The sequence below is a fragment of the Mizuhopecten yessoensis genome, unplaced genomic scaffold (assembly GCF_002113885.1).
Source record: "Mizuhopecten yessoensis strain PY_sf001 unplaced genomic scaffold, ASM211388v2 scaffold81, whole genome shotgun sequence".
In the NCBI taxonomy this organism is placed as follows: domain Eukaryota; kingdom Metazoa; phylum Mollusca; class Bivalvia; order Pectinida; family Pectinidae; genus Mizuhopecten; species Mizuhopecten yessoensis.
The window spans coordinates 146,992-291,170 of record NW_018403368.1 but is presented as its reverse complement, the minus strand read 5'-3'; the positions used below and the strand labels follow the sequence as shown (position 1 = coordinate 291,170).

At 36.2% G+C, this 144,179-nt stretch overlaps 4 protein-coding genes across 11 annotated transcripts in view; 2 read left to right on the top strand and 2 right to left on the bottom strand.

Annotated features, from left to right (window-relative positions):
- The window catches only part of LOC110452143, a 35,631-nt gene extending 15,120 nt beyond the window's left edge, over positions 1 to 20,511 (top strand). The window contains exons 4-17 of the mRNA XM_021500540.1: positions 1,226 to 1,358; positions 3,630 to 3,698; positions 4,336 to 4,412; positions 5,043 to 5,127; positions 10,787 to 10,954; positions 11,655 to 11,741; positions 12,124 to 12,218; positions 12,739 to 12,825; positions 13,737 to 13,797; positions 14,460 to 14,567; positions 15,688 to 15,752; positions 16,949 to 17,020; positions 17,983 to 18,152; positions 18,861 to 20,511. Coding sequence (XP_021356215.1) covers positions 1,226 to 1,358; positions 3,630 to 3,698; positions 4,336 to 4,412; positions 5,043 to 5,127; positions 10,787 to 10,954; positions 11,655 to 11,741; positions 12,124 to 12,218; positions 12,739 to 12,825; positions 13,737 to 13,797; positions 14,460 to 14,567; positions 15,688 to 15,752; positions 16,949 to 17,020; positions 17,983 to 18,152; positions 18,861 to 19,072 — 1,489 coding nt within the window. The 3' untranslated portion in view covers positions 19,073 to 20,511. The remainder of the gene's footprint in view (positions 1 to 1,225; positions 1,359 to 3,629; positions 3,699 to 4,335; positions 4,413 to 5,042; positions 5,128 to 10,786; positions 10,955 to 11,654; positions 11,742 to 12,123; positions 12,219 to 12,738; positions 12,826 to 13,736; positions 13,798 to 14,459; positions 14,568 to 15,687; positions 15,753 to 16,948; positions 17,021 to 17,982; positions 18,153 to 18,860) is intronic.
- Positions 20,512 to 27,712: 7,201 nt separating this feature from the next.
- Positions 27,713 to 95,910, bottom strand: LOC110451918 (myosin-VIIa-like). Of its 4 annotated transcripts, none has more exons than XM_021500254.1 (47): positions 95,596 to 95,910; positions 88,776 to 88,839; positions 74,786 to 74,858; positions 64,693 to 64,953; positions 63,853 to 64,037; positions 62,904 to 63,025; positions 62,177 to 62,433; positions 61,161 to 61,314; positions 60,562 to 60,638; positions 59,699 to 59,958; positions 58,921 to 58,999; positions 58,154 to 58,285; positions 56,593 to 56,728; positions 54,929 to 55,035; positions 53,894 to 54,031; positions 53,163 to 53,408; positions 51,767 to 51,946; positions 51,106 to 51,201; positions 50,759 to 50,881; positions 50,307 to 50,414; positions 49,433 to 49,564; positions 48,590 to 48,655; positions 48,028 to 48,246; positions 47,483 to 47,569; positions 46,753 to 46,848; positions 46,146 to 46,375; positions 45,578 to 45,695; positions 45,007 to 45,309; positions 43,727 to 43,954; positions 42,602 to 43,011; positions 41,981 to 42,150; positions 38,939 to 39,126; positions 37,960 to 38,084; positions 37,104 to 37,264; positions 36,529 to 36,620; positions 35,903 to 35,964; positions 35,316 to 35,468; positions 34,473 to 34,578; positions 33,595 to 33,709; positions 32,507 to 32,593; positions 32,199 to 32,305; positions 31,623 to 31,741; positions 30,926 to 30,992; positions 30,601 to 30,717; positions 29,764 to 29,847; positions 29,171 to 29,290; positions 27,713 to 28,779 (listed from the first exon to the last, which is right to left on the bottom strand). In XM_021500254.1, exons 3-47 carry the CDS (start codon positions 74,801 to 74,803, stop codon positions 28,696 to 28,698), a joined length of 6,525 nt encoding a protein of 2,174 aa, XP_021355929.1. In that variant the 5' UTR covers positions 74,804 to 74,858; positions 88,776 to 88,839; positions 95,596 to 95,910; the 3' UTR covers positions 27,713 to 28,695. The 4 variants fall into 4 exon arrangements, with proteins under 4 accessions (XP_021355929.1, XP_021356011.1, XP_021355859.1 ...); XM_021500336.1 differs by lacking the exon at positions 95,596 to 95,910 and adding an exon at positions 89,467 to 89,547; XM_021500184.1 differs by lacking the exon at positions 88,776 to 88,839.
- A 1,878-nt stretch (positions 95,911 to 97,788) lies between these two features.
- Positions 97,789 to 117,979, top strand: LOC110451781. Of its 2 annotated transcripts, XM_021500077.1 has the most exons (14): positions 97,789 to 97,886; positions 101,060 to 101,113; positions 103,058 to 103,164; positions 104,438 to 104,611; positions 106,087 to 106,198; positions 107,784 to 107,867; positions 108,665 to 108,702; positions 109,771 to 109,812; positions 110,889 to 111,075; positions 112,406 to 112,478; positions 113,589 to 113,637; positions 115,071 to 115,161; positions 116,831 to 116,996; positions 117,475 to 117,979. In XM_021500077.1, exons 1-13 carry the CDS (start codon positions 97,848 to 97,850, stop codon positions 116,993 to 116,995), a joined length of 1,215 nt encoding a protein of 404 aa, XP_021355752.1. In that variant the 5' UTR covers positions 97,789 to 97,847; the 3' UTR covers position 116,996; positions 117,475 to 117,979. The 2 variants fall into 2 exon arrangements, with proteins under 2 accessions (XP_021355752.1, XP_021355669.1); XM_021499994.1 differs by lacking the exon at positions 117,475 to 117,979 and having other exon boundaries at positions 116,831 to 117,074.
- Positions 117,980 to 125,869: 7,890 nt separating this feature from the next.
- On the bottom strand, positions 125,870 to 143,829 carry LOC110451533 (beta-1,3-galactosyltransferase 2-like). 4 transcript variants are annotated; one of them, XM_021499805.1, is made up of 2 exons: positions 143,660 to 143,829; positions 125,870 to 127,747 (listed from the first exon to the last, which is right to left on the bottom strand). In XM_021499805.1, exon 2 carries the CDS (start codon positions 127,486 to 127,488, stop codon positions 125,932 to 125,934), a length of 1,557 nt encoding a protein of 518 aa, XP_021355480.1. In that variant the 5' UTR covers positions 127,489 to 127,747; positions 143,660 to 143,829; the 3' UTR covers positions 125,870 to 125,931. The 4 variants fall into 4 exon arrangements, with proteins under 4 accessions (XP_021355480.1, XP_021355403.1, XP_021355553.1 ...); XM_021499728.1 differs by lacking the exon at positions 143,660 to 143,829 and adding an exon at positions 136,020 to 136,552; XM_021499878.1 differs by lacking the exon at positions 143,660 to 143,829 and adding an exon at positions 135,593 to 135,920.
- Positions 143,830 to 144,179: the final 350 nt, after the last annotated feature.

The following is a 144,179-nucleotide window of genomic DNA, read 5'->3' as shown; positions in this document are numbered from 1 at the left end:
TATGTGTTTTTTTGTTTTTTTTCTCATAAATGTCCTACAAGTAATGTTTTTTTCCAGAAATGATTTAACAAAGCTATAGTCATACCTGAAAAAAACCCAATGTCGAATACTTTGTTGGAATAGAGTTGGCAGTGGTACTGCGATCCTAAAGTAAATATGTCAATAATGCATTGCATCTCTATATAATTGATGAATAACCCCAACACAAACAACGTCATTAAGTTGTCTGTTTTGAAAACAGCAATGATTTATTTTTATATATTTTGTTCACAAAACAAGTATTTTTCAGTTGATTTTATTGAAGAGCTAAATAGGACTGTTAACAGAAAACTTGTTATATAGACGATAAACTATCCTTATTAACCGAGAATTATTGACCACGTCGTTCGTTTATATCCTCGTTAACTTGAAATCAGTGATGCTACAATGTATTTTACATCAGATGCTATATTAGTTCTCTACTCACAACAAGACCAACATGGGCGTCTTACCTCTATGCCGTAGGATAAACGTAACAACTCATTTTTTATCATATTGTTCCCTTTCTTGATAGTAACATCCCTAGTACGCAAATTTGTTGTTAATATGTCGTAGTTGATTCGGTTTTCAAGTTGTTGGTCTGGATGTCATGCTTTTTGTGGTAGATGTTGATTGGTTACCGACAAACTTACAACATTCTCTAGAAATGCTGTTTGAAAAAGTATAAAGGTCAGTTTCATGTTCGTCATCATGATCTTATTACAAAATACAGTATTTCTTTGTCTGATAGGAAGGTTGGTGTTGTTTATTATACTCGATAACGTAGTTAGTTGTTTCCTTGTCGCTCCCCGATTTTGCTTTGAGGACGTAATATCTCTTGGATTTCACCTAGATCAACATGACGGGTGTCGTCGATAAAGCAGACGACGCTTATCATTTCGGGACACCTGGTCTCATTCTCTTTGTACGTTATATAAGGTTCTCAATAGAAATCATCTCTATATTCATTTTTTTGCCTATTTATTATCGAGTGAGTGTAGATATAAATACAGGGGTGTAATCTGGCTTGAACAGAGTTACATGTAGTATGAAATTGTTATCATTATCAATTGATTATTGAGTTAAAAGTCATATTTTCTTTACTACGGTATACTTATTTGATATTTTTTATTTATATATTTTCACTCTTAATATAACATCACCTGTTCATTTTTTTATAATGATTGATATTGTTGTTTTTTTTCAGATTCGGGACACTTAATCCAATCAATGTGATGGAGTCATTATTTTCAAAAAGTAGCAGCTGGTTTTTGCCGAAAGGAGACTTACAAAAACATTTTAAACGATATCGCGGACGATTCGTTGGTTATCCAAAACAGGTTGGTAAAGTATTTTTTAAATAGTGTTATAATAAGAATGCTTTGCAGCAATGTGTTTTATTGGATACGAATCATGCTCTAGTAGGCGATAGAGCCATGCTATATTCGCGATGAGCCCCGTTTCTAACGGAAATAACATGATATCTCTTGCACGTATAAAGGGATTTATAGATCATTGACAAACTTTACTAAATTTTACTATTTGTCGTAAATAGCCTTGCACGTTTCTTACTCTATATATAAAACTTACATCTTATCAACCCGCAAATGAAATAAAACACCCATTCGTTAATAAACGATCGTCGAATGAACGGTACATGACATAACCAGAATTGTAAACAGAACTAATCAACTTTTACGATATGCTCAGCTTGCCATGAGTATATATTGAAATGAAATTGTAAGCATCTGGTTAGCTTACTTCCTACTCTTCTAAAACATTTGATAACGGGACATTGACCAATATCGATATACTCCGCCTGACCACCAAACGCGCCTGTTTGAGTTGGACCAAATGCAATTTTGAAAGTTTTCTCATTTGTAAGTTCTAGTAATACGTCATGAATAAATGTCAAATTTGAAGATTACAAAGTAGAGACGCCCGACTTATAAGCCTGTACATTTTTACCGTACCGTGACCGCGATATTCTTTTGATGTATATCAAAGGATCGAACTAGTCCTCTCTTCTCATCAAGAAGGTGGCGTGCACTGAGCCTGACATAAGCGTAACCCCTGGATATCGAGGATGCTGGTGCAGTAGGTTCGGGAGTAGCTAATACGCAGGAATGCTTACAATTGTGTCTGTTCTAGAGAACTACGTGAACCAGTTACCGTCTCCCACTCTAACAGATGTAAACATAGGTGAAGAAAATGTTTTTGCTACGCCCAAACTATTAACCTTAATCCAATATATTATGACAACTCACTACATCAGTTCTTAATCCAATTAACGTTCCACTAGGTTTCAACGCAACCAAGGCATTACTCACTCTGAAATGATAAGGGCACGGAAAGGCCAATACTATTTCTGTACCTTCTCTACAGCTAGAAATATACTATGATTGTTTTATGAAGCAAAATGTACTATAATTACATATGATACGCTAAATATATTCCTATTGTGGATGAATGCCATGACATTTGTACTTCTTATTAGCATAAACATACAATCAAACTTCGATAGTCGTTTCAAAAACAACGGTTAATATACAGTTATGGCTTTTTTCTTGGTTTCTTGATGAAAACCAGTTATATATCATGAATGGGATGAAAAACATGTACATACAAAGTCTTCAATCGAAGAGTGAAATATGTAAGTGATTTTTCATGGTTTCCCGCCGACTATCATATATCCACGAATATGAAAAAAATATGGTATTCGACGGGAAAATCATTAAAATGTATCTGTCATGTTGCTTTTTTGAAAATTTACAGTAACACGACGAAAATAATGCTGTATCAGAAAAAGGGAATTAGTAGCGTAATATTAGACGCCAGGTTCCTATGAAGTCATGCTTGAAAACAAGGCAGAGCGCCATTTTGGATGGGATACTCATCCCAATTCTAGCGTTTACTGGTATCGTTTGTTTGGAGGTAGAAACAAAAATCCTATCATTGTGAAGTTATGTTAATACCACAATGTGTGTTGCAAATGTGTATCAAAACAGCCGCTTATTCTGCCATAAGTCGGCCCATATGAACTTGAAACTGAAAATATACGCAGTGAATATAAAGTGCCGTTATGATTAGACAACAGTAAAAAATAAATCGTCAAATGTGAAAATATGCAGTGAAGATGTAAGTTTTTTTATCGAATAGATAATTTCTGATAGAATCTCATCATTAAGTTTAAAAAATAAGTAATAAGTAATTTTGTCACAGTAAAAAAATAAAAATAAATCGATTTGCTGTAAAAAGTTACAGTTTATGAAATTAACCTTTACTTCAGGAGGCACGATAATCTAGTAGTAGGACGCCGGGCTCGTGACCGAAGGGTTGCGGGTTCGGGTCACGTCACAGCACTGTGTTGTATCCTTGAACAGGATACTTTACTCTGCTTGTTCCAGTCTACTCAGCTGTAAATGAGACCGCCGAAATGGCAGCACCGGCTGTATGCTCCCAAGAGAGTTGAGAAATATATTTGCTGGTTGCAAAGGCCCTATAGCAATGGATGATAATTTGTGAACCGCTTTGAGACAACCTACGAACTAGGTTGTGATGAAGTGGTGTATAAGAACCTCGAATTATCATTATTATTATTTCCTCCGCAGGCAGCAGACCTTATCAACCTTATGAGGAGGGCCATAGAACTGAACAGAACAAATCATATCTATGCGATGGTTAGTATAATTAATTTCACTATTATTCAATATTTTCTTTGTAACACCTAGGTTAGCTTCCCATTTTTTAAGGTAAAATATCACTTGGATCCATCTGTTCCATCTGAATCCTTGCATTCACCGTTCCTTAGCGAAATCTTTTACATATTGCCCAAAAAAATAAAGAAAACACTTCGCTGCTATACAAAAATTACAGAAAAACGCTCAATTTTATTATAACCATTTTCATCTTCAAATAAAGGGAATCTCGAAATATTCGGATACCCTATAATTAACCATTTGAGGATTTTTGTTATCTCAAAATTGTATCTGAAACTGGCAAACACCTTGTACTTTGACAGCAAGATCTTATATTAATGGCGCTGTTAACATTGATGAATTAAGTGAAGGAATATTCCGACAATCTTTCTACATTCCAATGAGCTGTGACCCTGAGTTTTGACAAAAGGAGCTGATACGATATTTGTTACCGACATAAATCCGTCAAGGTGCCTCAGGTCTAAAGAGCTCACCCTGCTGAACACTCAGTTGTTCTGTATATAAGGAGCCAATAGTGCACGAAGTTCTATTTGTTTTGATTTTTTTCCATGTTGTTGTTGTTTGTTTGTTTTAGTTTTTTCACTTGTTTCTATTTTAGGGACGCACACACGAAATGAATGAATGGTTCAATAATATGATGTTGTTATTTCGGAAGCCGGAAAGATTCTATGAAATGTGAGTTGTGTATTACATTGAAATATGACATAGCTGAACTGATCTTAATTTTTTTCCCATGAATTTACCCGAATATCTGATAAAAACCCAAACATTACATAAACATTCAAAACACAAAATAATCAAACAACATTTAAACAAAAAAACATAAATTAACGTTCAAACTATCTTCATTTTGTCTCTCTCATATTTTAAAGAAAATTTCAGCTTCATGTAAATCCTTGTGAATTTACATCTAAAACATCTATTTCTATTGCCTGTTCTACATATTTAATTTCTGTATATACTGTTACTATAGCTTGGACTTATAGATTATCACACTGTGTTTTTAGAGTTTGTCGTGAGTACAATTTTCTCATCGGGATCACGTGGGTAAAATCGAGAAGGCACCGCAGGTGGACGCGAGATTGACCACGTGCGAACTGTTCATCATTTATATACTTCATTCATTTATATTTCTCCATTCACAAAAGGTCAACTAAATAACATATTGACCAAGCAGGCGTTCATTTCTGAGTACTCGCTTACCGACAACCAATTCCAAAAAAATGATCATGTGGTAGAAAGTAGCATATAGATGATAGCTGCTATTCTGAACTGTATTTTATGTCATTGTACCTAATGTTTTAGACCGTCAGATGACCAAATGGAAATTTACCATCTGTTGAGTAAGCTCCAAGACACTGTAGATACTGTTCGGAGGTTCCTTATGAATGTAAGTAGTGAAATATATATCAATGACATACCTGATCCTAGTTAATAATGTTTGGATTGCATTAGTGTGATTGTGTTTATAATTGATTAAATGAAAACAAAACAAAACTCGACTTACATGTTGAAAAGACTAGTAATATATTACAAATACATGTACGTCTGACCTTGCTTAGAAAATACAAAGATGAATAACAGATAATGATTGATAAATAAATACCCAGTATAGGTAACAAAGGATATACCTAGATACTGCATTATCTAAATGATAATTTGTCATTTGATTATAAACGACATGTTTACTTATGACATGACAAAAACATAGATACACAGTAATGAACTGTTTTGACTAGCCAACTGCACAAAACGAGAATGTTTGCCGCTCGCAAGTCTTGCCCTTCGTTCTGAAATTTTATATATATAATTGAAAATTAGATTAGACAGTTCTGCAGAGTAATTCCAAGGTGGAAAGCAAAATTAACATTTTTGTAATAAGGAGCTTCACACTTTGGTAATGTAAAAAACATTACCAATTAAAGGTGAAATTAAAATAGCGGTCATGTGAATTTCACCGGTGGACGCGAAATTAACCCTGTGGTGAAGAGTGAAATTTAATGTGGATATTACTGGTGAATGGTGAAATCAGCGCTGCAGTAACATTGATTTTACCCGTGAAGGGTGAAAAAAACCTAACACGGTTGTGTTGATTTTGCCGTAATGGGTGAAATTAAATGTGCGTATTACCGGTGAATGTTGAAATCACCGCTGCAGTAACTTGGATTTATCAGTTAATGATAAAATACCGATAAAGGATGAACTTATCACTGAGGTTATGTGAACCTAACGTGAACCGCGATATTGAACACTGCTGTGATGTGTATTCAACCAGGGAAGGGTGAAAACAACACTGTTGTAATGTGGATTATTTTACCAGTGTAATTCGAAATTGACACCGTTGTGATTTTGTTTGTACCGGTAAGTAGCGGCACAGAACTGGTGTAGGTTATACTTGGTGAAAGTGGAAAGGGCCGGTTTCCAAAACGGCCCCTTCTCTGATTCAAATTTCCTGTTGGTGGTGCATTGCCCATGCCGTTGTGGTCACAAATCTATAAAGTATAAAGATTTAGGTCACTTGGTTTGTTTTTTATGGCTCCTCAAAGTTGTACCTTTGTGTCTAAGTGTTGATAAAATGTGCATGTTATGTAAAATATTAATGAAAATCTAATCAAAACTTGGTCACCGTAAAGAATACATTCATGGCATAATTGTGACAAAAAATCATGTTTCCATCGCGCCATTTGGCTGTTTTATGGAAGAAACAATCTCAAAAATGCCATTTTCGATGATAACATTTTAGACACAAAAACTGTGTTTTTTAGAGAATACACCCTTTTATGGGCGTTGGATGCAAACCAATTTTTATCCTATTAAACAGTACGTAATATGCTATTGATGAGAGGAAAAATCATCAAAATGTAAGTGGTGGAACATTTTCAAATGTTGGGTTGAATTAGCCTATGGTTGAATTGCCGATTTTCGACTTTCTTTAGATAATTAACAAAAAAACGAGAGTATTTGCTCGGTATGTTGAGAATATGTACACAGATATGAAAAAAAGTGAGAGAAACACTTTTTCATAAAAAAAATCCAAGATGGCTACTTCACAAGTCCCCGTGGTTGAAGACATTGGCTGACAAATAGACAGAACAACAAACAAAACGTGTTCCTTATGATTTTGGTTGGTTTTCGCATTTACGGGAGTGTTCATAGCTACGGGCGATTGTATAATACCTATATTTATAAGTTTGGTTAGTCACATGGTAACGGGGATCTTTCATATCGAGCCCCAAACATACTTTCGACATATGCACTCCGTTGCCGCATGGAAAACTATTTCAAGTTTTGTCGGAATTTCTTTACCTGTGGTTGTAATGGTCGAGGGTTTTCCAGCGTCCTGTAATACCCAAGGTAGTACAAGATACTGGAGATGTGCGCACACATTCCCATCGTTCTCTCTCCAACTGGGCACTGGCAGTAGTAGTCCTTTATTGGGGCCTCAACATCGGGTGAAACGGTGAACCGTATCCAAACGTTATATTTCGTTTGGCTTTTGTGTCGAGAATGTATTTGACATCGGAGAAGGTCTGGGGAGTGCTGGTAAAGCCACACCTCATAGTCTCCGTCATCACTTAAATGTTCGGCGATGTAACCAGGAGCCAGAGATATCTGATACGTTCCACACGTAATGGTTCTCAAGTAATCAAGATCGAGACGGGGAAACAGTACGGAAGATGCATCCATCTTGACAAACTCGGACCTTGCCCGTCTAGATAGATCCGGATCTGTCTTGACTCTCTGAGCTAAACCATTCGGTGTTGTCAAACGGTCCTTCATACGTTCAGCCATTAGCCTATCTTTGGCATCTCTCTCTGGAGATCTCTGGTAGATCGGTCCTCTAATACCATTCAGACAGGCTGTGACGGTTCGAAGCAAAGCCTCGATGACATTGATAAAGCTGTTAGACACCAATTGCGTTCGGAAGAACGTCCAGTGTTTCAGACGACCATGATAGGATTCCACAATCCACCTCGATTTGGTGATAGTTCTGTCAAGATTTGCTTGGACGTCAGAATGTTGACTTTGACCGGGTTTCAGGTATGACGGCATGCTAGCATTGAGGCCAGAGGCTTCGAGAACTGGTAGGACATCTCTAAAACCTCGGTCAACGACAACGTTGTCGTCTGGTTGTAGCCAAGTAACTAGCTTGTCCATGACTTTTTTTGTAATTGTAGCATCATTTTCGCTGCCAGTGAATGGTCCTACTGTGTCCAGAATGTAGCCATCTGGTAAGGCGATGCTCATGAATTTGAGATAGTTTCTCTTCTTCTGGCCACAGTAGGACATTCTCTGGAGCTTGTGGTCGGAGCTTTTCTGGATATAAATATAGGTGCCATCTAATATGGCAGTGGCTTTATCTCCAAAAAATGCTTCTGAAAAGACAGTATTGTGCCCGAGCAACTGTTCTCTTGTCAAGTGATCCGGACCTAGAAATTGTGGGACTATCGATGTGTCTAATGCCTGTACTATGGAGTGGAAAGTTTTGGACACACTTGACTTGGAAATTCCAAAAAGAGAAGAACACTGACTCCAGGAAATGTCGGTTTTCAGTTTTACCCAGAACAGTAATAGAGCATCGTGTGTAGTCTTGGTATATATACCAGATGAAAGATATGGGGAACAGTGCGAGTGGATTTCGAGGAACTGATCTTTGGACCAACCTGTCCAGGCCATGCATGCCGAGTCATCAAGAGAAGAAAAGCTTATTGTAAACGCAGACTGGTTCTGTGAAAGGACGTGCGACACCTCTAGGAGGTCATTAATGATTTCGGACGATTTTGATGGTAACTGAGATTCCAAGGAACCTCTACCATCAAGGACAACCTCTGTAGACGGATCTAAGTCGTTACCAATAAGGTGAATGGAGCAGACGCGGGATGAGGTGGGACACCACAGTTTGTGTGAATAGATCAGGTGATGTCTTGCACGTTTTGGTAAGACTGATGATTTTGTTCCATTTCTTGCAAAGGTAACAAGACAGAGACAGCATTTTTTGTGTGAAGATGATCCATTCAAAAGATCATGAAGGGTCAGCAACGGCAGGATATGGGACGGGGAGTCGTCTTCTTCCTCTATTTCCTGGTTCTGCTCGGGTTCAGGTTCAGGCTGATTTTTGTTCCGAAGATACTTCATGTAGCACTTCTGGCAAATAAGTGCTTGTTCCTTTGCTGACATCAATCCTTGTTGCACCAGCGTATCTAGGAGCCATTTATATTGTGGACTATTTACATTGCGTGCACTTCTGTTCTTATTGCCACTACGTTTCTTGAAGTATACTTGACACCCTTCTCCAACACATTTACCCTCCATCTTGAAACAATAACGATTGGTTTATGAAGCGTCGATAAAGTAACAAAATAGCAAGCCACCGATGATTGCTGTAAACAGCTAATACTTAGTAGTTTGGTACAATTATGCGAAAATGTGTGATAAATAACGAACAACTAATTACACAAAATAACAAGACAATATAATAAATCACATTCAATACCTCCAAGAAGCGCAGAATTGATTGATTACTTAGAACAAAATAAAGTATTTCATATGGATAATCTATCTATTCGATGTGGCGTGGTCGGCAGGCACAAAGAAAGTGAGACAAGTCAGGGTCCCAACCCTGACAGAGCCACAACGCTTTGGAGATGGGACAATAAAACAAGGAAAGTGAGACAAGAATAGCTAGCGTCGAGTCAATGATTCCGTAAACGTATAGACAAAGACAAGAAGATACGGATAAATGTACAAGGCCACACGATCAGAAAATTCAGAAGAGGACAACTTGAGATAGAACAGTATTCATGTATCAGGGTGTCCTCAGTGTAAATCTTTATATCGATACTGTTTATTTAGTCGTTACACATCATAAAACTGTCATGAAAATATCCGCTCTGATATTCAATATAAAAGTTTGTATATAATAAGCTATATAATAGGGTTTCAGACAAGGTTGTTACTCATTTCCCCTTTTCTTTCAATTTACAACCACATTCAGGCGGCGATATGAGAACGTTCCACCACATGGAATTAGCTGATTTTTGGTACACATATGAAACAAGTAAAGCTCTATCCGATTTTCTGATGGAAATTTGCATCCAAAACTATATAACGGGAGAAAATTGCAATTTTATGGCATTTTTCTTCATAATTGTGTCTCTGCAAGTGCATTTTCATCCGAGAATATTTTTTTTTATGTTTTATGAATAAACACGATGTTTTGGAAATATTTATCAAAAGAAATTTATACTATGTTGCAAATTACAATTTCGAGATAACCTTTTATTTACGAACTTATGTCTTTGATGCTGAAATTGACAACTTTATAAAAATACATTTTCACTGAAATTATGAAAACTGGGTGTCGGAAAGGTGTAAAATTATTCTTCGGAAAAGAAAAAAACAGTAGTTGAGCTAGATAAGAAATTATACGGGGGCAGGCTCCATAGATTAACATTACTGGAAACAGGCCCTTTAATCTTCGGCGTAGTGCATTGTATCGTTGAAAGGTTATCGTTACACTGCTATGGTGTGAATTAAGTTATAAGGATGAAATAAGCGCTGAAATAATGTAAATTTACTGATGAAGCGAGGAATTTTAAAACAATGACGAGATATACATATAACTATAAATGGTGATATTAACACTGCAGAGATGTCCTTTCACCTGAAAAAGATTGAATTTACACTGAGGCTATGCGGTTTTTATTAGCATGGGATTATGTTAGCACAGCAATGATGTAGATTTTACCAGTGACATGCAATTTGCGCTGCGGTAGTGTTGCTTTTACCGAAGACAAAAGGAATAACACTGCGATGAATTGTGAATACGTGACGGGCATAGAGTAATTCCTGCATACGAAGAAATTCCCATTTGTCTTTGTCTTATTTTTGTTCGCTAAAAGTTAAGCTATATGTTATCTCGAATCCTTTAATAAAGTATTTCCTGAACAGTGCTGTTTTAGAAATTTTAAAATATTTTCAATATAACTAGGCAATAAATCCATAGGCAATCGATAACAATCCTATCTTATCGTGATATTTATATTAAGGAGTACCTACCGAACACAAGACCTGAGCCGGGTGTGTCGTCACTACCAGGAGGACGGGAATACTATGAGGCGTGTCTCAAGTTTCATACAGGACTACCACTGACAGCTGAAAAGGTGCATGCTATTGGACTGAGAGAAGTGAGACGTATCCGCTTGGAGATGCAAAAGGTGCATAACACTGGCTAATTGTAACGAACTACAAAAGAACTATTTCTGATAAAAGCCAATGCTTTGCTGAGCTCAATATTGTGTATATAGAACCCACATGTGCTTCGACCGTTCTGTCTCTTTACGAATCATGTTTTAAATCCATTTCTAGATTGTTTTCTCAATTATTAGTGTGCAATAGATTCACACGTACAGATACTTAGCAGGATTTAACATCAACCATCATTTACCTATATCTGGTATTAGCCAGTATAAAATATCGATCACCCAGTCATGCAATAATCAGATTTAACAACCAGCCATTCATGAACATTTAACAATATTCCCATACTTCAATAATTTACACGCCCTCCCATGAATGACGTTGTAATGCTGTACGACTTCAGACTTAAATTTTCTGGTTATGTCCTACATAACGTCTGTCCCAATCAGAAAAGTCAGGTCAGACGTTTAGCAACGATGTCTCCTTCTTTGAAAGTGTTGCTGAAGTAGTTGAACCAGATATCTCATCTCGGATGTTAAATCTGAAATTATATGCGCTGACTAAAGCTTTAAAACGAATGCCCAAGTCTGAATAAAATTTTCAAAATGAATCATCAACGTAGAATACCATTTCTTTTGCCGATGACATAATTGTGACGTAAATGTCGATGTAACATAAAATGAAGTTCTTTAAAATATATTTTTTGTTTGTTTACAGGTGATGGATAAGTTAGAGTTCAACGGAACATTAATTGAATTCTTTCATCATCTGAAAACTGCTCCTGGTCTATACAACCTCACACAGGTAAATATTTTGCTAATATTTCACCTCATAATCTTTATTGTGTATACTTTGCATCTTTGATCACGATTCTGGGCGTATATTTTCTATTGAATATACAATAATGATTTATTTTGTTTCACGCACCCCCTCTTCTGTTTAAAGAGAAGGTTAGACCAATATGGACTTTAGGACTCTGGTAACATCGATGAATCCTACAAAAGACCAAACAGCTGTATGGCGCCGTGTAGTTTATTTTTGGCTAACTTTATCTATTACGACACTTTATAGGTGCAAGCATAGGCATATGTGTTGCGTTCAGCTTTCATAGTTTCAATTAGATTGACTTTGCTGGACGTCATGATCACAATTAATCATATTTTTTTTTAATTTTTATTTTTGATAGGAGGAACTGATATCAGAAAACGAATATAACATTCATGAACTGATTGAACCTCGATTATGGACCGTATTCAAAGACATAGAGCACGTTCCTGTCAGGTATGTATCCACGTAGTAAGTAATTCAAAATGATCGCTTCAGTCGAAGTTAATAATTTTTGGAATACGTCTTCATGCTTAAGAGTGATTTTGTTCATATCTTTCTCCTTATTTGTGTGAACACATGGTTGTATAGATGACAATCTTGGTCTCTTCCTCCATTAGTCGTTGTTATTCAGGAAGGGGGAATGCCTGCTAAAGGTAGCCAAGCGTCACAATCTATTATAAAGTTTAAGAATTGTTTAGGAAAATAATATGATATAGATTATATTTAAATGCAAATGGAAAAACAATTGGTGATTAGTGAATATGTAAACTGTATGCAATGAAATCACAGGCCAAAACATGTTTTCGGTTTTTTCTACCATGTCTTCAAAGTCAGTGAATTTTCTTCAATTTTCCCGTACATTGTTGTATATTCCCGTACGGATACCGCTACGATCGGGTAAGAGTTACCGCTATGAATATAATAGCTAACGCTACATGAACAGTTGACCTAAATCTTTCTGTTTGGTTTCTAGAGTTGAAGGAACAAGATTAGCGAGATTTCCGTGGGGAGGATATAATAACGGAACCTTCGGCGTGAATATTTTGATGGCAGAAAAAAAGTAAGAATACTTTTAAAATGTTTTAGGTTTTAATCGTGTAAAACTTCCTTTATATTATAGCACAATGGTAATGTATGTATCTCTAGGCGTATTTGTAACAAGTTCATATAGAAAAAATAATGTGGGAATTTCTTATCTTAACTTATTTACCCCTGAAGACACATTTGAAATCTTCCAATTCAATAGTTGGAATTGTTCATTATGAATTTTCAGAGATAAATGAGTGAATGTAAAACTTATTGGTTACCAAATTTGCTCATACGATGAAGTTCCTTGTCATTCCTTGCCATTTTTAACTGAAAATATCCCTTGTCCACCATCAGCATAATCTATTTATTAACCCGTTCTCTACATGTAAATGCAGAAAATGAATCGGATTTTCAAGTCTGGTATGATGATATGAAAGAGTCACCCATATCGTTTTTTCTAATAATTTTTATATATCGACTTTAGGTCATTCTGACCATTCATAACTCAAAGCGTAGTCACATTTCTAATATTATGAATGGATAGTATCTCCATTATAATTATGATAAGCCAGTTAGGCACATTACCAAATATTATTATAATAACATTTATGTATATTCATATAGCATCTTCCATGATCTCAACTTCATACAAGATTGACAAAACTCGCTAACAATTCATTCAAATGGGCAAAAAGCTCTTGTCTCATCTACTCGAGTTGTTAATAAAAGTACATGTATGTTAATAATTTTAAAAGAGTACGTACCTACAAATGGAATAAACCTGCTATTACTGTATATATGTACATAACTAAAGCTCTATTATAAAGGATTGCTCCTTTCCTTCTATTATATATATATATATATATGTGTGTAGTGTGTGTGTGTGTGTGCACGTGTGTGTGTGTGTTCTGGTGATGCATCATTGTTTTATTTCATATTTAGACCGGTTTTCATAATGATGCCACTAACCCTACACGAAGCTGATCCCGGTCATCACTTTCAGGTAAATATGGTGACCTTGAAGTCCATATCAGGTCATCCCTAGGTAGGTATTATTATGTGGGCAGCATTTGATCACTATAATTAGTATACCTATTGCTGGAGTATAGCTAATCCCGGTCATCACGTGCAGGTAAATATGGTGACATTGAAGTCCATATACATGTATAGTCATCCCTAGGTAGGTATGCTTAATTAGTATACCTATTGCTGGAGTATAGAAATTAACGTCGTTTCTCAGGACGAAAAACAAATCCTTCTAAAACAGATATTAGGGAAAAGAATAGTATGATGTACATGTATTTGCTTTAAAGTTTGACGGTTTGCAAAAGAAAATGTATTGATAATTTTTAAGAGAACAACACTTTGGTTTTCCTTTCATTCAGTTTATATTAGGATATTTACGTCAAATTTGAACATGATATTTACTTTTTCTTCGAAAGGGAGCATTTATATAAGGTCTGTTGGAAGGGATAGCTACCTTTTATTTGTAAAGGTTAACTACCTTGAATTTGTATAGACTATCCTTGTATAAATGAATGGCGTCCACATTTAACACGTATATACTTGAATCAGTTAAATATACGTCACTTGAATATGCATAGTATATCTATATCTGCCTTTTGTAAATATAGCGTACATGTATCTACCCCTTTACTTGTATAGAATATTTACCCGAATGTCCCCGACCTACCGAAGTACCGACGCTGGATCAAGTTCGGCGAGTGGCACGCAGTACCGTTCATGTACCCTTCTTTCACGGCATACATAGAGGTAAGCCTAACGAGTCATTAGTTGATGACAAAATGTGTTAACCTCGTCTTTTGTCTCGTACCGACTGATCTAAGTTACACAAAGCAAGTTAACAGGTAAGTAGATAAAAAAAACCAAGAGGATACGGAATTGACAACATAACCAAATTTTGAATTCAAAATCAATAGACCTAGGGCAAAATATGAACAAAGAAATTACTTATATGGAGACACTTGAATAGTACCAGGTGTTCCGGAAGGTTAAGGGTTTTCTGCTTCATCGATGACATTTGCCTTGTAGATACAAGTCGAATCCTAGTAATGTATCGGCACTCTAAAACAGTATATTTCCATGCGAGATTCAGAAGGCTACCATAAATCTTGTCCATTGTCTCCAGCAAACTGTGTCTTTTTGAAACCCTTCATGTAAATTTGTCCGTCTGTCTTGGTACATATCGGGATTTAACCCCCAAACAGTTGAAGACACCATTGAAGGTCACCTTCAATATTCATTCGTATATTTTTGATAAACGCCTCTCGCTCACGCATCAATTAAGCATGCTTATCCCATACATTTTATACATGACATAAGATACCTGGCCCCAGGATCATAAAGATCTTTCAAGTCTAAAGTTGTCTAATGTTTTGACTTAACCTGTCACAAATAACGTCATGAAAAGTGACGCCATACGTGATTGGCTAAGCAAAAACTTAAGTCTAAGATTGTTGCATGATCTCGGGCCGGGCCTGGCAATTTGGTAGTTTATTACGTGAGCGTGGCTTGACTGGCTACCAGATCTGAAGTTTACGTAAGGAAATTCGAACCTACCTTCTTCTGTTAGCTTATCTTTTTTTGGCTAGTTGGCAACTTAGGAACAGTCATCCATGGGATCTTAATTATATAAGACTTATTTATTTTTATTTTTATCTTTGTAAATTAAAGATTCTAGTAACGGTTGTTAGTCTAGAGCATGACAGGCATACATAAAGTATGTTCCTCATGCGACAGCAATGCATGCTGTTTACCGGGAAAATTCCGCTGCAGTTTAATTTTCGCCTTTTACGCCCTCCGTAAAAAGGGCGAATTTATAACAACAGTGATCATTAACAGTGATAAATAACTAGTGTGGTCTTTGTTTCAGGGCTGGGCACTATACAGTGAATACCTGGGTGAGGAGATGGGACTTTACAACGATACGTATACTCTGTGAGTGTTACTTTACTTATTTCATTTTATTTTGTTTGGAAATATGAACAAGTAGGCATTACGTTACTACTGGTTAAGTCCCCTAACAACAAAGTTATCGGTTTTACTCCATTTCTTCTTCTTCTTCTTCTTCTTCTTTCTTCTTCTTCTTCTTCTTCTTCTTCTTCTTCTTCTTCTTCTTCTTCTTCTTCTTNTTCTCTTTATCTTACCTTTCTCAAAAACCATTGGACGGAAATTAATTAAACTTTTCACAAGTGTTCATCATGGTAAGGACGTGTGCAAATGACCTTTCCTTTTCAAGATGGCCGCTACGACCTCTGATTGGTCGAAATTAGAAAATGGTCAATTTCGCTCAAATTTGGTATGCAGGTGTATTTTTGCATGTTTGCGACTATGTGGGCAGGTTGGGGGACTTCTAATTAGTACTTGTTTTATATCGAAATTTCTTACAGTTTCTTTGTCCAGTTCATCATAAAAGATCCCCGTACCACTGCCTTAAACTGTAACTTTAATTGAAACTGCTTTTCTGGTTTGACAAATCATTTCTGAAAAGAAAACTGTACCTTACCAGAAATTGATGAAAATAGCGATAATAATGAATCAGAATTTACCACATAAATAACAACATTGACCTGGGTGGTGTAAAAATACTGCAGGGCTATACAAGGATTCCTACCCTGGACCTGAAATGTGTTTAGTGAGCTCTCTGGACAACAGAGGGTTGCGCTGCAGTTAAACTTTAAACGAAATGAAGGGGGAATTAACAGTTTATACGAAAAACTACAATGGAATATTAAGTGTTTTGCCTGCCATAGGACAAACGTTCCAAGTATTTTGCCTGCAATGGGAAAAACGTTCTTAAATGTAGTGTTAAAATCACAAAGGATATTTATTTATCTTTTAATATGCCTATTTCTTTCTTCATTGTCTAATCTATGCAATTATGCATACATAATTGTATCATTTTGTTTGCCGCACGTGCTAACGTATTCATGATGTTTGTAACAATGGATGAAAGTGCGGTGAATGCTGGTTAACTATATATGTAATGCAGTAAAAATAAAATGAAAATAATAATCATCTATCTGAATCGAATAAGTTAAATTATGAGTTTTTGTTTTCTAATAATACATGTTTTGCATTTGCATCAGCATTTGATTAATATATATTGATATCTGTTGTGTTTTCCTGCTTAGATTTGGACGATATGTGTTTGAGATGTTTCGAGCCAGTCGTTTAGTTGTGGATACGGGTATACATGCGTTTGGGTAAGATCACCTGGCAATTCAGAAAATGTTCTAGCATAATTATGTTACTATGTTACTATTCATCCGATCCTTTATTTCAACACATTTAAGCTATGGGTATAAGCCGAAAACTGTCCAATAATTGAGAGAAAGGACAGTTGTCGAGGCCCGTTGGGGCCGAGACCTGTTGTTTCTCTCACTTATTGGACAGTTCACTACTGGTATTCTTTATATAATATTGATTTAATAATATACTTAAAATCCATTTTAATTTTGTTTTACCTATATCGCTAAATTACTTCAAATTAGCTCCGCCCATCTCTTCTCTAGATTTGATGTCACAAATGTCCAATAAGTTGAGCACTTATAAGACAGATGGGTAACTTATTGGACAGTTGATCAAAATTATTGTACAGTTCATGCAACTTATTGGACACTTGTGACATCATCGCTATGTTTCAAGATAATTATATAATATATAACAATACATACTTTAACAAGAGACCAATGACAAAGTTGACTCTCGAATACAGTAAAACAATTATAAAAGCTTATCTAACCGTTCTTTGTACAATATATGAAAAGGTAAATGAAAACTAACAATGGTTTTATAATTGTGACCCATTTTCAACTATGTTGCTGACAACACATACGCCTATACCAAGTTGCAGTAAAAGGATACCATTTATAACCCCTATGTGATACGGATCCAATGTTTATCAACTTATTGTACCCTAGAGGGCAATAGTATAGACAAAGAGACAATCTATATGAATTAACTAATTTGTTTATATTTGTTGTGAAACTTTTCTTGAACGATATATTTTATCAGTGCAAACATTATGTCTAAAGTGAATCTGCGTTATAAATGTTAACCGTCATATCAATTTTTAGAATTCATATTCCTACACAAAATGAAGTGTCCCTTGTTATACAGAAAGATCCACGGTTTGCTTATCTCACACAGTCTTGTTCATTTTCAGATGGACCAGGGATGACGGCGTAGAATACATGATGAAGTTTACTGGCTTTCCAAAGGAAATACTTCAACGTGACGTCAACCAATTTATCGCGTGGCCTGGTCACGCATGCGCATATAAGATTGGCGAAATGAAAATCAAAGAGCTCCGCAATATGTCTGAGAGGAGATTGGGTGAGGAATGCTTAAAGCGATAACATTTTAATGAAGAAAAACAGCTAATTAAATAATTCCTATTCTTACATTTGTGTACTGAATTTCTGACTAAGCCACAACATAGTTTTCAAGGGTGACAGGATAGGTTGGTCGGTTGTTCCGGGTTTCACACCTTTCCAGCTAAGGTCATTTAAGAAGATGACTTATTGTGTGTTATGTATGCGCGCATTAGTGTATATGTGCCGGAAGCAGGGTTCGTTTGTATGTGTGTATTTGCCTCCTTATGATAGCGCAGATCTGGTGCCGATTTTATAGTGCTTCCTCACTGAAAACCATGCCGAAGGCACCCAACACAGCATTCTGCCCGTTCACATTAAACTTACAACGGGTGAATCAGTTGTTGCCATTACCCTAGATGCTGAATGCTAAGCAGGGAATAAGAACTACCATTTTTAAGGACTTTGGTATATCCCGACCTGTTCAGAATCTGCCCTAACAAGTTTAATCAATTTTGAGTTAGAGTTCCGATTTTGTTGACATATCGGTATTATCTTGTTTTCCTCGTGTTACCCATGGTCTATATAAGTTTTTTTTGACGCATTTAACGATCTGCAATGCATTTCTCTTATTCGACGTTTCCTTCTAATGAATAACAACGTGAGGAAGAGTGAATCACTCGATACCATATAAACAGATACTTCAACATGTTGTTTTTTTCCTTTGCAGAAAGTCTGTTTAGCGTGAAGGAGTTCCATGACGTCATACTAAGAATTGGCCCAGTGTCGTTGGGAGTTCTTGAGGACGTCGTGGACGAGTGGGTGACCGAGACATTATTGTTAGCCACTAGTGTCGCCAATATCACAAAATCTGTATCTGTGTTACATGCGATAGTCCTGTTTTGTCTTGTCAATTTTCTCAACCAGGTGTTAATGCCTTAAACTGACCCTCGTCATAATCTCTCGTCGTCTCCTTCAACTAGGTCAGAGATTCGTCGACAGGCCCTGCGTATTGCCTCGATAACTCAACATGGAGTTCATAATATCATATTCTGACCCTGAGCACTAATTGTAATTGGTAACGCTTTGAACTACGTCATAGAACGCTAAGCGTAATTGACACAGCCACCAGGTCGGACCACTATAACCAGATTCCAATCACGCTGTCTCGTCATCACTCTGAACAATACCATAGTTCTATAACATGCCACAGGTCGTCCTGCCGTATCTACCCTCAACGACAACAGCCAGAACCTGGTCGCAATATCATTACATCTAACACGGTTATATGTTGTCTCGTCAGTGCCTTCCACGATGTCTGTGATCGCCATTCAGCCACTGTCTTTAATAACATCTACGTTCATGTACCTGCCGGATTAATGCGTTGTACAATTCTTAAATATTTAAGTCTGTCTTCTTACATTGGTGTGACTTGAGCCGCTCGTTAATTTGAAACTGTTTGTTATGTACATTGATTGGTTTGGGTCTCGTAGGATCTGTAGTCGGCGTGGGTTGGAGTTACATCCAGCGCGGCAACCAGACCAGGACAGTGTGCACGGCTTATGCCAAGACATGACTATTTTAGCGATTGTGCTTCATACTGGGCATCTAAGTGTTTGTAGTAGGCTTGACCACATTAACCATCCTTTTACGGCTCAAGCAGCTTATCAACAAGGACGGCGGTCATCTAGGTTTCGCGCACCTCACAAAATCGTATGTTAATACAATGTTTTCCAATTGTGTCATTCTGTATAAAATTGAATATTTATTTGTATTATAACTGAAAGATTCTTAAAAGATTCTTAGAAAGTGGCGTATAACATTACATTTGATGTTTTCCTGTTGAATAATATTTGAATTAAACCGGTGTAAGGTTTATTTAATTAAATATCTTGTTATACAATGTGACTTTATCGAGGTCTGTTACGTTTCTAGTATTAGAAAACAGTATTCTCTAATTCGTCCTCTCAGCCGTATATAAGTACCTTGTCATCAAAAATATCACCATTTCGTATTGGACGGAGCCGTTTTATTTAGCAACGTAATTCAAACTTGTGATGCAAATGAATAGAGTTATCTTTTTCTCGTCCGAAGGACGGAGATATCCTCACTGCCGGGCAGACGATAACTAATTGGATTTGCTGGAAACAACACCACTTGTATTTGAGATTGAAGAAAGATAAGCATTCCCCACTTTGAAAGCAAGACAGATAAACCTCGTTTAAGATTTTTCTGTCAAACCCGAAGGTGGGGAAGGATTCTGTTGGTCTTGTTTTTATCCTGGTCATATCTGTGTATCCCTTCCTGACTCATGTTCCGTATACACTTGATACAAACATATATTGTTAAACATTGTTTATTGGTTGTATGTTTGTATATAAATTTGTTATCTTTAAATTAGTATCCGACTTAGCGTATTCCTTTCATCAACAGCAGTGTTTCGCCTGACTTTACAACGTTATATCCACTTCTGTGTTGAACGCTGGTACGTTAACACTCCTATCGTGATCATATACAACGGTAGTCTGAGGACATTCTATCCGCCGGTGCCGTATGTAAGCTACGCATTGTTGCATTGGTATTGGGACGGGAATAAGTGACACGCAGTAAGTGTGACACTGCACATTCCGTCTAACATGCTACAATAGCTTGAAGATAAACGTGCAGGAACCACACATCAGGACATATACCACCGGTTATCAGAGCTTCGCAACAGTAATGTTATGTCGAAGCTTGAATCCCCGTACTTGTCTATTAAGATTGTCCGACTGCTAATTATCTTCCAGACCCCGGGATCATGAAACAATCTTAGACTTTAGTTTTAACTATGCCAATCACGTATGACACCACTTTTTATGCCGTTTTTTGTGATTGGTTAAGTCATAACTTTGGGCAGTGTTAGACTTAAGACCGTTTTATGATCTCGGCGCCTGGTCTATATGAGATCCCATGTTACGGAACTGGTGAAATGGAAAGAAAGGAGAGAATGAACATTCCTGAATCACGGAGAAAATACTAGTACATTATACATATATCATAGTTTTATGAGAAACAACCGGCAAAGGAGCAGAGAACCATGGTTACAGTATTAGGGGTGACACTGGTGAAGTGGCCGGAGACAAAAAATGGAAATTCCTGTAATCATGGAAGAAATACTAGTACATTATACATATTCCAGTATTAGGAGAATCAATCAGCAAAGGAACGAAGAAGCATGATTAGAGCAGTACGGTTAACACTTCAAGAGTTAGCTCCGAATATCGTACTTTCCGTGACAGACGTCGACTCAACTGATGAAGGACAAACCTTCACAACAGATTTCCAGAGATGCAGGTTCATCAAGACTTTGGTCAAGTTATATGGTCGTCATTATGATATCATCAGGAAATGTGATTTCTGCTATATGAAGGGCGATGTGTTTGGTTATGCTCAATGAGGAGCTTTGTTGTTTGGTTGTTACTGCCGCGGTTCTCGTTTTGAGGACGTTTACATAACTTTGATTTGACCTAGATTTACATGATTGTGTGGTCGATGAAGCAGAAGACGCCTACTATTCTGGAACACGTAATCTTGTTTTTTTTCTTTTTGTTTTCAATGGTCTCCATGTCATTTTTTTCCTTTGCTCCTATTTTCCTCCATTTTGAGTTTGGATTACAACTTGTTGCCACTTCGGTATTTTCTTTTTTCGAGGGAGGCGTTAGAGAAGACAATGTTGGTATATTGGTACAACACATAAAGAGTATTATTTTGCAGGCAATGCTATGAGTACGGTAATGCTATGGACAGAGGGTTCCATGCATCCTCGATATCCAGGGGTTGTGCTCAATGTCGCTCTCTACACCCCTGGAATTTGTCATAGCAAAATTGAAGGCTTAGTGTGTGCCACCTTATGGTTGGGACAACAAGACTAGTTTGATCCTTTGATAAAAGAATCTCACGGTCACACAACAGTAAAAATTGACAGGCTTTTAAGTCAGGCGTCCCTCCTTTGTAATCTTCTAAGGACAGGTATCAGTCTAGCGATTGATAAGTCGTTTTTACCCCAGACCAATCAAACAGCTATCTTCTGCCTTCAATTTTGCTATGACATATTCCAGGGGTGTAGAGAGCGAAAGTGAGCGTAACCCCTGGATGTCGAGGATGAGTTCCATGTAAATAGGTTGACATTAATGAAACAAAACTACCAATTTTCTGCCTTATTGCCTTTTAATCATTTAAACATAATGTATATATGGGTATATACTTTACAAATTGCCAAGTCAATATATCAACCATCTGAAAAAACACTGGCTTATAAGGGAACATAACAAAACCCTGTACCGACTTGGTAACGGTATAGGGGAGAGTTTATTCTGGCTGGCTAAAACATGTACAGCACTACATAATAGCCTGCATGCTGAGACAATATTACAGGTAATAGTGATACACAGTGGAACCTCGCTAACATTCTAATTTCCAAAAGCAATTCCGGAATAATTTTATTTTCTTATTTTCCGAAATTACTGGAATTTGAAACGTACCACAACATATCCTGTTTGAGCGGACTTAAATGTTACCTATCCAGACACTGCCCTAAACAAGGTTCCACTACATACAATTGATAGTATAGCAGGTTACATCAGTAGCTAACATCATATATATATATATATATAATTATATTAAGTATGTATATATCTCAAATAACGCATCATATTCGTATAGTAATATTAATCTTTGTGATACAGTGAATTCAATTTCATTAATGACAATTTTCCCAGAAAAAAACCCCTTGGTCATCACTACCGTTAACAGTGTTGAGGCTATTACTGTGCCCACCTTAAACTTGTATAAAATGTGGGTAGATACGATAATGATTTGGCATGAAATTTAAAGCGTACCACAAACATACATTGACTACCATATTTAGATGACTTTTTAAATGAGTTTTTATTTCATTTCATATGAGATTAAATAAATCTATTGAAATGATTCCCAAACTTCTAAGTGAAATTGGAACAAATTCAAAAATGCGAATTATTTATAAAAATTGTGTATGCTTTAAACGCTGTCAAGTCTGCTTACATTGACAGATAACTTCATGTCTTTATAATGATGATTAATAGAACATTCCTATACCATGACGTCACGTCGAATCGTTCACAATAAATGTTATACCATGAATGATAATGTATTGTGAATACGACTTGAATGATTAACTGTTTAATAAGGTACGTGTGTGATAGAAAACAAACGTCAATATTTGTCAAGAAAACCAGCCCTTCTGTCATATTATTTTTTCATCGAGTGCTAATTTACTACTTAATAAAACTGTATTGTTTGTTGGAGGTAATTTTAAATCTATTTCCGAACGCGTGTGATGATAATAAGGATAAACAAGTATTTGTTTTAGTATACATCCTTGTAGGTAAATCTATGCAGTTGCTTGCTTGTAGTTAGTGATGGTTAAATGAAATACAAAAATATATAGTGATGATTCAATGTTTATCTACAGTCTGATGTACATTCACAATAACAGGCATCAGAAATGCAGTTTACAGAAGAGTTGCCATCGGTCACATAATAATTGACATCGGTGACACGGCATACATTAGTTGACATACGTAACGTGGGTTATAATAACTGACATCAGTTACGTGGTTTAATATAGTTCACATCGATCACCTGGTTTACAATAATTGACGTTAATCTTGGTTTAATTAAGTTGACAACAGTCACGTGGAAAAACCTGGCATCGGATGCGAGTACCAACAGTTGACATCAGTCATGTGACATCAGACATCTAATTTACATAAGTCGACATCAGTCCTGTGGTTTCCTAAAGTTTCACCTTTAGGCATTTAAATAAAGCATGGTTTGAGCACTCAATACACGTCGGAATCTACATACAGATACTCATTTCTTCAATTTAAACAATATGTTAGAGGGAAATTGATCAAATCTTTCAACATATGAAGTATTTCAAAGTATTTCAACATCAGTAAGTTTTGGGGCGAGATTAAAGCTATAAGAATATCAATGTCACTTCTGGATTTTCAGGAACATAATTACCTGTCATCCCGTAAATTAATTATTTTTTTTGGTACAACGGTGTAAATAAATTTTGGTAAAATTGTATAAATTAAACAGCAAAAGACATCCAGCCTCACTTTTCTTTTCTTTTTTTTCTTTCCAAGAATTTTATCAACAAATTCACTGCTTGCGATATATCTTAATTATGAACAAACCTGGGTAGTCTTTCACATTGCAACAACCGAACAAATTATCAGGTGTCACAGGGTGTCATATTCCTGAGATTTCCCAAAGATTTAAATTTTACTATAATATTGAAATTCTTCATGATGAAATTCTTATCAAACTCAACCTAAAAGTTAACATTATAATAGAATGGCTTACAGTTGAAATAGAAGTAAAAATGAAATCAACTGGCCATGGAACCCCATTTCAACAAAAGGAGAAAAGTTTTCAATAGTAATAATACTATCGGTGCAGCATATCCACAAACCCACTGCATAATCCTGGTTGAGCATGAATGATTCTCCTGGCGAGACAAAAAGCTGTTCTGAGCATGAATAGATCTTAAGAGATTTAAATTATATAACTGAGCGAACATATATTCTAATCCTTTCTGTCATGTATCTGCTTTTGAGACAAAGTACTTTGGAACTGACGAGACAAGAGACGGGAATTTAACAGGCAATGATAAATTCTCACCTACATTTAATGCATTATCGGACACAGGAAAGCAATCAAATAACCATTAATGTCTCTCGGGTCATACCGAAACACAGTTAACTGTAATGGCATCAACGTTTAACAATTCAAAAGTGTAACAACTGTGTAATTAATAGGAAACTGTTTCCTGCAGGAACGCAACACAGAAAATAAAGACAAAATACAGTTGTAAAATGTGTACAGTATTTGACCTTATTACAGTTACTTCCCACACAAAACATGAATAAAAGGTGTAAAAGGATAACACAATACTCAGGGAAGTAGTTTTATTGTATAATTATGTGTGATTGGTAGTGATCCGCCAATAAGAACAGGATATCCCCAGTAGCCAATGGGAGAAGGTTTTATCAAAATGTCAATGGAAGAATGCTTTATCAAATAGCCAATGGGAGAATGATTTATCAGATACCCAATGGGAGAAGGTTTTATCAAATAGCTAGTGGGGGCAACATTTCCCCAATAGCCAATGGAAGCAAGTTTTTTTCAATAATCAATGGAGGCAGGTTATATCAAACAACCAATAGGAACAAGCTGTTTCCAATAACCCATGGAAGCAAGCTATCTCCATTAGCCAATAGGAACAAGCTATTTCAAATAACCCATGGAAGCAAGCTATTTCCAATAGCCAATAGGAACAAGCTATTTCCAATAGCCAATGGGAACAAGCTATTTCCAATAGCCAATAGGAACAAGTTATTTCCAATAGCCAATGGAGGCAGGTTATATCCAAAAGCCAATGGCAGTGAGCGTGTCTACTTGGATACACTACACACAGTAAATATAGCGTACACCTAGTATATATAGCATTACTGTTGCATAAATAAATCTTTATAAATGTAACCTGAAGTTATTAATAATATATAGAATTATGATATTTAATAGATGTATAACATATTTGAAGATTTCAAAAACAAACTGATAAGAAATATTAAAAAAAGAAAATGGACAACTTCTTTAAATTCAAGACAAAGTAATATGTAAGAAAAAAATGAATGCCAGTACATGAAACTTTCTACCTCTTTTTTTAAATAACTATATGGTATATATTTGTATGTTTTGAGGGATGTAATCCGAGTGAACAAAAATATGTGTAATATATTGTCTACATTTCAAATCGGGTTTAAACTACCAGGTATATTCTTATCAACATTATAGTAGTGAATTATGTATGCATATCACAGTGGTAAAAAGTCTATTGATACCATATCAATAGTTATACATATATATATATACAACATTTGGGTAAAATTGGAACAAAACTATTCAACAAAAAGATTCTGATTAATATTTGAACACTTCTTTGCTTTGAGGAATTTTTGAAAATGACAATTAATATTCAAGTTCTATATAAATAATGAAATAAAGCATTTGAAATTGAATGAACAATTGATCAAAGAAAAACCAAAAATAATAATGAAATGAAAATTAGTGATATTTTTTCCACCTTAGACCAGCTCTGATGGAACAAGGTTTTTAAGCATGAATAAAACCAGTAAGTGTCTAAATACTGTTCCCTTTAAGTACTTGCTTTCTGAACATAAATAACTAATAAAGATTTTCTGTTCATTAATTATTATTTAAATATCTACAAAATGTCTAATTCAATTTTTTTTCCGGAAATACAAAATTGTCACTCATTAAATTACAAGGGATGTTTTTGCTCACGATAAAAATTTAGCAGACAATATGATGGAGAAATAGGGACTAATGGTGTGGACTACAGTATTGGACAGCTTTCACCAAAGTTGCCCTGTCCTTACTAGCAGTTTTACCAATTAAGCCTGCTAGAATATAATTCAAAACACGTCTTAAAAAGTAACTGAACCATTCAATTCACATAAATGAAAACACCACCCTACAGTGTAATCACACCCTCGAAGTTCAGTTTTGATAATTGTTTTCTAAACTTGCATAGTAACAGAAATGTGTCACATTATTCAGAAATATGGTGAAAAATAATTTTATACGAAAATAATTGGGATTTTTATATTAGTTTTGAATAATAATGTTTTATTGGAAAAAAAAATCATTACATTCGTAATCTATATACAGACTTCATAACTTCTATAATTTCATCATCCTGGTACTTTGAACTCAACAACAACAATTCATAAAGACGGGACTACAACTGTTAACGGGTTCTAGTCTTCATGTATTGCATAGACTCTCACAAGTAAAAAGATCTCAGTAACCATAGGTACATCCTAACTTGGTTACCATAGATACATTTTAACTTGGTAACCACGGGTACATCTTCATTTGGTAACCATTCAAAAACATCTTCATTCAGTAACCATAGGTACATCTTCACTTTGTAACCATAGACCATCTTCATTTGGTAACCATAGACCCTCTTCATTTGGTAACCATATATGTATCTTTGTTTGGTAACCATAAGTATATCTTTGCTCAGTTACCATAGGTACTTCCTCACTTGGTAACCATATGTATACATCTTCACTTGGAAACTATAGATGTATCTTTGCTTGGTAACCATAGGTACTTCCTCACTTGGTAACCATACGTATACATCTTCACTTGGAAACCATAGGAATGTCCTCAATCGGTAACCATATGTATACATCTTCACTCGGTAACCATATGTACATCTTCACTCGGTAACCATATGTATACATCTTCACTTGAAAACCATAGGAATGTCCTCTCTCGGTAACCATATGTACATCTTCACTCGGTAACCATATGTATACATCTTCACTCGGTAACCATATGTACATCTTCACTCGGTAACCATATGTACATCTTCACTCGGTAACCATATGTATACATCTTCACTCGGTAACCATATGTATACATCTTCACTCGGTAACCATATGTATACATCTTCACTCGGTAACCATATGTATACATCTTCACTTGAAAACCATAGGAATGTCCTCTCTCGGTAACCATATGTACATCTTCACTTGAAAACCATAGGAATGTCCTCACTTGGTAACCATATGTACATCTTCACTTGAAAACCATAGGAATGTCCTCACTCGGTAACCATATGTATACATCTTCACTTGGAAACTATAGATGTATCTTTGCTTGGTAACCATAGGTACTTCCTCACTTGGTAACCATATGTATATATCTTCACTTGGTTACCATATGTACAATCGGTTACCATAGGTACAATCGGTTACCATAGGTACAATCGGTTACCATAGGTGAATCTTCAATCGGTTACCGTAGGTGTATCGCCACTCGGTTACCATAGATGTATCTACACTCGGTAACCATAGATGTATATTGACTCGGATACCACATGATCCAATTTCACACATAGTTCCTCTAAGCCCTTAGTATATGCAGGTACTGGAAAGTGACACTTTGTTACAATAGACGATTACTTAGGTAAAAAATAAATGGTTATATTTCTATAATAAACCACAATCGCGAAATATTGTATCTGTGCTGTATTTATCACTAGCGTAAGTAGAACTCAGTATCAAATATTTATTATAGGTTTTAGTCGACATTGTTACATTCAAGAACGAATGAAATTCATACATAAATAATATTTTCTACAATATGAAAAGGGACTAAAGAAGTTTTATAACAGAATTTCTCCTTCAAAAAAAAAATATCAAATTAACATGATTCATTTCTGTTCCCCATATCTACCATTAGGATAGGGTGAAGTTCATCGGATTTAAAGAGATTGGAACTCTTCATATGAAACACAGAAAGAATGGCTGACACATAATTCCGTTACACAAGCATCTTCATCCTCTCAAACTTCCTCACAGTTTTGGAGACCCCAAAATGTCTTTTTTAAGTGTCTAAGTCTTGAAATAGAATGTACACATTGTACTGCGGGTTTTTTAGTGTCTCGATGGTTTTTGACGGTTCATACTTGTCAACATCAAGCTGATGTAAGAGGTCAAAAGGTCATCCATCTTGTATCCCTGAAAACAGAAGTTTGTAAATGTCAGTGTTGCATATATAGTACATCACTTCTTCCCTGTTTTTAGGTAGAGTTGGACTTTATCATTGATCCAGAGAATGAGATTTTCTGATGTTGCATTGATTGAAATCAGTACCTCAATATACTGTTGTATTGTCCTTGAATGAGACTTTCATGACTTTCGTGAATTTTCACTCCCCGTAATGAGGGCAAAATCACCGGAGCAAATATCAGTACACATCACACTGTGTATTAAAGTAATCGCATGTGAGGGGCGAAATTAACACAGGGCTAATATGGATTTAAACTGTGACGACCGAAAGGTTCACAAGGCAAATATATCCAGGTATACAGTATTTCAGTCTACCCAGCTGTACAAACATGTGTCTTACCAGGGATGTTTCGCACAGCAGCTTGCTTCCTCGGACAAGATTGCCGATGGTCATGTGGAAATAAGTGTTACCGCTGCTCCAGTTGGATATCTTGGTGAAAGGATGCGTGGCCAGGATATCCTGCAACAGGAACAATACGGGTTTTATATATAAATACAATGTATCAATGCTAAATGAATTGGACACTTTCTAAAGCCTGCCTAAACTCTTTTCTTAAAACCTAACAATAAATAAGAAATGTATGTCACTGATCACAGCGAGTGCTCTCACTATAATCTATACCATTTATACAGAACTTCATATTCAGGTCATTGCTTTGAGAAATTCATTTGTTTTTTGTTCTGTAGTCATCAAAAACTTTGAGACGGCAAAAGACTTAAAGAGGCCGAAAGTGATATAGATTTCTTTATTTTTCAAAACATTAATATATGTAAAAAAAAAAAAAATGGGCAATTGTGATTCAAATGATGTATTGCATAAATTTTAATCAAAAATACATATTGTATGTCAGCTTTGATCTACCGATTTTATCCCCAGATATTCGTTACAACATTTTCATGGTATTAAAACATATTTTGCTTTCACGTCCATACCTTGGTTTGTTGATTGATAAGATTGACTCCGTTCTTGTTGATGGCTATGAGCAGAACATCAGGGTATGTGGGCTCTGTCGCTTGCTGTAAAAAACATCAAACAGAGATATTGAAGTAAATCAGAAACATAATATCAACAGTCATATAGTTACAAACAGCATAACCTTGTTATACTGCCACCATTCGTCCGGAGAAATTTTGGCATTATAAAGAGGTTTGGTGATAAAGTGAGGGAAATATATAAAGGAATTCTTAAGAAAACAAGAAAAAGGGGCACTGAAATTGTTGGCAGTAAACAAGATGGCAATGAAACAAGGGGCATTTTATCAAGGTTTTACTATATATATAAAATTTTCAACAATGCTTCAAAGTTGACGAAGCAATTTGCTTTTTATCATTCTGTTTTATTTGAACAAAAGTTGAAATATCCCACAATGTATCGGTCACGTCTTTGTATAAATACAGGCAGGCAATACATGTCAAGTTACGAGTGAATACTCTTTAGTTACAGACTCAACATGTGTGCATACATGATAAGATGTCCAACACAAATTAGACAGATCATTTCCTTCACTTACAGTCCCCTTTTGGGGGTAAAGCTACAGTACTAGTAAAGCCATTTTTTCCTAAAAGGACAAAACAGCTGTATGATGCAGTGTAATGCTAATTTCTGGTATACTTATCTATTACCAAATGATAAAGGTGCCATCCACTGTGTATGTATTATGTTCAACGTCCATGAAATAACTGTCAGCTTTATCAGTCGACATCAACAAGATTGTGAGACGTTGTCTTATTGTCTGTCCGCAAAAAGTTGGATATGCATGTGGCACGTACCTTGACTTCGAAGAACGCCGATCCGAACGTGGGCCATTTGTAAATAATTTTAAGGAATTCTACTTTGGGGTCCTCGAGAGTTCGCTGTGAATCACGGTTGAAGTAGTTCACAATAGCCTGCAAACACAATGAAATATTTTGTTATAATTTGTTTTTTGCAAGGTATCAGAAATTATTAATTTGAAAAAAATCCAATAGCAATGTAACCAAAATGTCCCCTTACACTAACACCTCTGATTTTTACCCTCTTTTGTAATTTTCTTTTCTTATAATATTGAAAATATATAATATTTCCCAATTCTTTAGAATCTGGTCTGGACCTTACCCTCTTCCAGTCCTCTGGTGATTGAACACGCACTAGATCTGCCGGTATCAACTCTCGTAACATCCGCCTGTGAAAAAACAACCATCACACAAAATGAAAGACTGACAACTGCTAAAAATCAAACATCACACACAATCAAAGGCTATTGATTGATTAACAATCAAAGACCTAAAACTGAATGTGATAAAAGAACATAACTTTAAAATATGAAAAAAAACTCAGATTATTAAACAAGCAATTCAGATTGATATGTCTCGTCTGTGCCCCTCTTTGACCATCAATGCACATATCAGAGAAACTAACTTAAACGCAAACAATTAATGTTGATGGAGATGCTGACAAAGTCAATGGACCATGAAAGGTAGGCAGCATCCAGCATTTGATGCATGGGCTGAGATGTACTACCTAAGATGCATTGATGGTCCAAGTTTGGTTGGTGTGGCACTTATAGTTTCAGAGAAACTAATTTAAACACAAAAACTTGATGTTGACGCCGTCATCGCCTTCGCCGGAAAAGCAATATCCACTTTGTGGCGGCGAGACAAAAAGTTTTGATGCTGTCCAGGGCAGGTTCCAGTGTGCATGCAAGTCCCTGCAATTCTTATAGTTTTCTGTATGTGCAATGCTGAAACAGACTGCTTGCTTTTATCTATGACGATTAAACATTCGGTGCCCAGAACTTTGGAGTGTTACTTACGGGATGTTGGCCAGACTACTCTTGTTGTCCCCACATTTGACCCTGTATATTAGCGCAGCCATCTGAGCAGCCTCGTCTTTACTACATTTGTGGTAGCCTCTTAGTAATTTAGGTAGCTCCTAGAAATAAAAATATTATTATAATAAATCACATAAAAATATTATTATAATAAATCACATAATTTATTAAACAAATCATTCATAAAAAAAAAAAAAAAATGAAAATTTACTTAAAAATATAAATATATTTTAATAATGCATAAAAATATATTTCATTACATAAATCAGAATGAAACTTGTTATTCCTGGTGATTTTGGCTTGCCCAATGACAGTGAAATAAAAATGTATGATCAGACATTTACTGTTGGCAGTAAAATAACAGGCAATCACCCTTAATTACCTGGTGACAGTCAAATATATATATTAATGACAATTACCTTTCTTGGTGGTCGAGTATTATTAGATGATGACTGTATTTTTTATGGAGGTAGTGAAGTATACCTTATTTGGGGGCAGTGAAATATACAGAACTTGTTCGTAGTAAAATACAATTTTAGGTGACAATATGGTGTGTACCTGGTGGTAGTGGAATATCCGGTCGGCCTGGATGTCACGGCCCGGCATTGTGTTACTCCACAACTTCTTCATGAAGAACACCTGGTATGTGAACTGGGGTACTGTTCCTGGAGGTATAAGATTGAATGTTTAGCAGATTAAGGGTGTTGACCTCAGGGTGTTGATGAGGATTGAGGGGCATTGTCTGAGGATTGGGGGCACTGATGAGGATTGAGGGACATTGATGAGTACCAGGTATTGTGGAGAAATTATACCACTGAGAATGTTCATGTGAAATATGCCTGAACCAAATACCCCTACGTACTCACCATCTCGGCTCGGTCTGGCTTTCCTGATCCAGTCAGTCAAATGTCGCACAAAGTCAAAGAAAAAGTCTCCTTCAGGCACGCTTATCACTGGAAACAAAATGACACATTCCTTCAAAGATTTCTGTAGGTAATAGATCAATGAATTCAACAATCTATACGGAATAAACAGTAGAAATTGAAGTGGCAGAACACCACTGATTATAGATTGATCCTCATAACCCGGTTGTTTTTTGTTCCAGAAGTACTGAACATATCACCAACTGTACAATACAAAAATACACTTTCAAGTGTTAGTAAATTAACAAGTATTTAATCCTTAGTCCAGGGGTGTTCAGATTATATTGAATTGTACATTCGGATTCCAATGTTTTTGAGTGACAGGCCAATCAATGTTAGTATTATTATACAGTCCAAATATACATAAGAAACTTTGTTTGCAATAGACATTATTGTCTTTGTGCTACATACATTCACAATATCTGTAATATGGTAGTGGAACACAATAAGTTCTTCCAAGTTACAAAAGGCAGCCTTACTACAATCTGTACATACTGTAGAATCATTTGTTTTACGTGGAGTTAAAATTTCGTGGTTTTCATATACAAGCCTGTTTTAAGGACATTATATTTCTCTGATTTCTGATTTTCGCTGATTTCTGATTTTCCCCCATCTATATCATACCTAATTAATGTTTTCGTGGGGATTTAATTTTCATGGATTCTTGTTATCCACAAAAAAAACGAAATTTAATGTCCCACGAAAATTTATGATTTTATAGTAATCCTTTCACAGGGTAACAATAGCATTTCAAGAAGTGATACATCATTGTATTGTGAACGAATGATAAAAGTGACATATTTTAACATATACCTAATTTAAATTTAATAATACTCCATTTCTAATTTCATCTTTGATTTATAAATATACATTGCTAAATTTTGAACGATAGCCGAAATAAGGGTTCTCTTATATATGCAACAAAACTTTTGGAAAATAAAATTAACAATCAAGTGAAATGGTTGTATTAAATGACATGTTTTTTAAGTCTCAAAAGTGTGAGAGGGGAGATAACTTGCTTGTTGAATTACCTTTATCAACAATTTTCACAAATAAGCTGAATCCTTCCGATGACTTCAGCCTCAGTTTGTTGGCAATGTTCTGACAGAAATCTTTCGCTCGTGTACTTGACTCCACTTCAAAGGCCTGAAACGAACATATTTCTGTTTAATAAACTAGTATCTGCTGAAGTTTAGCCACCTCTTTGCTGTTGAATGTTTTGAAAATAAAAAAGACAATTTTTTTTTAATAAATTTATATAAATTCATCAAAACAACATTAATCCTTCAAGATTTTGCAACCCAATTTATGGTGCATGATCATTTAAAACACAACCTTGTTATACTGCTAAATGGCATGTAGTGTATTTTCAACCAAAAAAGGGATTTGGTAACAATTAAGTATATTGAGAAAGGTGTATGAAGGAATTACAAAAGGAAGCTTATCTTGAAATAGTGTGGCAGTATGTGAGGCAGGCAAATGAAAGTAGTGGTATAATAGTCAGTTATAATTACTCTGTATAAGTGGAAGGTATTAAATAGAGGTTTTAATGTGTAGTAATTAAGGAAGGGCATTGTATAGAGGTTTTAATGTATCGTGATTAAGGAAGGGCATTGTATAGAGGTTTTAATGTATCGTGATTAAGGAAGGCTATTGTATAGAGGTTTTAATGTATAGTGACAAAAGAAGGGCATCTGTAGATGTTTTGCTTTGTACTGTCAGTCTTGTCTAAATTAATGTCAATGTGAATTTTAACTCATTCACCCCTGAAATTTCATAATGAACTATTCAAACCTTTGAATTGGAAGAGTTCAAATGTGTCTTTAGGGTTAAATGAGATAAAACTATAACTTAAGAGATGTAAGACAGGAATGCTCTAACAAAGCTAACATGATGCGCTGCCTCTTACCTCGTCCGAGTCGTCAGGGAAGTAGACTTTGTGTAGGATTTGTGTGGTCTTGTGTTGTATGGCCTCTACCTCGACCTGGTGCGGGGCGTACTTCCTCGTACCATTTCTGTCAATCAAATATGTCGGATTACAATTATATCATAGCATCCTCCCATTCACCACTACTAATTACATTCACTATTTGCTGAAGCCTCCTGTCCATCGACAATTAGGAGGTGTCACTCAGGGGTATCTTACGGCAGGAATGTTAACGTGAAGGCATGAGAATATCTTTACAGGGCAGGTATTACCATGTAAACTCCAGAAAAACCTGAATATGACACGTACCTCAATCAAACAACTTAGATGACACGATTTAATCGTGAGCAATTTACATTATATTTAACAGTTAAATTGGTTTTAGTGGGAACAAGAAAACTGAAAGAGAAAATTTAAATATTTCTGTAACAATTATTACTACATATGATGTATCCTATCTAAAACCATTCTTTGAGAATCCCCATTGAACTGTTATCAATAAAACATCAAACAGTACTAAAATTACACATTAGATGGTGACAATAGATCCTCAAGATATTCAATATCATTGTGTTACTGTATACTGGAGGTTTTCACCCAGTCCGAAGTTTTCGCCCAGTCAAACTTTTGCCTTTCAACAGTAAAATCCATTTTCACCCAGTTTAAATTTTGCCCTTCACATTTAATTACTGTTTATCATATTGTTTACTAAAGTTCTCTGTAATGATAAATTTGTCCGCGTTACGGTAGGCGAAAAAGGTGAATATTAATAAACTGCAGTGACAATGACTCAGTGTACAGTAAAAGAAAGACCTGTGACCGTACCTCAGTGTCTTTTGTACCCTGCTGATGCAATCTGTGGCTATGTGGCTGCGACTGGACCTAAGGAATTGCATCACCTCCTTCAGAAGGTTTGTACTGGGGATAAAACATCCCGTAGCTAACCACATGAGTTCCCAGCCCCGCCTTTCACTGGTTCTGTACATAAAGTTAATATTATATATACTGTTAGTTTTCTTTTTTCAAAAATGTTATCCCATAAATATTGAAAACTTCACAATGTATTGTATCTACATATCTAGACTGAAGTATTTTTTTTCTAAATTGTATGGTAAATAGCATAAATTATCTAACATTCAATTTCAAGAACACATAATTTCGAAATCTGAATCAATTTCGGAATCAGAGTTTATTTGAAAATCTGAATAAATCATTATTCTAAAATTTATTCAGATTTTCAGTTGCGAATAAACTTTCGAATAATAATTTATTCAGTGCTGATCCCATTCTGGATTTAGAAACACAATCATTAACCCTTTCACCCCTATGTAACTTTAGTAGACTCTACCATGCACTGATCTGGATGAGTCTATTATGGTCTACAGTATGAGGTGAGGTTCAAAAAGACTTACTCATTTCTGTTGTTTGTCAGTTGCTTTATCATCTGACAATAAATCTCATCTCTCAGAAGTTCCTGGAAAACGAAAACAATGAGAAATGAATTAGGGCAATTGTAAAATGCGGAAAAATTATGAACAAAATTCAAAATGTCATTAAAGTAACATAATAACAATGCATAAGGGTGAAAAGTTGAACACTCCGACATGTTAGTGCAAATAAATACCTTGAATCTTTGCCAAGTTATTTGAATTTCAACGATATTTTCGTAATTTCAATTTTTGATATATACACATAAGATATCTCAAATACAAGTTACATAAAAACAACAATGTCAATTTCGTTGAAGTTAAAATTTCTGGGTTTTTTTCTATTTGGTTACCATCCTCACAACATGTACAGCCAGGGTGAAATGAAGACAGGAAATTCAGAAGTATTTTATTCATGACATATCATATACAAAACACACTGATTTATTTTTTATTTGTAAGTTATAAGAACTACAGGAATCACCCTGCATTTTTATTACTATATATATATTTTATAATTACAAAATTTACATTTATACAGGTTGTGGATTTCGTCAATTAAATAATCTTCAACTGTTAATGTCAGGCATTTTTAGATTATTAACACTTACATTTCGTAGAGGAGGTTCGTAGATTTGATCTGTGAGCTCGTTGGCCGTCCTTCCTCGTTTCGAGGGGTGGTCACCGATGTATTTCAAGAGAGGTAAACAAAGTTAAGGAGAGCAGATACTTTGTAATAAACATGCAATCCCGCATTTCTTGTTTACTTTTTGATATAACCAAGTTTTTATTTGTCAAAGATATCAGCTCGCTGTCAGTTACATTATCAAACCATATAATCCTTCTTTGAATTCACTTTCAAAAAGAAGCATTAATGATCGTGTAATTTCCATCTTTGCATTTTTGCATATTCTGCTTAAAAAACACTATAGGTTTGGGACTTACGATCAGTATAACGCTCATAAAAAGTGATGTTAAAACAAGTATGAAACACATTCTGTCAAATTTGAAGCAAAATTTTCTTGTTTTAAAATTTGGAGCATTTAATGATGAATTCGTACAATATGGAACTGAACAAATGATTTTTTTTTGGTACAGTATAAATATAAGGTTACAGAGAGATCTAAAATGTAAAACTAAGACAAAGCAATAGCATTTATTGGTAAACTATAGAAGAAAAGGATATCTAGGAAACACATGCATGCTTCCTGACAAAGCTCTTCTTTGCCCAGCAGTTTCTTAAGCAGTGGCTGTTTGAGCGGCTCCTTGGAGTGTCGCCACAGTTCGTCAGGGCGCCTCTTGCGTGCTGTTGACAGGGTCTTGGACAGGGTACGCTTGGGAGGAGGTCTGGGAGAAAAAATAAGTGATGTTATATTTTGTTTATCATGTGACCAGACTTTTCATGAGTGTAATAACATTATCACAAAATAATGACAAGTCAGCAAGTCCCCACCATGTGCCTGACCACCCCCCTCTCCATATTACACTATGGTCAATCTTTTAGTAACAGTGACTTTGACCTTGACCTCTGAACTTTTCAAAACCTTTTTGGCACACCTGTATATCACAATGTATCATCATGTCGAACTTCAAAAAGATTACTCTTCTGGATTCCAAGATAAGGATAAAAACCACTATGATCTATTTTTAGTAACAGTGACCTTGACCTTTTAAAACCCCTTTTGCACCTCTATACATATCACAGTATATCACCATGTCAAATTTTGATAAATCACATGAGTCCTTTGGATTCTGAGATAATCTCTGGATCAGATGTCATCAAATCACTAATTACTTGTCCCAATACTGAATTAACTCATTCACCTCTGAAATCGAAGACACATTTGAACTCTTCCATTTCAAAGGTTGGAATAGTTCATTATGAAATTTCAGGGGTGAATGAATTGAGGATTCAAAAGGAACAACAATTAATATAAATCACAAACATGAGTTCGCCACATTTATTTCTCTTTAATTCCTATATATTTAAGTTCAGAGACTTCTAACTATGCCATATTCTGTATATTTTACATGTGGTATACCTGAAGTGATCGTAAGAATAGTGTTCCAGTGTGTAAGGTACGTCTGTTCCCGTATCCGGAACGTTGTCCACCTGGGTCGGAGCCAGCATCCGATCTGCTTGCTCACCAGACTGGAGGAACAGATTCTGGAATGACAAAGCAGGTATTGTATCACACTAAACACATAATACAATAAATATTAATAGGTCAAAGAAGGAAATTCAATCTAACTATATATCATGATGCCAGCACGTACACAGTCAAATTAGTGATTTAGAAATATATCAATGTTACAATACTGAAATACATTAAAACGTCGATAATAAACCCAATAATTTAAACAAATTTAATTAAATTTGAAAATAAGCCTTGGGTTCCTTATTAAGTAGTCAAACATATCTGGAAAAATAAAGTGTCTTTGAATATAGACTGATCTTGGAAAATATCCCTTGGACTCCAGGTCACGGAGCCACATTTTCCCTGTTGGCCTAAACAGTTATCACACTACATGACTCATTATTTCAGCAATTTGTTTTAACAAAAGGAATAGTCTTCATTTGATCAAATTCAAATAAAACCTGTATAAAAGAATATTTTCCATGAAAAAAACAGTGATCAAAACAACCCTTTTATGGCTGACTGTCTAAATGACTTCTAAAATAATTATAAGACTGCCTTGAAAATAAGCCTGGCATTACTTATTAACTCATTCACCCCTGAAATATCATAATGAATTATTCCAACCTTTGAATTGGAAGAGTTCAAATGTGTCTTCAGGGGAAATGAGTTAAAAGTGACAAGAAGTCACCGCTCAAGTATCATCATGATTTTAGGGTATGCCAGGATTTCTGACAGCAGTTTGATGATGGTTGGCACTGAGACTTATATGTGTTTCACACTTTCACCCCTGTAGACCATAATGGACTAATCCATATCAATGCATGGTAGAGCCTACTGAAGTTACATAGGGGTGAAAGGGTTAAGTTGTGGGAAGACTTACCAGAATTTCTGGAGGGGGTTTGTTGATCGTTGGCAGTACATAGACACACTCGGCCGGGAAGTCACCCTTCACATTCGTACGCACATTTTCTCCGACACACCAGCCTGAGTTCATCACAGTCTCCCCATTCTGTTGGTCCAGCACAATAAGATCACCCTTGGTGAAGTCGAGGAACGAAGACCCGTCACCTACAAATAATTAAAGTCTGGTCTTGTACATTGAACATGGAACAAAAGATTCTACTTCACAGCCAATAGAACCATGTTATCTACAAACAATATTGCACAAAAAAAAAATAGATTAAACAATTATCCAGTTTCCAGAAAGTTTAAGCTGATTCCCTTACAATGGCTATAATTAGTTTCTTCACTCTCGAGCTCTAGAGGCAAAGGATGAACTTAAAGATGATTGGTTAATATTGCCTGTTGCCCAGTTGTAGGCAACAATTTTTTGACATTTTTTCATTGGTTGTAATATATAAGTTACACCTCCATATGAACTTTGACCTTACAAAAATTACAACATCACACTGAGGGACATGTAGCATCACACTAAATTAAGGGGCGACTGTTACATTTTGATTCTTTCATACAGGACAGGAAACAGGAGACTTGTGTATACTGAATAGGCTTTTCAGACAATGTATAATATATCATATTGGAAAATAATCATTTTGCTCATTAAGACTGCATGGTAACCATATTTATCTGGCAATAAGCACGACTAACTCATCCAGATCTATAGCAGCTAGTACAAATGACAGTTAATGCCGTTTCTTTCTCCCGTAATTAGCCTACCATTTTTGGGCTTAATAAAACAGGAGGAATATGGTAATCAAGTTTATTTCAATTAACTCAAATAATTTAATTTGTTTTACAAGATGCTCATTAATTTCACACAGGACTGAGTCCATGAAATGACAACATATAATTATATGATCTCAATTTTATCCAGTCATGTAAAGTTGTCGAAACGTTGGGTGTATTTTATACCTTTGAAATAACATTTCATATAAATCAACGTGAATAAATCGTTCAATGGTTTCATACATGTACTAGCTCTGTATCTACACTTTAACAGCGTTCTCTCAATCTACAACTCTGCTCCTGTCTGCTCTGGCAATTGATGTTTTAAAAATTTAATCTTGATTTCAAAAACTTACAATTTGACTACCTTTTTGTAATAGTACTGAACAGCACAGCAATTGACCTTAGTTAAACTTCACTGTGATTATGAACACTTATACATATGTAACAGGAGAAAGAGAAAATGTAACGGCCAGACTGGGGTTCCAACCCGGAACCCTCTGAACTCTAAGATGGATGCTCTACCAATTGAGCTACCTGGTTGAGGGCGATCAACCCAGTCCAGTTCCGCTACGTACATCTCCTCCGAACTCTAAGTCTTCGCCCCCGAAGACACAACTATTTACAACCCAAGTTCGGGTATCCCCTTACTAAGCATTCTCTCAATGCTTGAAACAAGGGTTGGCAAGCTCGCCAATTTTGTAACATGAGAAAGAGAAAATGTAACGGCCAGACCGGGGTTCGAAGGGGTTCGAACCCGGGACCCTCCGAACTCTAGATGGATACTCTACCAATTGAGCCGACGATCGACCCAGTCCAGTTCCGCTACACATATACCAATTCTAGACCTTGCATAATATCATAGTGCAGATTTCTAATTTTGTGGTTCATAAGACATTGCAAAGCACACAAAACTAAATTTGCAATCCAATTCAAATTATGACTTTAGCAAATATGAAAATTTGTCTTCTATCCTAACATAATTATCAGATGTGTCTCTCCAATATATTCACAGCCCAGAAAATTTGCTAAAAATTAAAAAAAATATCAAAATTTAACTTACACATACTGAAGTTGCATGATAAGGTGTGATGAAATATTAAAAAGTCCCTCTGCAGTTAGCACCATGACCAACTCCTGTATGAGTTGATATTTCTGCAGAATGTTTCCTATTTTTGAAAGCTTTTCACCTTGAAAACTTTTTAGGATAATGGAGACGTACGTACAGTGTCATTTTCATGCTAGAGTTTTGGAGCAGTACATGGCAGCTTCTTGTACTGTAAACGTATATATTTCAGCACACCCACATTTTAGCATGATGTCAAATCTAGCACATTGATGAATTGGCACACCCACAAAATATGCAATAGAAAAACACTATACAGGAAATCAAACTCGCTAAATCATTATTTACCACAATATTAGGAGAGCACAAATTGCTAAAACAAGACTACCACAAAAATAAAACTACATTGTACCACTAAAATATGTACATTTACAGTATACTCAACCCTGTCACCCCTGTGCAACTTAAGTAGACTCTCCTATGCATTGATCTGGATGAGTTCATTATGGTCTACAGTGGTGAAAGGGTTAAATAGCTAATCTATACAATATCAGTTCTATTTCTCACTTGGTTCCTCATCAGGGGCATTTTGTTTCTCTGTAAACAAAATTTACCAATAATTGAATATTGATATTATACTATCTAAACACATGGATGTTTCTACACTACTGAATCTCATTACAATAACTACGGTGGCTGATATGTGCCATTTTATTGTTTCGTCTCTTCGGGCGAAAACACAAGAACTACAATAAACCTAAATTCTCATGGTTTCATTTTTTCACCCAAAAACCGATGAAACAACAGGAAGTAAAAGTTACCAAATCTCTTTTTTTTCAGGCTTTAGTTTGAAATAGATATATATACTTCTTAAAACTTAAATAAGATATAAATGTGTTGCATATCTCAAACAGGAATGTTTTTTTGTTGAAATTGCAGAACTTTATATCTTGTAAGTGGGTAAAGTTAGTTGTTTCACTTTGAAGAAAACATACATGGAAAATTAATCCATGTCTTCATTTTTCAAAGATAAAACTTCTTTAAATAAACTTAGAAGATCACATATACATGTCTGTACTTGTTTTTGAATATAAACTTAAAAGATTACATACACATGTCTGTACTTGTTTCAAGATTGTAAGGCAACTGTCTACGTAAAATCTAACCTACCAGGTGAAGTGTAGTCCTGTAAGGCGATCACATATTTGGAGCGTTTCTTTAGACCCTCTAGGAAGGTCACGACAAGGTCACGTATATCCTCTGCATTTGGCGACGTGAATGTGTACTCGTCTCCCTTCACCGTGGCCAATGTGAAGCTCTGCCCATGCATCTTACCCGTTCTAGCAATAACAAACAATCACAAGTCAGTTATTCAGAAGAAATAATTTAAGTTTGACCCCTGTGCGTTGAATGTTGGATTATTATCATTCCAGGCCTTCAGGCTGTTTTGAATCCTAATCCTCCTCATCAGGCTATGAGACTCTACAAATTTCTAAGAAATCTCTAACTGTGAGAAAGAGAATATCACCATTCTAACACCAGAGGCCTGATCGTTTTAACGGACAAACCAGTTTGCCCATTTTAAAATGTTCTATTTCGTGTATAAATCCTAGCTGACGGATCTGCAAATAGTTATAATGCAAGGCGGCTGTAATAGCCTTTGTCAAGGCTTGCATGAAAGCAACCTCAAATCAATAATAGGTTTGTCACAATTTCATAAACGAACAATAACTATGGTCTAAACCGTCAATCTGTTTGGAGTGGAATAGCCGAAAGCAGCCCTGTTCTTACCTGCTACTGGATACAGCTGTAATCTCCGGGAAGGAGAGTTCCAACAACACTTGTTCCTGGTCGTCCACGATGTACACTCCTGTCCAGTTCACAGCGATGATCACATCGTTCTTTGGCAAGCTCGGACCAGCGAACTTATACGCCTCGTAAAAGCGTGAAAACAGAAGTGGCCACTTGTACTTGGCATAACTGACTATGTCCTCTTTGACCTTGACCGGTTTGATCCTCTCAAAGTACGGTATCCGTAGCTTAGTCATTATCATATTGATCCAGAAGCCTGTAGCATTTGGTTTCTGAAGTGATGAGTCTGGTACGTAAGACGGCAGAAGAGATTGGAGCCTTTCAGGGTTAGCGTTACATCCATACTCTATGTAGTACTGCTGGGCCGCGATCATCGCAAGGTCATCATCCTGGTGGCGACAAGGTCAAGGTCATTTGATGAATATGAATAATGATCGTCACAGACAATAAGGCTTTCAGAGAATGAGTGGATAAAGTGACCTAATATAGACTTCTGCGAGACACAGGGGAAAACATACACTTTACAGTCATGATAAAATGCTGTTTGAAATGACAGAAATTAACAAAGTTTCCAGATATGTTTCAGTAATGTAGAAAAATAACTTTCTTAGTATCAACAACAACCGTACCTTACTGTCATTACATGAATAAAAGTTGTTTTGAGAAATGTTTCTCAGGAGTGTAACTAGAACACTGATAGATAGATCAGCATAACGCCCAACTATCATGTACCAGACCATGAATCCAAGGTCTATTTATAGTAACAGTCTCCTTGACACTAAATACTTTTTAAACACCTTTTGCAAATCGACATGTCACAATGTATCACTATGACAAATTTGGAAAAAATGAGATTTTTGAATTCTGAGACAATCCCTGCAAACGCTTTGACGGAGAGATGGATGAAATTACCATGATTGATATAGGACAAATAAATCTCTGATGCGGGGCCATGAGCATATGTATAAAGAAATTCATCACAACAAGGTAACTGCAATAATGTTTTGTCATATTTGTAAACACAGTGTACCACAATAGTTTGGTCAATGAATTTGTATATCTACCTCAGTTGTAGAGGAACTTTTCTTCCAACAATATGCTCACCTTATCACAGCGGTATTCTCCAAATTTGATGCCACGCACAACTTGCTGGAAGATCAGATTGCTGGCTGTTGTGTCTTCTCCAGGATTGTGCCAGGGAGCAAAGATCTCCTTACGGAAGAAGAGTCGCCATGGGGCATTTCTCTCCTGGGCGCCTTGTTCTTTGGCATACTGTTCACATTGGGAGATCGCGTCCATCACATGGTCTCCGCCACTCCCCAGCGAGGACACCTATAATAGTACATTAAAAATGTCCTCACTACAGTCGTGTAAATATTCTTCTGTAATCCTCAATCACATATGAAAAGGTAAATGGTCACCTCAGCAGGCAGATCAAGAAGGATTTTCTGGGCACTTTATTTTTTCCCATATTAACAGCCCCTGTATATATGCTTCCATCCCCCAAAAAAACAAGAGTGATAAATATACACTTATAGAACTTGTTTTATAATTGTTTTAAAATAACGGAATTTCTTTTTGTTTAAATGTTAAAATCAATCTAATTGTAAAGTGTTTAGAAATAAACTGTGTTTTGAAATTGAGAAACAGTTGACTAATGATTTGTAACTAATTCTTAAAAACAAGTCAAAAGTATATATATATGTTAAAACGAGTCAGATCATAAAACACAAAGATAAGTAAACTCAAGATGCAGTCACACCTGTGCTAAGAGACCACTATTGACAGATCCAAAATGTGGTCTCTTAATACATATGCAGTTCACATTTGTGTTGCCAGTTTTGCAGTTTGGTTTAATTTTGTTTAACCTCCTATAATTAACAACTAAGGTTATTTAAGGACGTGCCTCCATGTGTGTAGTGTAAGGGTGCTTGCGTGTGTATGCAGGAGACGGTATGTTGGTGTGCAGGATATCCTTGGTATATGCACATATTACACAAACTGTTTAACACTAAATGTTTATGGGTATATTTCTTAGTGGCTTTGAAGCCTTTTAGATCGTTTTGTGTTCCAAGCTTTCTCAGATAGCCTATATTAACAAATAGTAGACAGGTATATCATAAATTTGTTGTATTTATTTTCGTGGTTCAATAGCAACCATGAAAACCACAAATATTTATACACAACGAACATTTCTTGTTAGGCAGTATAATACTATTGACAGGGACAATCCTATATGCAGGTGTGACTCCAATGGTGAACATTGAAAGTGGTCTCTTAACAAATGTGGTCTCTTTACACAGGTGGTCTCTTAATGGAGGTGGACACATGAGCAGGTTTGACTGTAATAACAAATGAAACAGTAAGCGAGTCCCCAATCTTACCTTGTCAAACAATGCAATATAAAGGGAGAACCCAAACTGGTCCTTGAGGACAATCTTTTCAGACAGTTGCATACAGAGTTCCTTAGCCGTGGTAGCAGAGTCAGCCAGGAGGGTCTTCGTGTTGCCGTCCATAAAGGTAATGGGAAGCATCAGAGGCTTCTTGGACTTTGTGGCTTGTAGCTCCAGCCAGCTAGGAGGCTGGTTACGTGTGCCGTTAGCGAATGTCCGGCGGAGACGACTCTCACAGTAAGGAGCATATCCCGGAGGCCCCTCATGTATAAAGTTTCGCAGATACTTCAAAAACTGTAAAGATTGGGCAAAGGAAAGATACACTCAGTGGTGGCTAAAGATTTGAACTCAAGAAGATTTAGATGTTTGAAAGAAATTTACATTTTACTAGATGCAATCAACTGAAATAAATTTTGAGAAAAAAAATTCTGAAAGGAGGATGAATTTTTAACATACCTAAACTTCAAACTTCGTAGTATTTAAGATCCTTTAGCAGGCAAACAATAATTTCGTTTAAAGTAACGACAGATTGATACAAATCATGACACACTGCTTCTCTCACCTTGTCTGTAGGGGCAAAGCAGCCTACACACAGGGACAGCAGGATCCAGCCTCGAGCATGGCTGCTCTTGGTGGGGTTCTGAGTCAACTGCTTACAAATTTGGCTGTAGATTTCATCCCTGTTAATGAAAAAAAAAATGCCTTATAATTAGTTGGTTCAAGTTTTAAGCCAAGCATAATGCTGAAATAGCTGTAAATAACAGTAAATGACATATAGACACACAAAATTGTTCAAGACCAAAGGATAATGACCAAGCTGATGTCATTTAACCCTTTCAACACTGTAGACCATAATGGACTCATCCAGATCAATTTATGGTAGAGTCTACTAAAGTTACACAGGGTTTAAAGGGTTAAAGAGCTATAATATATTGGTCAAGAGGAAGGCCTTACCACGTCACTAGCACACTGATATATCAACTTTTCATCCCCTTTGCCGCATTCTCCATGATTATGAAATATCAGCAAGTAAATGAAAAGTAATCTACTTAATTCCATTATCAGCCTGAAAACTGCATGAGCAGATAGATTATCTATTGATTATCGTATATTTAAAACAGTTTAAATACCGCAGCTCAGGCCTGAGAATTCCGTGTCCGATGATGAGATGGAGCTTTTCCAGGTTAGACGTGGGCCGTTCCTCCAGGAGGGCATTGCTACCATAGCTACCGTCAAAGTCCGCCATCAATTTACGTGTCACCTCCTCTGTGATCTTTGACTTCTTCTTCAAGGTCAAGGACACAAGCTTCTTCCTCATGCTGCGTTTTCCAGCTCTACCCATTGGGTAAGGTTCCTTCTCCTGAAATAATAAAGTTAATAACTCATCAGATTTTGCGACCAAGATATCTGTTATACATATATACTTATTTTGACAATTGTTAGTTAAAATAATCAGTGATTTCTTTCTGTAATTCAACACTTCACAGTTTCCCATTGGCCTAACTCCGGATAAATGTCAAAGTCAATATATGAGCATACAAGTTGGATCAGTATGACCTTGTCTGAAGTTGGCCCGACGTATGTCTGCCAGCTGGGGCACAGACTGCATGCACTATAACGATTGCAAAACAATTAACCTATATCACAGATAAGGTACATTATAAGAGAATATAAGTGCCCTGGACCCCATTGTTTTTGTCAGACGCTACACAGATACATTCTTCATTTCACACTTACAATATCCAGACCCATCCTTTGTGCCTCCTCCAAATCCTTTTTGTTGAACTTGCGTCCTAGCGTGGAGTAGATCTTGGTCATGACTGGAGTGGTATCCTGTTTTACACATATCAAAAGTAAACATTAAAAATAGAAAAACAAACAAAAGTTCAATAGAATATTATAGAATTCTTTCTGTAATTGATTCCATTTATTAGATTCACAATCATCAATATAATGTTATGTGTGTTTTCAAACATTAGATGGATGCCGTGTTTTGCTATTATCATCTCAACAGAAAGCTATAAGTATAATATTACAGCATTTTAGCCTTTATTTTCAAATTCAAAGTTGTTACTTAAATCCATCAAAACCATAATGTCTTTGCAAAATCAACTTCATTATTGATGAGCCTATATTTTTAGTAAAATCGCCTCAAAATGGAGTAACATTTCCATTGCGGAATGATAAGCAATATACCTTGCATGTTGATTTCCATCTTGGATTCTACCACAAACATTAACCCGTTTGTTTGGTGGGTTGTGATGCAATATTCACATATTTAGCAAAAACAAATGTACTTCTAATGCCTTATAGTAAAGTGATATCTGCCATACTCTTGAGTAATGTACAGTTTCTAAATAATATACACATCTTTTTTTCGTCCTCAAGTTTATATTAGAAAATTTCTATGAGGAAGGTATCATAAATGTTTACATCAGATGTGTCCGATTTCTATACAAACACTTACCCTCGAGTCTTGTGCCATGGCAGTATATTTGGGCTCGGGTAAATCTCCCATAAATCTCAGTATCGTGATCCATACAGCCAGTGCCGCCTAAAATAGGACAAAGGTCAGATCAATAAAAGGTTTTACAGTGAACAGATCACAAAAATATATTTGTAACAGTAAACACAGATCACCAAAATCTTTGTAATAGTAAACAGATTACCTAAAAGTTTGTAAATATTCGATACTACCAGATACCACTACTGTATACCAGGAAACTCATTCTGTCAAATATTCGCCCTTCACCGGAAAAGTCTGTGTTCACCCAATGTTGATTTCACCCTTTACATGTAATGCGCTGTATACTGATATTTGCACTGATGGGGATAACTTCACCCTCATTGCGAAGGCGCAAAAACACCAAAAGTTAAAATGCGTCGATAATTTCCCTGTACACTGCATTTAACAGTTGTCGAAATAGATACCTATATTAAATTCATGAGTATAAAGTATGGATGAAATATTTCAATAGTATATCGATCTCAAAGTAAAGACTGTGGTCATACCAGTTTGTCACCGTCATTTTTCATTGGCAGTAAGGGTTCCCGGAGTGCCTTGCGTATGAATGTATGTGGAGTATTAGCCTGGAAGTACATGCTTGCGAACTTGGAGAATTTATACTCGGTGAGGTCCTCGTCATCCTCCGGCAGCTCCGGCTCCATCAGACTACTATAGTCCTCGATACCGTTCTCGTGGGCAATTCGACGGCGCTTGTCTTCCAAGTCCTAAAAAGTTCAAGGTCACATCATGGTAAACTAGGGCAATTTTTAGTGTCGTAAATAATTTTGTTTATTTTATTTTAGGCAAACCGTTTCATCTATAGTTTAGTTACTTTCATGTGAAAGTTCCTTTAACGAACAAAATCTATGATATAAATATTGTTTTTCACTTGATACGATCCAAACGAAGCAAAAGGTCTTTGTGAGAGATACACTGCCATTAGGTACGATGGCACCTTCTTGTTAAGGTGCAGCTCTAGCTGGAGAACTGTCTATCTATTTACCAAGAATCAATGGGGGTAGTCACACAAAGCTGTAGTGCACAACGTCAGTGCAATGTTAGACTCACTTTAAATGAATATGGAGCTGCGCCATCATCAGTGTTACCATCGATGAAGCCAAACATCTCCTCAACCTGTAACACATGGAATGTATTGGCATTAAATATCCTCTCATAACAAAGTAAGACTGATTTTCATTTATATTGTATATTAGTCTTGATAAAAACCATCACCCCCGAAAAAAGGTATGACAAATATGTGAAGATAAATGACAAATACTGAAATTCAATTACTTGGTAAAATATGTACCAATATTTGCTCTCATGACAAATTTGCCCCAATTACGGAAGGTAAAAAAAGGCTGAAGTTTAACTGTGGTGAAAAGCTTGCCAGTATACAGTAAGTTATCAGTCAGTGATTAGCTACTAAATACATTATGCGAGACTTAAACAACAAACTCAGTGTCTGAAGTTTCACCTTTAAATTTCATTTAGTATGCATGATTAAATATTATAATATAAATACTTCAAAATTCTAACAGTTTATGGATCTATGTGTAACCTTTGACAAAAAATGCAACTATCCATTCAAAACTTATTTTCTGGACATGACTGTTATAAGCATTGATAAATCATTTTTGGGGCTTTCATGAAAACATAAAGGAGATGAAATAAACAACATGTAATCAACAAACTTGTTTTGGGTGTAAAATATTCTTCGAGGTCAGACTCAGATTTGAACCCTGGACTTCAGATTGTTATACCATGGCTGAAACCGACTGAGCTACCTGGACAATGCAGCTGTACAGGCAGCCCAACTGTACTACAGTTATATCCAAACAGAAGTTAAGGGGAGGTTACTCTATATAGGAAAAGCGGTGGTGCAGTGGGACAGGGACCCTAAGGACATACCAGTTTGGAGTCGCTGACTGGCTCATTCTTCCTCCTCTCAGCTATTTCAATCTGTTCCTTCTTCTGGATAGCCATGTTTTTCTCCATGCTCTCCTCCTCCTCAACTTTTCTCTCCATCTCCCGCAGACGCTCCTAGAAACGAGCAATTCAGCAATTTCAAAAAAATTACCGAGTCGAGCCTTCTCAACTTCAACATTTATATCTTTCTGCATAGAATGATGTTAATCTGTCACATCTGACTGAACAGTGACATGTTTTGATGATGAAATGGGTTAAACTGTTTCTCACAACAATTACTTAAGCTTACCGAAGAGCTTTCGTCCTGACTACACTGGGACTTGATCACTCCTGACGTGAATACGTTTTTTGTTCATTAATTAAATTTCCTTAATATATTTCACTTCAGCAATTTGTTAATTGTGTATTGATTTGGTGACCTTCTCCAGTAGGGTATAAGAGAATTTTATATTAAATCCTATGTATGTGAATATGTTTCCTAAGCTAGCATAGTCTGTGTAAAATATATATATGATGAAAACCTCTTGTAAAACCATCACAATGGTTTCTCTTCAACACAGGGAGTATATAAAGGACGTATCAACATGCCGAGTAAGCCCTTACAAAGATATCTCTCTGACATAGCAGAATAATGGTATCAATATGCTAAGTATTAGTAAATGCTTTCAAGTGTTCATCCCTGAAATTTCATAATGAACTATTCCAACCTTTGAATTGGAAGAGTTCAAATGTGTCTTCAGGGGCGAATGAGTTAAAGGCATCAACACACTCGGTTAAAACCCCCACAAGATTTTCCCACTGAAATAGCAGGATAAACTGGTATCAGCTAGTACACCCTGTAGGCTTCGATCATTACCTGATAAAGTCGCTCTGCCTCCATTTTAGCCTTTTTGTCGTTCATTTTTCGCTTCAGTTTGCCTTCTTCTTCCTTTCGTAGATGTTCCAGCTCCATCTTGTTGTGGTACTGTGAATGAGAGAGGTATATGAAGCATGGGTAAGCTAACAGTTGAAAAAAGGTTTTATCAAATAGTTCATTTAAAAAGACATAAAGGCAGACAACTCTCAACATTACAATCCTGTGTCACAGTTTATCATTCAAAATATTTGAAAATACTTGATGACACACATTTTCATCCTTGATTAAAAGCATCATCGATCTCTACTGAAAAACACATTATTTTCTTAATGTATACAGCTAATTCTGTGGACTAATTTTCAGTTCAATGCTGAAGACCATCAAAATATCATTTGTATATTACAGAAATTAGAGAAACTGCATAAATATATAGGTCTGAGAGTTTATTTTACCTCAATCTTTTGACGTTTGTATTTACGCCTGGCGATCATGGCACGCACCACAGCCTGAATCTTAACGATGGAAATCATCCTCTGCATCGTCCACTTCCTCACCAGGTAGCCACGGCAACGGCGCTAGTTACAGAAATAAATCTCCGTATATTGTCTTGTTGTCAAAGAAAATAACACAACTGTAAGATCACATCTATTTTTGAGATTGACCATGCATCTCTTTAAAACATTTTATTATTTGTTCCACACATTGTAAAACAGACATAAACTTTATATCCATCAAACGTTGAGAGAGTAATTCATTTTAACTTAACCTTGATCTAACAATACTGATGAGAAATATTTACCTGTAAGTCAATGATGACGGCCCGTTTACGGTTGAACTGCGCAGTCAGTAAGCGTGACCTCACCACTGCCTGTAGTCGCATGTATCCTTGCTTCATCTGATAAAATATTAATTTCAAACATAACGGCCCATTAATAACTGTTGAATCTACTGTTAAATTCATCTGTGAAAAATGACAGCCCCAAAAATAACCCAGTATACACTGCTACAAAATGGTGAAATACTGTTGAGAATCATCGCAATATACTGGATTATACAACTTAACAAAATAACATTGGACTTCAATCGATGCTGAAGCAATGCATTCTGGGCTTGTATTGATCAAACTCAGATTCTGCATTCAATATTTCCAATTATTTGCTCAAGTGATGAATTAATTGACATTTGCCAATGATACAGAGAAACATTAAAGAGGTATAAAGCCGAATAATTGTTTTCAATGTTTACACATTAGGTTTTGAAGATGTTATATTAATATAAGTGAGTTACAAGAAAGGTAAGTTAGTTTGAGCACATGATCCATGCTTAACCTGATTCACCCCTACAATCACATTTGAACCTGACCAAATCAAAGACTGGGCAAGTCTAGTTTAAATATGCAGGGGTGAATGAGTTAAGCATGAGACATGTTACATGAATATGGACCCAGGTGAAATACTGACCAGAAGGAAGCGCTTCCTCTCCAGGTATTGTCGCCACATCTTCTGGATAAGGATGGAGCCAGTCTTGATTTTCAGGAACTTGCGTCTGCAGTGCCAGGCACGGATTGTCTTCTGCAGGATCAGAATCTTGGCCGTCAGGGCCAACTCCCTCTGTTGTTCTAGATACACATCCTGGGCATCCTATAAATTAAATTCACATCATGTTACAACATCTTTCGATTGCAAGGGTGAAAAAAGACCATTTAAGTTGGAATTTTTATCATAAGCACGGAAATCCCCATAGATATAGATACATATATATAGATTACAGAACCTTTGTCAATGCTGAAACTTCCACATCGCAATCAATTGAAAAAGTCACAATGCAAACATTTCGACACACAATTTTTTTTCTCCATTTTTACAGTATTGCATGTGATTTTAATTAAACATTATCTGATTTATAGATTTATAAAAATTTAAATATTAGACAATATGTTTTTTACCCTTTTATCAAAAATTTTACATTAATATTTGTCCTTATTTTTTTCTAATTCTGTTATAACATTCAAATGTGCAGGACTATTATTATAATTATAAAAGGCAATAACTGTCGTTAAAAACACTGCAGCATAACCATTTAAAGATATATACTTGCCTATATGATCCTTGTCAACCACACCTATAATGCCAGCAATACTGTTCAGAATTTTTTGGACTAAGTCGCAATCACAGGTTCAAATGTGTTAATGATATATAAAGATCAACAACTGTTATAATGTTAACTGGAACATCCTCATTGAATGACACTGGGCTTGATAATTTAATTTGTATCACACATATTAAATTTTAAAAGATTCTGACACGAACTGTGGGGATTGTTATGGTAATGGCAACAGATGAACCGACAGGTGGCTAGCATGACAGGATATACCAATTACTTGGCATTAAGCGGGGGTATATAAAACAGTTGTATCTGCCATTGCTTGCTCAGATATAAAATGTATGTTTGGTATCTTCACAAACTTCTCAGGTGAAGGGTGTAGCTATACATTGAATCATTACTGCAAACATTACAGGCATTTTGTCTTTGATGCAACCTTTATCAATACATTCAGCCATTTCATTTTTATAATAATTGGCTTTTACAACAGATGCACTATAGCTTATGACCTTGAAAAGTCAACTTGGACACTCTGGTATGTTAATTTAATGTATTAACCCTTTCAACCCTATGTAACTTTAGTAGACTCTACCATACATTGATCTGGATGAGTCAATTATGGTCAACAGTGGTGAAAGGGTTATTAACCCATCTTACATAACAAATGTTTTAAGGGAGAAAATACAGTAAATGCTGCACAATTAGTGTCCCTTACATTTCATTGGCTATTGGTCAGTGATCAAGATTTATTACCTTTAAAAATACTTTGGTTTTCCCCATCTGGTAATCCTTGCCCCCTAGGACTACCTCGCAAATTTTCTCTGAAGCTTGTCGACAGTTTTCCTTATGGGATGGTCCAATGCCTGATGCCAACAGTCGGTAGCGATCTACAAAGTCGTTAAAACGATGCCGGATGGGGTATCCAGCTCGACGGATTCTAATGGTCTCCATCATTCCAGAGTAACGTAGCTGTTTACAACACAGCTCACGGTCAAAAATCTAGGGAAAAATGAACATGAGAGTTAAGTTGACTACAATGTTAGTTTTTGTGACATGAAAATTCTATACCTGAGAGTTTTTCAATTTTCCAGAAATTTCATTACAGACAAACACTCAATTTAAACTCGCTTAATTCTTTACCAACATAATGAGCGTAATGAGCGACACTCCATATTTGGACCTATCAATCAAATTTGGCCAATGTCCATGTATATTAAACTTCCACCTTATTGCAAGTTTGAAGGGCAAGAGCAAAACTAAAATCAAACTTATCATTCAAAGGCAAGAGAAAAAATAAATTGACTTACAGTCTTACTAATCAAAACAATTTCATAAGATTATTTATTGAAAATAGGGATACATGCATGTCACATAATTAATGCATTTTATATTAAACTAGACCTTATAATAAAACGAATACATGTTAGATTCTGGTTTTCAGGAAGTACGTTATAAACAGGTCCTCTCATTAAGATTTGACATACCAATGGTTTTTTGAGCTCGTTGGGTTTGATACACCTGACGAAGAACGGCTGACATGCTCCTAGTGTTCTCATCAACAGCTCCAGGGATTTCTTGAACTGTGATCCCAAGGTAGGTGCCCTTTTCCTGGTGTCAGCTCCCTACCATCAAAAACATCAGTTAAAGTAAGGGCATATTAAGTGACATTGAAACAGTGATTGATTTGGACGATATGTTGTAATATACGATAAAAGAAATTTGTCCAAGTCATATTGCCCGATCAATGATTTATTGAAATCAGGAGTGTATTGCAGTTTTGTGACATTGCTGAAACAGTTACTTTCAGTAATGTTTTATACTTAAGTAATCAGCGACAAAGTTCAATGGTATAAAACCTGGCAATTAATATTATATACATGGATTCTATGGATTTCCTTAGAAATAAACCTTGGAAATTGTCCATTCGGATTGATCAGTTTCACCTGTGCCACGCTTTCACCATCAATGCACAGGTCAAGTTTGGTTAGTCAAGCACTTATAGTTTCAGAGAAACTAACTTAAACACAAAAAGTTAATGGACCATGAAAGGTACGCCGCATCCAGCAGTTGATGCAATTGGGTTGATATTTACTACCCACAATGCATCTATGGTCCAAGTGTGGTTGGTCTACCACTTATACTTTCAGTGAAACTGGTCCAAGATTGGTTGGTCTAGCACTTATAATTTCAGTGAAACTAACTTAAACGCAAAAACTTAATGTTGATGGAGATGCTGACAAAGTCAATGGACCATGAAAGAAAGGCCGCATACTGAGCATTTGATGCCAGGTTGAGATGTACTACCTAAGATGAATCTATGGTCCAAGTTTGGTTGGTCTAGCACTTATACTTTAAGTGAAACTAACTTAAGCGCAAAAACTTAAATATTGACGCTGCCGCCACTGCTGGAGAATCAACACTTTAGTCTTCGTGGCGGCGAGACAAAAACCTATCAAGTACAGCTTAAATGTAATTGGTGATTATATTCAGTTTATCTTTATATTGGCAGGCTTAGTTACCATGGTGATATCCTGAGTAAAGAGTCCAGCCAGGAAGGGATTGGAGGAGGTCTGTATCAGCTGTAGAAGATCTGGACTGAACGTGTCTCGGTTCTTCTCCAGGAATCCTGTAACACAGTCATCAAGGAAATTGTAAGAAAGGTCAAGGTTGCAATGAACTGGAGAAAAACCATACAAGGTCGAACTGAACTTAAACCAAACTCAGAAAGATCAAAACAAACTTAAGCTACAGACAAGGTCGAACTGAACTTAAACCAAACTGAAAGGTCAAAACAAACTTAAGCTACAGAAAAGGTCAAACTGAACTTAAACTGAACTCAGTAAGATCAAAACAAACTTAGGCTACAGACAAGGTCAAACTGAACTTAAAATCAAACTGAAAGGGCAAAACAAACTTAAGCTACAGACAAGGTTGAACTGAACTGAAACCAAACTGAAAGGTCAAAACAAACTTGAGCTACAGACAAGGTCAAACTGAACTTAAAACCAAACTGAACGGTCAAAACAAACTTAAGCTACAGACAAGGTTGAACTGAACTGAAACCAAACTGAAAGGTCAAAACAAACTTGAGCTACAGACAAGGTCAAACTGAACTTAAACCAAACTGAAAGGTCAAAACAAACTTAATCTACAGACAAGGTCAAACTGAACTTAAACTGAAAGGTCAAAACAAACTTAAGCTACGGAAAAGGTCAAACTGAACTTAAACTGAACTGAAAGGTCAAATCAAACTTAAGCTACAGACAAGGTCAAACGGAACTTAAACTTAACTAAGAAAGATCAAAACAAACTTAAGCTACAGACAATGTCAAACGGAACTTAAACTTAACTAAGAAAGATCAAAACAAACTTAAGCTACATACAAGGTCAAACTTAACTTAAACTGCACTGAGTAAGATCAAAACAAACTTAAGCTACAGACAAGGTTGAACTGAACTTAACCCAAACTGAAAGGTCAAAACAAACTTAGGCTACAGACAAGGTCAAACTGAACTTAAACCAAACTGAAAGGTCAAAACAAACTTGAGCTACAGACAAGGTCAAACTGAACTTAAAACCAAACCGAAAGGTCAAAACAAACTTAAGCTACAGAGAAGGTCAAACTGAACTTAAAACCAAACTGAACGGTCAAAACAAACTTAAGCTACAGACAAGGTTGAACTGAACTGAAACCAAACTGAAAGGTCAAAACAAACTTAAGCTACAGACAAGGTCAAACTGAAATAGAAAATTACACATGTCACAAAGAACTAAAATGAAGGTCACTATGACATTTAACTGAACTGAAAGGTTAAAAGAAACTTAAATGTTACAAAAAAAAGAAATTAATATAAAAAGTCAAATATGCACAAAGTCACATTAAACTAAAATACAACAGACAGAGTAACAATGACCTAGAATGTAAAAGACAAGGTCACATTACACTAAAATGAAACACAGTCACACTTAGCATAAACTAAACTGAAATATACAAATTTTGAAATTAAATGTTACAGCCAAGGTTATCACTAAACTAAAACACAACACAAAGTCATACTAAAAGGATAGTCAAGGTCACACTGAATTGAAATGTCATAGAAGAGGTCACACTAAACTGCAAATTTACTGACAAGGTCACGACATTGAGCTTAGATAGAACAGTCGAGGTGACAAGTGTCTGTACCTTTGGCGTCGTAGAAGACAACTCCAGCAAAGTGGTTGAGGCCAAACACATGTGTGATTTCGGCCTTGGGTCGGAGATAGTTCCTATTGTCCTTGTGTTGTTGGTGGAGCTTGGCCAACATAGTCTGGTCGGATCCCTGTAATGAAATATAACATAAACGGTCAGGTTTCTTCCAAAATAATGTACAAACCTGATTTACTAGCCATTCAGATTGATATGTCTCGCCTGTGCCCCGCTTTGACCATCAATGCACATATCAGAGAAACTAACTTAAACGCAAAAACTTAATGTTGATGGAGATGCTGACAAAGTCAACAGACCATGAAAGGTAGGCTGCATCCAGCATTTGATGCATGGCATGGGATTAGATGGACTACCTAAGATGCATCCGCTACTTCATCGTGGCGAGACAGAATATAGTCTATTTCTGTAATGTCCCCAAAACACCCTCTCTTCCCATAAATGTTTGTTTGCTGTTTCACAACCTAACAACAGCAGGGCCAAACAAAGACAAGTGCCTGGCATCAAAGAGCAGGAAGTCAGTAAAGAAAGATATACATCCCAAACACATTGTACTGCATTTTGGGCAAGGGGCCGCAGTGGCCGAGTGGTTAGGGGGTCTGACATTCTGCTACCACTAGCCCTCCACCACTGGATCGCGGGTTCAAGGCCTATGTGGGGCAGTCGCCAGATACTGGCTGCAGGTCTGTGGTTTTTCACGGGTACTCCAGCTTTCCTTCGCCACTAAAACCTTGCACATCCTTAAATTACCCTAGCTGTTAATAGGACGTAAAACCAAAACAAACAAGCATTTGGGGCAGCAGATCAATTTTGCTTTTATCAATGTCTTCATATTGCAGTGGGATATATACAGCCTTAAGGCCTGTTCTTTTGGAGATTCCACAAACCTACTTATGTTATATCATAAAAAGCCACGATAATACCGTCTGTATTTGTAAAATCAAACCAGGATTTTTACTAGGGTGACGAAAAAAGGATCACATGCTGTATACCCCCATGGCCTTGTCACAAGGGTAAAATACAAAATATGATAATGTAACGTAATGGAAGGTTATAAAGCATTATACCCTGCATTTATCCTATTTTAAGCCCAGGGAGCCAACACATAATGTCGGGCTCAGAGTAAGGAAGCGGGCTAATTTATATAATTACAGGAAAACAAAATAGCATTTAGGGCTTATTGCAGGACAAATTTAAGAAACAGCACTTGTTGGCATTTTCTTCATGACTGTAATAGAAACAGCTTATTGGCTTATCACCAGGCATGGGTCTATTGCAGGATAACTACAACGTCTATTTCCTGTAACGGGACACTGTTTTGCGACATTTCTTTTTTTCATATTCAGGCATTGAGAAGACAGGTGCTCTTTAAAGTTTTAAGACTTTTATCATGAATGCTTGAATATACCTCCCCCCAATGTTTTCTTCTTTATTCAGCTTGTGTCTCCCCAATACATAGGGACAGTGATGTTGCTGTTGCGTAAAATGCCAATGTGAACAACTCAATACATTGTTACAGTATCTTTGCTCAACATCATACCTTAGGGAATTTGCTTTCCTCGTCAACCAATGAGATGATGTTCATGGCCTTTGCACCAATCAGGTCCAAGGCGTCCTGGTTGTCCACGAATTCAATATGTTGCCAATTGATTCCTTCATTGTCATATTCTTCCTGGAAATCAGTTTCAAGGAAATAACAGTTATCATGTGCACATTCAGGATATAGTTCGTTCAGGATATAGTTAACTCATTCACCCCTGATGACACATTTGAACCCTTCAAATTCAAAGGTTGCAATAGTCCAGCTTGAAATTTCAGGGGTGAATGAGTGAAATAACTACCACTGTAGGCCAGTACGAGAGTTAATTAAATTAAATCTCTCTTTCAGAAGGAAAAGAAATTTGCCAATATTGTACATAATTCATGTCCATCTTTCCTTTTCGTCTTTCTTTATAATGTCAGCTCAACGGAAATTTGTCTGTAGTTTTTTTACAGGATGCATTGCATGATTATTGAAATGATTAACCCTTAATTTCACCACTGTAGACCATCATGGACTCATCCTGATCAATTAATGGAAGAGTTTACTAAAGTTATGTAGGAGTAAAAGGGTTAACTAATTCACCCCTGAAAAATCATAATGAACTATTCCAACCTTTGAACTGGAAGAGTTCAAATGTGTCTTCAGGAGTAATGAGTTAATAAGCTTAAGAGCTGAAAATGTGCTGACAATTCTTTTCATCTCATAAAATCCTTCATTATAGAGATTTACGGATTTACGAGTAGAGATTTATATGATGACCTCACCTGCTCCAGTTTGAAGATGTGGCGTACAAAGAATTGTTGTAAATTTTCGTTGGCATAGTTTATACAGAGCTGTTCAAAACTGAAAGAGAAAACAATTATGTTTACGTAATTATATAAATATCTGAATGGGCTTTATCAATCACATGATGGGGAAATAAAACATCATATCTCCCTCATTCACACAAGATTCCCCTGTCATATAAAATATATAAAATATATATAAAATTCCCTTGTGGTGGGGAAACAAAATTCTATCAATAAGTATGAAGTATATAAAATATATTTGACCAGACGTTGTCTGTATCTGTATTTTCATTTAACAAAAAGATCCTTTTTTTCAATCAAAAAGTCTATTCTACTGGCATGGCATTGTTTGTATATGGACAAGATCTTTACATAAAAGAGGAAAAAGATAAAAAAAAAAAAATGTCATCATAATAAATTGAGTGTTGTACTTAATACCCTTCGAATGCATTCTTCCAAAAAAATGTATCAGAATATTGAACAAAAAATGAATACAACATGTACAACATTACTCGGGAAATTCAGCTGAATTTTTCTTGGATGTATTGATATAGAAAAAATAAACTCTTACTGTACTTTACAGTAGCCATAGGCATAAGTCAAGGTGATGCTGTATTGACCTACCTATTCTAAACCAATGATGTTCTGTACGGTATAGATCTGGATAATTTTCCAAGATCAAATGTGTTCAGATTACCAGAGTTTCTCCGTAGTAATATTTACCTGAAATTAGACTGATAATACATACACCTACCTGTTATGGTCAAAACTTTCAAATCCAAATATATCCAAAACCCCTATTGATGTCCGGAAATGATTGGGTGCAGTCTTTGGTTTAAAAATAGCAAAGTTAATTTTTTGCACTATCCAGATAAACATGCGACCATAAATTCCCTTCACAAACGCGTCCCGCACATCCTGAGAATTCCCCACACTCATCATCGTCGTCACGATTTCACCCTGTGTTACAATTGACCGCGTGGTCAAAGCGTCTATTAAATCCTGAGCCCGCACCTGTGAAAAAAAAGTTGGAACACATGTTTAGTTTGTGTATGCATTTATTCCAACCTGTATAAAGAGACCACCAGGGAAAAGTCCAAAAGATGGTCTCTTAACACAGGTGGCCTCTTGTACAGGTTCAAGTTACAATGGAATTAGTAGATGTAGTCTCTTTACACAGGTGATCTTTTAATACAGGTTCAGTTTACAAAGAAATCCTGACAATACGGGGGACATTATGTTAACAGTTGGTGTTTTGATATACACCATTGCGTAATCTGGATTGACTTACACCATACTGAGTGGCATGGTTAAACACTACTATCTACATAATATCAAAAAGTGTTTGATTAAACCATCTCTAACAGTTTGGAAGCCTGCATCAGTTAGGCAACTTTAATTTGATTATTGACAGTTCTGCAGCTTTGTTTATTTACCTCCATTAGTTTGACAACTTTAAATTGTTTATTGACCATTCTGCAGCTTTGTTTATTTACCTGCATCAGTTAGGCAACTTTAAATTGATTATTGACAGTTCTGCAGCTTTGTTTATTTACCTCCATTAGTTTGACAACTGTAATTGATTATTGATATAGCTCTGCAGCTTTGTTTATTTACCTCCATCAGTTTGGCAGCTTTGTTGACAGACTGTATGTCCTGGATTTCAGTTGCGTCCATGTTGTCCATCTCAATGGCTGCACAAACATAGAAAAGAAAATGCTAAGTGTATTTCAATTGGTGTTGGACATGACATATCGTACACAACATATACATAGGATCTGTTGTTAAACACAGAAACAAAATCTGTATTATTCTACTTGTTCCAAACGATCCCGTGGACAGAGACAAGTTACCATTTTACTTCATAAAAAAAACTCATTGATTTTTAAGCAATAATGAAACTAATTTTAACAACTTATATCAAACAGTCCTGCTGGTCTGGATGTTAGCACGAAGAAGGTCTTAATGCCGAAGCAGACACCAGTGGAAGCACTATGTGGTCATGCAGGTGACCTCATACCTTTTTACATCCAACTGGAAAAACGAACATCAGCAGTCTTGATGAAAGGCCAGTGCGCTATCCACTGTGCCACCTGGCAAAACATCCAGTGATTCTTAAATAAATACCAGTTTACTTAATGTGGCTCCGATGTACAAGGACTGTCACATCCTACCATTACAGTTGAAATTCTCGTGTACCAGAATGAGGGCCTTACCATTATACTTGATGTTTCCCAAGTGTAGTAATGACGCTAAAATTTTGAGAATTTCCCAGACTTCCTTGTCTTGGAACATGAGGACCTTCATGGCTGACCGAATATCAGCAAACTCCTTTGTGTCGTCCCTCCCGTCACAAAAGATACTGCCCCCCTGTGATAGCAAAAACAATTCCTGTTAAGACATCTTACATATTTTTCCTAAATAAAATAAATCTTGTGGTTTATCATTGTAAATCATGCCCATCTATTTCATTTTCTTGGCTCAGATTTCAAAGCCCTAAGCTTAATGCCAACTTAACACAATATTTAAACGTGTTTATGTTAGCACACATATCGTTTCTAATTCCTCATCAATATGTCAATTTTTTAACTGGATTCTCTTTCCAGTTACCATCGTAAAATAAAGGAATAATACACGAGAACCGATCTGTTTGACCAACACAGGAACCGCTATCATTTCAACAACAATATCTGTTGTAAAAAGTTAGCTTAAATCATGGTAATTACCTAAAACAGGATTGTTCCAACAAGTCTCCGTCGATCGTGTGATCTGATTGAAATGACAATTCTTCTAAAACACTTTAAGTTGTTTTTTTATTGTCATAAATATCACTCGACTATTGTTTAGTTATTCACCCGATCTGTAGAACGATGTTTGTTTTAATCTACCTGTAAGTGCTCTTGGGGCGGTGGTCTGTTTTCAGTTGTTTGAATAAGGAGTTGTTTGGTTAAAGTCGGTTGTGTTATTCTGTACAAAATCGGGTCAAACTTTATTAACTCATTCACCCCTGAAATTCCGTAATGAACTATCCCATCCTTTGAATTGGAAGAGTTCAAATGTGTCTTCAGGGGTGAATGAGTTAAACAATCACTTTTATTAAAGGATCGTTTTTTGTTTTTGTTTTCCCTTGGGTGGTCGCTTAATACAGATTGCACTGTACGTTATCCACTGCACAACTGCCACAGCCTGACCACCCTATATGTGTATAAGTATGTGCTGTGTTGATTTATACCTGGGTAAGGTACCAGTAGTCAGTGGCACTCCCAACATCCAGCTTTTGTTTCTCCTCCTTGGTCATCCCAACCAGCATACAATAAAATATGTGGTAGTTGCGTTCGTCGTGCGCCTGCGTGACGATCCGAGACTTTTCCAGTAGATACTGCTCTATCTTGGCACCTTCAATGGTGCCTTTGTCGTTGAAGTGAATGTCTATATATTTTCCAAATCTACTCGAGTTGTCGTTTCGTATTGTTTTTGCATTTCCAAAGGCTGAAAGAATAAAACAGTACCTGATCACAACAAATGTCATGTTTTGTAATTTTAAATACCACCACTTCAGAAACAATACAGTTTTGTGAGTTTCTAATGAAAAATTAAATAATAACATTGGTAAGAAAAAAAATTAAGATAATAATCTAATGGATGGCCTTTCGCAACATAATACACACATTATGAGATATTGTGGAATGTTTAAATGTTTACAGTATCTGTCCAAAGACAGAAATAGTTTTGAGCTTGCTCTTTCTATTAGAGTCTGTCTTATAGTCTTAAATAAATGAGGAGAAGAATGGTTTTATGTATAAAATGTTCCATTCAAGGCCAAATAACTTGGAATCATGTGTATGCTTGTTCCAGGTCTACACAGCTGTAGAAATAGGTACAGGAATGATGAGTGGGTAGCCTCTTGCAGTATGGTGTCCCCGTTTACACACTGTGATCGGTCAAACCTTATGACTTACCCTCCATAATGGGGTTTGCCTCTAGGATCTGCTGCTCTATCCAGGAGTGCTGACCACTGACGGCGGCCAGGAACTGTAGGATGAGCTTGGTACTCTCCGTCTTACCGGCGCCCGACTCACCACTGTTAACAGGTAAAAACAGATAACATTGACTATCAACTGGTTAAATCATCGATAATGATAAAATACATATCATATCTAATATTATATACAGCCTTACAACGACCCTATCTTAAGCCCCTACATTACCAGTAATTACCAGATAATCCAGCTGACAGCCATTCGAATCAGGAAATAGTTTGGAAATGGTTAAAATTGTATGCACTGCGAATCATTATGGATATCATAAACTAACCGATGACTGATTAATTATCGTTTTTTGTAAAAAGGTACTTGCGAATCCTCCATGATGCTGTTTGCCAGTAATTTATGTAAATAATGTCAGATTTTCACTACCTCCCCTCAAACACTTCATTGGGAACTGTTATTCATAATCCTAAGTTGCAATGAGCGAGCTTGAAAGTAAAAGTAAGCTGGAGATGACGCAAATAAAGCAGCTGGAAATAAATGTCAGGATCTTTTTGCTGGTCTTAACTCTATAGTTACTCAACCTAACAAGGAGATAGGCTTAAAATCATGAACAGCTCTATTGAAAACCCCATAATATCTACACACAATTATTTTGACTGAAAATCAGTCATGACTTCTGTTGTTGACTGTTCAGTTTATTGGTCTAATTGACCATTTCCCCTCTGCATTAAAGCCATTTTGGTCTCTGTGGAGTATAACATATAAATAGATAGATAGACCAATAGTCAACAAAGTTGATCAATTGGAACACTGCTATCATGATCCTCACCCCCTGTCCGCAATTACATCTCCATGAATGACAACCAATGCAGTAATGATTCACACCCTTTACTCCAGATCTACCAGTCTTCCGTCTTACCTGATGATGACACACTGGTCTCTTTGGTATCGCCTCATATTGAAGTAGGAATTGTCAGCTATGGCAAATATGTGTGGAGGGCGCTCGCCGATTTTCTTGTCACGGTAAGCCTGGATCTGTTCGGCTGTGTAGATCGGCAGTATCTGGTACGGGTTCACGGCCACCATGATTGAACCAGTGTAAGTCTGCATGAAGACAATGTTAGCTCATATGAATATTCTTTTCAAATGTTTGTTGTACAGAGTTAGGTTACAGGCGTAATATATAGGTAAGTCACTGAAACTGTGGGAGGGGAGGGGTATTTTAAATGCAGCATTTGAAACAGCTATTTAGTGTGTGAAACCAAGAGATTGCATGGTTAGAGGTGTTATACTTAGGTCTGGAGGACTGTAACTGTTTGGGGGGGGGGCGTGTTAAATCCCAAAGACATTTTGCAGCATTTGGAACAGTCGAGCATGCGATTCCAAGAGCGTCCAGATAAAGGTAATTTCGGCTTATAGGGAATTTATATGGATTCCTCTCAACATTCGTTTAAGTTGCCAAAAAGGAGGCCTGCTCAAGGGGCTAAATAATTTTTATTTCTCTTACCATGTTGGCCCTGCCATATATATATATAATGCAATGTCAATGTAACAGTGTTTGCATTGTTACATTTAATTGACATTCAAATGCATATGGTTGACATGTATGATGTCATACAATTGTATGGACTGGAAAATACCCTTGCCTCTATCCTTAAGGGTGTTAAATCAAGGGTTTCTCATACAAGAAAACATCGTAGGAACTCTTTAAGCGTAAAAAAAGAAATTTCTATTCTACCACACTGTGAAGTTGACTTACATAGATGAGATTGTCCATGTAACGTATAAACAGGTTTCTGAGGATGCCGGCCTCATTGAGATCCCCTAGCCCAATCATGTCTTCCACCCCCTCCACGGAGTGCGAGTGCATGTGTCGGATTTTCTGTTTCCCGTCCAGCCAATGTTCATTTCCATCGTCGTCAACAACATGTACACGGCCGGAGTCGTGGAACTTGACCCTGGCCCCGATAGCCACGGTGAACTCCCCCTTCGTCTCGGGCTCCAACCACACATGGTCCCCCTGAAAAGACATTGAAATTGTACATATTTCATATTTCTGATAATACATTGACACAACGATACAACAATGATGTCTGTCAACGATGGTCGAACTTTTAAGGTGAACCCTTTCACCACTGTAGACCATAATAGACTCATCCAGATCAATGTATGGCAGAGTCTACTAAAGTTACCCAAGGGTGAAAGGGTTAAGGAATCTATAATATCTCGTAGCAATGTAGTTATAACTGATTAACTTATTAATAGTATACAAGGAAATTTTCGATGCCGTTTTAATTTTCACCTTTAACGCCTGCCGTAATGAGGACGAATTTATCGTTTCAACGAACAATAGTAAACATGATTTACATAGTTATCAGAAGTGAAAGCTGAAAATACCACTGGGTGAATATGGATTTCACAGGGTAAGGGGGAGGCTTTTACTGGATGAGTTTCCCGGCTGGACATATACACTACATATAAATGCCATTGTTAGCCGTTACGATATAGGGTACCTATGACATATGGGTAGTTTTTTCACGGACTTGCTGTGTAAACAAATATGTTATCAGTGCGGTCTTGTATAAAAAAATATTATGTGATATAATGAATGTTAGCTGCAGATTGTTATCATTAAACCAAGACAGATACAGAATATGAAGTGTTTAAACAACAATGAGTCGGCCACACTGTACACATATAAACAGTTGATAACCAGTGCATTAAAGCACAATCACAACTGCAAATCAAACATGAACATATGAATGGTTGATATTTATCAATAAATATACTAACTCACTTAATGAATTAGTGCATGACAACCAGCTACGTAGTTGAATAATGTAGTAAATTTACCATACAAATTTACCATACAAATTTACCATACAAATTTTGCAGCGATATTGCAGCACACTATCTGTACGCCAGAATCAAAGTGCACAGAATATCGCCGCTTTTAGCTACGATATTCTAGTGATGTTCTGGCATATATTTTATATACATGTAACCAGAATGTCACCAGATTATCGCCAGAAGTGCACCACAGGTAAGACTGATTCTGACGATGTTCTGGCACACTTTTTCAAGGGTATACAACACTGCTGTAATGGTAAATTCATGTTAACATACATAGTCATAGAACACTTAATCCATTAATTATCAGAAGCTGTAAGCTGCATTAATCTGACTCTAGTGCCTATCAATAGTGAAATTACATTACAGAACCTTAATGTATTATTGTCGTATTTAAGAGCCAGAGTATCACAGTCCCTTTTATTTACTAAATTACAAACATTCCCTTATAATTATTTGCGTTTCAGATATATCATAAAAATATACATTGAAACACCACCATAGTACCAGGTTAAAAATGTTAGCTAGATAGCTCAGCTAGTTATAGAGCCACATTATCATGTTTGGTTCCAAGTCTGGCCACTCAAAGTTGTTGATTATTTAATTTCAATTTTTCATAGAAGTTCTAGAAGGTATGGTTATTTTCTTTTCAGAAATCTTATTATCATCTTATTATCCAAGTAATCAAGCTGGAAAAAAAATCCAATACTTATGTAATATATATACAGTTTTTGGCAGCGAAACGATGATCCCTAATTTTATTAAATAATGTATTCACAGGTCAAGGTGTCAGGGTATCCCAGCCCCTTAATATACTAAATATGGTATTCACTAATGTACTAAATATGGTATTCACTAATGTACTAAATATGGTATTCACTAATGTACTAAATATGGTATTCACTAATGTACTAAATATGGTATTCACTAATGTACTAAATATGGTATTCACTAATGTACTAAATATGGTATTCACTAATGTACTAAATATGGTATTCACTAATGTACTAAATATGGTATTCACTAATGTACTAAATATGGTATTCACTAATGTACTAAATATCGTATTCATTAATGTACTAAATATGGTATTCACTAATGTACTAAATAACGTATTCACTAATGTACTAAATAACATATTCACTAATGTACTAAATATTGTATTCACTAATGTATTAAATATTGAATTCACTTATGTATTAAATATCGTATTCATTAATGTACTTAATATCGTATTCACTAATGTACTTAATATCGTATTCCCTAATGTACTAAATATTGTATACACCAATGTACTAAATATCGTATTCACTAGCTCTGGGTATCACAGCCCTAAAATGAATTACACATTGTGTAGATATATTTAGTGTTCACAAAGTGAAGTCATAATGAACACTGAGTGTTATTCCGTCAATATCAGTGTGCTGTTCCAATAAATCTAGCATTCATCCTCAGGAATTCTCATAAAATGTATCTACTGCTAACATGTGTACAAGAAACGTAACAGATACATCAGCAAAACATACAAAAACCTAGGACGCATGATTGATTTTCACTCAGTCTTTATGAAAAACAAGAAGCACGTCTCCTTGTTCCTCGTGGTTGCACATGACTGGAGAGAAGTAATTGTCCCAGGGAGGGGTGGGGCTTTCCCAGCTCCTTATCCGACACAAATCTCACTGTTACAACAGGGGTGTCGCTAACGTTGTTTGTGGACATTTAAACTTAAGTGACGCCTGCCCGTCCAGAGAACTATAGTGTAAATGATCAAGAGTAATTTAAATGGGAGGCATAGGAACGTTTAAAAAAAGGACCTATAGAGGTAGGCTGTTCAAAGAGTGGAAGTATATTGTCCTTTAACTTGATGTAAACATTTAGGTGCAAAGAATTGTTTTAGATTTGATATTTATAATGACCTGAAAAAGCAGGTCTAAGCTGTTTTTCCTCATCGCTGAGACTGTAATTTTGAACTTTGTTGTTGTTGTTGTTGTTGTTGTTTTTGTTGGGGGGGGGGGGGGGGGCTAAAGCCCTAAACTCCACAATGAATATGATTGCCCTACAGTAAAACAGGTTTATAACGAACCCCAGGGGATCAAAGTATTTAGTTCCCTACAGTATAACAGGTTTATAACGAACCCAAGGGAATCAAAGTATTTAGTTCCCTACAGTAAAACAGGTTTATAACAAACTCCAGGATACCAAAGTTGTTAATTTTCTACAGTAAAACATTTGTACATTATTATTTCTTTAAGGTTCCCCATACCACTATTATCCAAACTGTAACAATGCGTTATTCAGAAACATTTTTTCACGTATGACCATTATATAAGCTTTCATAAATCATTTCTGAAAAGATAGCCGTACCTTGGGAAACATTAATGAAGAAAGTACAAAATATTATCAATAACAATGTTTTCTGTGACTAGTAAAAAAACAATGGCGTGGCAAGATCAGAATTTGAACCTTGAACCTATTATCATTATACTGTCAATCTAACCAACTGAGCTACTTTGTTAAAGGGTTACTTTGAAGTACCCAGGAATTTTCCAATGTTTTCTATACCAACCCATGATTTTAATGGAAATTAGGGCATGAGCAATGTCACATGACTTGACGAGATCTCGCGTTACTAAAGGTATTTCCCAACGTTATGATGTAGGCCGGCAAGATTTTAGTCACGTGGCATTAGAAGGCGATCGCTATCAAAAAACTAGAGTAAAACAATGTATGTTCATCTTGTGCATAAAGAATAGATCTTTCGATCCATGTGCGACATGTGTGTGAAAGTGATGATTTGTTTCTAAAATATCAGTTTGAAGTGCAACTCGGGTGTGGGTCGCTTATTTCCCGCATTTTATAGAGGGCCGGAGTTCTGACGTAAATCGACGACAGACCGATATAAAAAAAGTTAATAAAACATCAGAATAATTCAGACTAAGTTATTTGTGCTCCCGTTTAACATCCAAATGAAATTAAGGGGAAGGTACTTGAAGCATGAAAAACCCATGACGGAACTTCCTATCACTGTTTTACCTGCAGTGGGACAGAGCCCCTTAAAAGTTAAAACCGAGCCTGTATTTATATTCTGTTGACCATGTTTCGCAAAATTATCTCCACTGGCTTGGAAGATTCGCTCTGAACTAGAAAATTTAACAAACAGAGACATGACAGAATGGGTGTAGCAAGAGTAGCTAAATACAAACAGTAGCATCAGGATCTGCACCCTCCCTCCATCTCAATTCCCGATATATTATCGTGGGTACTTGTGATAACGACAGGTAGATATTTCACAGGTAAGTGGACTGCCTATGTGTCCACAACAACTGTGTTTAGTAATACACCTGTCCAGGTAATGACAGTTGCTGTTAGGGCAGATTTAACCAGGTGTTACTAATGATGGGTGTACAGCTCCAGGTAACCACATGGTCGCCCAGCCTCGTCAGTCTCACCTGTAACGTCGTCAGGCCCAGGTATCTGGGGTTTATCCACACCAGTAATTGTTTGGCCTTAATCTCATACTAAGTATAGGTTACACAATACTTATGGGTAAAATGTTGATGAAATTCTTACTCTATATCGTGAGTTTTGGTGTCTTACATGTCAAATGTACCTATAACTCTTGAACTCATTCACCCCTGAAGACACATTTGAACTCTTCCAATTCAAAGATTAGAATAGTTCATTATGAAGTTTCAGGGTTGAATGAGTTAACTGGTTGTAAATATTCATGTTTGAATTTTTCGACCATCCCTTAACTTATATATACACGAAGGTTACAATTCGAAGAAAAGTCAATATCAGTATTTTTCATAAACATAAACACTGGGGGTAAAATCAAGCATCATATCATTGATCCCTTTATTGGTATATGCCTCAAGCATTTAATTTGAGGGTCAAAATCACTTTAGGAGGTCATAATTACCCCAACATGGAGGAACGAAAAACCCCAATCTAAATTATCATAAACATCAGGGGAGAACTCAACACATACATAATACACCAGTGTTGTTGGTACGTACATGTAAGAGACGGACTGCTGATACACAGATGGGGGCTACTGTCCTCCGCAGGAATGAGTTCCTGTACACACGGGTGTGTAAGGTTATTCAGATGACATCAGGTCGTTAATCTCAAAGAAGCTTAAAGCTGACAGTGCCGAATACAGTTAAAAAGCTTTCAATTGAGATTTTAAAAAAACTTTTTTTTCCTTTCTTTCTGGTTTTGAGATTTTCCCCAGCGACAATATCTTCCGGCTGTTGAATCTAAGAAAGTGACAACATTTTAGAACCTACTTGCTTGGTAACGAGTATGGGTCCCGATGAGTATAAATATATGGGCAGATTGGTCGAGTGGTTAACACTCCGGCCTTCCACGCATATATTCAGATTAAGTGTTTTTCTCCTGCCCACACAACTCCAACAACCCAAGTGGAGTATAAATTGGTCTGGGGTGGATGTTGCATAGGGAGATATATATATTAGCCAAGTGGCATAGGACTAGTATCACACCCCAAAACCCATATCAGCCCCAGCCGTATCACACCCCAAAACCCGTATCAGCCCGCAAAACCCATATCACACCCTTTTTGGGAAAAAATTCGTTTTTCAATATTTCAAAAATAAAAATAAATCATAAGATAGTAGTTTTTATTAGTAAGTATGTAATACACAGAATAAAACATGTCTTTTTCCATATCATACCCAGTATCAACCCTCGACCAATATCAGCCCTTGGGCCTTCGGCCCTTGGGCTGATATTGCAGTATCGGGTTGATACTGGGTGTGATATGGAAAAAGGCGTGTATTATTCTCTATATATCAAATACTGTATAATAATAAAATAATAATAAAATTTAAAAGCGCATTACCCGTCAAACCGATTATCATTTGTTCAACATGAGCGCAAGGTCTCACTACCATATTATATCAATAGAACACTTTCACGATCGTTGAACCAACATTTTTTTATTAGATATGTTGAATAAAATTGAAATGGAACACATCAAAGATATCATTTATCTAAGAAAAGAAAAAATATTAGTAAAATACGACCAATTAAAATAACTAATGCACAATCCATGTATGCTTCCCCTCTCCTCAAAAAACAAAACAAATGTATGACCCTGAAAGAAACAAAAATACGATTAAAGCTAATGCCTTTAAGATATCCAACCAGTAATAACATTCTGTGTGAAAACAATACTAATTCCAATTATTTCCATGAAAACAGTTCATTTATCAAATTTCACATTGTTAACTACACATCTGGGATTGTCGCATTTTGAGCATGTTTTGCTGGTAAGGCGTCCAGACGACGAAGACTAAGAGTTCATAATAAAGGTTTTTGTGTGTTGGTGAAGTTCTTAGAGTACGTGAAAGACCAATGATATATATGGGATTTATTGAAGCATTTTCAGTAATATACCTTTTATTTTGGAAACACAATTTCGAAAAATGTGCCATATTTAGGGGATAACCCTACTGTGTTTTGAGATTTACGGACGTATATTGTGATTATACTGTCGCAAATATCTGTTTTACTGGCTCTGCGGTTAGTGCATTTGATTTTTGATATCGGCTTCCTATCAGGGTGCAGGGTGCATTGAATCCAAGACGGTCAGTTATAGAATGATAACCAGTTTGACAGGTAATGCACTTTTTATACCCAGCAAGACCCATACCCGTTACCATGCAAGCAAGGAAAAACTAAAATGTTGGTGCTTCCTTTAAAACAATAGTCGGAAGAGATGGGGCCCCGGAAGATCTCAAAACCAGGAAAAAAAAACTTTAAAAAAAATCTTTATTAAAAGGGGCATAACTCCACGAAAATTCACGTAAATTTCTGAAATTCTGAATTGTACGATCAAGCTATATTGGTTTGCAATATGTGTACTAAGTTTGAGTTCAATCAACCTAAGGGAACTCAAGTTATCCCATATAGAAGAAGTGTTTCAAAATCAGTAAAAATCTTACCTTGAATTTTAATGGCAGTAAGTGAGGTGTCAAATGAATTGATGGGCATTTTGGCAATATAATAAGGATTTACAATATACAGAGAAGGGTATATAGATAAAGTGTTACAAAAACAGTCAAAACCAGACTATTAGATAAGTTGGCAGTAAGTGAGGTGCCGAATGAATTGATGGGCATTTTGGCAATATAATGGGGTTTTACAATATACAGAAATATACATAAAGATGAAGTGTTTCAAAATCAGTACAAATCTGACCTTGAGTTATAATGGCAGTAAGTGAAACAAGAGGAATTTTATCAAGGGTTTACGTTGTGTTATATTGAAGTTGTTCATAACACGTAGAAACACGATGATAAGTGCTGTCTTTGATGGAGTTTGTAACTGCCTTTAAGGACCAGCTAAAATGAACTACCATTACATATATAATGAACTGGATAATCAAAATGTCAGAGTTCAGAATTAATGTTTACTTTGTCTCAGAGTGCTGTTTTCGTAAAGGTGTAATTCATAAATTCTTTTTACAAAATCTGTGATGTACACAAAAATGAGCACATTAAACATTAAGTTAATCAGTCGGAATATTAGATTCATCAGTTTCGTATGGATAATAAATTGATCTATCATATGCAGAAATATGGAATATTTTTCATTCATTTATTTAAACTGAATTACTGGGATAATGATATATTTTGGATAATCTGCTGCAGTTATTGCTTACAGAAACAGAAACTGCGAGCAAAACTTTTGTTATTTTTTTTCGTTTTGGTCGAGTAATAATCCAAACTACAGTTGTACGTTACACAATTGCCCAAAGGACAAATTAAATTTGATTCATTAGAAAAAAGAAGAAGAATTATTTCAGACAGTAAACCTTTTAAGGAACAATAGATACTTACTCTGACTTGCATGTGCGGATAAATGCTCACCATGGTTGAATAATTATCACAGAACTAAAATCACGGTAATTACACAAATATATTACGCATTTCCATAGCTAATTCCACCGAAATATCACTAGTGCCCATAATGGAATGTGTATAGGTAAACCCGAACGTGTACGGCATGCGAACACCTCGCAAACACCACACACACGACACAAAGCTATCCAGAATAACTTATCGCTTTTGACCATATACAGAGGTTTTAGAATTCCACCGTTTCCATCAGGTCGGCCTTCGTGGCCCTCTGTACATTACAGTCATACACTCTGGTCTTATCAGTTCTCTGGTCCGGCTTATCACTGTTGTTTAAACAGGAATTAGGGCTCAGCCAGCGGTGTCTTGTTGAAGTTTATTAGCGACATGACCAGCTTGTGAGATCGTGATTGGATTGGGGAAATTTTACAGACTTAATCAATTAGCTCCAATTCAACATGAATACAAAACGTTATAATTGATTTGTTGACGAGGCTGCATGGGATTCAATAATTTCCCGTCAATGACAGAGACATTGAGATCCCAGATGTTACGGGAACTGCGATAATCAAGTACTATATATAGTGCAAAGTTACAATTGTAAACATCTGGTGCGATCATCGTGAAGCATCTCATAAGATTACGACACTGAGGTCAACATCAATCATTTTTAACCTTCAATTAATGACTCTGATGGATCGACAACGTCTCTATCATTTTACTTGACGCTCATGTAAGTACCAATTTCAACTTTACAACAGTACCATGTATCCATGTATAAACTGCAGCTGACTTTCTAATATATGAATTCAAAATTGGAATACATGTGTTTAGAAAATATGTTTAGCATCGTAAGATTAATATAATTCTTGAGTTTAAAATCCAAACACTTGCAAGCTGATGAACTTTTTTTTTAAATTTCACTTCAGGTGCTTAGCTGCAGGAAAGTTGTAGCTTGACAATGTCCACTTAATTTTTAATTCTTAAACATTTCCTGCTTTCTGCAAAAGGGCTACGGTACATGTCCAGCCAGTATCTATTAAAATTTTAAAATTTTTGGAGCTGCTCCACTTTTCCACAAAAATACTATGTTAAACCAGAGATTGATCTGCCCACTGGGGGCCGGTGCAGAACAAAGAACAATGGATAATCATTGCGTTATTATATAAAATGTCACTAATGATTCACAGATCAGACAGCTCAGAGCTGGCCAAAATGAGGCAAATGTTCCAAAACTTACGAATGTACAGCACGTATATTGAGGCAGGACACATTGTTGTATTTACTTTGTTGGACATTAAATGTCCGCTCGTTTAAGCATCGGCACACTCCTCCGAAAATCGCCATACATATTTTTTACCAGTTTTTGTTACTACAATTCATAAAATTAATGCAGAGCATATAAATCTAATGATAGCAAATGGGGGAGCATACTCAGATAATAGTAAGTGACGATAACCTATTCTTCACCTATATTTTGAAATATGCAAGCATGTTCATGTGTAGACATCATTTATGTCAAAGGAATATTTAATGATATATCACATGTATAAGGGCGATCATAAGTGGAAATACATTAGATTTTATTTAGCAATTTGAGCACAGGTTACTCCGAATCACAAATTTGTAATTGGCTGGATGCAGAACAAATGTATACAGCAATCATAAAAAAAATGTAATATGGATATAATATGTACTGTAGCTTGATTATATAAAATCTTTTTTAACCCTTTCACCCCTATGTAACTTTAGTAGACTCTACCATACAATTGATCTGGATGAGCCCATTATGTTGTACAGTGGTGAAGGGTTAACTGATACATAGAAAAATTAAAAATATTCTGGATGTCAATATCTGATTCAAAAACTGATTGCGTGAAGGCAAAAATGTCAAAAAGTGTCTTTTCACAAGATATTTAATTATAAGATTATCTAACTCGGCAGTTACGATCTCACTTCCTCCTTCTATAAAAACCTGATGTTGAAGATGTTCCTTGTTTGGCGTTTTTTCTCCAGGGAAGCAGAACAGTCAGAGTGCATTGATGCGTGGGTACAACTGACAGTGTCAGGAAGCACCATTAAATAACGGGCAGATATTAGGTCTGTTGGACTTACCTTTCCTAAGATAACCATTTTGGAGATGATTTCAGTGACCAACAAGATGCTCTAGTTGTATTTACATCACAGCCTGAAAAACACAAATAAAATCCACTCATTAACATATATTGCACTGGTGTAGAAAGGTACATCTGTTTCACTTGTACAGGTGAGCTGGGGGTCTACCTGTACAGGTGAGTTTGCCACAAATCAGCTGAATCAAGGACGGCATCATCCAATATTTATCATCCAAGCTAACGAGAAGGTTGTTGCAAGCTGATCTTACGATGAGCTTGCCAGAGAGTGCCAGAAGAGCCCTAAGTTGTAGTCCTGGACTGTAGTAAGATGCAAAAACATCGACGCTTACTGAATTGTTAACGAGTTTGTTAGGCGCGACTGCTGCCCTGACTCTAACCTAGCTTCAAGCCTAACAGTATTTTTAAATTGAAAATTAAACAGAAAATATAACCTGTAAAAGTTGATGGTGCTGTAATCTTGAAACAGTCTTAAAATGAATGTAGCAAGTAAACACACAAAATATACCTGTTTAATTTATATATCCAATGGCTAATTTATAGTATAAATTATTCATACAACTCGATTAATGAAACCACAGACTTATCAGGCAAGGATGCAATAGTTTGTGTTAAAGAAAGCACAAAGTACTGCACTTTCCTATCCTCGAAGGATTATTTTAACTCATTTACACCTGAAATTTCATAATGAACTATTCCAACCTTTGAATTGGAATAGCTCAAATGTGTCTTCAGGGGTGAACGAGTTAAACAGATTATGGGAGGGTCAGCTAGTAAACAGGGGGAATAACTCATTTTCAATAAAACACTTACCAGTACTTCTCCTAGCAAGGTGCCAACAGTTAATTTAATACTTGAACAGGTTTTATAATTCAAGACATCAGATTCAGGGTATTAAGTTTAACCCTTTCACCTCTAGATCTGTAGACCATAATGGACTCATCCAGATCAATGCATGGTAGAGTCTACTAAAGTGACATAGGGTTGAAAGGGTTAATACTGAACAAAGAATTTTGAAATGAGTTTCCTAGTTTATTATATAGAGCAAACCCTAAATATACTGCCGCATGTTTACTGCCAACATATTTCAATGCCCCTTTTTCTTACTTTCTTAAAAATTCCTTTATATATCTCCCTCAATCCATGGCCAAACCCCCTTTACATCGCTAATTTGTTTTGGACAAATGATTGGCAGTATAAAGAGGATTTTACTGTAGTGAAGTTTATAATGATATTGATTTGAGATAATTGTCTATTTCATGGAGTTGATAAATGAATGTTATTAATTATGCATAGTCACGTACAGAGCCCGTAATTTGTGGTCAAATAATTGTAGAATGAGTTACATGAATCAATGAGGGTGCTTATGCAAGGCAATTGTCTATAGACAATTATGTATGCATGTGTGTAATTAATTGTATAAATTACCTAATTCTGTATTATTATACATTGATTTTACAGAAACTGATTCCAGTCAACAGAATTAACAAACTGTACATACAGTTCATATTTGCATGTATATATATATACATACATTTTGAAAATGGAATAATGTTGCCCATACTGTATATTACTCCCAGGTGCTGGACACACTTTTATATGATATGATATGTATATAAACTATATACAGTAGATTTCCCTAAATATCACTTCGTTTTTTGTCAGAGGAAAACATGATATTAAACCAGAATGTGACATTAACACAAAACATGTTTTTCTGACCTTATCAGCTGTCAAAACTCAAAAGTGGCCACATTTAAATGCCCAGGTGATAAAATTTCATCAAGAAGATGGTTTAGTAAAGGTTATTGTAACTTACATGGCTTTTTATTAATTAACAGTGAAATAATCGTCTTTTACCTCTTATTTCATTGAAATATGCAGCTAAAACACTTGCTAAGTTCCGGTTTATGTGCCTTATGATTGTACATGATCAAATAGGCCTAGATCAACCTGTAGTTGTCGTTAGCTCAATTATAGTCTATATCCTGCCTCACATTCAGATTCCAGGAACAGCCTTATGTCACTAAAATGTTTGCTTCGGATGGTATGTCTCATGTTAGTCGAGGAAGGAGAAAAAAGCCTCAAAATGACACTGATCAAATTTCAGTGAAATTGTAAATATTATCATATAATCCTTGCATTTTCTATTGTTATATATCTGTTCTGCTATATGCATAGTTCAAGATATAAAACAAACTAAAATTACATGCATATAGCGAGAAAATATGGTGTTCTGAGAAAGCATGACATTAACAGAAATTTATATAAATATATATAATTGTGACATTAAGTGGATACCACTTAATTACACACTAGATCTGACATCACAGGTTACAATAACGTTACATGGTGCATGAGCTCATAAGGACTGACAAATCCTTGTCGGTTATTTTTATATTTGTAGTCTTATGTTTCACAAATTACATTTTAATTTACATAAGTAATCAATCATATGATAAAAAGATATCAAACTTGTTTCCAGTCCCTCCAAAGTTTATAAATTCAAATCTCACTGAATTTAGTTTGCTTCATATTTTCACAATGAAATGTTGGAGATCTGTATGAATAAGCAATACATAAAGAACACATTAGGTTACAGTATTAACTCATTCACCCCTGAATTTTCATAATGGACTATTCCAACTTTTGAATTGGAAGAGTTCAAATGTGTCTTCAGGGGTGAATGAGTTAAACAGTGTTTTGTCAGTGGATTTATGACAAAACTGTTTATCTTGCTGTATTTCTATTGCTTAGTTATTGAGCTGTAACATTTTGTCGGCTGCACTGCAGGCTTTTAATACACTATATAGCATGCATCAACCATTCAATAACACATCAGTAACAGCTTTTCACCTGTATGACTCAATAAATTTCACGACTTTCCTTAGGGACGGACCCGGGCTATAAATGTGGTACAAACCGCAGTCTGGTCATCAAAGGCCTATTACTGCAGTAGTTATCACCTATCAGAGCCAACAGTGAGCCGCACTGCCCAATAAACACAGGCAAATAAACATCAGGGCATGTTGACTAAACGGTAATGTGGTGCTCACCTCACTCTTGTTTATCTTATGGAGGTTGTGATATCAACCGTCCAAATTGATTCCAATTCAATGCAGGAGTCAATAAAACTGTTTACAGCCATAGTTCTACATCTGAACAAATTAAGTAAACACACGTTTTACAGGACAAGAAAATAACGTAATAGTTTCAATCACAAAAAAACAAACATCTTCAGGCCTTTTCTCTGATGTCTTGTTCAATTTGCACGTAAATTTAGGGTATTTACATGTTATCAGGTAAAAGTCAACTATAATATCTATTCAAGCGCAGTGGCATGAATCAGTCATGCCATCTTTTCTCCCCTGGAAGGATGCCAATATCAAAATATTTCACATGACAAATTCCCAGTAAGCAGGTACCCATCTGTACAGTTACGTAGACTGGAACACTATAATGTGCAGGTAAAATCGACTCACTTATTGACAAAATAACAATAGCTTAAATATTTAGCTGCAAAGGAATTTTTAAGCTTATGTTGCACATTCTGTTGGCCGATTTCCCTAAATATGTATAACTAACATCCCTATAACATATATTATAGTGTATACTGGGACATTTTCACCCTTCAATTGTAAAATCCATTTTCGCTCGATATTAAATTCACCCTTCAGATTTAATCACCATGTATATTATGTTGTTGTCAAATGTTTGCTCTAATGTAGAATTTTCTGTCATTATGGAAAGCGGAAAAGATTAGAATTCCCTCAATATATCATCAAACCCTTTTATAACATCAAAATTTTGCAGGACAAATTAATTGTGACAGTATAACAAGGTATTATAGCTATAGCATCATATGAAAGAAACCTAAATTAGTTTATTATTATTCCATACCCGTGTTTAGATTACGTAGGTTTCTATCAGTACCCCAATTACACTATTAATGAATTCCACCTGCACAGGTTTGTAAACATGCAGGTGTAACTTAAAAATTCTTTAAATCAGATATGATGCATTACTGTTCAAATATCACTGCGCACAACAGTATGTAGTAATCTTTTATCTTCACAATCATAAACAGATATACATGTTTATTTAAGTCGTAAGATTTCCCCTGTAAGTATCAAATTTGTTATACTTACCATATATACATTGTTAAAGTTTGTACATACATAACATAAATATTGCCCAACCCAAAACTGATATACACCTACATTGTACATGTACTCTAGATCACAAGCCAGACCTGTACACTCAAATAATGCCCCACCCACCTCAATACCCTTGTAATATGCATGCATACAAGATGACAACTTCAGTGCAGGTGTGTCTGCCAAAATTTGGTGGAACTGTAATTATCTCACCTCTAATTAAGTCAATGAGGCGTTATAGTCACCTGTACACACCAATGGAGGTATAACTACAGATACATAATACACTTACTGATCAGGATCGGAGATTTCTTAATAGTGGCAATGTCTGTTCAGTAATATTAGTCATAGTCTGGAGTATGTTTCCAAATATAATTTATGCAATTACTGTTTGGAATTGTTTCAGTAATATTCATTAAACTAAAAAACAAATTACCAATATTACATACATTGAATATTACAAAATTAATTCAAACAGACCAGAGATCACATAACAAGTATCTGTTTCATGAAAATAAAGAGAAATTTAGATTTTAACCCATTCACCCCTGAAATTACATAATGGAATATATAAACCTTTGAATTGGAAGAGTTCAAATGTGTCTTCAGGGGTGGGGGAGTTAAACCTACTGTAAAACCAATGAATGAATTATGATAAACCATCTTGTCCAACAAATTTTCTCCCCTCTAAGATGACTGCAACCCCTACGGCATCCCAGATAATTCCATACCTTACCCCCCCCNAACCTCCCCTGATCCCCTAAACCCATGTTAGACCCTCTCCTGTCCAATACAACTTACTCCAATCCTACCTAACCCTTGACACTCCCCAAACACTCACCGGGACCCCACCCCAGATCATCTTCCAACATCCCCCCAATCAAAAGTCATGGTCCCCAACCTCTGCCCATCCAGCAGACCCTTTCTAAATCCTTTTCCAACCCTTGATCACCCCTTAACAACCTTTCTGGTCCAGGAATATCCTTGGTCTACATCCCCTTCAGGTATGATTGTGTATGATCATGAGCTATAATAATGGTTCCTGTTGATACTCCTTTTTGGAAATCATTCTGAAACTGTATAACAGTTATAATGTGACAACGTAAAATTTGTTTCGTACACATTTTATGTATAGATCTAAAAGCACCGTCTGCTATTCTCAACAATTGTCCGGTCGTCTCTCTATAGGTCTACAGCGACTCAGATTATAAAGAGACACACAACACTCTTCAGCTAACACAAAGCATTTAAGTCTATTATCAGAGCGTGTATGAATATGCTGTATAATGTATAGTAGAACAAAATTAGGCAGACATCCGGGGTGTCAGCAGGTAGCTGTAATACTTTACGGTACGGCATGAACAATAGATCTAGGTCCAAAAATGTCAAAAACTTGCTCTGGAATGCAACAGGAGTGATTCATATAATAACAACACATGAAGTTCTCCTGGTAGTATATTACAGGCATATAGCTATACATACTGTAAATACAACCTCCACAGGTAGCTTATTTAGGTACACACCTAGCTAATAGACAGTAGCATGACAGGTTACCTTCTAGTTACATCTCCAATAGCATTACAGGATGCTACACCTGCAGTAGCAGGATATAGCAAAACAGATAGACCTGCAGTAGCATTGGATGTAGCATTTTAGATACACCAGAAGTAGTATTTGATGTAGCTATTTAGATACACCAGCAGTAGTATTAATGTAGCTATTTAGACACACCAGCAGTAGTATTTGATGTAGCTATTTAGATACACCAGCAGTAGTATTTGATGTAGCTATTTAGATACACATGCAGTATAGTATTGGATGTAGCTATTAAGATACACCAGCAGTAGTATTGGATGTAGCTATTTTGCTACACCTGAAATAGTATATCAGGTAGCTTTAATACACATACATTTGCAGCATTAATACAGATTAAAGTCAATTACCTAGCAGTGTTAGACAGGTTAATATATATAGCTGATAAATTAGAAATATGTCAGCGAGTCTCACATCATAACATTACAACAGTATGTATAAGCTGCTGAACCCAGTGTTTATTAACAAGTGATTTTACATACAGGTGCATATATATACATAGGTTTTGGCTCACATCATATGTAAGTCATGTATAAATCTATCACTCCCACTTACTCCCACTGTATATCTTGTATGCCTGAGTGAGTGAGGTACATGAAATATATATACCTGATAATCTATATCTGTCAAATTAGCAAATCTGTCTGCAACACATTGTATGCATTTAACAATATCAGCTATGTTTTTTTGTAATACTTTAGATGTAATATTTTATTTTACATTATATTTAAGGATATATATATATATACACTTTGTAGCTGCATTTGAGAGTTAAGAGTTACTCCCCCTTTTCAATTAAAGCATTGTGTACTTATCAGAATACATGATGATATGATGTGTCTTGTGTTACAATCATTGAAACATATATTTACAAATTTCCTAAATGTGGACAAGTCACCTTTGGTACTTTTTTAAAGCAATTATCAAAGAAAATTTAACGTGCACCCTTAAACTTTATTTGCTTTTTATTTCAAATTGATTTTCACATTTAGGACATTTTATTCCATGGATGTTCATAAATGTAAATATCATTTTGAAATCTTTTCAGCAAATTATTCCTAAAATATACAAAATGAAATTACAAGCCATATTTGACATATTTTTTCAGTAATAAACATTATATGATCTATTGTTGCTGAACTGAAATTGATGAAATCTTTATACAAATTATTGTCTGATCTAATCTAAACTCTTTTATCATCCAAAATACATTAACATAACAGTAGCCGAATAGGGGCCTGTTTCCCTTTTCCTAGGGCTACAGTTTATTGCTGGCTATATACTATATCATGTACATGTAGTATTTCTATACTCCATTGAATTAAGCTTTATATAGCTGGGATACCATAAACCATATTCACACATAGAAAACTGATGTTATCTCCGAGTGTCCAATACCTGTGATAGCCATGATATTCCAAAGCTATGAAGGTATGGAGGGCGGGCAGTTATACAGATTATGACAACTTTGGGTCAGGTACAAACAATTGAAAGATAATAGCTTCTGTACGGACACTGGAGACATACAGGTCAGTTAATATAATATATATAGCAACCATCACTGGTAGGTACAGAAAAATGGAAATATTAACCCTTTTCACCCCTATGTAACTTTAGTAGACTCTACCATGTATTGATATAGATGAATCCATTATGGTCTAGTGGTGAAAGGGTTAATATAATATTTCCCCACCTTGGGGGTAAGACAGAAAAATCACAACCAAACGGGAAAGATTTTTTAAGTGTCTGGCCAGAGCCCTTTCCATTTAAGGGCCAGATTTTTAATAACCTTATCCCAAGGGTTGAGGTTTTTCTGTCTTACTCAAAAGCGGGAATGATTATTTTTCTTCCACATCAAATACAAGTGATAATTTCATGCAATACAAATGTTGATTTCATAATTTCCAGCCAATCGGGATCGAGTTATCTTCCGTGATCTGCTAATGTTGACGTGACATTTGACGTCGCATTGTCGTCGTGAAGTCATACAATTGACAGGGTAATCCCCATCTATACCCTAGGGTAAGACAGAAGTACCTTTCCCTGACTGGAAGGGTGGATATCACTGTCTGATGAAATGGAAATAGCTATTCTGCAGCAGGATCTATGTATAGAGTAGGCAGAGATATAAAGCTACTGAGAGAAAGATGCTAATGGTCAACAAGGTGAAATTTTATTCAAGAACATAAGGAATTTTCTTACTGCTTTATATAACTGGGTTTGAGTTATTTTTAGTGATATTTCAGTAAAGGACATTCTGTAATATTAAAGCATTAAGACTTAACGAACAACTATCTTAATTTGACAAGATCAAGTAGTCCCCTTCTTTTTTTGTCAGTAAAATAGAGTTTACAAATAAGACAGAAAGTGGTTAAGTATCTTAGTCCTTTGAACGAGCTGTGTATATATATATATGAGGGCTATATGTAACCTGTAAATTGACATACGGTGTACCTGTAGGAAGATAAGGCATTAATACCCAATCGGGGGGAATTATTAACATTTTTCTGTAACCTACATGTACAACAGACCTCGATAAAAAGTTTGAGGCGACTGTCGTGATCAATAATTTGGAATGTTTTAAGTAGCATGATGTACAATGTGTGTGTGTCGGTTAAGGTGTTACTGTATAGAAGGACGACTGCTGAGTGCGCAGTCACAAATACGGAACATTTAGCTCGTCCACGCACATCCATAACCCACACATCCTGAAAGACCTGTTGTTACCCTCCAGGCATACAAACTTTTACAGTCTAGACTTATCACAGAAGATGGATTTATTTTTTTTGTAACAAATTCATCATTCAAGAAACTACTATAGATATACAGTAACTCAGTATAAACTTGCACCTCTAGGACTACATAATTTGTCCAGTTTTCAGAGAGTTCTAGGTTGCAGAAGGTCGATCAATCTTAGTTTAAACAATATTTTTTCAATAATCAACAGTATTACAAATACAACTATAAATATGGGATGGGAAAACAAGCTTGGAGCTTATATTAATTCTTGATCAATCTTCTTTTTATACGCTGTCATTACTGGAACCAAATTTCTTTGGTTGGTGGTTAAAAAATAGACAGAAATATTGCTTGGACAGAGTGTCTGCAGATTCAACATCATATCATATTTGTTTGTAATACATGAAGCTGAAAATTCAGTTTAAACAGCGATGACATTGTAACAAGCTTAAGAAATTGCAGTCAGTTGAGACTATGAGAGACAAATTACGAAACAACAATTTTTATACATTAAACTGACTGTACTTCTATTAAAATGCTACAGTTGACTTCCTGCTGTTTGTTTGGTAAATCATCCAGATCGCCTTGTCAAAATTTACCCTTCATTGGTAAAATCCTGTGAATATCGGCTCGATCAGTGTTATAGTTTTACCCTACACTTTTAATTACAGCCATGAGTCTATAAGTACTTTGTGTGATACATGAACTATTTAAAATATTTTGTAGTGAATTCACACCCATTATCAAGGAAAACTTTTAAGCTAGAAACATATCTGTAAGACAGAAACCCATTCTCCAACACTTAAAAATATAGCAAAGTCACAGAGGTCAAGGTCAAAGGCCAATAAGTCCTGCTGTTGAACATATATATAAGCATGTGAGTTATTTGACATTCTGTAAGCTCCATTAAGTAGCTACATGATAAACTGTCAGTTAGTCCAGAACTGAACGAAACGCAAAAAGTTCATGGATTAGATTTTAATGCCATGCACCACTTCGTAGCAGGGCATGTCCAAAGAATTAAGGCCAAATTTTAATCTACAGTGACTATTTCGCAACAGTAACGCTGCAGTATATTTGCCTGGGTGCAGTTACTGTATGTATCACTGCAACTGTATCGATCTATACCACTGCACCATGTGTACCAATATGGTGTTATCTGGTAAAATTTCCCTGATAAGAATAACCTTAAGGCTATGATCAAGCTATTAGTCAAGTATAGTGCCTTCAGCACATCCAAACTTCATTCCATACAATGCTATGTAATGGCCCAATGCATTGTCAATCTTAAGCATTTTCTGAGACGTGAACATATGAAAGTGAAATAATCTTCATAGAAAGATGCCGGTCTTTCACAGAATTTCTTACCAGTATATGCTGCTACCTATTCATACAGCTGTGTAGCCGTGAACGGTATTGTATCTGGATGTCAGTTTATAATAGCTTACTACAATTTCTGTCACAAATTTAAAATCTCCCTCAGAATTTTATCAAGCTGGATTTACACCTGGCAATGCAAGGTGACTTTAACGGTAAATGAAATTAAGGTATAAATTTCAACCTCAATATCCTGGGGTTCTGCTTTCTTGATATATCTTCTCTAGAAATGTGCATGCACTTCTCGAACATCTCATGTCCAAGTCTATAAGGCTTACATGTACAGTATGCTATTGACTTGGTTTCAGGTTAAAAATCTGACCAATAGCAAGACTGATACCTGTCCTTTGAAGAATACGGGGGGGAGCTACACCCAACGTTAAAGCCTATCAACTAATTCACCCCTACATATTTAAACTGGACTTGCCTAGTCTTTGATTTGGTAAAGTTCAAATGTAACTTTAGGGGTGAATGGGTTAGCTCTAATTGTGGAACCCTTTTTTTTGCAATTTAAACTGATACTCTTTACCGTAAATGAAAGAACTGGGTTAGGTACAGTAGTTACCAGTCAACATTTTCACAGATAGAGAAAAGGGATTCAAAATAAACTGTATGTTACATGGAGGAAGGAAAAAATCTTAAAAAGAATGTTTATTTTGTTTTGTTTCTTATCAGCAAGCAATAAAATGCATTTATCTTGTGATGAGCACTTCAAACAACTCAGGTATTGCTTTGGGCAGCGTTGTGTACCTGTAGATTTGTTACCTGTCAAATCAATACTGTTTTACGGATGTAATGTACATGTAGGGCGAGACCAAATGACATCACCAGGTAAACATACTTATTACTGATCATAGCACACTGATAAGGTGTTTCTTTTCTCGGACTGTTTTCTTGTCTGTTTATAAATTTTCAGATTTCAGATTTTATTTCCAACACTCAGACACATGAAAATGTGTAACATGAAGTATATGTACATGAATTCATATATTAAAATACACAGGTTCTGGACACACTATATTTTAATAATATATATAGTAATATGATATATATGTACATGTAACTGTTTTGTTTCACTGTGTCTTGATAAAGGAGCGGATCGCCTCGAAAAATTTGACAACCTACTTCTTTGCCCCATATACTATTTTAAGTAATTTGTATCCTACGGACATACCTCCATTAGGATCCAGTGTTATATGGGATTTTACCGTCTATATTACTTCTTTGACCCATAATAATATATAGTATATACATACACATCATATTATAGTGTGCACCACCTGTGTACCAATACATAAATATGTACTCTTATGTGAGGTCAATAAAAACTATTACGTATATAACAAAATTTAAAACAATATCAAACTTGAAATTATGTTGCCCACAACAAACTACATGCAGAGATTTAAACAAAACATGTTCACAAAGGTACCGTATATCCTTATTTCTATATATCAGAATATTTATTTACGAAATCATCTTCTGCTGGCATGATGGGGGGAATCGAAACCTTAGTTTTTAATAAGGCATACCCTATAACCTTTCTATGAAAAATTCTAAATAATTGTTTTTTTTGGTGTGTTTTTTTAATACCACCAAACACCCACTCCTGCTTTTTACACCTGTAACTTTTATCAGTCCAGCTGATCAAAATAACCATGCATCATATGGTCAAGAAAGTCAGTGGTCAGTATATGGTCATATATAGATGATCATGATGGTCAAGGCAGTGATTGTGCTAGTGGTCAAAATGGTCATAAAGTGACGTTCATCAAGCAGTGATGTATAACAAGACATTCACTGTACATGTCCGATTGTCTTATTACAGTGATGAATGGGGGGGGGTTAGTACGCTCACCTCTGACCCCATGACCTCTATAAACTCTAGTGACCTCAATTGACCTCTACAGGCAAAGTCGTTGTTGAAAACTGATGTACAGGTCATGCATAGAATGCATTATATACACAGAGAATACTTGTGGCTTAATGCCCTTACACCATCTACAATCTAAGGTCAAATGAGGGTGGGCGCATTAATTAAGTGAGACACCATTTTAAAATAAAACAATAGGATGGAAAGAAAAAGAAACAGGAGAGATTCCAATAATTACAATGCGGGCAGAAGAACAATGCGGGCAGAAGGACAGCCCTAGCCATTTTAATGTCCCATCAGCAGACACCACAAGTAATTCCTGCAAGGGCCCAACATTAATCTGAGCAAAACATCAAATGACAACATTGTTGTACCTGTTGTAAACAATTACACTTGACAATTCTTCATGTTTCGGACACTGAAAATGAGTAACTGGATACTATATATGAAGGAAATCTATAATAAAAAGTTTCAAATCTGTTTATAAATACAGATTTCAGTAATCATGTTATCTACTTCAGCTTTACAAATATTACAAACCATTTATTGACCTTCTAATAGGAAAATAATTTGATCTGACTTGAAAGAAATTGCTCTAAACTAGCAAGCTGTATTCCTGTTGCTAGACCGATTTATCATTTGTTTATAATCCGTCCTTTATTTTACAGGGTGAAATAATTGTGTCATAGTTTAACCATTCGGCTTGGACTATAACATCATTTATTGGAAGGCGGGCAGCGGGATGTCCACTTCGGGATGTCCACTTCGGCCCAATATTCAGGTCTTATTCAGATCAGAGTCAGATTCCAGGTGATTTATTCTAGAAATGGAATTCCCTTGTACATTGTAGCTATGAAACAATTGTTTAGGTTACATTATGTGAAAGGGATGGGGGGGGGGGGCAACCCAATCCTGGCATACCTCCTAAAATATGCTAATGATATTGACAATGATACTTTTGCTCAATTATTTCAGTCACTTCTTATTTGATTAGGCATTCTCTGTGTAGTGGCCAATATGTCTACATTTTATTTACTTTGATCTGTGATTCACAGGGGTGTTCATCTAACACACATTGAGACACAGAGTCTTTATAGCTACAGCTTGGAGTCTTTAAATAATCTGAGGAATAATAATGGTACAGCTCTGATAGTAACATATTCTAAAAATTCTGTGATCAAAATCACTGATCATACCGATCCTGCAGATAATGACAAACCTTATTAAATATAATAGCTGTCTTTGTGGGATACAAATGTTTAAGAACTCCGTCCATATTTCCAATTATATACATTGCCGGTTTTAGCTTTCTTTAACCAAGCAAAAAAGAAAAAATATATATATACACTGGTAAGCACATATTTCGACACCTTTTTTCCGACATTTAGGGAATGTTATATCAATACACAGCTACTCTGCACGCACCTGGCGGAAGAGTCAGCGAGACATGACATCCCATAATACTCTGACCTCTCCTGTATTTAGTCTGTGTGCCATTCACTTGGACAATATATACCTGGGATCAAACGCTGGTCAACCAGGTGTAACGTTCCACGGGTCATTTGGCCGATACCTATTGAGTCCCCTGTCACTAAATTCTACAGGTGTATCACACAGGTAGACTACAATAAAATGACTAAGTCTACATTCCTTAGGTATGTCAATATACCTATTCGTATGTAATAACACATCTGTCCCTAATTTGTAAAAATAATGGATTTGTCTATGCGTTGAATATTACAGAGCAAACAGGAGTGCTGAAATTTGCTCAAACACAAATGACCAGTTGACTTAAAACAGCAAGATAATTTTAACTCATCAAATATTTGATATGTACGTATTTTAATATAATAAGCCACACCCTTTTTGTGTCACCCAGCTCCACCATAACCAGGTTGGTTTCCACCCTTCAGGCAAGTGACTTAAAATACCATCAAATACACTGTCTGTACAACACAGAAACCTTCACCAACACACTAAAACTGCAGGCTAGGAGACAACATTTGTTCAACCCCTTTTATCTTAAAACATACCTAATTACCATACACCGTGCCATCTCCCTACCTGGTAAATAATTTGATACTCATCTTCAAATAATTTAATTGTGTTAAATTGTCATGTGATCAAAAACATACATGATATGCATCCCAATTGGGTAACTATATTAAGCCCTCTGAAGAATGTTAGTTATTTTATTTATTTGAAAGAAAAAAATTCAGGCCACGCCCACTTACAATGTCTTCCCCTTGGGTACCAGTGGAATTTTTTCTACTTGAATCCTACAACAGCCAGCTGTTCCTGCATGAATTGGGAAACATAGCATTATTTTCATTGAAATTGGGAACATATTCCTCTATTTTCTTCTTTGTTTGCTAGAGGAAGCAGCCTTTTTTCGGATGTAAAACTTAGGCAAAAAAATACTGACTAGGTCATGCATATGTTTCATTGTCAAATAAAAAAAAGGTATTATTTATCTCATTTACAAATTCAAAACTGATAAACGAATCATCAATAATTACTCCAACAAAAACTTATTATAATAAATAACTGTAATTACTAAATTAGTTTTAGTTAATATAAAGTTTATGTGTCATATGTAAAACTCTATAGATTTTGCCATTCATGGATGTGCATAAAGCAACTTCAATGAATATAAACACATAAATGAAAAAAATCAGTCTTTCGTAAGTATAAACTTGATATACCTGTTTAGATGAACACTATTTAAAATTATACTAGAGTTTGAAATTAGTTTTTCCTGTTAGGAAAGATAACAATGCATATAATTTTTGAAAGTTTACCCGGAATGTTTAAAGAAGGGAGGGATGTGACTGATTAGATTTTGTACATAAATAATTAGTTTATGATAAAGAAGAGAATAATTCTAGATGAGGAAATTATAATGCATACATAAATGATATATACCTCGCTAAGGATTTCCACTTCCTGGTTTAGAATACATTATCAGGTAGTCAGGTTATGCTCCTAGCATGTGAAATACTTCTCAGAGATTATCAGTTTGTCCTACTGAAGGTGCTGTATATATGTATAACACAGAGATTTTCAAGTGTATGTACAAAATGTACTGTAGGTGCATTAAATAGTGCAGTGCCCGTGTGTGGTAAATGTCCTAAAATTTTGATGGCAAGGATAAATTAAGGGTGGAAATTTGAATTGGGAGTATATAGCCGTTATATTATTAACTCATTCACCCCTGAAATTTCATAATGAACTATTCCTTCCTTTGAATTGGAAGAGCTCAAATGTCTTCAGGGGTGAGTAAGTAAAGGCACCTTTAGCATCAAATTTATAAGGATAGAACAGCATTTTTCCTGGAGCAGCCTGACGTCACCACAATGTTTGATTCTAATGGTTGTCTCATGTCATTCCAAGTGGGAGGAGAATTTAAGCTTCAAAATGAGACAGATCGAATTGCATTCATAGCCCCATGAATGCAAATTCTTATGATAATGCTTATAGATGAACATGCAATAGAAATGTATATATATATACACACAAGGAGTAAAACAGTATAATATGCTTTACTCATCAGGGTTTGGTCACTATTACGTGGTGCAATAATTTAACTTACAAGGTAATCGACTGTTCGGGGAGGGGGGGTTGTTCAGTATATTGGCATAAAAGAATACCAGAGGCTTGTCAAACAGTTTAAATGTTTATATCCGTTTTTCAGCAACTGGTGTTATTGAATTCTTTGTTCTGAGTAACTAAAGTAACAAACAGTAAGATACAGGAAGCATCTATATAATGCTGCACTTGATTGGTTCATTTCAAGTGTTAATTGAACCAATTAGAGACTTGCTTACATTACAACACTTGGTATTTTTGTAAAATCTTTCAGTGCTTGAACAAAATGTATATCTTCTTCAGCAGTTCCTATATTGTGTACCGAACTGAAAGAAAACATTCTGCAGTACAACTAGTAACACTGCAGGATAACGTATAGTAATGTTTCACTCCTATTACAAACTACTGCTATCATTAATTATATCCTATCCTGTTAATTATGTTAAGAATTTTCCATAAAGTCGTATTTAGTACATATCAATCGAAACAGGATATAGTTTCAGAATTCAAATTTAATTCCAATTAAACATAAAAAATCATACCTGACTTTAAAATGATTTTATTTTCAATTAAACTTTTTGTATTCTTTGCAAATTAAATGAATTAAATGTCTAATGAAGATTGATTCATTACGTACATACAAAAGAATCATGGCTTATCTAATTTTGTACTCGTTACTAAAAATGAATTAAATAATTCATAGATCATGGTTCTATACCAACACCTAGCCCAAAAGTTAAACATGCAGTTACCCGGAAGACACTACATATAAAATGTACTGGTATAAAATCGTTATCACCCAGCTGGAGGCCTACAGTAAAAGCTGTACCACCCACTGGAGCTGTGTCAATACATAACCACTGAACTGATAAAACAGCAGTCTTTATAAACACTGAAATCTATATAACAATGCAAACAAATAGTTAAGACTGAAAAAAAAAACTGAAATTGATGATATCATGATTTTGCAGAATGACAGATGGGACATTATTCAAGATTTCAGTACAAGAATCAGCAAGGTAGAATATTTAACATGCGTGAAGATATTTTTTCTTTTTGAGGGTTTGTGGACCTCTCGTTCATCAGCCAGGGTCATCAGTAAAGATTGAAAGAGAACTTCAATCATATATACATACATACACTACACCAAAATGTATGAAAATTGTCGTGTAATGTACTTGAAGCATATACAGACGGTGTCCAAATTTTCAGCCAAAGCTCCTTCAACACTGTTTTCTCACTCTAAATAAAACAAACCATTCATTATACTGTAGTATAATGGTATAGATCTGGATTTCAATAATAATCCTTAATACTTCTAAACGCATCTGGGGTAAAATTATAATTGTGACTTTCAGAAGTGTTTGTCTTGTAACTTTTCAGGACACCGGTTAGGGAGTATAGTCGTTACAGCACAATGTTTTATATCGCATATTCAAAACTATCTCACTTCAGAATTCAGTACACCATAAAGTTTGAAAAAGGGCAAATATAATTTAGATGGAATTAAATAAGATACCAATTAATTGTTGCAATGGGCAAAGATTTACGTTGATGTCTTTTGTGTCACCAAGAAGTCTAAACGCATATACTGCAAAGAGACCCACATTACAAGATCGAGGTTTCTCTCACGATCATGGAAATAGAGCAGGTGGTGCTCATTTCCAAGAATCAGCGAGGTAGAATTCTTAGATTACTGCATACAAGATAGTGGTATTATGTGCCAGGTAAGGCAGATGAAATTCAGGGAGAACTTTGACCCAATAGCAGCCAAAGGTTCATGGAGAAAGCCAATAATCAGGGTTGGAAGTATGCAAAATCATGGTGCGTTTGTCAGGATATGCAGCTACCCGAGACCTGGCCCTACCCACAGTAAGAGTCTAGGGCGGGAATCGGTGTCGGTATGTGTAGATGATTGGGTACGTAAGCGTAGACCCCCTGTACAGAGTTAGACAGCAAGAGATGGTGAATAAACCCAGGTCACATTGATTTCTGCTGCCTCTGTAACAAGCAGGGCAAAATGAATTATTCAAACTGATACTCATTAGGTTTCTCGGCACCTGTGTGGAGATAAGCACAGGTGTATAGAAGTGAATACAAGAAACAGTTACAAACAATACTTGTACACAGTACAGCGGTGTACATATACATGTACACAACTGTCCAGATCAAGCCCTAATGGTCAATCTCTCTCGGTCATATCCCGAAACAATGTTGAAAAGTATTTGAATGCACCTGTTTCTTGCGAGTAGGAAAGGGCTTTCAGTAGACACTTGCATGACGAGATCATTGCTTTTGACTTTCCAAAATTTTGCTTTCATGACTATTGGGTTTGAAATGATATGCTATTTTACTTGTATTTTGACATGTTTAAATTTCACAGAAAGACTTTTAACTCAGTCAAGGGGCACAACTGAAAGCAATCAGATGGGGGAAATATGGTATCTGAAAATATAGGGGTGAGGCTGACCCGTGTCTAGTTTCAGTTTCTTTATTACCTTGTGTGCTTATAAGTATCCACAGATAAAACACTTCTCTTTGATCTTATCTCCAAATTTTATAGGGGTCAAAGGTCAAAGTGCATATGATGCAGTTAGATTCTCCATCAACACTGAACAGGTTTACACAGATCAGTATATATATATAATATACTTGTGATACACGTCAAATTGTCACTATGACTAACCGCTTTTAGAAAGAAAATAAAAATTGTTTATTTCCTAATAATTTGAATAAATTTTATTTATGCACGTTCGTGACACTTTCAAATTTGAAATTTAGACTTTTAAATTCAAGTACCAGGAAATAAAAAAAATGTTGAGCAGTTTGATATTTATGGGAAAAATAAATATTAAAGTAACAAAATTTCAAGGCATTATTCAAAAGTGAGATTTTGATGTATATATACCTATGTGTATTGATGCACAGCTAAAAATCAATTTACATAAATGTTTACACAATTACGTAGTTTCAGGCAGAGCAAAAAAAAAGAAATTAGGTATATATTATTCACTGTAATAAGTGTCTCACCTATTTTGGCCACTTAACGAAATCATAACTGACCTTTTTCCCAAACACCCTCCTTTCAAGCTCTATCCAAATAACAAAAATAGTACTAACAATATACACTTTATGCTGACACTACTGTCTCAAAACCTGACAAAACTTTTTTTCTAAAGTTTTTAGAAAAAAAATGTTTCCTTTACAGCAACTGACAATACTTGCTTTTTTAGCATAAAAAATGTCCACTTGAGCTAATTTTCCAGTACCCTGGGAGCTAACTATGGTAAATATGGTACATGTGCATTTAATTGTAAATCAAATAAGACAATTTGGGTCCTGAATTTTTTTTAAGGAGATTTCAAAATTTTATTAACCATTTAAGTTGTAGATCAGTAAACTGACCTCTGACTTGAGGGGTCATTACAAAATAAATGTTGACATGTGTACATCTGGCAATATCTTACGCCATCAAAAAAACTAAATTGATCCAAAAGATGTAGGTCTTCCTATTTGGTAAATAACACAGTGATGCACTTTGCTTCAGGTGTGATTGTACTAGCTATAGAACATTGCTTACATTGTGGTAAATGTCCTTGTGGTATACAGCTTACTTGGTGGTAAATGTCCTTGTGGTATTATCTGATTTGTGGTAAATATCCTTGTGGTAAACAGCTTACTTGGTGGTAAATGTCCTTGAGGTGTACAGCTTACTTTGAGGTAAATGTCCTTTTGGTATTATCTGATTTGTGGTAAATGTGCTTGTGGTATACAGCTTATACAACTTATTTTGTGGTAAATGTCCTTGCGGTATACAGCTTACTTTGTGGTAAATGTCCTTGTGGTATACAGCTTACTTTGTGGTATTTTCCTTGTGATATACAGCTTACTTTGTGGTAAATATCCTTGTGGTATACAGCTTACTTTGAGGTAAATGTCATTGTGGTATACAGCTTACTTTGTGGTAAATGTCATTGTGGTATACAGCTTACTTTGTGGTAAATGTCCTTGTGGTGTACAGCTTACTTTGAGGTAAATGTCATTGTGGTATACAGCTTACTTTGTGGTAAATGTCTTTGTGGTGTACAGCTTATACAACTTATTTTGTGGTAAATATTCTTGTGGTATACAATTTATTTAGTGGAAAATGTCTTTGTGGTGTACAGCTTATTTAGTGGTAATTGTCCTTGAGGTATGCAGCTTACTGTGTGGTAAATGTCCCTTGGGCGGCTTAATGTTATTTGGTTTTGGGGAAGTTTCTTAATTTTTGGCTATAGGGTCTTATTAAGTAATAATACTACAGGAATGTGTCAGACAATTTAACGGCAGCTTGTTGTTATTGAAAACTAAACCATGTAAATAAAAATCGACTGTAAAATCTTTCAACAATTTTATGTTAACACTGATCTCCATGTTTCTTTCGTAAAATATGCACAGTCACACTGTTTCTTGAATTTTACTGGTGTAATGATATGTCATTGTCGTCATCCTGATTATACATGGCAATGCACAGGTCTACCTAGATACAAAAAAGATTGGAGTTTGATCAGCTTATTGTGAAATGCTGACAGCTGGACATGCATGGTAGTTATCAATATGTCAATTGTGTGGTTACATATTGATATTGTCAGAGTCATATTGACAACATGATCAGCCCGGTGATTCATCATGTGTACATGGTATAGGGAATACACATTACAAAACTCATTCCTGTGCACCACTCACTGTAGTGATCAAATTGAGTTATCTGCATGGATACTTAAGCTGACAAAGTGAAACTAAGAATTAACATCATATACTTCAATACCAATATTAGCTGGGGCAGAAATAAAAATGTCTTAACTATTTTCATATTAATTTATTTGACTTTTCTAACACATAAATAATCCTGACTCTAACATGTTTATATGAAGAGAATAGTCAACCAAATGGTTATTGAACCTCCAGCCTCCCCCCTCCCTATAAATTCCTCACCTGCCAAAGAACTTTTTTTTCTACACCCACCCATATAAACCTCTTTCATTATGATAAAAGTCATATCGTTAATGAACACCTACATGACAGGTATATTCGAGGTACACACAGGTATGTAATTTAGAGTACACTGTGGTCACACCTGTGTGGTACCCCGTATATTGGGCAATCCCACCCGTGTCAGAACACCCGGGTACATGTGTATGTTTTATCACATACCTTTGCACGGCTACATATACCTGAACTGTAGGTGCCACATGTACATTTTCTACACCATTTACCTGTCCTGTCACCTATCCAGAACACATTCACAGAACTTTCTGTTATTTATTACTGTATATTTATGTAAAAAATACATATATACATGTACTTATCATGGCCGCCAAACTTGTCAATCAAGTTATTATTGAACAGCGAGTTCACGAACCGCCAAGGTCGGCACGAGGTGTTTCTCACACCTGAGATGGGTAATTAATGATATATTTACGTTACCTTGTTGAATATGTCGGTGGAAGATTGTAAGCGAGTTTAGCCCGGTAGGTCCTCCATGTTGTTCTGAAGCGTATTTCCCTGTGTATGTACCGGTCACACCCTGCCAAACCTGTCGGTTCTCTCACTCGTTCGGCCCTGTGACGTCACCGCTTTTTGTTTTCCTCACCTGTACGTATATTTCAGGTAGCACACAGTCGACAGGTATACACGAGCGATTGGTTTCTACATAACATATCACCTGTTGATAAAATGATAAAAATCCACACTATGACTACTGCAAAGTAAAGTTTACCTATGATAATTTACCTGTCTATTTTTAGATGACGTCACCTAAAACCGGAAGTGTTTTCCGTAAAGGAATAAGGGACGTGTGTACTACACTTGTTAATGAGGAATAGAGAAATACACATTTAACTTCAAAAGTCATGCGCGTCCCAGCTTTCACCCCGAAGAAAATGACTACCGCCAGGGGCGTTTCTAGGATATTTGAAGGAGGGGGCGTAGAATCAAATCTTTCGCCGAGCGGAGCGATGCGAAAAAAAAATAGACCTTTTTTTTGCTAAAAAACATAAAATAATTGTGAAATGCACTACTGTAACGGTTCCTGACTTGGAGCATGTATATTTTATAGTTAAAGTGTCAGGGTATTTATGTGTTTAATTTATGAATATGATAAATTGCTATATTCAATACAATATTAGCAGGTTACGATATTTATTTATTTTATTTATTTTTGAAAAGGGAGGTCTGTTTCTTCAGTAACCGAATACAGGGTACAATAATGCTTCAGAAACTTGATGAAATTAATCAGTTCTTTTTTTCCAAAAATAAATTATACTCACAATAAATCTGTGTCTCTACTAATATATAGAATAAATTAAAATGTATTGACCCATTTAATAGATTATTTGATTTCATCAGAGACGTGCTTGTATAAAGCCATTGATCTTAACTGAAATAAATTTTCTCTGCAGTTTGCTTTGGTGTTTCTTTTATTATCTGGCCCCAGTTTCATCAACGTTCCTTAACTTAAATATTTCCTTAACTTAAAATCGCTAAGGAATTCCTTAGCTAAGATTTCCCGAAAAAAATTAATCTTGATCGTTCCTTAACTTAACTCAGGAGCTGCTTAAAGTTAATGAAACAGCCGTGTTTTTTCAACCCGAAAGTTTATTCTCAAGATTGAGGCCTTTCCGGTAGACTACAGCTATAGATACAAGTTTCAGGTTCCCCAAGACAGGTCTATTTCCAAGGCGAAACCAATGAAAATAGGCCTGGCCAGAGGAGAACCCCGATTCTGACATTCCCAATAATAACATAATTTAACATCACAGTCAACGTTCCGATCGATTATATACATGTACAGTCATGTGCCAAATTAAAGGTAACACACATTTTCTTCCGATTATATTTCACTTTCTTTCAAATAATGTAACAATTGACTTCAGGAAAATTCCCTAAAAGGAATTTTTAAAAAAAACCTGTAAAAATGCATGAAACGATCTTAACTGCTTGAGACTTTCTAATCTGGCACGAAATTGATGGTTTTTGAGAGGCCGTTACTTTCTAGATTTCATTATTTTCTGGAGGGAGACCCCTTCCCCAGGTAGGAAATATATACACTGAACATCTCAGTCTGTTTTCGGTAACCAGCTCAGAACAGACTAGGGGGATACATACAAATCTATACGTCTCGGTCGGGAACTGTAATTTATCTATTTCTCTACTTAACTAATTTAACTAATCTCGCCGCGCCGCGGCATGAGTTCTGACGTGAACGACAGTGTCAACCAAATAAGTCAGTTGAAGAAAAGCGAGGACATGGATAACTTCAGGAGGTGTCCATGGCTTCTGCTAGCAAATTTTCGGGAGGTTAAGGAGCCCTTTGCATTTTTCCCGCCAAGTCCTCGAAACGACTTCTGCAACTTTCTGGCTCCGTCTCCGCCTTCAGTCCAATCAATAAATAAATCAATAAGTAAACTTTCCTATTATCTTAGGCTCGATTCTTTAATCATCAGTCCAATGCTACTTATATAAAAAATAAAGTATTTGTCGCATTCATCTGCTAGTTCAAATAATAGCATTTTGACTGCTTAACCAATTAACGGTGGACTTTTACCACCCAAGACAATTTCCGAATGACCTCCTGCGTATAGTATGGTCAAGTCTAGAAAATATAGAATGTAGCGGAAGTGTGTTTGTTTATTATAGGCCATGACAGTTTCAACAGACGCTAAACTTAATCAGAAAACATGACAGTCGGGTATGAAACGTTGGATGTCGGAGAACAGGTAAAGTATTGAATACACCCAGTGTAATCGGAGAATGAACACACTTATATTCAGACTGCCGTATATACCATGAGTTACTCAACCACTAAACGTTTTAAAAGGGAACGGTTGTTGGCCCGCTCCTCTTTTTGGTCTACATTAACAGGTCCAGTACACTCTGCCGATTGAGCTATATAGCTATAAAGTCCTATATAGCTATATACGCCTATAAATTATAGCTGTATTGAGCTATATTTTCTCAGATTTCAAATTTCATTAAATTAAAGCAAAGTCGCATAAAACAATAAGGTTTATGGTAATGTTGACTACAAAGAGCATACAGTTAGATGTTTATTTTCATTTTTCATAAATGTAAAATTTCCTATTTTTTTACATCATTATTTTTTAAAAAGAATACTTATAATTAATGTCTTTTGTTATCAACCTCATGATACAATCTTTTAAAAGCGACTTTGTTTCGTTTTCTTTAAAAAAAGAAAATCACTTGAAAATAGCTCAAAAGACCTATTTCAGATAGGTCAATAGAGCTATTATAGGTCTTTACAGCTATATAGCTCAATCGGCAGAGTGTACTGGACCTGATTAATGACATCATCGACTCAGTTTCCTGCGACATCAAACTCTTTGCTGACGACTGCTTATTATATACAGATATTAATTCATTAGAAGACTGTCAGAAACTGGAAAACGACCTATGCAAATCCTTGGAAATCTGGGAGGGTAAATGGCAAATGAATTTTAACGCCAAAAAATGTTCTATCATCAACATATCTAAAAAGAACAATCAAATTAAGTTTAGCTACTCCCTGCACAATCAAGTTTTGGAAAATTTAGACTCTAGCGAATACCTAGAGGTCACTTTCACCTCAGACCTAAATTGGGATAAACACATACAATCCATCACCAACATTAGGCAAATAGGACACTGGAATTTCTGCGCCGCAACATGTCATCATGCACCAGAAAAGTCAAAACCCAGACATTCACCACACTAGGAAGACCATCACTAGAATGTGCAGCCACTTGCTGGGACCCTTTTATTTCAGACCAGGTCCTAGCAATTGAAAATGTACAGCGTAGGGCTGCCAGATACATATTTAATGATCATAGATCTAGAGAGCCTGGATGTGTCACCAACATGATAAATATACGTCTGCCCCTAGCCCAGCGAAGAACAAAAGCAAGGCTCATGATGTTATATAAAATAACAAACGGGCATGTGGCTATTGATCCATCCCAATTCATAACATCAGGCGACAGGAGAACCAGAGGTGCCCACAGAATTAATCAAATATCAACCCACACAAATTTGTATAAATATTCATTCTTCCCTAGAACTATTGTTAACTGGAATTCGCTACCATCATCCCTAGCACAGGAGCCAAACCTGAACTCTTTCAAGTCTGTCCTGGCTAGTTTCAACCTTCCATAAAGTGTTTTCTGTTTTTATCTTATTGTACAAATTAACAAAAATAATTGTTTTTAACATTTTTAATGCCATCTCCCAGGATCAAGTGCACTCAAACCTTCGAGTCTGATCCTTGTAAAGGAAGAAGAAGAAAGGCTCCCACTCTTTGAATGGCCACACCCTCGATATAGATTCAGCAACGAATTACCTCGGAGTGCACATATCTTAGAACCTCTCGTGGAACTACCATATCAAGCTATAGCCTAGGTTTATTGATTTTCCCGGTCAGAAACCGTCGCTCCTGACTGTTTGACAGACCTCGAAAACACTCATGATCAGTATACTTGCCATTACTCTTTTAAATTAAGAATTGTAAACAACTGGAATGGTCTCTCTGATCATGTGGCAAATGCCCCATTTCTGTTTTCCTTTAAGACCACGTTAAATAAACACTGGATAAATCACCCAACAAGTTTGAACCAAGCTTTTACTAACTAGCTGGAGTAACACATAACACATACAGGCTTCTCAAATGTCTAATTTAATATTCAATGTCTTTTTTAACCCATGAAATCTTTTAATTTCTATACTTCCTAGTATAGCCCATTGACAGGTCTGTAACTAATTCACCACAATGTGTGTATACATATATACTCTCTATTTTTTTTTTTTTTACTTGTGATCTATAATACAGGCCTGTCAGTCCTTTTTTTATAACTGAATACCCTATTTTATATAAATCAGGATGCAACTTTTGTTACCACCCACTGCACATGTACATAATTTTCACTAATTTTTGAGAAATAAAGTCCTCTTCAAATGCCTCCAAATGCAACCGGAAGTGAAGTGGATAATATAAAGAAGCGCACCTCAAGAAACGACTAGACGCTTAATTACAACGGTGTCACCTGCAATGAACCAATTACAATCATTGAGTGCATGCATACAATAAATGTTGAATGACATCTGAATAACGACTGATATTGTGCTGAACAATGTAACTTATCATTCAATGGCAGATATTGTCTGTGTTTCGACCGGAAGTGATGCACAGTTTGAAGCCAGTTCATAATGATTTTGAGAATCTGCAACGTCACCCTTAAAAGCGTCTTCAATCGACAACAAGATATCAGTACTATATGTTTATAAATCGTACATACCCGGTAATCATATTTTAAGAGATGTTGAACAGGCAGACACTCACATTTTGACCTGAGATAATGCTACCTCTGGTATACATGTCATGTGCTCACTTCTCTCTCTCTCCAGACATCCTTGATATCCAGGGGCTTCGCTCACAATGATGCGCAATCTGCCTCCCTGGAATCTGTCATAGCGAAATTGAAGGCACACGGCTACTCGGCTAGCAATTTGATTGGTGTTAGGTAAAAAAACCTGACCAATCACTAGGCTGATACCTGTCCTTTGAAGATTACAGAGGAGCGACGCCCGACTTCAAAGCCAGTTAGTTTTACCGTTACACGACAGTGAGATTCTTTAAAAGTAAATCAAACGATCAAAGGTAGTCCTCTTGTCTCATCTTCAAGGCGGTGCACACGTACAGAGCCTTCGATTTTGCTATGACATGTTCCAGGGGTGCAGAGATTGAAAGGGAGCATATCTAACCCCTGTAGTATCAAGGATGCTCTCCAGTATATTTATGGACATTTGTTGAGGTGAATATGTGGTTAATGGACCGCGAAACAGAGTTCTATAAGGTAAATTGTCATTAGTATGTAACACCTAGTACTCTCGATTGTTACAGGCGTTGGTGTACAACCATGCAGGCTCTGCGAGGATAGAAGATGGACCTAAAAGGGTTGGTATATTATTATCACACTGCATTGCCTGGAGGGGTTAAACGTATAATACTTTAAAACTCGTCTTCTTTTACCCTTTGTCTATAGTCCCACAAATTAAGTTTCTAATACTTTAAAAATATTACCAATATTACCTTCTATAGAGAATTCTCAAGCAAACCAAAATTCATCAGTGAAATATTTGGTTTGCTGTCAGTTTAGTTTAAAAAAAAATCAAATGCAGATAAAACCTATACAATAAAATATTCTGAAATTGCAATTGGATTTTTTTTTCCAAAAACATGCCTGTCATGCTTTTAACCCTTTCACCACTGTAGACCATAATGGACTCATCCATATCAATGCATGGTAGAGTCTACTCAAGTTACATAGGGGTGAAAGGGTTAATGGTGACATTCAGGATGTTGTAAGTTGCACGGTTGACACCCTGTGTAATGGTCATAAATAATGTGAAATCTAGGTTTGAAGCATTGTTTGTTTTTTTGTCATGTTAATTCATGAAATAACACTTGTCATATTATCATCTTGATCATCCCATTAACTCATTCACTCCTGAAGACACATTTGAACTCTTCCAATTCAAAGGTTGGAATAGTTCATTATGAAATTGTGGGGGTGAATGGGTTAAGTTACTGGATTTAGTATAGGATATTCATACTTGAAGTACATGAACTGATATATTTTCTGTTATTTGAACACAGTCATTTGTCATCATTGATAACGTACACTGTAATTATTTCTGCTAAATGATCCGCATTTTGCAGGTGTTTAACAAAATCACAAAATGAATATAACACCTTCGACCATCTTATTACCTGCGTGGGTCATATGAATCATCTAGATTCCAAAAACACGACCCATAATCACCCACCTCTTCGCCTTTATTAGTACATGTATCTCCTTACTGGTATTTCTAGAAATATTTCATTGATGTGTCTTGAAAGTTTAGACCTCAGGTTAAAGCAAATTCTGTCCACATAATGAACTGTCATGATCTCATTTTTTGGAGACTTGGGGGGTTAGCAGGTATGCTGTAATTTGGGAGATAATTAGCATTAATTTAGTTTTTAGTACAGTTATTGACTGGCCGCCACAAAGTGGAAGCGAGACTTAGGTGTTGCTTTTCCGGCGGCGACAGCATCAACACTAAGTTTTTGCATTTAAGTTAAATTCTCTGAAAATATAAGTGCTACACCAACCAAACTTGGACCATAAATGCATCTTAGGTAGTACATCTTAACCCATACATCAAATGCTGGATGAGGCCTACCTTTCATAGTCAATACATTGACTGTCAGCATCTCCATCAACATTTTTGTGTTTAAGTTAGTTTCTCTGAAAGTATAAGTGCTACACCAACCAAACTTGGACCATATATGGCATCATCTTAGGAAGTACATCTCAACCCATGCCTCAAATGCTGGATGTGGCCTACCTTTCATAGTCTATACATTGACTGTCAGCATCTCCATCAACATTAAGTTTTTGTGTTTAAGTTAGTTTCTCTGAAAGTATAAGTGCTAGACCAACCAAACTTGGACCATATATGGCATCATCTTAGGAAGTACATCTCAACCCATGCCTCAAATGCTGGATGTGGCCTACTTTTCATAGTCTATACATTGACTGTCAGCATCTCCATCAACATTAAGTTTTTGTGTTTAAGTTAGTTTCTCTGAAAGTATAAGTGCTAGACCAACCAAACTTGGACCATATATGGCATCATCTTAGGAAGTACATCTCAACCCATGCCTCAAATGCTGGATGTGGCCTACTTTTCATGGTCCATTGACTTTGTCAGCATCTCCATCAACATTAAGTTTTTGTGTTTAAGTTAGTTTCTCTGATATGTGCATTGATGGTCAAAGCGAGGTATAGGTAAGACATATCAATCTGAATGGCTTGTCATTTATCTATTGTTGCTGGGGTTTTTCTGGACACAGCTGTTTCTATGGCGAGAGAAGTTTGAGAAGCTGACACGATATGCTGCTGACCAAAAGCAGTACCTGGTGGTCACTTACAAGGATGGACGTGTGGAACACAAGAAAGGGTCAGTTAACTCATTTACCCCTGAAGACACATTTGAACTCTTCTAATTCCAAGGTTGGAATAGTTCATTTTGAAATTTCAGGGGTGATTGGTGAAGTGTTGAGATGGACGTGTCAGTAAATTTGTTGTTATATAGATGTTCATATGTTTGGTATCACATATGAATCGGTACTATTTTCAGTTTTTGCCAAATACATTGAACCGTATCTATTAACCTATGACAAGTCTGATAACAAACTTTAACACTATACTTGCTCAAAAAGTCTGGTAACGTATAGTGTCAATTTTTACTGGACCAGTCATCAATTAACTCATTATACATATATATGTAAAAATTATACATGTTCTTGAAAGTCAGAAAAACTTATACCCATTTGACCTAGCGAGTCCCACACATGGAAGACCCATAACATCAGAATTACATATTCCTTTAGATTAGGTTATGATACCCTACTGCATGTCAATGTCAACAATCTCGACCCTGACTGATATTAGAATGCTTAATATATGTTGCTACAAGTTTGCTTTTGCCAACCCCGTTTCAAAAATACTTTACTTGTAAGGCCAAATAAAAAATATTTGGTGTGTCCGGTAATCCTATGGCTACCTTCCCCGATTTCTTGTGCCTACCCAAAACTTATTTAGACTATTTTCAAAGAAGCACTGTTAAAGTCAAGACCACACTCCTATATAAACAACAACAAAATCTTTAAAGATAAAACTTGTTAGCTACTTATCTATGTTCCAATATGTTACGGGAAACATATGTATTTTTGTCTGGCCTAATATACCATGCCTGCTGTGTTTTATTGTAAATCTACTTAACTCATTCACCCCTGAAGATGCATTTGAACTCATCCAATTCAAAGGTTGGAATAGTTCATTATGAAATTTCAGGGGTGAATGAGTTAATTTAGCACACTAAAACTTCAGTGCATTAAAGATGGTATTTTTACTTATTAGCGCATTGATAAATGGGAAAACTCAAAAATATCTGTGATAGAATTTGTGCTGTAGATTAAAAAAAAAAAATCAGTTTTTTGTTTGATAGATCATAATACATGTAGCGCATTTATGAGTAGGCATATACTCACAACATATGTGATATAATTTGTGCTGTAGATTAAAAAACAAAAAACATTTGATTTTTGTTTTTTTGTTTGATAGACCATAGTAGTGCATTGATAAATGGGTATACTCACAATATATGTGATAGAAATTGTACTGGAAATTTTAAAAATACATAATATTTAATTTCATTTTTTTGTTGACAGGCCGTGCGTTATGTTCAAGAATCCTATTGCACACAAGTCTATCACAATTATAAACATGAGATCATTAGACGCCAACGAGGCCCTTGTTGTTTACCGGAAGGAGGAATTGTCGAAAGAAGTGACCAGATACATTCAGTTTGGTCCGACCCTTTTCACCCCTCAAGCAAGCGAGTGGTAGGTATTCAGCTATACATTTCAGGTGTTTTAAGGAAATGGACCCTGGGATGAAGTTGGAAAAAATTATCGACAAAATAGCTATTTTGGGAAGTCTTGATATATAATCGTTAACTCATTCACCCCTGAAGACACATTTTAACTCTTCCAAATCAAAGGTTGGAATAGTTCATTATAAAATTTCAAGGGTGAATGAGTTAAACCAACTGTGAGTACATGAAATTAGATTGTTTAACATTTATTTAAGCGTATGTTTATGACAACAGGATCATTCTGTCCTTTCTACATATGCTGCATTCGCAACGAAAGTTGGAGGCGATATAGGATTCTGCCCATACGTATATACGTATGTTACACTCTTTGTCGTTCTAGCAACTTCATTCCACAACAGAATTTCCTGAAATTTCATACAAGTGGGTAGTATGACAATACCTTGAATGAGTTTGCGTTTTAGGTTTCTTTGTTGAAAGCAAAGGTCAGTGTTACTGTTATTAGAAAAACATTGTCATCGCTGTCCCAACTTCATTCCTGAACTAAATTTCATGATACTTGATACAAGTGTTTGGTATGTCAATGCATTGAACACGTTCGCGTTTTGGATTTCTATGTTGAAGGTCAAGGTCACTGTTACTATTTAAAAAAAACACCACTTTGTCATCACGCTAGCGGAACATTACAGAACGGAATTTCTCGAAACTTTGTGCAAGTGTTTGGTACGGCAATGCTTATTTTTGAGTCTACTGAAATGCGAGGCGACATATAGGTATTACTTTGTCGTTGGTTTCGTCGTCCGAAACAAGGTTTCCGTGCGATAACTTAAGTTTCCTTGGGTTGATTGAACTCAAACTTAGTACACATGAGTTCGGATTCCAGAAGTTTACATGCATTTTTGGTGGAGTTATGCCCGTTTAAATTGCCAAATAAAGGTATTGTAAAGTAAATTTTTATTTTTTTATCGATTCCTTTCAAATTTTGTAAGGTAATACTAGAAGCAATAATGTTCAACATATATTATAGGTTTTTCTGTCGAGTTTAAACTTTCGGTGTTTTGGCATATCACATTTGACATAGCAATGCTGTTAATCGTTTTTGCTTGTTTACATGTAACCTAAGTCGAAACACTTTTCTCACTAAAAGTGCTGAGCAGGCGACATATCCACTCCTGTGGAACCATTGTCTGAATATGTCCTTGGATTAGTATGTCAAAGAATGAAGGATTATGTATTGAAATCCTCAAATATTATAACATTCTAAAATTCTTATTGTCTGTATATTTTATGTATTTTAAAAGTTAAAATTTGTTGTCCTTAATTTCGCAGGATTTTCTAAAACGATGAATTCACTGTAACTTTACAATTAATACATTTGCTTGTGATTTATTTGATGTTATTTATTTTTGTAGTAAAATTGTTACCACAGAAATAAGAACTCTGTAAAAAAAACACCTTTACAGTGTGTTAAATGCATTTTTTCAGGTTACACATGTTTTCCTGGCATGGCACAGATCCTGAAAACAAAACCAGACTGGTACCGGGCATTCAGAAGTTTGATGTTCTCAAGGTCATTCCCGATCAGTTATATTACAATGTATGTATCAAGGTCATACCCGATCAGTTATATTACAATGTATGTATCAAGGTGATTCCTGATCAGTTCTATTACAATATATGTATCAAGGTCATTCCCGATCAGTTATGTTACAATGTATGTATCAAGGTCATTCCCCATCAGTTATATTACAATGTATGTATCAAGGTCATACCCGATCAGTTATATTACAATGTATGTATCAAGGTGATTCCTGATCAGTTCTATTACAATGTATATATCAAGGTCATTCCCGATCAGTTATATTACAATGTATGTATCAAGGTCATTCCTGATCAGTTACATTACAATGTATGTATCAAGGTCTTTCCTGATCAGTTATATTACAATGTATGTATCAAGGTCATTCCCGATCAGTTATATTACAATGTATGTATCAATGTCGTTCCCGATCAGTTCTATTACAATGTATGTATCAAGGTCATTCCTGATCAGTTCTATTACAATATATGTATCAAGGTCATTCCCGATCAGTTATATTACAATGTATGTATAAAGGTCATTCCTGATCAGTTCTATTACAATGTATGTATTAAGGTCATTCCTTATCAGTTCTAATACAATGTTTGTATCAAGGTCATTCCCGATCAGTTCTATTACAATGTATGTATCACGGTCATTCCTGATCAGTTATATTACAAAGTATGTATCAAGGTCATTCCTGATCAGTTATATTACAATGTATGGTCATTTCTGATCAGTTCTATTACAATGTATGTATCAAGGTCGTTCCTCATCTGTTCTATTACAATGTATGTATCTAGGTCATTCCTGATCAGTCCTACTACAATGATTGTATAATGTATGTATCAAGGTCATTCCTGATCAGTTACATTACAATGTATGTATCAAGGTCTTTCCTGATCATTTATATTACAATGTATGTATCAAGGTCGTTCCTCATCTGTTCTATTACAATGTATGTATCTAGGTCATTCCTGATCAGTCCTACTACAATGATTGTATCAAGGTCATTCCTGTTCAGTTCTATTACAATGTTTGTATCAAGGTCATTCCTGTTCAGTTCTATTACAATGTATGTATTAAGGTCATTCCTGATCAGTTCTAATACAATGTTTGTATCAAGGTCATTCCCGATCAGTTCTATTACAATGTATGTATCAAGGTCATTCCTGATCAGTTCTATTACAATGTATGTATCAAGGTCATTCCTGTTCAGTTCTATTAAGCGTAATTATAATAAATGATATTATATGTATGCCAATGCCATTTCAGATGAGCTCTCTTTGTCTTGAATAGGGTGTGTTTTTGGCAGTCTTCATATTTGGCAGATTGCAAGGATTCATGTTCTAGACCTGCAAGGTCTAATATTCATTGGAGACTTAAAATTGAACATATCAGCTTTTAACCAAAAATCTTAGGAGGTTGCTGGCAAACAGTTCCATCTTGATAGATTAAACTCAAACAAAAAGTACATTTTTTTTACAACTAAGGGTTGTCAGGTGGGAGAGAGGGTTAAAGGGAGGTAACCATTATTATCTGACAAGGGGGGTAACCATTATTATCTGACAAGGCGAGGTAACCATTATTATCTTTCCTGCAGGTTGATGATGTCAGACTGAAGGATGATGCTGCCATTAAAGTTAAACTCATGCTGTGTTTTGAGTTGAAGGACATAGACACAATGGTGAGACTTAGTGAGAGATATTAAAAAACTTGTATGATGTGACAAACTTGTATGGTGTGTTAATCTTGTATGATGTGTCAAACTTGTATGGTGCATCAAACGTGTATGGTGTGTTCATCTTGTATGGTGTGTCAAACTTGTATGGTGTGTCAAACTTGTATGGTGTGTTAATCGTGTATGGTGTGTTAATCTTGTATGGTGTGTTAATCTTGTATGGTGTGTTAATCTTGTATGGTGTGCCAAACTTGTATGGTGTGTTAATCTTGTATGGTGTGTTAATCTTGTATGGTGTGTTAATCTTGTATGGTGTGCCAAACTTGTATGGTGTGTTAATCTTGTATGGTGTGTTAATCTTGTATGGTGTGTTGATCTTGTATGGTGTGTCAAATTTGTATGGTGTGTTAATCTTGTATGGTGTGTTGATCTTGTATGGTGTGTCAAATTTGTATGGTGTGTTAATCTTGTATGTGTCAAACATGTATGTGTGAAATGTGTCAAACGTGTAAGGTGTATCAAACTTGTGAATAAACCAAATACCAGTTGGTTTGGTATGGCATTTAATGGCTTTCACGTACCTTTCATACTTTTTTAACATATTGCATTCCGTAAGCTTGATTGATATGTGACTGTTACATAGAAAACAGACAGAACTCTAACACCTTTAGAGAATGTTTGACTTTAAGCAGGGAAATATGTTTTCAGTTTGTACTCGAAGCCCATTTTCATATGTCTTTAATAGCTGTTGCAATGAGGTACTTTTAAAACTCTATAAAATTGTTCAACCTTTCCTTTCACAGTTGAATGCCACTAAGGATCCTATAGCAGACTTCATTAAGTAAGTACACAGGCAACACCTCTTAGGTAGTACATCTCAACCCATGCAACAAATGCTAGATGCGGCCTACCTTTCATGGTCCATTGACTTTGTCAGCATCTCCATCAACATTAAGTTTTTGTGTCTAAGTTAGTTTCTCTGAAACTATAAGTGCTAAACCAACCAAACTTACATCATGTGCATTGATAGTCAAAGCGAGACACAGGCGAGGTATTGATCCCGAATACTTGTAATATGAAAGTTTTACTTTATACACAATGTACTATTAAACGTGTTGCAACGTTTCAGAACCGACTGGTCCCTTCTTCAAGGTATGACTGAGTGAGCAATTTGTAGTGTTTACTGGTAGACCTGTGAGGAAACTGTATATTTCGTATATGTCATTCGACCAGGAACGTTATGCCTATCAATACCTAGTGTAAAAACACTATCAGAAGAAGTTACTGGTAGGGTGTAGATCTAGCTCGCTCTAAAGGTCAGTATCAGGTCATACAGATGACAACTTAGCAGTAATCTTTTACGATTCAGTGTGTATACACTCTCTTTTGATAGGGAAACATCCTGGGTCGAGTGACATATGAAATATACAATTTTGTCACATCATTGAACAGGTAAACGATACATATTGCTCACTCAGTCATAGCTTGACAAATTAAGGGACCAGTAGGTCTTGCAACGCTGCGACATGTGTAATACGTACATTGTTTTTGTTCGGAAAAACATATTTCCGAATTCTTAATAAAAACATGAATTTTATTTACTGCTTTGTTTATGATTATTAAAAACTGATAGAAACAGAGGAATTTGATTTTTTTTTTTTTTTACATCATTCAAGACCTGACAATGATAAGTTGGGTAAAGATTTGATAATAATTTAGCTACAATCATGTAATGAGGTTCTTTATATAGTCCTGAACTGGACATACCTTATAAAGATTATGAGTCTAATGACTACAGAAGTAGGGGCAGGGATGATAAGCACAGATCATCTGTTGTTAGATGAACAATGCAAATGTGTTTAATAATCATGTTAATTTTCTAATTGATGTTATTTTGTTATAATTTTAGCTGTGTTTGTGCTGACGTGGTCGCCTTTGCATCATTGTATACGTAAGTACAGACTTATATACCTACAAAGTTTTCTTATAGGCACGTGATGAGTACAAAAATGCTGTTTCCTGTTTCAGCATCAACTCTTTTATTATACATATTTCTGTTTAAAGGTTTGAAAAGGAGATTTATTTACATACTGCATAGTTGTTTAATTTCCGGCGGCAAATATTGGGCTGTTGTCCCTATCGGAACTAGTTTGCGTGTTATTAACTCATTCACCCCTGAAGACACATATGAAATGTTCCAATTCAAAGGTTTGAATAGGTCATTATGAAATTTCACGGGTGATTGAGTTAAATATCACACAACTTTGCCTCATCAAAGTAATTTTGTATTAGGTATTTGGATTTGTTTTAAACCGTTTTATCAAAATAATATTAAATAAGATATTGAATTGGTGTTTTATCTCCATTATTCGGCAATAAAATAGCTGTAACAGTTTGTTTTTTAATCTGTGTATATTCATGTATTGATAGTTAGTAGGTACAAAAGAAATACTGGCCATGTGCATGTATAACTTTGGCATTAAAAACTGAGGATTCAAAATTATTGGAAAATAATGAACACCAGTGGAGGGCAGGAAGCTGACTTCAGTAATTTGTTTCCCAACATTTTTTCACCCAAACAAAAACAAAAACAAAATGTAAAGCTGAATTTTTTTTTCACTTTTGACAAAAATGTAGTAATATATATATATGTTAATTTAGATATTGTCAATTTTCATGCAGTCAGAAACTTACTCTTGAAACCATTTGCAATTTCCTGTTTTGTAAGTTTGATATTGCGTATGAACCTAAAACTGATCAATGCTATTAAAAGTAATAGGCAAAAAAAATTCTCGAAGACATTATCACAAAAGTTTGCGATGTGTAAAGTAAATTATATATGTAGCAGACTATTAAATGAAACATTTGATCCTACTTTATAAATGAAACGATATTTCATTTCAACAATGTACATGTATTTGTACCAAGGTTTTGCAATTATTGCAGCTATTTTAGGATATTTCATTCCATTGTGTCAACCTGAAATTGTCTACTTTCCATATACAATAGAGTGTCGTTTGATTCTAGGTATATAGAATTTATGGAAAAAGCTGGACAACTGAATGATTTGGACAACTATGTACAGTTGATGGAGAGAAGTAAAACGATTGGCTACACCATCACCAAGGTGATATACCGTGGTTACCACGCCCACCCCAAACTTCAACAGCTTCATGATAACGCTGTGGAAACAAGGACCGTCCTCAAAATCAATGTAAGTCATGCTTCCATGATAAATATAAACTTTATTTATTGTAGGATAATTTTGAAACAAGTTATTTTGCAACTAACATTAATCACTCTTGTTGGCCTGGATGTTAGTCTCATTGTGGGAGGAAACCGGAGTACCCGGAGAAAACCCACGTGGTCCGGCAGGTGACCCCATACCTTTTCACGTCCGATTGTGGTATCGAACCCCGGGCACCTTGGTGAAAGGCAAGTGCGCTATCAACTGCACCACCCAACCACCCTTTCATGATACTACAGGGTTCCATATGCTTTGGCTATTCTCTGTATAATGTAATTTCCATGATACCTTGTTGTCGGGGACAGCAAGAGTTCCAAAGAGAGCTTGTGTCAAATCCTTTTGTTTTTTCCAATCATTAATGTTTAAATGAAAAGAAAGCATACATGAAGCTCAATGACTATAGATATCTAGACCGAATAAAAGAGGTTGTTTGTATCTGGATACCCCATGCCACCTACCTCTAAACATTTTTCGTGCCTTATCCTAAACTTTTTTTCTGGCAATTTCCCAGCATTTCTTCAGCAGGACACCTGCATCAGGGAAAAACCCTGCACTTACATTTTCCCATGCAGGAAAAATGCAAGAAAACCGCAAATGCAGAAACATTTATGCAAATGCAGAAAATTTGCGGAATTGTTTAGTTCACCGAAGGGGAAAGATTCTACACAAGGGTGTAAAATTTCAGTTTTACATTTTTTACACATTTTTAGCCCATTTGTGGAATATTGAAATAGTCTGCATTTGTGGAAATTCAGTGTGTTATCTGTAGGTAAGGGTGAAGCACTGATAGAGTCAAAATCACTGTCTTATTTACACATTATAAATAAGTTTTAAAATAGAATTTATTACCAGCATTTCCTACCTGAATTTGGCATGTAACAGGAAACAAACCTGGGGCCTGTCCTTTTATGTGGACAACCGGTTTGTCTGTTTTTAAATGTGACATTTTACGGGTATATATCCTGGCGGACCTGCAAATGTTTATGCAGGCCTTGCAAGGCTTTGTCAGGGCTTGCCTGAAAGCAGCATCAGATTACTAAGGTCCAACCTTATTTCATAAACGAACAATTCTGGTCCAACCGGTCCAACTGTTTGGACCACAATAAACGAAAGCGGCCATGTTCTTTTATTTGGCCCTAGTACCTTGTTAACAGCCAGAGAGTTTCTATGTTTAAATTCTGTATACTGCTGGTGTTGTACATTGTAGTATGTTAACAGCCAGATAGTTTCTATGTTGTGTGATGTATAGTTTATATATACAGTAGTACCTGTATACTGCTGGTGTTGTACATTGTAGTATGAAGGAGAGGAGCAGAAACAGGTTCTCACTGACATGAAGCTTGAGAGTGAGAAATCTCGGAAAGAACTAGGTAAGCATCAACATGTTTTCAATTATCTCCCCTTCTTTAGTTGAAAAGAAAGATTGGTTTTCATTTTTAAACCATATAATCATATTATCAATAATAATAATATTTTTAGGTTCTTATATACCGTTTTATCACAGCCTGGTTTGTAGGGTTCACAAATTATTATCCGTGGTTATATGGCCTTTGCAACCCGCCAATATCTTTCTCAACTACCTTGGGAGCATACAGCCGGTGCTGCCATTTTGGAGCTTACAGCTAGCATTCAACAGTTCTAGCACTGCCCAACCACGTTATCATTTACAGCTGAGTAGACTGGAACAAACAATATGTATCAATTTGCAAGACTTGAAGAGTTGAATATAATGCTCCCAGGAATGGCCAAGGCGTCCATATGTATACACCTGACCTTGAAGCTTAGTCCCTGGGTCATAAGATTAAAACAGTTGCGATTCACAGCTCAAAGTGTATTTGCAATGTTAATGCCTGAAAAGTTTAATTCACTTGTGCTGTCAGCTTAAATTACAATTGGAGATCCCTGTCCTTTAATCATATCACTTCCTGCTCGGTCAATGTACACTCTAGCTATGCTATTAAAAGGGCAAGCCCGGGAGTCTGGCCCCGTCACAAAACGGGGTAATATTTGCTGTACTAATTTGAATGAGAATGGTTTGGCATATCATTGCTTTAATATCCAGTGTAGCAGTGCAGGCTTTTTTGGCCTCTTGTTTACTTTTGCAATATAGAGGAGGCTTTTTGAAGAGCATTGCATCTACATGGTCAAAACTACAATAGGCAGATACTACATGTTTATTAACGAATGGAAAGCATCATTACATTGTCACACAGTCGAGTTTGCAACAATATTTAATTCTCACACCTACTAGATTTTTCTATCTCGTCCAATCTGTCTGGTTCCTTTACGTGACATTTCGCGGAATTTTTAAACAGTGTTGACTTCTTTGTAAGGAGGGACTACATCTTTATGCGGAAGAAATTGCAAAAATCACTTGTGTTGAAGACACTGACAGGAGATTGTTGCTTGCTTATTCAAGAATATCAAAAGATTTATTTGCCTTCAAATAACAACTTATTTTATTTTATTATTTATTTCAGAACAAAAACTGGAAATAGATGCCTTGAATCACAAATTTACCATGAAGAAGTAAGTAAAGTAAAAGAAAAATTTGAAAATTTTAGCCAATATTTAGATTTGTTTGTATACCGTATTTATTAACCTCACTACCTAAACCATGCTGACTAGTATAATGTTTCATTGGGATTTAAGTATATTTCAGGTAGTTATCAGTGGCCCTTAAAACTATAATTTCTTCTCCAGGACACCATCCTTGATATCCAGGGGTTACAGTCACTTCTGCTCTGTACCCCATAAATATGTCATAGCAAAATTGAAGGCACAAAGATAGCTGTTTGATTGGTCTTGGGTAAAAATAATTGACCAATCGCTAGGCTGATATACCTGTCCTTTGAAGATTACAAAGGGGAGACGCTCGACTTCAAAGCCTGTCAATTTTTACCGTTACATGACCGCGAGATTCATTTGATGTATATCAAAAGATTGACTAGTCTTCTTGTCTCATCAACAAGGTGGCCCACACCAAGCCTTCAATTTTGCTATGACATATTCCAGGAGTGTAATGAGTGAAAGTGAGCGTAACCCCTGGATATCGAGGATGCTAGAAACCTTGTAACTGTAACTCCTCCATAACTTTTCATTGTATTTTTGTTTTGTCGCTTAGCACAGTGAAAATATATCATATGAAGATCTGCTATAAGAAAAAATTATGATTTTCCTTTTTTCCTGGAGTTATGTCCCTTTCAAGTTTAAATTTCTGCTCCAAAAACCTTTTTAAGTGCAACTCTTCCTTTAACCATTTTTTTTTGTAACTTTCCACAGGGAAAGAACATCATATTTAGATGTGTATGAAGGAAGGGATTAGTGTTTAGGATATTTAGGGTATCATAAAAAGCTTGAATACATAAATAAAATGAAAGAGGGTGCATCTTCTTAATGACTATTTTAGACTCAACCACTTGTATATTTCAATATCAATTATGGATGTCTGTTTAAGTGAATATGTGTTTATATGGACCCAAGAATGATGTACTGACCGAGACAAAGTTGAGGTCAACATCAATTTGCAGGTCTATATAACTACGTATATACCAAAGGAAGAAGCTCTGACAGTTATATCAGATACAAAATTATGCTGTTTTATAATTAAATAAGATGAAATGTAACACAATCTTCCAAGAGAAAGAACTGCATTTGGCCTAGAGCATTGTGACATTACAATTGTATTGATGTCATGAAGAGAATGTTAACCTGTTCTTTCTAAAAAAATAAAAATGATACAGAATCATTATCACATATCAACCAATGAGTGTGTAAAATAAAAAAATATTTTTTATTTTTTAATATAATTTATTCCTGCCTTTTTACCCTCCATTTGTCGAAAACCATTGTTTTTCGAACATAAAAAGAAAAGAAAAAAAGAAAAGAAAGACACATACTAGGATTTAGTGAGAACTGTCATAGATATATTGTATTTAAAATTAAAATTTGATTGTCCTCAGGGCTGAAGTGAAGCATAGCCTTGCCCTAGAGTATACCAAGGCAGAGGAGAACAACAGACAATGGATCACAGACCATGAATGCCAACTCCAGGTTTGTGTATTACCATGGATATTTGTTCTTTCCCTGTAAGGTTACATATGATATATTACTCATTGACAACCTTTACATGAAACGCCTTAGAGATGTATTCACTATGGATGACTTTTATGTAAAATATCAAATATCAAATAACTATAATCTTATCTATAAAAGGTCTTTCTAATCTGGCTGCCAAGCTTTTCAACTAATGTTAATCTGGATACCACTAATCTGGTTGCTCTGCTATCTAGCTGCCACTAATCTGTTTACTCTGCTATCCAGCCGCCACTAATCCAGTTGTCCCACTATCCAGTGACCACCTATCAGGATGTTCCACTATCTAACCACCACTAATCTGGATATCTTGCTATCTAGCTGCCACTAATCTGTTTACTCTGCTATCCAGCCACAACTTATCTGGTTGTTCCACCATCCATCCACCACTAATCTGGATATCTTGTTGTCCGACCACCACTAATCTGGATATTTTGCTATCTAGCTGCCGCAGGTCTGTTTACTCTGCTACCCAGCCACAACTTATCTGGTTGTTCCACCATCCATCCACCACTAATCTGGATTTCTTGTTGTCCGACCACCTCTAATCTGGATATCTTGCTGTCCGACCACCACTAATATGGATATCTTGTTGTCCGACCACCACTAATCTGGATATCTTGCTATCTAGCTGCCACAAATCTGTTTACTCTGCTATCCAGCCACAACTAATCTGGTTGTTCTACTATCCAGCCACCACCAATCTGGTTATCTTGCCATCAAACCACCACTAATTAATCTCTAGCTGTTCCACCAACCAGCCACCGCTTATCTGGTTATCGCCAATAATCTCGCTGATCTAGATCTGCTACATGTATCATGCCACCACTACCAGTAATCTGGTTTTTTTCTACAGTCAAACATATATTAAAACTTAAAACTCTTTAAATTACATTGTAATCACAGATGATCAATATTCTATGCAAAGGTTGAGGAGGAATATTATTTGATCATATGGAAGCCAGCTACATTTCAGATTAAGAGTTAAGTGCTTGTGTGGCAGGGTTCAATTGTACATAGGATTAAGGTCACCTTCTAGCTTCGAACTAGGGGGGATTTCCCTTTAACTCAGTGGTAGAGCATTCGACTAGGAACCTGTAGATCGAGGGTTCGATCCCCGGTGGAAGCACACAATTCTCTTTCCTGTTACACTTGTAAAGACCCACTTCTACGATTTTATAATATTACAGTGGGCCACCCAGTTGAACACAATATTCATATTCAGGTGTTTCAGTGATCAACTTATTTCACTGTCTATTGTTCCAGTGGTGTACCTGTAACACTGTCTCATATTTCAGTAATCAGCTTTCTTCACTGTCTAGTAATCCAGTTATCCAACTGTTTCACTTACTATTCACATAAGCTAAAAATGAAGGAGCTTGACTTTTCAAAGGGGCCACGGTGGCCAAGTGGTTTTCCTCCACCATCAACACCTGGCACGTCCTTTAATGACCATAGCTGTTGATAGGACGTAATACACAAACAATTAATAAAAAACAAATATCAAATGTTCACTATATACAATGTATGTGATGTAGGAAATGGTTTAAAGAACTGTGGGCGATTTTGTTGTTGCCAGTACAATAAGCTTTGTATGTGACTGTTCTATTTAAAACTCTCTCTGCAGGCTCAATGTGCCAAGGACCAGCTGACTTGTGACCATTACAGTAGTCTGAAAGGAGTTGGAGTCGACCTCAACACCTACTCTAAGAGCCTGAGTGGAAGACCCGAGAAAGTCGTCAAAATAGTCGCAGAAAAGAATGCTGCAAACTTCCATCTTCACCACAGCTGAGGGTATCCTCTTCATCACAGCTGAGAATATCCTCTTCATCACAGCTGAGAATATCCTCTTCATCACAGCTGAGATGAGAATATCCTCTTCATCACAGCTGAGAATATCCTCTTCATCACAGCTGAGCTGAGAATATCCTCTTCATCACAGGCGAGAAGATCATTGTGGCCAGGACTGATCAATAGAATCTTTCCCCACCTTTTGGGTAAGACAGAAAAATCTCAAGGGGCAAGATTGTTAAATGGTTAGCCCGATGCTTTGCCGAGGGCCAGACTTTATAGAATCTTACCCTGAGAGTTGAGATGTTTCTGTTTAACTCCAATTTAAGTGTGGATTGATTTTTTTTCTCCCACCTCATATTTTTTGGAANTAGCTGAGAATATCGCCTTCATCACAGCTGAGCTGAGAATATCCTCTTCATCATAGCTGAGAATATCCTCTTCATCATAGCTGAGAATATCCTCTTCATCATAGCTGAGAATATCCTCTTCATCATAGCTGAGAATATCGCCTTCATCACAGCTGAGAATATCCTCTTCATCACAGCTGAGAATATCCTCTTCATCACAGCTGAGAATATCCTCTTCATCACAGCTGAGAATATCCTCTTCATCACAGCTGAGAATATCCTCTTCATCACAGCTGAGAATATCCTCTTCATCACAGCTGAGAATATCCTCTTCATCACAGCTGAGCTGAGAATATCCTCTTCATCACAGCTGAGAATATCCTCTTCATCACAGCTGAGCTGAGAATATCCTCTTCATCACAGGCGAGAAGATCATTGTGGCCAGGACTGATCAATAGAATCTTTCCCCACCTTTTGGGTAAGACAGAAAAATCTCAACCCAAGGGGCAAGATTGTTAAATGGTTAGCCCGATGCTTTGCCGAGGGCCAGACTTTATAGAATCTTACCCTGAGAGTTGAGATGTTTCTGTTTAACTCCAATTTAAGTGTGGATTGATTTTTTTTCTCCCACCTCATATTTTTTGGAAATATTATAAAATTAAAACGTTGATTTCATTATTTCCAGAAAATATTTTCTGTTTATGATTTGGTATTGTTGACAAGACATGATACAATCGTTATGACAGGGGAATCCCTAGTTTGAATTATTGTCACGTTATATCGACTTTTTTTTATATCGGTCTGGTGTCGATTAACGTCAGAACTCCTGCCCTCTATAACATGCCGAAAAAAAAGCGACCCACGCCAGGATCGCTCTTCAAACTGATATTTTAAAAACAAATTGTCACTTTCACACACATGTCGCACACAGATCGAAAAAATCTATTCTTTATGCACAAGATGAACATACATAGCATGCGTCAAACAATCAATAAAATCACTAAAAACATATTTTTTCAAACTTAATCTGTTTTACTATACGTTTTTGATGCCATGTAACCCTAGATTAAGACAGAAATAAACTTCCCTCACTGAAAGTACATTGTATCTCTGTTTAATGGGAGAGAAAATATCTTCAATACAGTTAACCCATTCATCCCTGAAGTCACATGGAACCTTACCAAATCAAAGACTGGGAAAGTCCATTTAAAATATGTAGGGGTGAATGAGTTAATGATATCTAGACTCAAAGCTGTTTCAAATGCCTTAACATGACAGAAGTTCAGTGCAGTAAAACAATACACAGCAGATCTAGAGGATGTGATGTCCACCATAGCAAGATGGATGCCTAATACAGTCGAATCTGCTCAAGCGACCAACTGTATTAAACGACCATCTGTTTTATGCGACCACTTTTCATTCCTCCCATAAGTATAACTTGCTATCACTTAATGTATTGTGTTATCCAGTCAATATACCCATGTCTTTTTTTTTTTGCGTATTACCCCCGGTAACCGATGTGATATGACCCATCAGCCATGTGATTGGTTGTAAGTTTCAATTGTTTCAATTGTGACGTCACACCTAGGACAAGTACACGACATCACAGACTTAGGCACTGGAGTCAAAATGGCGGCTTTTTACATTTCAAGGTTGCATGAAAATTGTCGTTTTACACAAATAAATGCCACAAATCTTGATTATGTGATAAAAAGGATCTTCCTCTCGTTTTCATTTCATATGAAATTTATGATCCTGAGACGGTTCCTCATTTATAAGAGGATTTAATAAAATCAAAAATTAATGAAACTCGTCACAAACTTTTCATTTTAGCTCGCCAGAGACTCGCTATATTGAAAAATTCTTTGACTTGTTTCTTAAATCTCATATGAAATGGAAACTCATGGAAGATCCTATATTGATATATATTTATGTTACATTTATATCTTGTCAACAGTCAAAGGTTTTTACAAAAAAAATGGTTTCATTGTGTTAATCATCAAGAAATCTATGTAGTAACTTACCTGGTATTTTCCTTTAAGTTATGTAGTAGTCCATTAGCTAGCTTACTGGTTAACACAGCTAAACTTACTTATATAATGAAAAAGTGGAATAAAAATGTTGGTAAACCAACACAATATGATGTAATGGGTCCTGTAGCTTTAATGTTACTGGTTAACAAAGCAATCCTTTTTACTTATAATTATATCTAATGTTTCTGTGAGATATTGTATGTGATATTTGATTATTGGTTGGATTTATTTAACTTTTGCTGTTGTCATGATTTGAGTTTCTATAGTGAAAAAGTTGAAGAAAATGGGTAAAGTTGCCAGTTACATTTGTCCTGGGCGTCATCTGGTCTTTTCATCAATTTCACATATGGTACACATTTTGGTTGAAACGAGTTTCTTCTGGCCCCGACACCAGACTTGGACATTTTGACAGATAGATGTCTATTGTGGCCCACCTCCATTTAATTTTTCGTTTTGGATGTAACTATCCTGAGACAGGGCCATGTGATTACTATTGACCAAGTATACGAAGCTCAATCGGCTGAAGTGATGAGATCAAACAAGTTTTGCTGTTTTTAATTTTTTCTCTCCTTACACAGAACACTGTTGTTCATTGGTACCCCCCAACTAGTTACCAAGTCATCTAATTAAAGATGTAGTCATGTCGGGAAAACAAATTGTCTAGCCATATTTGCATTGGCATTAGTTCCAGAATCGTGGATACAGAAACTGCTCATAATGAAATCTTGTCCAAATATGTGTTGTTTCTAAAAAGAATGAAATTAAGGAAGCATAAACAATGTATGTGTAATGATTTAATTGTGCAATGTATGTTTTATATTGATGTATTTTTATATATATTATAATATATATGTTTTGTTGAGTTTCGTAGATTGATTTTTTTTAAGAAATACAGCAGATTTACTACTGTGAAAACAATAGTTCCTTTCACCAAACCCTCATTTATTTGTTTCCATATACACTTTTAATCTGTTCCTATTTGAGAAATCTTTTTTATAACAATAATGTTTTATTATATAAAAATGTTTCTTAATTTGTGCAGGGACAGTATATTCTTAACGTATTTGGGGCATCATTTTTTAGGTCACCTGAGCTTTAGCTCAAGTGACCTATTGCTATCCGTTTTCGTCCGTCGTCGTCCGTCGTCCCTTAACATTTTACATTTCAAACTTAAAGTCAAGTTCTGCTGGGCCGATTGAACTGAAACTTTGTAGGAATGATCGAATCATGGTCCTGACAAAGTTAAGTTAACATTATACTATTTTTTACTCAAATTGGTACATATTTCAACAACAAAAATAAATACTATAGACTCAGGTGACCGTTAAGGCCCATGGGCCTCTTGTTTAACTAAACACTGACATACATACTTGTTCCAAATAGTCATGTAATTTTGTTTGGTAAGTTGCCAGGATATTTTAAACCGGCATTTTTTTAAAATAAACCTTTTTTTTTGTAAATCATGCAAATCACATTATAGTGCAGTTGACTTTCTTTGTCTTTATTCATTGTGCATTTTCTTAATTTTCAGGGCATAATGAATTAAATTATGATGCTGGCATTTGCAATGTTATCTTGTCATCCCATTTATATAAATTAGTTCTTGCTCAATAAAATCAGGTATGCAAGCATACTATTTCTTTTTGTCGTCTGTACACGTAAGATGTATCGAGAGGTCCAGTACAGCCTCTCAAGACCGAATACTTCCAGTCTGTTTAAAACTTCTTCATTGAACACAACAATTGTACAGCCTAACGTCACCAAAATGTTTGCTTCCAACGGTTGTCTCATGTTATTTAGGCGGGAGGAGAAGCTTCAAAATGACACCGATCAAATTTGCATTCTTGATTCTATGAATGCAATTTCTTCTGGAAAAGCATATAGAGGGACTTGCAGTAAAAATATAAATATATATTTACATGTATGTATGACAACTCCTGTTTGGTATTAATGAATTTAAAAATTATTTGTCAATAGTAACTTGATCATCGTCGTATGTAAGACCTGCGGTTGTCTTTCATTACTTAAATGTGAATTTCTACAATGGCTATATTCTTCTAAGGAGAAGGTATCCATAGGCTTGTATGGAGAGGGGTTTTATAGGCTTGTAAGGAGAGGGGTTTGATAGGCTTGTAAGGAGAGGGTTTTCATAGGCTTTGCCTGTTGCCCTATTCCTCTTGCATCTAACATCTGACTTAAAGAAACGCTCCGTATGATGATTGGCGAGTATATCGCCCTGAAAACAGTCAGAACATCTTTTGATGGATAAGATAGTGCAAAGAAGTTTGCTGAACGTTTCTACTTCCGTGCAGATACGTACTTTACCACTCATTACAGCCCATTTAAAAAAATCATCAAGGTTTTGATGGAGTAGCATACATTATAGCACCAGCTTCTATATTAGCTTGGAAATTCTTCCGTTCTTGACAACTAGACTATGATCGTACATGTTCTTCAAAGATAGTCGTAATGAGTCCTTCTTAATCGTACTAGTACTTTGCCCTCTTGCAATGGCCAACACTACACACACGCAGAACAAGAACACGCATTATTCTTCTCTACAAAATAATACACACTAACAATCTCATCCCGGCAGACACCAGAACACGTCAAGGACACGACCTTAGTTACAGACATATCTACACATCCAAAGACACATACAGACACTCATTCTTTCCATACACCATAATACAGTGTAACCTCCTATCCAAAACAATAATACAATCAGAAACACTAGCAGAGTTCAGGACATGCACCACATATAACATAATCGAACATAACCTACAACATAACTAACAATCACTCACTGCTTTTAACCTGTTTTTTATACTGTAGCAAATAATAAAAATATAATAAAAAAAATCACTACATAACAATTAACGCACTACAGCATGCACAAGATCGACTTCCGTAATCGTCGATAACATCGGAGGAAGGCATATAGATGAAGATGAAGAATTAAATTAGTCCGTGGCTTTGCCAAGTAATCTAGCTACCTGGTCGCCGGTGATCGATCCCAATCCAGTTCTGCTACTTCGATATCCTTCCTCCGTTTTTAGCTCACCTGGCACGAAGTAAAGGGCTACCAAGTTTGTTCAAATGAATGACCTTCAATTATATTCAAGGTCACAGGGGTCAATTATCTCAAAAAACCTTTAAACAACTTCTTCTGAATAACCAAAATGGCCAAGGAGATGATATTTGGCCAGTAGCATGCTTGGGTAAAGGGATTCCAAGTTTGTTCAAATGAATGACCTTCAATCATATTCAAGGTCACAGGGGTCAATTGTCTTAAAAAACCTTTAACAACTTCTTCTGAATAACCAAAATGCCCAAGGAGATGATATTTGGCCAGTAGCATGCTTAGATAAAGGGCTACCAAGTTTGTTCAAATAAATGACCTTCACCTATATTCAAGGTCACAGGGGTCAAATATGTTAAAAACTTTAAACAATTTCTTCTGAATAACCAAAATGCCCAGGGGGATGATATTTAGTCAGTAGCATACTAGGATCAAGGGCTACCAATTTTTTTAAATGGATGACCTTGAATCATATTCAAGGTCACAAGGAGCAAATATGTTCAAAATATTTAAACAACTTGTTCTGAATAACCAAAAGGCTCAGGATGTGTATATTTAGTCAGTAGCATGCTGGGATCAATGACTACCATGTTTGTTAAAGTGAATGACTTTGACCTATATTCAAGGTCACAGGGGTCAAATTTGTTCAAAATCTTTAAACGACCTCTTCTAAATAACCATGGGTCCCAGGATGTTGATACTTTGCAAGTTGCATCCTGAGATGAAAGGCTATAAAATTTGTTCAACATAATGACTTTGTTCGACTTTCAATCACAGGGATGAAATGTTTTAAAAAAAATAACAGGTTCTTTTGAATGAATTTTAATCATAGATACTGATATTTTGCCTGTAGCTTTATTTTAGATCACTTTTAAGGTTACAAGTGTGAGATTTATACCAGGTGAGCGATGCAGGCCCATTGGGCCTCTTGTCTAAGTTTCCTTTCGTGTGGATATCCCTCTGAAGTTATGACAATTGACTTCAAAATTGTTAATGTATCATCTGTAGATGAATTGATAACTGTGTTTCTTCAGGGAATGGTGTCCTAGCTTGATGTTGTAGCAAATTAAGTTGATTTACTGGTACTGTTTGTGATCACTTCTAGATGATCCCTGTGTTCATGTTGTGGGTGTTTCTTTGAAATTTTGGAAGATCTGTGAAATTTGATATCAATGTCAAGATCACTGTTTAACTTCGGTAGAGGCGTAATTTTTGCTGATGGTAATTTGTTTAGGGCAGGCATCCTGTATTTGTGTTGGACAGAATACGTAGTTTCGTCAAAATTTCTTGCGAAAGGGACACAACTCCTACACAACCTTTCGATTCATTCTACATGTACACCATTCCAGTGGCTTTGCTATAATGGATTTAATATGCATCTCGATTCTCCAAAGGGAAAAAAAATCTAACTATATTAGAATTTATTTTCCTTTCAAATTCTTCCACGTGCCAAACATTTGAAACACTCCGTAATGAAGATATAACATTAAGCACTGACCCGAAAAAAATCAGTCTAAGAGTAGTTGAAATTTCACATTGTAACAAGCATGGAAATTGGCCATGCCATATCGAAAGAAACTCCATTTTAAATCATCTTCAACGACTTTGCATGCAGATGATACTGTATGAAATGCCAACAGCGTATCTACGGTTTTTGAAAATTAAAAAAAAAAAAAAAATCGATTTTTCTTAAATTTCAAAATTTCTCCGTGTCTTAACTGAAAGATTATTCACATTTTACAAAAACATGTTTTCTTGTATAAGAAGACAATAATATTTTGAAGAATATCCATAGAACTCTTTAATAAGCAGTTACATAGCCTTGTTTCTCTCCCGAGCCATGGAAAGGGTACCTTATAAATAAGCTTAATCAGTTATACGTCCAAAATAGCAGTTTTGCTACTTTTTTAAATGTGTGAAAAAAAACCTCATGAGAGGTACATTCGCGTTTGCTAAGATCCCAGCCCTAATGGAAGTAAACAATGGGGAAAACAGGAGAATTCTGACACCCTATAGCCAGGCCAACCTCGTCTATCAAACTTGAAACCCTAGAGACTATTTACAGGTCGGAAACGTTTGTCTAGTAATGTTTGCTAATGTGGTCGTATTTGTGCCGGTAACCTAGCTCATATACGCTGTAATTCGATAATCGATTCTTATCATAATGAATTTCTGTTTGACACAAGCCGGTGTTTCCCGACCTTCGCTAGGTAAGGGTTATGCTCCGGTCCGCCTGCACTAAACTGCAGATCAAGCCCAGGGCCTGTATTCATGAAACCGTTTTCATGCTCAAGCATGGATTTTGTGCTCAAGTCAAATTTATTGTTTCAGTTATATATATTTTTTTTTAAATCTTGTTTTTTATACGGTTTCATGAATACGGGCCCTTGAGTATCGATGATGTTTTCCTAAATTAAAGGATGCCATTCTTGCACATGTGACATTCCTGCATGATAGTTTCGTTAGCAGAGACACTGCTGTTAGACGAAGCAAATAATGATATATACAGCGGCCAGGTTTTAACATCTGCTTTTCCCATTAACGATAAAACTAATATCTTTCCACTAAACAGCATGGCAAATAGACGAGTCCGCTAATTGGTCTGTTATCATGTGTGGTTTTTTTTTTATCGAAACACCTTTTAGTTTAAACATATCTTATTGATCCAATTATTCAAAAGGATTGGTAAACAAGTTAAAAGTTGGGATAGGAGATTGTAAAGGCGGAACACTCCAACCTATTTGCCTTGATATTACATATGATACATTTATCTTTATATAACTATGCGAAACACATATCGAAATTAATTCCACCACAATAATATCTGGACCCATCCTCGATATGTAGGGGTTACGCTCACTTTCGCTCTCTACACCCCTGGACTATGTCAGCAAAATTGAAGGCACAAAGACAGCTGTTTGATTGGTCTCCGGTAAATAAAACTGACCAATCCCTAGGCTGATACCTGTCCTTTGCACACCAGACTTCAAAGCCTGTCAATTTTTACCATTACGCGACTGCGAGATTCTTTTGATGTACACCAAAGGATCGAACTAGTCTTCTTGTCTCGTCAACGAAGTGGTACACACTGAGCCTTCAGTTTTTCTATGATATATTCCAGGGGTGCAGAGAGCGAAAGTGAGTGTAACCTCTGGATATCGAGGATGGGCGGCTGCAGACTGTTTTAAAACACGGTCAATGTTGATGTACTCGTTTCTATAAATGTTACATTATAGGTAAAAAGACGCCGGTACTACTTACGTATAAATACTTTTACATCACTTCTACAAATAGACACGTCAGGGAGACGGCTTTATATAAGATTTGCAATCTTGTTGCCAGGTCCTATTCCTAGTGTACTTGTTATATATGACGAATGAAATATGACAAAAGATCTGTTTTGAAAAACAAACAAAACCCCCACATAATGGAACAAACTTTTCAATAAATCTGATTTAATGTTTTTTTTTAATTATTCAGCTACACAACATGTCAACAGTACGATAGCGCTAATAGCTATACAGAAGCACAAAACAAAAATGGAGGCGTTAACGGGTTTATGTCTGACACGTCTGTAGGTCCGACCTCTTTTCTTTTTTATTATCCCTAGTGGACAAACTCTTTTGAGAAGTTCTGTTGCATTATGGGAGCACTCCTTCGCTATGGTAACCTTACTATGACCGTCGAGATAAGGGTCGTTACTGGCTTCTATACCCAATTTACGAGCCACAATGCCTAAATATACGTCGTCAATTCCCATATATTGCACATACGGAAAAGCAAATTTAAACCTTTTGGCTACATCAAAAGAAACAATGTAAGCACCACCGCCAACATAGGGCGGAAATTCGTCGTACGGATATTGCTTAAAGTTGAGGTACCATCGTTCATTTTTGTCTCGGTAAGGGGGCGCATGTTTGGCAAGCGTTCCCGCGTAAAGTCCTGAGCTTTGGTTCCTGTACGATGTCCTAACGTGCGCCGCCATGACAGTCATGTTTACAAGATAGTCGTCGTCAAGGAAAAGAATAGCATGCGCGCGACGACAATACTTGGTTGCCCAATTAAATGCCATGATTGTCTTGTATGTATTATTCATGTAATTGTCCACAAAGTTTTCCTGGATGATGTCGCGGTATTTCCTGCTTTCGTTGTCCACGACAAGCTGGTGGGACCGGTTGTATCCCAACATGAACACACGCCTCATATTGGAATCGTTGGTGGCCTGCCATAACGTTCGTAGCGCCATTCTTTGTGCCACATTGCCGACGAAAGATTTCACCAGCACTAGCACGTTCTTTGTCGCATTTGGTTTAAGCTTGAATGCACAGTTATACGGTTTATGGAGGTACCAGAAATTATGTGGATTGATGGGTTTGTGTTTTGTATATTCCAGTCCCTGAATCGTATCGTTCACTAGCGCCGCAATATTGATATCAAGAGGATACACGAAATTCACTTTATACGATAAATATATAGATTTTCGTTTCGCTTTGATTCCTTGATTTTCCACGTTTCCTTTAGAAACTACTGATGTATTACGTGGTTTACTATCTGATGACGTCATGTTAACCGGAGTTACGATCTTTCCGCTATTTGTAGCGCTCACGACTGTCCCATTAATTAATTTCTGTGATATATTGGACACTATGCTGAGATTATGAGTTAAATTTGACGGCGAATGTTTTGAATTGTGGTGTCCAGGTGACGTTTGAACAACTCTAGAATGATTATAATGCTTATGTTGGACTGGTTTCTCATTTATTGCTATTAACACGGGTTCTCGAACAAGTGTTTGGGCTCTTGTCACCGAGGAGACCAGATGGTGTTCTTTCAACTCACTTAGGTTACCGCTGTAGGGAACCATGGATAACGTCCGATATCGATCGGATGTGTTGAATATTTCCAATAGCAACGTACACAACCCGAACAACAATACTGTACAGGATACAACACAGAACGTCCGTCTCGTTCTCCGCATCGGACGAAACACTCGGATGTGAGCATACTTGTATCGCGTTAAAGCCCTCATCAAAACTGGCCTCTCTTCACCGTAGCTACTTCCGGCGTTGTTCCGTGGTAACTTTGTTACGACTGCGATTTTTTCTCAAATGTTCGTCGTTAAACACCATACTTATCATGTATGCAGACTCTGTTGTATTTTACATTATATATAGACTTCATAGATACGACGCAACAGACTTATTCACATAGTAACATCTACTTCCTGTTGAATTATATGTATTTCCGGTCGATGACTTCCGCTCGAATCCAGTTAAGCTTCAGTCATCCTGAAAATACAAATGAAAAAAGTGATATTATTTAAAACGATTTCATGAACGAAACGAGAATGCACAACAAATGAAGGTATAAGAATGAAGATTGACAGCACTCTGGAATGGATGTACCTCCAGGAGGAAAGAAATATAATTTGTATTTCTCTTGTCGGTACGGGGGTATAGACTTTTAAGTACATGGGGCAGCTAAACCCAAAATCAGTACATTAAGAATATGTAAATGGCATTTCAGATATGAGTTTTCCGTCAATTTCGGAACATTTCAAAAACATTTTAGTCAGCACGCAACTAGCAGACGAAATCTGGCGCCATTCAATAAAAGAAATTGCACAATGGACACTTTTTATTCGAGATGTCTACTTTTAATTTCTTTTTACCGATTTTAGCAGTACTAAACATTTCTAGTAAACTCGGTTCAAAGTGAATGTTTTACAACTTCCCTGACGAATGTATTCGTTAATACGACGTAGCCTCTTTCGAATCCACGTGTCACTTGTATTATTTATTGTTATTACTTTTCGATGAATGACCGAACACCGATGTGTTTGTACAAAGGAGTACATGGTAGTGTGCTTCAATGTCGTCTACAGGTTTCTCTCTGTGCACTTTGCTTAGAACGTTTAAAATAAGACGTAAATGGCACACGATGGTCAAACGGATGCTCAAACATAAACAGTTGTATACTGTATTTATCACATACCTGTTGAGTCTTGTTATAGTAATAAAGGCAATTTTCAGACCATGAAATACAACGTCCTGTATTGCACATGTGCAATACGGAATGTTGTATTTACCTACCAGCCGTAACTACTTTTTACGGGAATCCTCTTGCAATGGCGAACTGAAAAGTTCCCGGTACTTGCAAAAAATATCAAAGTTTATAAGATATTTGTATAGATCTCTACCAAATACGGAAGGTATGTGATAAAAGCAAGACCACACTTGTGTTTTTCTAACGAATCGGAAAGCACTCATTTATTGCGCGGACGTAAATATTCACTCGTGCGCTCCGCGCACTCGTGAATATATTCGTCCGCGCATTAAACTCGTGCTTTCTGATTCGTTAGAAAAGCACAAGTGTGTTGTCTTGCATATTTATCAAATATGTATATACATACACACACACAATACACAATTGCAGCTTTAAAAGTAATAAACAGTATAATCGATGCATGGAATAATGCTGTTGAGATATACAAATTGTAACCTGATATTCAGAGACACAGAGGGATTATAATGTAGCATAGGACATGAAGTGAGAGAAATGAAAGGTTTGAAGGACCCAAAATACAATATACGAGTCACAATGTGCGAGAATGAATGCATGTGATACCCTATTATTGTAGATGTTAACGCCTGTATAAATATTGTATTAACGTACCTTTCCATGTCTTCATGTAGAATGCGAACAAATAACATTTCAACTAATATCAATTCCACTCTTTTATTATAGCATGTTCAACAGTTTCTCACAGGCCAAATCTCTTTTTGCTACTCAAGTGTTTTTTTTTTAAAGCCCGTCAAAAAGCATGAATAATTGAGCACGACAAAGGGGAAACATTTAAAAGACCCTGCCATGCCAGGGTATACGTATTGTACGGTCTGTGTGGTATAGGTCAAACTGAAAACATACTCGTGACCATAAAACACCATATGCAAGTTACACGAGTCGCTTGTCGGGACATCGCCTTGGTATGCCTTTAATAAAAAGATACGCCAGCAACTGTAAAACATGTAATTAGCGTCCAGTCAGAGGAGATCGTACTCTCACGGCCGTAGGTTGGGGATAGAAAAGGCCTCCTGTACCCCACTGCATGTTACCCTAAGTGGCGCCTAATGTGGAGCGGTGACCACATTGGAACACCTGGGATCTGTCTTCATCTTCTCAAACTGCCTTACTGTTCCACGTCTTTCAATGACCTAAGCTGTTGATAGGACGTTAAACCCTATAAAACCGAACCTTCTCCCTAGACACCCGTCCTCATGTGACTTTAGGAGTTACAAGGAAGTTAAACACCAAACAAACATACACATAAACAAACACGGCTCCACACAGGGCCAGACATATTTTACACGTGCGTACAAGCTTCAGCGAGAAGATCAGTCCTTTTCCATGTAACAAGCGTATCACTGTGACATACTTTGACACATGTACACATAAGCTCTAATACGCAAATTATAGACAAGTTCGAGATATTGAACCAATTCACATAAAACGATATTCTGTATAGGACCATATGGACTATTCACCTGAAATGGATCTATAAGTGCTTGTCTTAGTAAGATACATCAACCATCATACCCTGCCTCCAACACACATACATACATACACACATGCACACATACACAACATACATGGAGTTACATCATTAAATGACATTTGATTTTAAAAACCAACGATTCACCGAGTTAAAACTTTCTATATTTCAAACATTACAGTAGAGTTCATTACATGCAAAATTACGAGGTTTCCCCCTTGTACTTTGATCAAATTATTAGAAGATGGAAAGTGGCGTTAAACAGTGATTAAACTGATCAATTGTTCTTTAATAACCGGAAGTTAAATAAAATAAGTCATACAGGAAGTGATATTTGTGAACACAGATATGAAGTTTAATGACAATTGGGTATGAAATGAAGTCTGCCGAGTGGCGACATCAGAAGCCTGGCTGTCGTAACGACTGTAACGTTGATACTGTTTTTGACCCTATAGAAGGTACATGTATGTAGAAACACAAAGCCATGTACGGTTTAGGTTAGTCAACACCTATCTGAAGTTTCTAGACGATAAAGTAGAACATAAACTCTGTACAGCGATGACACACACATTCTATTTATAGTAACAATGATCTTATTCAAAGTTTTGATCCTAATCTGTTCAAATGCAAACACGTACAGGGAAATATGTAATACACGGAGTCGCTCACCAATGAAGTCAGTCAGTAAGGAAGTCTTTAGACCGCTGATATTGTCAGGGGCACGCACGTTAATTACTTTTGGTCTACTAAGCTGTGTATCTAGGCCTATATGCAATTTGCTATATAAAAATCAGTGTGATACAGTAGAGAGAGAGTGACAGAGAAAGATATCGGTAATAAAATGAAAGTCATCATTTGATGTAAGGGTAAGGTATCGCGATGCATGTTAGGATACGAGATACAGTCTAGGATGAGGTAACGTGAGGCATGATGGGATACACTGTACAGAGGGATGGTTTTAAAGCGATGCACGCTGGGATATATTGTACGGAGAGTCTGGGATGAGGAAATGTAAGGCATTAAGGGATACGCTGTCTAGGGGGATGGTTGTAATGCCACGCATGTTGGGATACACTGTACAGTGTGTCTGGGATGAGGTAACGTAAGGCATTCAGGGATACGCTGTCTAGGGGGATGGTTGTAGTACAGTGTGTCTGGGGTGAGGAAACGTAATGCATTAATGGATACGCTGTCTAGGGGGATGGGTGTAGTACAGTGTGTCTGGGAGTTGTAGTTGTAGTACAGTGTGTCTGGTATGAGGAAACGTAAGGCATTAAGGGATACGCTGTTTAGAGGGAGGGTTGTAGTACAGTGGGTCTGGGATAAGGAAACGTAAGGCATTAAGGGATACGCTGCCTAGGGGGATGGTTGTAGTACAGTGAGTCTGGGATGAGGAAACGTAAGCCATTAAGCGATACGCTGTCTAGGGGGATGGGTGTAGTACAGTGTGTCTGGGAGTTGTAGTTGTAGTACAGTGTGTCTGGGGTGAGGAAACGTAATGCATTAATGGATACGCTGTCTAGGGAGATGGTTGTAGTACACTGTGTCTGGGATGAGGAAACGAAAGGCATTATGAGTTACACTGTCTAGGGGGATGGTTGCAGTACAGTGTGTCTGGGATGAGGAAGCGTAAGGCATTAAGGGATACGCTGTTTAGAGGGATGGTGGTAGTACAGTGTGTCTGGGATAAGGAAACGTAAGGCATTAAGGGATACGCTGTTTAGAGGGATGGTGGTAGTACAGTGTGTCTGGGATGACGAAACGTAAGGCTTTAAGGGATACGCTGTCTAGGGGGCTGGTTGCAGGACAGTGTGTCTGGGATGAGGAAACGTATGGCATTAAGGGATACGCTGTTTAGAGGGAGGGTTGTAGTACAGTGGGTCTGGGATAAGGAAACGTAAGGCATTAAGGGATACGCTGTCTAGGGGGCTGGTTGCAGGACAGTGTGTCTGGGATGAGGAAACGAAAGGCATTAAGGGATACACTGTCTAGGGGGATGGTTGCAGTACAGTGTGTCTGGGATGACGAAACGTAAGGCTTTAAGGGATACGCTGTCTAGGGGGATGGTTGCAGTACAGTGTGTCTGGGATGAGGAAACGTAAGGCATTAAGGGATACGCTGTTTAGAGGGATGGTTGTAGTACAGTGTGTCTGGGATAAGGAAACGTAAGGCATTAAGGGATACGCTGTCTAGAGGGATGGTTGTAATGCTACGCATGTTTGGATACACTGTACAGTGTGTCTGGGATGAGGCAACGTGTAAGGCATTAAGGGATAAGCTGTGTAGAGGGATGGTTGTAATGCTACGCATGATGGGATACATTGTACAGAGGGATGATATAAAGTGAAGCATAATAGGATGCACACAGGGAATCAAGTTATATCCGGCATGATATGGGATACAAATTATAGGGGATGTGGTAACATGTGGCATTATGGGATATAAGTGTAACAGGAAAGAGAATAGTGTGATTCTCGGATAGTCGGACGCTCTTCCCTAAGCTAAAGGGAAATTCCATCTGGCTCGAAGCTAAAAGACGACTGAACAATTGTGTAAAGTTAAAACTGCAACACTCCTTCCCGCTTTTCAAATGTGTTCGCACTCGAACACCATAACCCAGGTTACAACTACCTATCACCGCAGGAAGGGTCACAGACACCATTTGTAACAGGACAGAGAAGAGTGTGTTTCCACCGGGGATCGAACCCAAGATCCCTAGATTCAGGGGCGGGTCAAGGTGAGGGCGTTTTGGGCGTACGCCCCCCCCCCCCTTTTTTTATATCTTAATCTGCTAATATTGTATTGAATATGGCAATTTATCATATTCATTAATTAAACACTTAAACACCCTGACACTTTTACTATAAAATATACATGCTCCAAGTCAGGAACCGTTACATTAGTGCATTTCAAAATATTTTTTTATGTTTTTTAGCAAAAAAAAGGTCAAAACATTTTTTCGCCTCGCTCCGCTCGGCAAAACAAAGATTCTACGACCCCTCTTTCAAATATCCTAGAAACGCCCCTGAGATTCCTAGTCGGACGCATTGCCACTGAGCTAAAGGGAAATTCCCTCTAGTCCGAAGCTAAAATCTGCCATACTAGGTATCGAGGTAACAATTGAAACAGCATTATGGGATATACGGCAAAGAGGGATGATGTTAAGTGAGGCATGGTGAGATACACGGTACAGGCAGATGGGAAATTATTTAGACATTTTAGAATATACGACACAGAGGGATGATGTTGAGTGAGGCATGATGAGATACACGGTACAGAGGGATGGGGAATTATTTAGACATGCTAGAATATACGACACAGAGGGATGATGGAAAGTGAGGCATGATGGGATACACGGTACAGAGGGATGGGAAATTATTTAGACATTTTAGAATATACGGCACAGAGGGATGATGGAAAGTGAGGCATGATGAGATACACGGTACAGACAGATGGGAAATTATTTAGACATTTTTGAATATACGGCACAGAGGGATGATGGAAAGTGAGACATGATGAGATACACGGTACAGACAGGTGGGGAATTATTTAGACATTTTAGAATATACGGCACAGAGGGATGATGGAAAGTGAAGCATGATGGGATACACGGTACAGACAGATGGGAAAGTATTTAGACATGCTAGAATATACGACACAGAGGGATGATGTTGAGTGAGGCATGATGAGATACACGGTACAGAGGGATGATGTTAAGTGAGGCATGGTGAGATACACGGTACAGGCAGATGGGAAATTATATAAAAATGCTAGAATATACGGCACAGAGGGATGATGGAAAGTGAGGCATGGGGAGATACACGGTACAGGCAGATGGGAAATTATATAAAAATGCTAGAATATACGGCACAGAGGGATGATGGAAAGTGAGGCATGGTGAGATACACGGTACAGACAGATGGGAAATTATTTAGACATGCTAGAATATACGACACAGAGGGATGATGTTAAGTGAGGCATGGTGAGATACACGGTGCAGGCAGATGGGAAATTATCTATACATGCTAGAATATACGGCACAGAGGAATGATGGAAAGTGAGGCATGGTGAGATACACGGTACAGGCAGATGGGAAATTATTTAGACATGCTAGAATATACGGCACAGAGGGATGATGGAAAGTGAGGCATGATGGGATACACGGTACAGGCAGATGGGAAAGTATTTAGACATTTTAGAATATACGGCATAGAGGGATGATGTTAAGTGAGGCATGATGGGATACACGGTACAGGCAGATAATAATAATAATAATAATATGTATTCGGTAAAAGCAAGATACAGGTACAAATATCACATAAGATCACAGATTTCAATTGCATAATAATCACAGATTTATCACAGTATTTAGCTTATCACATCAAAGTTAATATCACAAATTTTGGAGCACTATAATTACAATGTATCTGTTTGACTAAGCTTTAACCTAGGATATCCCATGAAAGCTGGGTGGCAGCTTATTTCCAATGGGGTCCTCTAGTATAGATCTTAATTACTTAGATAAAAAAAGGTCCTAAGGATTTGACCTTATAATATGAATATAAGATGGTATAATTTCTCGTAATAATATATATATGAATNCTGTTAAGTGAGGCATTATGAGATACACGGTATAGACAGTTGAGGTTAATTGATATTGGAAAGAAAAGGTTATACGTCAATGAGAATGATGTGCTTTGGATATCATACATATTTCACTGAGCTGGGGCCTCTCGTTGGCATTATAATGTACTTTGACATTATGTACGAAGTGAGATGGGATCATGGCTATATATAGTCTTTCCTAACAAAAGCCAATTTTCCACATTTCGCAAATATCCATTAGTTTGTGTGCGACCCTTTGTTTTTATTGCACGCCTAGGACTGGGAATGTCCTTGTCTTTGCTGTATACTGTAACAATTCAGTTGTAACCCTAGCTACGTCGACATACCTGTTTTAAAAAGTCCGACATACCAGCTGGCTACTAGATCGTGTCGGGCATACGACTCTCGTTACAAATCTTTGTCAGTCACACGTAGACATCACCCTTAAGCTTTTGAGGGTGGGGTTACAGCAATACAAATACAGTTTAGGGACGGAAGTAGGAGTGTGTGTGTGTGTGTGGGGGGGGGTTACAACAATACATTGTTAGGGACGGAAGTAGGAGGGAGTGTTTTACCTGGTAGGGGTTGGGTTAACTAGCCGAATTTCGCAATAGCTACAGGATATATGTAATTACTAAAATTTGACTGTCTGTTGTTTTTATTGTGCAAATGGTATAACACGAATACTGAAGATTGCATAAAGATAACAAACGTATGAAAAAACGTAGCTCTAAGCTGAATACACAATATGGGTTCATTATAAGTTGTCAAATTTGTTACGCATCATACAGTTTTATGTCAACAGCTAACTTATCACGGATCGTATTTTCATATCACAAAAGACCAATACCAATCTTATTATGATAATTTACATAATTTTTAAGATAAAACTACATCAGGTGAATACCGTGATATCTGACTGTCTCAGGAATAGAAAGATTGCATAATGAACACTACCGTGTATAGGGTTACATACTTACAGTGTGCTTAAATCACAGTGTAAATATCCCGATCTTGACCAGGAGCGTGTATACACATCCAGCACACGTATTGTAAGCGAGTACAATGGGTATTCATGTGAAAGATGTCCTCGGGTCCATGTATACACGTTTACGTGTGTGTGTGTGTGTCAACCCTACAGCTGTCACATCCGTCAACTTCACATCTACGTCAATAAATCTGATTGTCTGACTAATACATCACACGGCAGTCGGACGCTGGTATATATATATGTGCGTCTTCTAGCGCACTGAGCGCGTGCGGTGGGTCAATAATTCCAGGGATCTCGTCCACTGTCCCCGTACAACTAGATATCAGAGATTGTGACCTAATGTGTTATTAACTATTCATGCTATTAATAAACTTACTTTGCCCATTACGTCAATTTTATCCCCAATATTTACCTGTACATGGATCAATAAATCTGCTCGCGAGGTCCTTTCTCTCCATCTCAGATTCACGCCTTTGGCATCTGATATTCTCCAGTTTGTAAACCATCCGTGAAAAATAATGTTCATATTGCGACTGAATTTTTAGATCAATGGGGATCATTTTCCAGTATAACTTTCTCTCCGTATCACAGTCTAATCTTAGTACTACGGGTACGTACAATACAGGCTACTCATGCGGGACAAACCATGTGACGCCACGTCAGTATAAAAGAAAGAAGACTTGGAGTCTTTTTAACTCAACAATAAAGCTACTGTCGACACCAGTCAAACATATCCAATTCGTAAGTTAGACAAAGAAATCGTGTTCGGCTACGGCAAGAAACAGTGATCCTCGGTACTACCACGGACTTGGACTTATCTGATCCCGTGGTATTACAAGGGCACACCTTTAAACGTCGGTCTGGATCATTGTGCTTTAGTCATTGATCGCCAAAATTATCCACGAGTTATATCGTCTATACTGTTAATTCTTATAAACAACTAACTACAAGAATTTTGTATAAATGTATGTATACACGGACGTATGGCAAAGGAGACCCGTATGTATTAACTCGAGCCATACGTACATGTTATTGATTATCGAATATAGTATGTTAATATTAGCAGCCATTTGTTTAATGACCCATAATGCAAGGGTTAGAACAACATCGATAAAAAACAACTCCGAATCAATATATTTTGTTGAAATGTAGAAAATATTCATATTTTAATACACACACATATGTGTTTGATTATTTTCTGGTGAATATTTTGATTATAAGAAGCCTGTGTATTCAGATACCCTGTTAGCTGTTTATCACGTCTCAATAATTATAAAGACGAGCACCATGGCCTATCATGTTCAACAGCTATGGTCATTAAGAACGGTCTCCCCTGTGTGCAAGATACATGCGTGTAGTGTATGCGTGTGTGTGTGTGTGTTTTGGGAGGCTGCGATATGTTCGTATTTGTCTCCTTGTAATAGCGCCGAACTAGGTTGGTTGGTTGGTTGATGGGTTTATCGACTCCTTTTCACGGGAGGAGCCCGTGTTCTGGCGTCTTGAGGGGGTAAGTCTCCAGCTTACCGGGCCCTCGCGGTGATTCGAAATGACCTTGCCCGTCCAGATCACGCCCTAAGGTCGGTCAGCTCCTTAGATGCGGATAGGCTGTCAGTTACATACAGCACGTATACGGGAGCGTGGAACACGTCCTTTAAACAGCTTCACCATCCGCCTATGAGCGCCGAACTATTACTGGTGCCGACTTTATAGTGCTACCTCATGATCACTGAAACATACAGCCGAAGACACCCAGCAGGACACCCCACCCGGTCACATGATACTGACAACGGGCTGGTTCAGTCGTCCCACTCCCAAATTGGTGAGCGTTAAGCGGGAGTATAGAAACTACCATTTTAGAGGAGAAAAACGGAACGAAGCGAAATAGAACGAAACGAAATGGACGAAACGAAAGAGAACGTCAATTTACGAAATGCGAATTTTAAACGTAGTATTCAATTCAGGCTAGGGTAAATAAATGGTGGGACATTTCTGTCATAATCCAGTTATTTAAAATCGTGTTACAGAAAATGACTTGTTGAGATCAGTATTGTATTGATACCAGACTGTCCTTTCGATGTCTCTGTAATAAATCGATATGACCTTGTCTCTGTGTATAGCTACACGGTCTTACATTAGCTTAATTCAAACTACTTAAGGCCGTGTCATAAGCTTTAAGAGACTAAAGGTTGATTCGGGTGTGGTAAACACTGTTCCATTCTGTATCTCTGAAACGCACGTGACGTCACATTAAAACCCACGACAGGGAAACTCTTAGGATTTGAGAGCAGTGGGCTTTTTCAGCAATTTTAAATCAATATATATATATCGTGCTATACACTCTTGGCGTAACACCCCAAATACATGTGCATTATCTTTTGATAAAAAGTTGTTGTTCCAAACATTTTTTATGGTAAATGGACAGTACACATCAATCATTTACTTGACAATATTGATTCATTAAGAATAAAATGTAGAGTGGTGACAAGGACTCTTCGTTTACAAATCTGAAGAAACAAGACAGATGTTTTGTAATACCGTCTCTTTTTGTATCGTCTATAAAAGAAGATAAATATCTATATATCGTTATACTTTTTGTGTTGTGTTGTGTTGTTGTCCTGTCAACATGAATAAACAGTTCCCCTGATGAACCTCTAAGGAGGAGAAAGCGCTAGGGAAGTCGAAGAAACTCTTTTCATATATATATATTTAACCATCACAATGACTTTGAAATGTTTTTCTGATTATATATAGTTATATATAGTTGGAGATATATGGGTTGTTATATCTCTAACCGTAACGGACCGCGGTGAATCAGTGGTTAAGGCGTCTGACCTACTTTATCACTATATATAGCCCTCAGTTCAATGTATTACCTAATGCATATTGCATATAGGCGTACAGAAATATACATATAGATGAATACGTTACAAATATCTTGTACAATGGCGGAGAACATATTCAATACTATAGATTCAGTTCCATATATGATAATTACAAATTCATGAACTAGTCATAAGTTGGGGAAAACTTTAAGGTTTTCCTAAGGTAACTTAGCGGACTCTCATGAAGCATAATTTAGTTGTTTATGAAATAACGCAAATAAAGCCTTAATCTAACCGAATTTCTAGGAAATGACAAAACTTCAAAGTCAATCATACAACCTCAACATGAAGGTAGAACGAGTACTATATATTATATAATGAAATGAGATTATAACTCATTGTGAAGTAAAAGACATGGATCTCAATCGCATTATACAGTAACAAAAGGTTTATAGCAAGACTTTGATACAGCTTATATTTCATAACATACGACTTCTCTTAACAGTTGCTTGAATCAAGTACTTACGCAAATTTCTAATAAGTTTAAAATTATTGCTAGACAATAGCTCTATTAATTTAAACAAAGAAGGACGAATACGATAATATGGCTTGATATACGATACTCTTAATTCTAAAAATACAGGATACATAAGAATTATTTCAAGGTATTAAGTACAAAAATTGCATCTCTGGTACCACTCCCGGGCTTAAAATCAAACTGAGCATCTGTAATTACATTCTCGCTTTCGCTCCACTTTAACATTCGTTTATTCAAGAGTGAGGTAAAGAACTTGGCCATATGACTTACTAACGTGATTCCCCTATAAGTATTTACGCCGTTTTTATCAACCTTTTTATGCAGAGGTATAACAACTCCTTCTGACCAAGCTTTAGGAAAGTATCCTACCTGTTATATATGGTATTAAACAACTACTGGAAAACTGGTGCAAAAACATCTATATACTCAATAAAATATTCATTAATGACATTGTCTAGACCGGCGGATTTACCTTTGGATGACCCTTTCATTGAAACTAATAATTCATCAAGACTGAAATCGTCATCAAGCTCAGTGTAAATACATTCGTTATCAACTTCAACTTGCTCAACATTGACGGGAGAAAAGTCAACTGAATTGTTGGCAATATCTTTAAAATATTGGTAAAAATCATTTAAAACCAGATTTCCGGAATCACAAAGTCTTACGTGTAGAAAAACTACTATAAAAAAACTTTTGGATCATTTTTTCTCAAAAAATCTAACATATCGCCCTTCATTCCGAAAATAAGCTCTTCACCCTCGCCTCGTAGGTCTTGTATTTCTTCTTTTCACGAACTAAGTTTACTCTATTGCTAACAGTTCTACATATATTAAAAGATCTTAAAGCGTTTCTATATATTCTACGTAAACGTTTACATTCGTTATCAAACCATGGTTTACTTGACATTACGTCTAGACTTCTGATGACAAGAACGGTTACAAGTACGTATACGTTTCTCGAAACAGCCCTCATCCACTGGGTTCCGGGTAAGAAGCCTTTACCACCAAAACATGACACGTCCTTAAATGACCGTAAAACACAAACAAACCAAATATGACATTCAGATGTCTTTGGAACTTAAAGTACGGATGTCGCGGTGAATTGACCTTCATTTTTTTTATCATCGTTTCGTTCTGTTACAATTTGGCTATCTTCGTATCGATTAGTTTCGCAATTTGTAGGTGCCAATTATTTTTGTATAAATGACACAGAATAGTCACATTGTCGGAACAATTGTGATATTTTTTTTGGTCTCAAGATCACAACTGGGAAATTATATCACAAATTCAGGGAAGGTCCTGGAATTTGAGAGCAGTGGGCCATTTCAGCAATTTTTAGACAATATCAAAATTAAGAGGGTCCATTCTATATAAAAGTAAAAGAAAATAGAAACATGCAGGGGTCAATTTCATTTTAGAGGGGTCAATGGCCCCATGGCCGCCTCCAGGATGATCTCTGCAAATTAACCATACAACTTTTAACCTCCCTTTAATTGGTGAACATTGAACCAATCTACGTGTAAAACCATAAGGATACAATGAACTATCACAATCTACGACTGCAATGTATATTTATGCATTGAACTGCTTTCAGTTGGCATTCATAGGTAACATTAATGCCAACTGGACATAGGCATTCAATGAAGCGCGCTAGCGCTTCATGTTGGATTTGCCTTTGTCCAGTTGGAATTCATTTTTCCTATGAATGCCAACTGAAAGCAGTTCAATACTTATATTTACCATTTTTGGAATCTGTTCATCTCATAGAAAACTCAATTACATTTACTATTTAGTAAAAATCATGTGTGTATCGTTTATCCTTGTTCAATGAATAGAACAGCCATCGCCCAGGGAGGGTCAGTGGTATCCAACCTAATAATTATGACGTCATAATAATGATGACGTCAACAATCGGTCCATGACATTCATAGACTATATGAATGCCAACTGAATGTGGTAGGGTTATAAAGTGGCAATGCCATACGATGGTAAATATATTTGTAACAATGAGCAGTACAACGAATGAAATGAAGCACACAAACTCTAAACCATGTATTGATTTACATATAATTTATGTGCAGGATTACGGACAAGATTCATTACACGCTTACACGCCGCTATATTCGATTTATCTGCAATCCAGTTCAGAATGCACTTGATTGCTGAACAATATCACTTTAATAGTGACGAAGACAATCACATTCATCAATATTACGTCAGTGTCATAAGTCGACTGAGATCTGTCACGACCTGTTACTCCGTGTTTGGTAATTAACAATGTCTCCAGTCTGTTATTTTGTATTGGATAAGTAACAGAAATATACTGGGTAAATCCATTATTCATTAATGACACAAGCGTTCGTTAAGTAATAGATCGAATTACTTTTCTGATTCAGATTGTTGCCAATCTGATTAAAACCAGATCTTTGATTCCACTCCCAGTCAACGTTTAGAGTATCGGGAAGTGCATGGAATCAAAGATCTGGTTTTATATCAGATTGGATTGTTGCATATTAAGCAGCATTTTAGCAGAGACGTTTATAAATACAGAGATTGGCAACTCTCGCTGATCTCGCAAAATCACGCATGATCTACGAGTGTTTGTTTTGACAGCTTATCGACCTGGTGACGATAGTCTGGTCAGTGAGTTACCTGTGTGAGAGTTCGATCGTGTATTCGTTAGTTCGTGTCAACATGTCACTTATCCTAGATATATGGATCATATAAAGAAGCTGGTTAGAAATATAATGTTATATCTGAATACGTTTTTGAAATAAAAAGATGAACGAGAAAGGAGTGTCGGTGTCATGAAAGGAATTAACTCTCGCACATCACAGCCGCCATTTTCACATGGTTTTTTTAATGTGTATTTTCAGAACTCAATTATCAAACTTTGCAGGTATTGTAACAACCTCATTTTAATTTCCTGGTTAGAAATATTATCATATAACTAATTTCTGAAAACTTTTTTGAAATTGTCTAAAGAAAAAACCCGGAGATAGTGTTCAAAATTTGTCATGATAGAAATAACCCTCAAAATCAGAGCCGCCATTTTAACTTGATTTCTCAGAAAAACCTGTCTTTTCACAGCTGAATTATGAAACTTTGCAAGTATTGTAACAACCTCATTTAAATTTCCTGGTTAGAAATATTATCATATAATTAATTTCTGAAAACTTTTTTGAAATTGTCTAAAGAACAAAAACGGAGATAGTGTTATCCTGAAGCCAGAATAATTACCGATATGTAAACACAGCCACGATGTGCAATCTTTCGATGTTTGGGGTTTTCTAAACTTAATCATTCAAGTTTACATTCAATGTAGCACTCCCAAACCGCATGGAAATCTCAGCTACATTTTGTAGCTACGTACGGTTTTAATGTTACGTTGATTTGCGATGTTTTCTCATGGCATAATTATGATTTGAGTTGAATGCAGCGAACCGCATATCCAATATGGCGCAGGTGAAGCGTAACTCTCGATACCAGTGACCAATGGTAAGGCCAAGAGCAAGTTGCCAATCTCTGTATTATACGTCTCTGATGTTAGTAAAGAATAAATTATACTGCATGGGGAGATAACATACTGTTTGGGTTTAACGGCCCATCGACGGCTGTGGTCATTTAGGGCCATTGTGATTTATTTATTTATTCTATTTTTCAAACAAACATGTAAGTAGCGAGGATAAAATCAGATAAAAAGTTCATTTTAAAAGCATTCGAATTGTATGTGTAGATAATTAAAATAAAAAGGGGGTTAAAATAATAAAAGAGATAACGAATAGATGATATATATGGACTATGTGATATGTATAACAGAACTTAGCGTCAAAAGGGGTAAGGTGGGTTAAAAGACATCAGAGTCTATAGAATAGACCGATGTCTTTCACAAAGTATTTAAAATAATGCCTTCAACTCCACGGAACTGAAAAGAGTTTTCGTTTCCGAGACTCGAAAGTAGTTATCACGATTGTGATTAAAATCGGAACATTCTATTAAAAATGTTCCACTGTAAATGAAGTGTCACATGTGTGGAGATAACACACATATCATTTAATGATATGCAGATTTATATATTTACATATATATTTTTTCAATATGATTAGGCAACAATCGTCATCAAATAAATTAATTTATCATTATTTAATATTTATGTATCTATCCATATATACTGATATCCTTTTGATGGAGCAAAACAAGTGTATCCCGCTTTGTTTGGTTTCAGATTAATCTGAATAGTAAAGAAATATTCAAACGGTTTCTAGTGATTTGCCTAAATTTTGATCTCTTTACACGCTTTTTAGTCGAATCATCACATGAAAACACAAACAAAGCTGATCAACTTACATTTAAAAAATACATATAATGTAAAGAACACGTAGAAAAGTAGTTTCAAATTCAATTTTACAGCAATTTTGTTGGTGACCATGCAGTGTGAATAAACATGCAGAGAAAGACATTTTTCAGAATTCCTGTCATTAATTTTAAGATGACTGAAAAATTGGCCAGTTCAGCAACTTGTAACGGGCCTTTTTAACAGAACGCGGTCAGTGGCACCGATTATAGCCTACCTCTCATAACTATGCATGGCAGCATGAAGCGCGTGTCAATCTGTGAAGTGTAAAAGACGACCATTTCTTAGACATTAAAAAACCCACGGGTTTTCGTATATTGCATTGCGATTACTTACCTTCTATGATGCCATGGACTTAGTTTATTTGGTCCTTTTCTTTTCCTTTACTTGCATTCACTTCTCTACGACACGGTAGACACTATTTTCTATGAGTATCAAGAAAACGCACAGTATCGCGAAAGTCGAAATTAAATGTCCTTACAAAGTCAACAAAAATCAGGGTTACCAAAGCGCTTCCATATCGTTGTGAATGATTAAATTCGAACACGTAAGGCGGTCCTTATTTCCGGTTGGTCGACGAAAATTAATTTCAGTGCAGGGGCGTGTTACTCAAGCATTTTGTTGGGTCATTTTTATATTACCCAAACATTTTAGCTAAGTCAGTATCTTTAATTCAAGTTTGTTATATTTCTACAATTAACTGTTTAAAAAAAAAATGATGTTGAGTTTTCTTACACGTTTGACATTCGATTCGGTTTTGTTGTCTTTGTTGGGATACACTTAGAATAAAATAAAAAAGGTCCTGCTTTGTCGAATATTGAATTGACCTAGGTGAAGGGTATAACATACATGTAGG

Excerpts from the sequence above, each read along its gene's own strand:
- LOC110451918 (XM_021500254.1), bottom strand. Across the intron at positions 60,639-61,160 it reads GGGAAACATCAAGTATAATG|CCATTGAGATGGACAACATG; the intron begins GTAAGGCCCTCA and ends ATGTTTGTGCAG. Across the intron at positions 39,127-41,980 it reads ACAGGACTACACTTCACCTG|GTGACGGGTCTTCGTTCCTC; the intron begins GTAGGTTAGATT and ends AATTATTTGTAG.
- LOC110451781 (XM_021500077.1), top strand. The coding sequence starts at position 97,848 with ATGACAGTCGGGTATGAAACGTTGGATGTCGGAGAACAG. Across the intron at positions 107,868-108,664 it reads TGAAGGACATAGACACAATG|TTGAATGCCACTAAGGATCC; the intron begins GTGAGACTTAGT and ends TTCCTTTCACAG. Across the intron at positions 111,076-112,405 it reads GGACCGTCCTCAAAATCAAT|TATGAAGGAGAGGAGCAGAA; the intron begins GTAAGTCATGCT and ends TGTACATTGTAG.
- LOC110451533 (XM_021499805.1), bottom strand. The coding sequence starts at position 127,488 with ATGAGGGCTTTAACGCGATACAAGTATGCTCACATCCGAGTGTTTCGT.